Below are 144,179 nucleotides of genomic sequence, written 5' to 3'. Positions count from 1 at the left end.
AGTATAGTAAATTTAAAATGCGAAAAGTATGAGTTCGGTATTCAGCTAGTAAATAGACGAATACGCATTGACTTCTATGCTTTATTAGTATTTTATAAAAAAATTTTGTTAGGATATTTTGACAAAAAAAAAAAAAATTTACTATCAATAGACTACTACCAAGAAAATAATCATGTTTTAGGGTTATTAAGGGGGTATTTTATTCTAAAAGCCAGAATTTCGGGCATTTTTAAGGCTAAAAAACATGTTTTGACTAAACATTTATTTCATTTATACATTATATTATTTCAGAAGTTTAAAAAAAAAAATTTCAAAGAAAAAAATCGAGTCTCACAAAGGTTATTTATATAGGTTATTCAACTAGAGGTGTAAACAGCGCACGTCCAATCTTGTTAGGAATTTTACTCATCTGATCAACTGTTAACTTTTCCGAATTTTTTAAAAATAGTACAGATGGAAAATTTTAATTATTTGTCGGTTCCCACTATAAAAGGGTAGCAAAAGAATAGTAAAGTTAATCGGTTAATTAGCTTAGGTTAGGTTTCACAGCTGAGAGATCGCAGTTGAACTACCATATGCAGACTTTTGTTTAGTCATAAAAATAGAACTGCTGTAATTCAAATTTATAAGTCAGCTCAACGCCTTGTGGTCAATAAAAATTTGCACAGACATTTAATTTCTATTCCCACCAGTTCGCTGAAATATCTGAAAGTGTGAGCTCCTAAGTGTTTAAACCTTAATCTCGCAAAAGCCGGACAAGAAGAAAAATACTCAACTGTACAGCAGAGGGCAATGTCCTATTAGAATCCACACAACTAGGGAGAGGTTAGCCTTACTGAAGGCAAAGAGCTCACTGGATCTCTTACTGTCAATCTTGGGCCAAAAGAATCTTGCGACAGCGCATGAACCAATGGTAGTCCAGCGCTGACCAAGTTCCGGTTCGGTTAATTAGAGCTCAAAATTTTTTGACAAACGCCTGAAAAAAATAGTTTCGAGAAAATGCTTTTAATGTTCCTCCTGCCGTAAAATTTCTGTCACTTTTAAAATAATTTGAATTTTGAATATTTAAACTATCGCAATTCTTCGATTTTTTTTTAAATTTTCTAGTGGGAAATTTAAAAAAAAAATTAATTTTTTTTATATTTCGATAAACTGTACCTTTGTAAATATCATACTAAAATTTTTATTGAATATTTCAAATATTTTTTGAGCTACTGGCTTCTACAGTGTAGCCGCTTGGTTCAATCAACACTATCAGTTTATCTTTAAACGCGTTATTTTTCGAAACTACATTTTTCGAATTGTCACTCTGAATACTTGGAGACGAATTTCAATTTTTTTCTGGATATTTTGTATATACTGGTATATAGTTCTCCTTACAATAGCCAAGCAGTTTTTCGAACTGATCGAAAATCGAATTTTAGTGGGACAAGAACGATCAAAAATTGGATTAAAATTCAACTTATTTTAAAAACACGGCCAATTTGTCAGGTTTTGAATTTTTTCGATCGTAGATCATTGTATGGATCTTCTTCTTCTAGTAAAGAATTTGAGAGTTGTTTAGGTTTCATCTACGGGGAAGGCCGGATTCACTGCAGCAGTGGAGGACCTTTTTCTTTAGCGACGTTGGAAATATTTTCTTCAATGAGCACAAAACTGAAGGTCAAATTTTAAAAAATAAGAACTTCTAACTTGTACGATAGCCAATTGAAGTTACTTATGAACACTACCAGGCTTCCTAGAAGCACTTCTACCAGATCACCTTATCTTATTTATTATTTATGTACATACTATCGGTAAAAAATAATTGCAAAAAACATTGTTTTATTCATAATCGTATTTTTGAATATTGGAACTCAGTATCAAAACGCTGCTGTGCGTGGAAGCAGAAGATTGAAGCAGCAGAATATGCCTATAAAGAGCTAGCACAGCGAAGCTTTCAAGCGTTCCAGGCAACTACGCATAAGTTATTTGTCAGTTCTTTGGAGATTTGTTGTTGCTGTCTGTGTTATTGCAGTTGTTCGCATTCTTGTTGCGTATTATTGTTGCTGTTTTTTATATTCTAGCTTTTTATTGTTATACGCGTTTGCTATTGCTGTTGCTTCCGCAATGAGGTAATCATCGCTTCAATCTCGTATACGACATGCATACATACATACATGCACATGTATGCATGTATTTGCACACTTACAAACAATGCGTGTACGCAATGACAACGCCCTGCCTCCCGCTCTCCAACAAGTTGACGATTTGCCCTTTGCTGGCCCGCAAATATTTCAACACACAATCGCAATATGTGTGTTTGTAAGCATGCTGCTGCGTTTTTCACATGCACATATGTATATGCGCGTGTGTGTGTGAGTGTGCGTTAAATAAGGTTGCGATGGCCCATTATCATTGTTGATTTGAAAAACGCACACAAACACAAGAACTAATATGTGTGGCTGCTAAATATTTGGACATACAAAAGATTGTGAGTTTAGATTTAGAAATTTTAATTCGTTTGAACGCATCAACGCAATTTGAAAAAATAAAATATATATATAAGATAGCTCGAGTGCTAAAAAGCTGCAAAAATAATTATAATAACTGTATAATAAGTTTAAAAAAAAAGTTTTTGAATTACAATTCCTAAATACCGAATTGAAAATTTAAAAATAAATTTTTAGTTCCAAAAATCTAATTTAAAAAATAAGTCAGTTCTAAGTATAATAATAATATGAAATATATTATTTATTAATTTTTATTATTAATATTATTATTAAAATTTAGTTTTGATAAATAATTCCATATCTATATAATTAATTATAATTCCATTCATTTTTTACATTCTTACTTCATTTTTTAAAATAAAAAATATTTTATAAATTTTCGATTCTGATTTTGGGATCAAAAATTAAATCTCCAGTTTTTAGTTCTGTTTTTCGAATAATTTAATTTTTAATTCAAAAATTTCGAGTTGAAAAATTCGTAATCCTGCACAAGCGTCATACATCAATGACCCAAATCAATAAATATTTTGTGCACAGTCACTACAAATCATTATTTCATTTTAGAGTATCCGTTACTAACTTCTCTAAAAAAATGTCTGCATTCGCTAAAAAACAACAGTGACCAATAAACTACAGTACACCAGAGAACTGTATGCATTTGCATACGAGCTTCATAAACACACACCAGCAACTACTGCAACGCTTGTTGTTATTGTAAAATAAAATGCAAATAAAGATTTCGCAAACGATTGACCAATCAGCGCATACAATTTAAAATTCCCCACTCTCATGCTCGTTATCAACTCTCTACACATACAGGCCAAATGCATGCAAAGGCAATACTAACAAAAGCAGCAACAGCAGTGTACGCGAAATGTAGTGTGAGCAATTAAATGCATGCAAACTTGCGAAAACTTAACAAAATGGAGGCACTTGAGAGTGTTCGGTAACAAACAAAAAGAACAATAACAATATTGCGTTACGAAAAATTCGTAATCAACAAAAGTAGTAACTTATTTGTTTTATTGGTGGAAAGGGCAAAGGTGCATTAACATGCAAAAGCAAGCACACACACGAAAAATATTCATGAAGGCTCTTGTTTCTGCTGTTTAAAATTGACCAATAACAAATTTAACCAGCATTTACTTACAAAATAAGCAATTAGAAAGAACAATTGATTTATGTGATTCATGGGAGTGATGGGAAAATTATGTGAATAATGTGAAAAGGTTATGTGAAATTTGGTTTTGGCATTTAGCTAATGTAATTAACGCATAGTTACAAGGAAGTTGCGTTAGAAAAGTGAAAAAAAATTTTTTTTGCTGAGTTAGTAACAAATTAGAGCAGTTAGTTTGCGAATAACTTACAATTTTACAGATTCTTTTAGAAGTCTACAAAAAAAAAAATATTTTGAAATGTGTGTCTAAATACATATAAATACATATATTTTCGTATTAATTGTTAAAAACATAAGAATCGCTACTCTCATCTAACCTTGTAAGATTGAGGGAATTATTCAACTACCGGACGATAAATTTTCGATAGGAAAATACTTAACAACACATTTTAGCTGAAATTATGTTGACGTTAAGAGAGAGAAGACATGGATTATTACATGATTTTCTTAACAATCCTTTACAAAAGTGAACCTTCCTTTCTTCGCCATATTGGGTTCACTGCTGACTTATATACTCAATCCAATGTGGAAATAATTTTTACAACCACAAATTCATCGGATTTGAGTCTCAAGTAGCAATGGTGAGAGGGGGTTTTGAATATTTACAGAAGATACTTTGAAATACTTTGTTTTAAAAGTCGCCGTTCTGAGGCACACGAAAGGAAGAACTTTAAGTTTAGTCTAAAATAATGCTAGTAACAACTACCGCCATTTACTGAGGTATGCTTTTTATATCATAAACGATATGTTTTGTAAATTAATGGCATGTAAAATTAGCCAATGATTGATTACAGTGTTCAAAACATATGTACATACATAAAAATTTACTTACATTTAATAAGCTGTATACATATATACATATGTATGTACATATTCACACACATATTACACACTACTTGTACATTACCTTTGCGTAGTAGATAAAATTTTGTGCAATCTTTCCATTAGTGAATAGTTAATGTTACCAGCTTTTTTTGCTTTCTTTTTACATTCTTGCGCCAACATTATTTAAGAATTTTCGACGTTTCAGTCGTCGTGGGAATTTTAGCAAAAATAACCGATAGTTTAACTTGTTGTTTTTGTGATCGATTCGTTATGCTACTTACAGATATTGTTGTAATAAGTATTTTTTTCCGCTTTATCGGCCAATTTGTTGCTTTTAGTTTTTAGAACTTTTGCTCATTACAAGCTGTTATGACAGAATCCATGTTTTAACATTTGTTCTTTTTGCACCGTGCCAAATTAGCTTGTAATTAACGTAACCGCAACGATTAGTAGTATTATTTGAAGTTTAATTAGTTAGTTTAAGGTTTTTTTTTTTGTTTATTTGAAAAATTACTTAGATGGGAGTTTATAATGCTAAAAAAATATAAAGCAATGTATTTTTAATTACAAACTTACTGGAATATACGCGTGTTTACCAGCCCATTACATAATTAATTGCATTAGACCTTTAAACACTCAAATGAAATGAAACGAAAAATATACCAGGTGCTAATTAGCAATATTGTGAAATGCCGAATTTATCTTCTTTTAATTTCACGTATGTTCTTGAAATTTTTAGAGGTAATCAATCTACACTCTGACACCATGAGTTCTTAATAAATCGATTATGTGGCCTTTGTTATCTGTTATTCCATTTAGAAAGTAAAGCAAAAAAGTTCACAAGAAAAACTTTGTTAAAGTGTAAACAATTTATCAAATACTCTGAATTAAGTAAATAAATTTATCTAAATCTCATTCACTCTTACTTACCTCTTAAGAGTCTAGTCTAGAAATAAAAAAATCGAAAAGTTTTACATTTTGACAGTTTAAAAATTTAAAAAAATATCTACAGAAAAGAATTTATTGAATGCGAATTCGAGTTACTTTGAGATTACTGTCATTTGAAGGCGTGGCAACTCGGCGGGTTTATTCGAAATTAAAACCTTAAATGTATATACAACGTTTTTGGAACCGTTAGTGCCAAAAAATCCTTATTTTAAATTTTAAAATTTTTTTTAATTCAAAAAAGTTTGAAAATTACAAAAATAAAACGATATATTTTATGAATCCGCTATTTCGTAGAAAAAAAATTTGTTCCCCCTTCTTTCCCCTTATTTCTTTGAATATTTTTTGAAATATTATATTAATGAATAGTTGATAAAAAGTGATGTAAAAATAATAGTTATTTTTTAATCATCAAAAAATGCGCGAAATTCAGACCTTCAAATACTTGTGTATATGGTATATTATATATGGACAAGTACATATTTACTTATTTCTATGTGTGCAATAAATAATAAAGAGCTGCTTTGTATATATTTTCTTGTATTTACGCACTCAGGTGTACTATTATGTATGTATATAATATATACATACATATGTAAATTCATGTCCGAATATAGCTGCATGCACCAGCATATACATACATACATACCACTATAACAAAAAGCTCTTACGCGTCCAAGCGTTCTAGTAAGCTCACATATGCATGTTTATATATATGTATGTATGTACATATGTATATGCATGCATTTGAAATCGAATATGCTCGGATGAAGCAACGCACAGGCCTGTACACTTGTTTATACTTGCATGGACACCAAATTAATGTGAATTGGAGCAAGGCGTAGTGGGGGTTAAAAAATTGGGTCATCACATTACAACAACAGCAACATCAGCTGTAGCAGCAGCAGCAAAAATCGTGTTACAACAATAATGTAAATGCGTACAACAACAGCAGCGTCCAGCGATTAACAATGAAAACGATGAAACCAGCAGCAACAACAACAACAACAACATGAATACGCACTACGTGTACAACAACCCATTTTATATGTGGCATGAAACGTAACGCAGAACAAATGCGTTTTGTCAAGCAAATCTGGTACAGATGCGAAAGGGTTGAGCTTGTTATGGGGTGAGTGGGAGTTTATATCGATTTTTGCTTAGCAGGCAAAAAAAACAAATGCATGTACGCTGGGATATGCTATTTCGTCGGCATTTATAAATAACCGCTGTCGAAATAAGACTCGTACGAAATCATACTACCTATATCCTAATTAAATACGAAAGGTCTTTTCGAAATTCCAGAGAGGCCCTTAATTCAGTCGGTGAATCAATTATGTACAGGTCTAAAAAGCCTATTTTTAATTAAATATACGTTATATCGAAGTAGGGTTGTACCCAGGTCCAACTAGGGTCCAAGGTAATATACATGTGTATATAAATAAATATTTATGATATGTCAGTCTGGAACCTTTAGAAAAATGTGGAAAGCGGTTGGCCTCAAGGGCCAGCCCTGCAACTTCCCGCTAATTTCATACGTTAACGTTCTAATTTCGCTTTTTTCACTGCTTTTGAGCTCTTCGCGCTTTTTTCGAAATTTTTCGTTTTCGATATCTCGCAAATCAACCGATTTCGACCCGGTTTGCGGCAAACGATGTGTTTCTTCAAGGTTTAGAACTGATTAGTTTTTGGTGTCGATCGGTCAAGTCGTTTGGAAGATTTTTCAAAAATTTTTGAGATTTCTCAAAATCTACTTGTCCGATTGGGTCCAAACTTACACGAAAATCAAGTGCAATGAAACCCTTTATTTTATTCAAATCGGTTGAGCCGTTTAAAAGTTATAAGAGGTTTACATAAATCCATACACACACATACATACAGACATACGGACATCATCGTGGAAATGTTCGGGGAAGCTTCCTTGACCCTCAGAACGTCGAGATCTGTTGAGAACTCGATTTTTGCAAAAAGGGGTGAAACCAAAACTTTCCCGATTTTTAGAAAATTTTCAATTTTCTTAGCGGGAAGATAAAAATGTATGCTGAGAGTAAAGAAAAAGGAATCGAAATTCTTTCTTTTAGGCTTTATTAAACATATATTTGAGAGTAAAAGTTTTTGTATTAATATTTTGTTAGATAATGGCGGATATTGGGCCAATTTTCAAAATCACCATTGCATTACTAATAACCTAAAAGCATATAAAAGTATCTTAATCTTTGCTATATCGTTTTAAACATAATTTCGGGCAAGTGACCGTCGCGGCTGGCTCGAATGATTTCCAGCCGAGAGGCCAAATTTTCGACCACATTTTACAGCAATTGACGTCGAATATTCTCTTCCAAGACGTCAACCGTCTCAGGCTTATTTATGTAGACAAACGATTACACATAACCTCACAAAAAATAGACCAGCGGTGTTGACTCACACGATCTTGGACCACGCCGCAGGCTTACAACGCGATATAATGAGCTTACCAAAAGTTTTCGTCAATTAATTTATTGTTTCGTTGGCTGTATGGCATGTAGCCCCAAGGTCATCCATATCAACATCCTCCCATACAGTCACAAAAAAGTCATTGATCACGGTTATATAATTATTATTTTATATTTCGCCATTATCTGTCACATTAAGATCGGCTTCATTTTTGAAGAAATATGAACCAATGATTTCCTCTACCCATAGAGTATGGCAAAATAATGACTTTTTGAGGATGTAACGGCGTCGCAACAATGGCTTGTGGATTATCATCACGCCAAATATGACAATTTGGTTTATTCGCTTTATAGCTGAACAAAATTCTCTTATCTTCGGTGTGCACTGTACAGCTTCACTGCGGATGCGCATTATCCACTAGAATAAACGTGTTGCGAAACCGATCCATGGTTGCTCGTATTACCAACTCCGCTGAGTGCTTATGTCGATCGAATATTAAATATTATATGCTATAGTGATCCGATATCGGCGCATTCGGAAAATGTGCAGCCTCTTGGAGAGAAAAGAGCGTATGCGAAATTTCAAAACTATATCTCAAAAACTGAGGGATTAGTTGATGTGCTCTATATACATTACGTATAGGCAGACAGACAGATATGGCTAAATCGACTAAGCGCGTCCCGCTGATCATTTATAGATGTATTTTGTAAGGTCTCCGATGTTCGCTTCTGGCTGTTATATCATGGCAAACTTAATAGACCCTACTCAGGTTATTAAAATGTGAACTTAAGCCACATAACATTTGCTAACTAAAGTACATATCTTTTTTGCTTTATATAAATTTTTCGCAAAATGTCGGACTTATAAAAAAAAATCTAGCTTCATTTTACTCCGATAAATACTACGAACGCTAAACTAATACACTTTACCTAAGCGGCTCGGTGTATATTACAATAATAACCTGCCACTATAAAATACATAATATAATTATGTACACATATATGTATGTACTCGTATGTATGTATGTGTTCGCAAGTGTACTGAAATGATAACTCTATTAGCTAAACGTGTACGCGTTTTTAGGGCAAACTCACGCACGTGTAGGTGTTTAGCAGCAACCAAAGGGATGATTGTGTTTGCCGAAGCTATGCGGCCCTTAATTAAAAGCAAGGTATGAGAAACGTTGCTTGCACCAGAAATAAGCGTTGCTATATATACATACATATGTGCATGAATGAATTCGCATGCAGGCCATTCAGACAGATACTTGAAAAAGCTTGTGTTTGTATATATGTATGTTATACACATACATACATACAATTTTGGTTAGGTAATTTCAAGCGCACATCCGTTGTATGCGCCTGCAGCTGCTACAGCTTTGGAGCAATTCTTGCAACTTTATGCTCTTAAGCTATTTAGGCACAAAAACTACTTACATACATTTGTATGTGTGTATGTATGCAAAAGTTATATATGTTAATTTGTGCTGTTTTCCTCGAATTTCTATTTTTGTGGGGTCTCGTGCAATGACGACATCACGTCTTGGCGGCTATCGCCTTCGTTCGCCTTTTGCAATTTGTTAGGTATAATCACACCTATGTATGCGCAACATACAAATATGCATATATACATATGTGCATGTGTGTAAACATTGGTCTGTTTGCAGTCATAAAATTACTAAACAGGCTATGACTGCTCCCTTTGGTGTGAAAATTTCAGTGTTTTTATGTAAATATCCACTCATGTTAAATTACATACATATATGTATGTTTATTTACACGTATGCATATGCGTATATGTCGGAATGTGTTCTTAACAGTGAAAGTGATGCAACCACTTCTACATCGAAATTGGGTCAACGCATACAATTTTTTTTTTGGAAAAAAATTACTTGCTTGCACGTGATTGCTAAATTGAGGGAAATAGGCTGTGCCATGCAACCATATAAATAGGCGCATATTTAGGTATAAATAGGTATGTTACATATTTAAATGGGGTGGTCGCTTCCACTAAATTTACGTAACAAAACATATTTGTTGTGTTATGAACTTACATACATACATATGTAAGTATGTGCATCAATGCATTTTAAATAAAATAAAAAATTTTCAAAACAATAACATTTATATATTTTAGTTTATAGAACAAAATATAATAGATTTTAGAGCAGTATTTACGATCTTAATTTGCAAATCTTATCTAATATATGAAAAGATAAATATTTTCGGCAGCAAAGTATTTTAAAGTGATTATAACTTTTATTCTACACTCAATTAGGGTTTATGCGTATTTAGAATTTTTAAAAAAATCGTTTTTTTTTAATACGCTTTTATGAGCTTGGGTTGTGTGTATGTAATGGTATTTTAGAGCTTAATTTTCAACGGTTTCCAGAAGTTTGATTGACTTGAAACTTTGCAGACGTATCAAGGACCGATGACAATGCAATAATTTGATAACAGTTTCGCACTATTTTAAAGGTGGGGTTAACCCTGCCCCCTAAATGGTTTAATGTATATCTCTTCCAAACCGCTTAAGCTAACTCAATCAAATTTGCAGAGAGAAAGTCCTTTTAGCTCTTTTTCATACGCTGTGAGCTTTATAGCAGGAGGTGTAAAAATTACCTTTAGGTGAAGTTCTGAATCTCAGAAACTATCGAACTATCGAAAAGCGTGTTTTTTTAGTTTTTTTTAAATATTATTTATTTGCAATTTAAAATTGTTGTCTAATATTTTTGGTCGAATATGTAATTACGACACCCAGCCAAGTACATAAATGTGCTTTCAAACTTTAAACGCGTGTTTCTCGAAACAGTGTTTTAAAAGTGAGAGAGCGTAATTTTCCGTAGCGACTAACTCGATAGTTTTGAAATTTATACACAATTTTCTTAATGACATTTTTCTGATAATAAACGACGGAAAAGAATTTTCGACAAAAACTTTCATTTTCAATTCAAATTTAAGTGAGAGTTTTATCGAAAAGTGGAATTTTTTTGGGGAAAATGGCAAATCATCAAAAATTCAAATTTTATCTACTCCTATGTTTATTACCTGTATTTATTTATCTTGAAAATAAATACTACATATTTACACCCTGAACAGGGTATATTAAGTTTATAACACACAGAAGAAAACCGCAGAGACCCTATCAAATTGTATATAGGTATACATAATTGATCAGCATGTTGAGCTGAGTCGATTTAATCAAGTGCATCTGTCTGTCTGTCTGTCTGTATATACGCGAATTAGTCGCTCAGATTTTGAGATATCGATCTGAAATTTTGCAAACACCCTTTGCTCAACAAGAAGCTGCTCATTTATCAGAACCTCCGCTATCGAACCACTACAGTATATAGATGCCATTCAAACAGTTCAATCAAAATCAAGTCCTTTTATAAAAAACTTTTTTATTTCACACGAAATTTTACATAGTTTAATTTCTAAGACAACGCTACAATTTCCGAATATATTGTTCCGATCACTACCCTATAGGATAGAGCTGCCATACAAACAGTTAAATTAAAATCAAGATAAAAGATAATTTTGCACTATTTTATTCTATAAAAAATGTGCATATGAAGCGTGTTATAGCTTCCGAAGTTAATGATTTTTTTTTTTCAGATAATTTGAGCGAGAGATATCTTCCTCACCACTAGACACGTTTCCGCCGCAGACCTACCGCAGATTGTTAATAAGAGTATGCTAGCTTTTAATGTACATAATGTATGTACTCATATGTCATATTCTCAAATATTTGACGTCTTTGTATAATGAAATACATCTTCATAAAAAATTCGAAAAAACGCAACTAGTCTAGTCTTACTACTAAGCACAAACCCATTACGCAAAATAAGACTGTTATAAAATACAAGAAAATAATACAGTTAATTTAAGCCTTGAAATTTTAATTATTATTATTATTATTTTTTTTTTTGTATCCGATTAATTTGATCTTACAAACGCAAACACAGAACGGGGATTTACATCCTTAGTTAAATAATATTTAACTCACACAAAATGTTAGTATCTAGGCTGTACGGGGTGTGTTTAGAAAGTAACGGAAATTTTAAAATTTAATATTTCGCTGGTTTGGAGAGTCAAACTTTCAAATTTTTTTTTTTATTATGTTAATAAATATGCCACTGAAGTATGATAACATTTTCAGCTGTATTCATTGCTTACTAAAGCATACGCTAAGGCTAGACGTTAACTCACATTTCGTTGTTTGTTCATGAATTCTTGTACAAAAACAATACAGTACCGAAACCCCAGCCTCCATATTCGCCAGACATGGCTCCATGTGATTTTTTCCTATTTCCAAAAACTAAGAGAACCTTAAATGGCCGTCGTTTTACAAGATAGAGCAAAATCGCTGAAAGAGCTAAAGGCTATCGCAAAAATCGAGTTTAAGAAGTGTTTCGACGATTGTAAGACGCGCTGGCATAAGTGCTTAATATCAAATGGGTGCTATTTATTTTTGCAAAAAAGTGAAAATTCCTTTTATTTTTTTTTTAACATGGCTCGTACAGAGTCTTGTTAATCTAAAAATTCACTTTCTATATCCTTAATTATTACTTAAATATTATAGGCGATTCCGTCAATTATATATTATATTTCATTATTTTACAAGTTACAGGCACAACCAGCTCTCATCTCAAATACCCACTAATCGCTTAAAATATCAAACAAAAACACGAATTTGTCACCAAATTTCTTTATAATCAACATCATTAGCATTTAATATTTTCACCAATTTGTATATTTTTTAATACACTTGAAGCGCTAAAGGACCAGATGAACAAAAAAAAACACGAAGAAATCACTTTAAATTCTTCAAGTAGGTCGTTAATAATCGATTTAAGGACAACAACAACAACAACAAAAAACATTTTGGCATCTTAATAAGCGAAAGCAACGAAAATGTGCGTAAAAAATCAGTGAAAAAATCACGACAATACCAAACAAATTATGTGCTTAACTTGACAACCGACTACAACAACAGGAAAGCGAGCCACTTTACAACAAGTTATTGTGTAATAGAGCATTAACTTAATAATAACGAGGCATAAGGCGAAGAAAAAAGTGTGGGAAAGCCAAAAAGCGCGGGCGCTGCAAACACATAAAAGGATCAGGGAAATCTTAAGAAAAGTAAAAAAAAAACAGGCACAAAAAAAAACAAGAAACACAAATATAATCACACCGAAATATGCAAAAAAAAAAAAAATAATAATACATTAGCATACGTTCTTTATTGTGGCACTAAGCGTACTTACAGTGCGAAAAGGTGGTGAATATCCTGTTTACATGCGCTGCCACAATTCATTCATTCATTCTTTAATTTTTTCACTCCTACCTCATTGTTGCTCTTGTATTTTTGTTATACTCTTCATATTTCCTTACAATTTAGCTGGTGAAATTGTGTGTAAAAAATGTCCTTGAACCCTTTTTTCGTGCAAACACAAATATGTACAACTTTTCTTGGGTTGTCATCACGGCCGTCGGGCCACCTATTGGTGTGTCGCTTTATGCGTTTTTGGTTTTCAAAGCAACAATCCTTCCTGTTTTTCCTTTATAACCTTTGTTTTATATTGTTACTTAATTTTCATTTATTCTTACGTTTTTGTTTTTTTATTGTACTTTCTTCTTCGTCTTTTCTAACTTCATTGTGGTTTTGTTGTTTTTGTTTTTAAGGTCCTTGGCTACTTATTATTCAAGTTGAACTTGATTTTGTGGTTACATTTTCATTTAATGTTTTGTTGTTAGAAAAACCTGATTATTACAGTTATTAAAGGGTATTCTATGGCGTGAAAATGATGAATATGGTAAATGCGTGAGCAGATAGAATTGTCACTCTACTTTTTAGTAGTCGTAGTAGTCAACCATTGTTAGATTAAATTAGACTATTGTGAGTATATTGAATACTGATACCTCAAAGTTATTTTTGTTATTGGTTAACAGAGCTTATGGACATGAAACCATTTTAGAAAAAATATAAAAGAAATATAACGAGCTTCAACGTAGTTTTTAAAGGAGCCACTACCAAGTGTCTCGTAAATGGCTACCACAGAGAATAACCAGGTGACAGTAGACAATTCGAAAAGCCGTGTGTGTTATATACTGCATGAGAAAGCTGTCGACGCAATGGCTGCGGCGTTTGCTCAACAAGTCCAACAGTGAGACCACTTCACAGCAAAGTTTGGCGTTTTTTAAGCGCAATCCGAATAAATCGAAGGAAAATCTGCGTAGTTTTGCGACCTTCTACGAAACATAGATCCACTGGTACATAGTAGAGAGCAAGAAGCAGTCGAAACAGAGGACGTCATGCGGTGAATCTGCTTCGAAGACTCTCCTTTGCATTGGAAATGGCATAGCTACCGTTTTCTGGGATGCAAAAGTTGTGAATCTCTCGACTGGAGAAGGGCAAAATGCTCACAGCGTTCTACTAGGCTGAATAATTGTGCTGATTCGATATCGAATTGGAGCAAAACCGGCCTCATATGACGAATAATAAAGGAGTCTTCCACAATGAGAAATCACACCTCGGCGTCACGTCCAAATTGGTCAAACTAGGCTACGAAGTGATGACCCATCTACACTATTTCACAGATTTGACTCCATGTGACTTCTTTTGAAATAAAATTTGAATCTAATAAAGAGGTTATTGTCGCTACGAATGACTACTTTGAAGACCTCTAGAAAACGTATTTTTTAGATGGATTAAAGATACTGGAGAATCGCCGGATCAAAAGTATCAACCTAATAAGAGACTATGTTAAGAAATAAATGACAATTTTTTCAAAATTTTCCGTTTTTAGAAAAAAATTTTTATGGCATCGCCCTCATGTGTATACTTGATCTCTCTTGGCTACAGTGAGCTTTTCTAATAAAAATTAATCCGATTGCATTGAAATAAGGACGATTCAGAAAGGCGAGTAATTGAAAAGAATGTGCGAAACATACAAACTTTGGTCAAATTGAAATTAAAATACAACAACAAAGTATTGCCAGCAAAAGAATGAAGAAGAAAAGCGCATGGCACAAATGGCACTGCCGCTATTTCCGTTTCAAAGAAGTTCACTTAAAACAACAACTATGCGCATATAAAAGAATAATTGTTGTTAAGCAGCAGCAATATGTGTATGTATGTATGTACGTGCGCTATTGATGTTTGCGAACGCAGCAGGCCCCAAATAGCAACAACAAAGCATAAGCAGAAAAAAAAAAGCTGTCGCTGCTAGTTGGCAGCAGCAACTTTAAATATGTATGTATGTATGTACCTATGTATGACTGCGTGTAGAATCGGCGATGCGTGCGAGTGCGTGTGCATAATAGGCACATAGTGCAAAGTACATAGTAAATAAATGCTGCAAAGTTTCTAAACCCAAAAAGCACATACACACACAACAAAAGCGTATACTTGGAAATTGCATACATACATACATATGTACATTAATATAAGTATGTATGTATGGCTGAAAGCAAGCATTTACGCTGTGGCATAAAAACGCAGCACACGCACTCGGCAGCAGGCTGACAACAAAATGCAAAAAAGCGCAGGAAATGTAGGCGAATAAGCAGCAGTGCCAACAACAACAATGCGAGCAAACCCAATTTTTCAAGCATTAGAAATGCACAGCAAAGCAAAATGCGGAAAAGCCTTAGCAGCGAGCACGCAGGCAAATTGTCCATTCGTCAGTGCGTCAACAATTTGGACAGTCGTTGTGACTAGCAACCCGCCTAACGTTGCCACATTGCCCTGCTGCGCGTGAAAATACACATACATATATAGCGCATAACTTTTGCTCTTGCTGTCATTGCGATTGCCACTATCGCTTATATACAGACTTAAACACATACAAACACACCAATATATGCATATACATATGTACGTAAATATGCCCCTTGCAGCGCGAATAGGAAAAGTTGCGCTGCAAAAAATGCGTTTCTACGTATTTTCAGTGCGGCCGCTCCTTTTCAAGTTTATTTGCCTCAGTGGAGCGGCAAATGCTGGCAAAGCATTAAAAATGCCTACAACAACAACGAAAAAGCAAAACTTACACATGCACATTTGTATTTATATGCCAAAATACACTATACACAACCACTTGCAAACCCTAAATGAATAGGCAGGCCATATTTAGTTGGGAAGTGTGCGTGCAAAAGTCGCAGCAACGTCGGCAGCGCCATAAGTGGAGCAATGTTAGCAGAGGCAGCAAAGCGCACGATGGAAGTGGCGGAATGGCGCATATACTGACAATATATGTATGTATTAAGTGGGCAGGTGCGGGTAGGTGAAATTGGCTGCAGAGCGGCGCATCACATAGACGAAATTAAAGTTTTTGACAGCAGGTATATACATACATACATACATATATGCCAGTGTAGGAATATATGGAAACATACCTACATATTTATGTACATATTTATAAGTGGCGAGTGTAAAATGTGCTACGAAACTGTGCGTACAAAAATGGAGAATAGCGCATGTAGTGGTGCAAAGTTTGCTTAGTGATACAGTCTGGCACAAAAGTATGTTAACGCTTAATATAAAGTGAAAAAGTAAAGGAAAATAAAAGCAAATCATTAAAGCTTTGTTTAGTGGTTGCAAAAAATTGATTTTTTTACTTAAATTACAGTTGAGATCTTTAAAAACATTTTCAGTTTGTAAAAATACTTTTTTTTTTTACTTTTAAAATTTTGCTATGCAATTCGCTATAGTGTCAAAGGTCAAGCACTTTAAACGCGTTTTTTACGAAAATGTATTTTCCACTCGTAGACTATCTCACAATCCAATTGAAATATATATATATAATTTCACAGTATCATTATTTGGTAGTATTAAGTTTGATTGTTATTACTTCAACTCTTTTTTATAAATAATTGACTGCTTTTTTTTTGGTAAAAATTGTAACTTTTCCTACAATTCCGGCATTCTACAAAAAAATTATGTAAAGCTGAAAAAATACATATGTATGTACGTAAAAAGTATACGAGCTCCTAGAAGCAAAGTCGCCCATAGAGAGCCTCTTAAAAAAAAAAAATTATCTGAAATTTAGCCCAGTAGTCATCAATTTGCATCAAAATGCGATGCTAACAAGAAAAAAACTTTAATTTCGACTGCATAAAATAGACTACAGTCTTCACAGGAGCATTCTTTATAGCATAAAAGGGTACGAAAAGATCCGTACCTTGATTTTCATTGATCAGTTTGTAAGACAGCTATATGCTTTAGTAGTCCGATCTTAATAATATGTTCGTAGATTATAGCCATGCTTTGGACAATAATCTATGCCAAATATTATATATTTACCTAAAATCATAACGCTAATTAACTTCATATCAATTATAAGATAAATACACCAAAATTTGTACATAAAATCTTTTCAACTACTAGACTATACCACAACTTTGCTAACAATCTGTATTCATATTCCCCACTACACTATTAGTGTTGTGAGTTCATATCCAAAGCAGCGTTGGCGGTCTTCTACGACGCACTCAAACGAATTCTGCAATGGCGCTCGTACAATTCCAATAGCGAAATACGCAGCGCACGCAATACACACATCGTCGAAACAACGGACGGTGGGGGGATGCAGCCGAAACGCACTTTTTTTTTGGCGACAACGACAGGCCGAAGAGCACTCAGCCCGATAACGAAAATGAAAATGGGGAAGTCAAAGTTTCGATGGCGATAGTTGAGTTGTGTGTACGGAACACATAAAGGGTGCTGGGCGGCAAGGAGCGCTTTCAAACGCACATGTTTACACACACACTGTCATATGATAACTCAGAGAGCATGAACAGCAACAATTCACGAACTCAAACGCAATGCTGACTTTTTGTATTTTCGCATGCAAACGCATAGGCCTAGGCGCTGGATGAACAACAACCAACAACAACAAGCTCAATAAAAAATAGGAGCTTTCCACTCCACCGCAGCGATCATGCTCTGCTGCATATTTGCGCTCTTAAATGTTTGTGCTTGGAGAGAGTTAACAAGTGCTCTCTCTGGCAGCAGCGAAACGGTGTGACAAGAGTGAGAGAATGCTTTTTTAAGTGTTTTAGCACATTTTTACCGCCTTGTTATGCAAAAAGCAGCAGAGCACAATATACGCTGTAATAAACCGGTGTTTGCTTGAGTGTGTGTTTCTTGTGAGTAGAGGGGAAATGCCACTTTATGCACTCTTAACACAGAGAGAATATACTATGCGCGCAAGTGGTTTGTGTTCTTTCACGTTAACAAAGTGCTTTTGCAATGGTTGCTACGGTTTGTTATTGCATTGTAGTGTAGTTGTATGCAAGACTATTTACTCTATGCGCCATCTCTTTCAAACTATGAAAATATACAGCTTACCCCTATTGTCCGGGAAAAGGTTTCCAAATTAGTTTAAAAATAGCCTTATATTTTAGCTGTAATTAATGCGTGGCATAATTTATATAAAAATTAAAAAAATTATATCTAGGCTAGGTGCACATACTTACATACTTACTATGTACATATGCAATGTGTTATAGTGGGTATGGTCCCATATAATATTTTATATTATTTAACGAGAATTTTCGATTGAAATTAAGTAGTTTGTTCTTTTGTGATTTATGAAACGCAAATGTCAAAATACAGCATTACATGGAAAAACCAAAAAATACCGCTAGAGCGCACTCACTGTAACCGCGCGAAAAATGCATACCGTTTATTAATTTATGTATTGATAAGCTTACATACATAGATATTTAAATATGTACATACATACATAGTTTTTATGTACATACATAAGTCCGTCCGTAAATACACATTTAAACTGTAAAATGATTTAATTATTTCTCGTTAAATCTCTCAAATGCAAGTGCCAGAAAATGCTGCGCTAAATGAATTTGCAGCATAAACCTGAAGCTTTGCCTACACAGCGTGTGTATGCATACGTACAAATATACTATATATTCAACTACATACAATTTTACTACCCCTCTATTTAAACGAGTAAATGCAAAAACGAATTATTGCTGTATGCTGCACGTTGCAAGCACACAATTACTACACTGCAGGCGTCGCAATGACGTTGGCAGCGCTGCCGCCAAAGTGCTGCTCACAAATACAAATTCTAATTGGTATCACTAAGAAACGCAGTTACAATTTGCAAAAACAGTAAAGAGAAAAAACACAACTCACAACAAAGTAGAAACACAGTTTCTCAGAGTATGTGCTCTCTCGCGCTCTGCTCTATTGAATTGTATTGTTGAGTCAAAAAAGCATACGACTTTTGCATTTGCAACGTAGCTGCTAGCAAAGCAAACACACAAAAACAAATAAATGCCTATAGCATAAACGGCATTAAAATAGCAGGCAAAAACAATAGCGCGGCCAAACAACTTTGCAAAGCGCGAATTTAGCGAGAAAGAAGAATTCGTTGGTGACAACGAATAAGTTGCGCCACAGCAGCAACACGGGGCCAACAGTGAAGTATTTTTGCGGAAATTGTGGTAAAAAGATGAATTGTGGAAAAAATGTTTGATTAAAAATATTCATATTGACTAAGTCATTTAGCAATGTTTTGATCGGAGGTTAGTTTTCACATAACTAAAACCTGTTTTCTTCAACTTAAGTACATACATATGTACACAATGTTAATATAAATTATAAGTAGCAGTTTTTATATGGTGCAACCGCCTACGTTAATTTTACTGTTTATAAAATTTTTGGAATAAAATAGCATGAAATATGTATGATTTGAAAGATGATTTTCAATACCTTTGAACAACTCTATGCATTCAAAATAATTATGTATGTATATTGCCTTACTAATGCAGATATTACCTATAATTCAATCAATGCGTTTATTAAATACAGATGTTTGAGCGAACTTACCATCGATATATTAAATCTATGATTCCATGTTGCTTTGCGTCGCTCTGCTTAGGTTATTCGTATAATTGGAGAAAACACAACTTATTCTGCGATATTAAAAATTAACTATTTCGTCTTGACACTAATATTTTATTTATCACAAGTTTTCACAAAACTCACAATTATATTTTCACATATTCATTATTCAAATAAGGATTTTCAGAACTAACACCGATTGAAAAAAAGGTCTTTTACAAAGAATTTTGACTTCTTAGATTTTCATTTTAGACTTTGAATTATTTTTTACATTTTCATAGGTTTTTTTATGTACATACATATATTTTCATTTTTAGATTAGATTTTTTTTTTAATTCGCGTAACGATATTTACCGACACAAGCACTGCTTGCGCAAACTATATACGAATTGGATTTTAGTTTTAGCTTAAATTCAAATACTGATATACATAGGCACCATCACAGATTTACTACCAACATTTCACACCTCATACGACATATCGACATTTGAGTATTGCAAACTTTTTGCATAATAATATTATTTACATTATTTACCGATTTAAGAGTGGCATATTTCGTTATATTGCGTATTATCCATTTGCATCCATTGACGCACTTTATTATTTACTATTTTAATGTTGAATGGTTCCTCAAATCGATTATGTTCCGTTTCATTTCTAGCATTTCGAAAGTACCTGTAAATAAAAAAAATCATTTATATATAAAGTTCATAATTCGTAGTTAATATTTCTATATTTTTTTTTATTTCTACATTAGCGTTTTATTCAAATGTTGATGAATATTGTCAAATTATGTTACTAAAATAATCATTTATGACAATGCTTTGTGTTTTACGAAATTTTTAAAAATATAGCATTTTTAAATTATAGCAAATAATTATTATATTTAATAATGATTTATTTTACTTAACTATAATTACACAAAAAACAAATACGCTATTCGGATAAAAACTCTTGGGGATCAAAATTTACACTTTAATTATTTTTAAGGAGAGGTTAAAATTAAAAATAAAAATTTTAACTGTTATTTTTTTTCATAATATCTCAAAAATATTGTGCATGTTGATAGAAATAAAATTGGCGAAGTTACGAGTATTTTTATTGCCTGTCTTATTACTTATTAGTAACGGTCTATATCAGATGTTGTAGTGTTCAAAACTTTCAAGCGATTCCACCACAATTCACATTTCAAAGTCGGCGCTCTTCATAACCTCAAAACTACTGCACTGATGCTGTTGAAATTTGGAGCAATATTTAAATACATATTTGACAAGGTAACGTCGAAGAGTTTTGTTAAATTTTTTAAAAAATGTTGTAAACTACATTAACAAATTAGCCGATATTTTTGCAAAAAACTCTATTTTTCCCTTTAAAGTGTTGCAAAAAACAAAATTGAAATTTGGAAGAACGCTTTCGGTTTTATCTTGGGAAAACTAATATCTAACGAATGAACCTCAAGTTTTTTGATTTCGGATGAAGCAGCATATAATCATAAAGGGCACTGCAATCATACTTTTTTCCGAAACATGTTCCACTAATTGCTGCCATTAATTTTAATATTGCTTGTCGCACTTTAATAAACCATTGGTTTTAATAAAAATATTTTAACTTTGCCATTTTAACAAACATACATATGCATGTATATAAAGAGCACTATCAGTAGGGGGAGTGAAAAAAAAATTTGTAGATTATAAAATAAGAAATTTTTTTTTAATATCTAGTGTCGGCCCACTCACTTTTGTGTTCTAGAAGTTTTGGAGAGTCCTCTTTCTGGCCATTTAAAAGTAATCAACTTAAAAAATATTTGGTAATTTTTATATTATATAAATGTGAAAATTTTAACCAAACAAATTTTTTTTTCGCTCCATCCTAACTACCAGTATAAATAATTTTAATACTAATAGATGGAATATATCTTCCCTAAATTTTAAAGAGTTTTATTTCAGAATGAGAGCATAAATGACTATACAAAATATTGAAGTATCATTATTGGGAATAAAAATTTTGATGCAAGAAGAAATCTGCCTATAACACAAAAAATTATTTGATTTTCAGCTTATTAGAAGACTTGCATAAAAACTGTATATTTTTTTTTATAGATTTGGCCCACTGTTTTAACGCACTGCGAAATTCAATTAATTTGTATTAGGTCTCTTAACATAAACTTGCTCGCTGCAGATACTGCTACACTGTGCGCTCGCACTCTCTGCTTTAGCTCACAGCACACGCAAGGCGCACAATTCTTATATTCTGCTTTTTGCGGCCACTTGCTATTTTTTGCATAAAGCAAAAGCAGCTAGGAAATCGCAGCGCCATGCAGTAGCGCATTTGCATCATGGTATGTGTGTGCTCGATGAGATTGTGCAATTGTGTGGCTGAGTATTTTTAGCAATGTGCGACAGTGTGCGTTAGGAAAAGCACATACTAATGGTGTTGTGGTGTGAGTGTGCTTCGCATTTGTGCTTCCTAATATTCTTGCTCAGCGGTTGTTCGTAAATAGCTGTTTTCGTTGGCATAGCGCAATGTGAGTATGTATGTATTTATTGTATATGTGTGAGTATAAATATATGCGATTATGTGAGTAGAGTGCGCTTTGCAGCAAATGCGGATTGCGTTCGTGAACGTGTAGCCAGAGCATGCAGAGCGCAGTGCTTTTGCTAATGCTTTTTCCTCTGCATTTTGGTTGACTTCGCTCTCTTCGCTGTGCTTTGGCATGGTGGTTGATTTGCCAGCGCTGTCGTTATTGCTGTTGCTGCGTTGCGTCGTTATTGTATGTGGTTGACTTTGAAAGCGACGGTGGATGTTTGGTTACTGCTGCTCGTCGCTCGGTTGCTTGGTGGGCCAAAAACGCAATTTATGAAATTCTGTTCGTCTAATTCGGCCCCAGGTTTCGGAGGTGCTCGCTCGCATCCAGTGTGTGCGCACTCGTCTCGTAACGTTTTTCTTCTAACAAATTTTTACACAACAAAAATTAAAAAAAAAAAGTTTATTAAATACACAATAACAACAACAAAAATTTATAAACAAATCAAAAACATTTTTTAAATAGAAATTTTTTATTTAAAACAAACCGATACAAAACGCGTTTACAATAAAAACAATATTTTTAATACAACCAAACAAAAATAATAGAAAAGAAAACGGCACACATTTTTTTGGTTCTTAATTAAAGAAAAAAATACAAAATGCAATAGTAGCGGAAACGACAATTCGCGGTAAAAGTCAAAGCGAATCGAATTAACGAATTCGAGTTTGAATGTTATGTGTTTGATTTGAAGAAAAGAAAAAGTAAATAAATAAATTGAATTCAGAAAAATGTATGTAAAATGCATGAAGTGCAATGCCAGCAAAGTTCAAGTTTTTATGCTGAAAAGGAAAATTTAAATCAGCAGCAGCAGCAAGCAGACGAAGTCATTAAAAGTATGAGGCAGTGAAGGAGCCAACAAGAATCATATGCAAAGTACGGAAGTGAATTTATTGCAAAATACTCGTAATTATGTATTTAAATATCGACGAGTATGTAGCAATTTTTATTTATGTAACAGTTTGTTCAAGAGCAAATTGCAAGTGCATGCCAAAATATTGCTCTGAGAAGAAGAATTCTGTTTGTGACTTCTAAAATATCAATAATTTGTATAAAAAAAATTTCTTATATATTTTTAGTTTGTGCAAAGGGAAATTAAAGTGGATGAAATAATATTTTTTTGTACATTTATGAAGAAAGAATGTGCAATTTGCATCAGCTCATGCAAATACTAAAAAATTCGTAAAAACTATCTTATTTACTAGTGACTTCTAAACAAATGTGTAAAATATTAAATGAAGTGCGTATCAATAATTAAAACAAAATATGAATATATTGAAAAAAATTTTTGAAGTAAAAGTAATGCAACGCTTAAAATTGTTAAAGGATTTTAAGTATTCAACCAAATAAAACATATGCACTACTGAACGGAAAAGCTTTGCAAAAGCGCGCTGCAAAATCTGCTAGAGTAAAACAATCACGCTTTAATAAAGACGCAAAAATAGTTTTATTATAATTGCTGTTAAATATATATATAATATAATATATATGTAATAATAATACTTTTATATTGTAGAACACTAGCTAAATGTATAGTTTAGGTCCCCCAATGAAGGAGGCCGCGAAAATTATAAATTTTGTTTAAATCGTCTTATATTGACGGGAAGATTACATCCGTGAGCGGAAAGTGCATTTTTACCAAACACTATATAAAATTCAACTTATTTTCTAAATGCAAAGACTGTGTTTACTTGTAAGAAAACTTGAATTGTTTGATTCTAAAAAATAGTGTTGTTTCTATTTAAATAATTCAAAGTGTAACTACTTTTGTGAACTGTCTTTTTTCTTTACAAAAAAAAAAAAAAAAAAATTAATATATTATATCCACACATTTAATAAGAAAATAAGATTTTAAAATAATTAAACAAATTTTTGATGATAAAGAAATAATAAAAAATTTAATATAAAAAAATATATAAAAATAAAAACTTTAATATATAAAAAAGAATTTGTAAACAAAAAATATAACTTTTAATAAAAACATGTATTTTAATAATAAATAAAATAAAAAATATTTTTTTATCAAAATAATAATTTTTATTAAAATAATAATTTTTATTAAAATAATAATTTATATTAAAATAATAATTTTTATTAAAATAATAATAATATAAAAAAAAAGTTTTATTTTAATAAAAATATATATATACCTACATTTTTTTTTTTTAATTTTGGTGCTTCAAACTTTATAGTGAATAATTGAAAAAAAAAAACTGTAATCATATGATTAAAAAAATAAACTAAATAAACAAAACATATAATTATATTTTTTAGAAATATTTTTTAAATTAGTGAATTGTTTTCATATACCCATTTTATGAACTTAAGGCGTGATTGTGTGCATGTGAATTTTGGTGGTTGTGTAAATTTGTGTTCAGAGATAAAAGCGCGCAACAAATAAGCTCATACCAATAAGATGGGTAATGGAATTAAATAATCGAGAGAATAGACAGTATACCTGACTACAAGTACTAAAAAAGACTAAAAATAAAAATTAGGGTTATATAATAAAATGGATATCGTAAATAAATATTATTTTTTTCTTTCAAAATAGTTTTATATAATTAAATTTCCTTAGTTGGGGGAACCAAACTATACATTTACCAAAAATTATTTATGGTTGGTATGGAAAATCATAATTGCGTTTTTTTAAAATTTATTGATACAAAAAAAATTTGCCAGTTACTTTACAAAAATTTTTGTGTTTGAAAAAATAAATGAAATTACTTTTAAACATTAAGTAGTGATAAATAAAGAAATATTCACAAATTTATTAACCTAATTTTAATTTTAAATAAATAAAGAAATCGCGCTATTTTTAAATATATTTTACCGTTATAAAAAAAAATTTAGTTTTTAAAAAAAAAAAAATTTCGTTATTAAAAATAAAGATTTCGTTAAAAAAAAAAATGTTCGTTAGAAAAAAAAATATTTCGTTTTAAAAAAAAAAATTTCGTTAAAAAAAAATATTTCGTTTTAAAAAAAACTTTTCGTTTTTAAAAAAAAAATTGAATTAGTTTTTAGTCTTAAGTGCTAATTAAAACTGATTTTTTTCTCATCTGATCACATAATTTTAAAAAGGATTAAAAGTTTTGCCTTTGAAGACATATTATAGCGTCTCGAAAAAAAATTCTTTCTAGTAAGGCAATGTAGAGTAACTAAACAGTTATATTACATGAAAAGACTTACACAATCTATTCGTATGAACTAAAAATCGTAATCTAAACATTCGAAAGTTATGTTTACAAGTTACAAGTCAAGTTACTTAATCAGTACAGATACTAATCCGTAGGGCTTAGGTGATTATGGCGCCAATTATATAAAACTAAATTAACAAGCTGTGGATTAAGCTTAATTATTTGCAGAATAATGCTAAATGCAATGAAATAGCTTACGCTAATACGTTTTAATCACTAAAACTACCCCATGCCTACAAAGAAATTGCCAAAATATTTCCGCACGGAAATTATTTCCACTTCACAATATAAAAATCAATACGCATATCTGCACCAAATTCCAAATCCGCAAAATAAACGCCCAACCATTTCAATATTTTCCACCCCAACTCCGCCCACAACCCCAAAAGTATGCAATTGGAAAATTTGGTATTGAGTGAAAATTCCGCAAAAAGTGCCGTGAAAGCAAAATTCAGAAGCTCATGGAAAAAATGCAGCAACAGCAAAGAAAATACTACGTATAGCAGTGCAAAAAAGAGTGGGGAAAACGACAGAGGCAAAGCAAAGTTGTGTACAAACGAAAATGAAATGAAATTCGCCTGCGCTGGCCAAGCAAAATGTGTATGCAGTAACTGTTGTTGCCATCAAGTGTAGTTGCGTGTGTGCAGATGCATGAGAGGAAAAGCGAAGCAGAGCTGGAAGAAGAAGCACGCCTGTGGCGCAGAGCCAAATACATACATACATACGTAATAGAAAGGAACCGGAAGAAAAAAGGGGGTTGCTTGTGCATAAACGCTGCGAACTCGCACACGGTCCGCGAAGGGGTGAACCCTTTTACCTAAACCAACAACGCAACAACGCTCAACGTGCAGCAGAGCCGCAACAGCACAGCGGCAAGTATTTGCTGCAAATTAAGCGATCAACAACAACGCGTGTTGCAACTGCACAGATTTTGCCCTCCGGCAAAGCAAATACAACTACAACTACGGGAAGAACTGCAAAAGCATGAAAGAATGGTATACAAGTATGCAAAGAAAGAAACACAACAAAAAAAAAAACAATTTTCATGTAAATTAATGCGCGCATCTGCATTATTCAAGCGCCAGCAACAACAACAGCAATGAATAACAAATAAATGGTCTACTTGCCAAGCGCATGAAACATGAAAGCATATTTGCACAATACAGCCTATGCATGTGTGTGTGTGTGCGTTTGTTTGCGCTCAGCACACAGCGGTGCAACACAGTGTGAGCGAAACGTGCTCGTGCAAAAGTGCCTTTCGAGCAAGTTTTAGACATACACACAAACACATATGCATGTATGTATGTATGTGTATAAGCATGCAACGCGCCTGTTTGCCCGTGGCTCTGTTAAAGCGCCACCCTGCACTATGCAGACGTCAACTCGGAAGCGCATCGAATGTGCGCCTGCAATAAGTTGCAACTGTGCTATGTTGCAGTCAACAACCGATCGCACACACACACACACACTTGTATAGACAATTACTTACCGCGCACACATGCATTTGAGCAGTGTAGTATTCATAAAAGGACATTCATTATGCACGAGCGCATAATGACTCGAATGAGTGCCGGCAGCTCAATGAGTCCAATGGGAAAAACTAACCCTTTTGTTGCCGTTGACTGCGACTCGCCAAGTGTTTGCTGTGAGGGGTTGCGCGTGTTTGTTTGTAGTATTCAAAATACTCTCGTATATGCATTTGTAAGCATGCTGCTATGCAAGTCAGAGCGTTTTGTGTATACAGCCATTCTAATTTTGCATTTGTAGTTGGTTTGGATGCAGTTTTGCATAATTAAAAACTCGATAGTGTTCCTACTGTTGGTGGTGTACTTTGATTTTCGTGCTTCTGGTGAAAAATTAATAAAGTGTGGCCACTGATATATAATATGCTGAGAATAAATTACAAAAGTAATACAATGGAATCGAAAATGAAATTTCTAAATAATGAATAAAAGGTTTCCATAAAGTATATAGGCAAGAATTCTTCTGAAAAGAAAACAACTTTGGAGAGCATGCAACATATTTGGAAATTATAACTCAAAAATAAGAAAAAACGATCCCTTCGGCTGCAATGGGGCTATAATGCCAAATAAAAAGATCTTTAGCTTGGTTTTGTACCGTCAGTTTGTATAGCAGCTATATGCTATAGTCGTCCGATCTGATTTTTTTTTTTTGGAGATTGTACGTTTGCCTTGGAAAATAATCTATATAAAATTTTGTGAAAATATCTCATCAAATAAAAATGTTTCCATGCAAGAGCGAGATTTTGTTTCGTCAGTTTGTATAGCAGCTATATCCTTAAAGGCTTATAAGGTGATGTGTAGTGTTTCCAGAAAATCTGAGTTTAAAACTGTGTCTAATAAGCTTTTTCGGTACATAACGTAATGTTGTAACAACGCGGAAAGGGCGTAAATACGAACGGAAACTAAGAGCATGAGAAAATTTTTTTTGATAGCCAGATCTGTATATAATATTATAAGGATTTAAATTTAAAAAAATTAATTAAATAGTTTTTGAAAAACATATCCCTGCAGATTCTTATTTAGCTAGTAATTAGATCTATGTGTTCTGTTATTAAAGTACCATATATGTTTGTATGTACAAATATTCCTTAAAAAATTAAATACTTTATCTTAAAGTAAAAAAATATATAATAAAGTAAAAAAGTATATGCTATGGTTAAGACTTTCTTATTTTATATTAAGCTTTTAACATTTAAGACTTCTGTTATAAACTTCTAAATTCTATACACAATTTTTCGGTATATAGATAATATTTTTAAATCGAACACTTTTGGCTCAAAAAACATATTTACTAACCTCAAATATTTTCCATTACAGATTTTCGTCTGAATAGTGCTTGCGCCTACGTATTTGAGTGAGCATTGGCCCAAATAAAAAATATAACTGAAAAGAATTTATTTGGCGGCAAATCGTAGAAATGGAAGTGCAGCAAAATGTCGATAATACGAGCGCACTTGAAAATCTTTTATGAAAATCTATGTAAAACAATAACAATTGTAAGCTGAATAATGGCAATACAAATACATATTTCGGCGGACAAATTTGCAAATCAAAAATTAATGAAAATTTGATAAAATACTTTTTTCAAAATTGGCAAAACTGTGTTTGGCACACAACAAAAAGTAAATCAAGCTAAAGTATAGTGTATGATATAAAACGAAAAAAAATTAAAATTAAAAACATACAATTCTAATGAAATTAAAATAACTAAAAACAAAACAAAAAACTATTTTGGTAAATTACACACAAAATTTTTTAGTGACGTAAGCAAATACATATTTCGTATGGATAAAATATACTTAAAAAACAAAATAATAATTTTATGCATATACAACATACATATAATATAAAAATAAAATATATAAATATCAAAAAATATATTGCTATTACGTATTAACTATTAAAGCATATACAATATATACCAAGGAAAAGGCATTTAGTTGAAAAAAAATTAAAATTAAAAATATTTCGGCTTATTACAATTAATGTATGTATGTAAATTGCGCAATTGAGCTAAAAGTATAACTATAATTAAAATGAAAATTTCGTAATTAAACAAAAAACTGAATATTTCATTGAATCAAAAAAAAAAAAAAAAATTAAAATTAAACATCCGTGTCAAACGTTGTGAATTTTTTACAGTGTAGATAAAATGTAAATTGTAGACACTGTAGCAAAAGCATATAAAAATTTAATACTCACACTGTAGTGACAACAAAAAAGTAAAAAAAAAAATCCAAGTACTTCTCTAAAAAAGAGCCACCATAACGTAGCGGCACATAGAAAACAGCCAACGCGCGGAGAGGAGAAGTAGCTAAAGGGGAAACCAGCAACAAAACCGCAAAATCAAATTTAAGAGAAAAACGTAAACAAATTGGAAACATATTCAAAATTATTGGTTTGGACTAGCAGCAATACTAATACACAACAACAACAACAACAACAATCACAATACCGTTAACAACAACCACAGCGAACGCAGCAATGCAATAAGTAACAACAACAAATGCAATAGTAATGCAAAGTTGCGAAAAATTACAACAACAACAATAATAATTCAAGCAGCAGCTGCCAAAAGCAACAGCAACAACAGCTTCTTTTCCGCGAACACTGTGTGTAATTTGTGTGTGTTTGTGTGTGTCAGTTTGCATAAAAATTTCGTTTCGGTTTTTTGATAAAACAAAAAGCGCAACATAAAGACAAAACATAAAATAATTAAAAAATTTCGAAGCATTTTAACAAGTAAAAGAGAGTGAGAAATATAAATTGAAAGTGTCAAGTAGTGGCTACAACAAAAAATAAAACAAAAAAACTTAAAAAAATTGATATCAATTAAAAAAACAACTTTTGACTTAACACATTTACGGTGTAGTTGTATAGTTGCAAAATTAACGGATTTTGGACCAAACGTCAAAATATTTGACAAGGCGACAAGGATTTAACTTTACGGCGATTGCAATTGAATTAAGCAGGTGAGTGATAAAACTAAAATATTATGTTCTGTTATGTTTAAAAAATTAAAAATAAATTAAAAATTAAATTAAAAAATAAATTAAAAATCAAAATTATTAATTTTTATATTGTGCTCTTCTCAATAAATAAATATACATTCTTCGTTCCATTTGTTTATCATTCTTCTTCTTAAATAATTGGTCTTTCGAAAATGTTTCGCGCAAAACGCGGGACGGTTTTTTGTAGTCATCGATATTTTCTATATTATAATTCACTGTTAACCGCGACATATATTAGGTGAGAGAGCAACACAATTTTATTAAATTCATTCTTTTTTTTTTTAATTTCTAAGCTCAGGACGTCCGGGACGCTTATCTCCATATTCGGACTGTCCCGGCCAAACCGGGACGAATGGTCAGCTAAGCTAGAAAAAAATTTGATTTTTGAAAATATCTAAACTGGTCTAACCCTTTAAGGGATTACGTGGGTTTCACGGCTTCAAAAAAAAACATTTTTTTTCTCTAATTTAATTCTTTAACATCTCTAGAATCCTATCCTAAATTCCCAAGCCGATATCAGTAATAGTTTTGGAGGTACATCTTTGAAAAGTTGCGCGCTCGAGGTCAGCTATAGTCACTTAGAACTTTAAACGAGTTTTTCTCGAAACTGTGTTTTCAAATTCGGTTATCACGATTTCTCACGAACTACTCAACTGATCTTAATAAAATTTTACATGGGTCTTTAAAATATCCTATGCAAGGCCTTAAATTCAATTACTTCGAGAAACTTTCACTAAAATTTGCATGTTTTTGTAAAAACGTCTACCAAAAATACAATTTTCACTTTACTTATTTTTTCTCCATCCAATACCTAGTTACTGGACTTAGTTCAAACACGTATTTTTTTCTATTTTACTTTTGATGGTGCTGTAAGAAGTTCTGCGGTCAACACGGAAGCAACTTTTTTCCGAGGGACTGCCGGAAATGACATCGTAATGACCGAGTTTTGAATATTTTCCTTTAAAAATTTCTCAAAATCTTTATCAAATATGTATCTTTGGAGTAATAAAAAATTTTAATAAAATATTTCATTTTTGATATGAAAAAAAATTATTGAACATAGTGCGTTTTTTACTCGAAGAAGCCCACTTTAACAGGCCCTTAATACATTCATACATATGAATATATGCATGTGGACGATTATTCTTCTTAAAAAATAATTCCTGCAATAAAATTCAAATGTGCGTGCATATGCATATTCGTTTGTATGTATGTACATATGTATATGATTGTACAAATGCATAAAACTATAAATAAAAAATATTTTACAAGAAGTCGAAAGAAAATTATTACGCACTAAAAAGCACAAAAAAAGTCACACATGCAGTGAAACACACACCTACATATTTATACACATACAAACTTACACAAATTTGTACAAAATGTTTGTATGTATGCTTTTGTATGAGTTATTTTCAACGCTTGTGCATCTAATTAAATGCGGAAGACCCCGAAAAAAAAGCTGTGCTCGTCTGCAAGCATACATATCATATGTATGTATATATGTATATATGCATGCATACACACATACAATAATGTGCAGAGCACATATTTATGAAAGCAATCAAATAGACGCAACAACGCATATAGCCCCAAAAATAAAAGTAGGTCACCAGCGCACGCTCGCGTCATATTTAGCGACGCGCAACCTAGAAACGCACAAAGTACAGCGACGAAGCGCAGCACAACAGCACAACAGTACATAGAAATGTAGACACTCTAATGTGCATACATACTTGTATATTCATACATACATAAGTTTGTTTATGCATTTGTAGCAAGCAACTAGACAGACAGTCCGCATTAGCTAGCTAGCTAGCTAACTTACAATGTCTATATCAGTTGATAGTACTGCGATTACAAGCTCCATCACATTGTAAGTGGGGTTGTATGCCAGCAAGCACATGCTTACATACATACATATTTACAATTTTAGTATGTGTATGTGTGTTTGTGTTTTGACGAGCATGCTTACATCGTTTGAATAGGTAGTTGAAAAATAGCTCAGATGTGCAAGCGTTTTCCGAAAGCTAGCTGACAGATAATGCAATACATAAAATAGAATTAGAGCAACAATGCATGTGAGGAAAATGGAGCAGTTTGGTTGTAGCAAATGGTATTTTTGTTTTATTAGAGACGAAAATATGCAGTCAAATTATGTATGCTGCAACATACGCATACATATTTAAATATATACACATACATACATACCAATCATATATATATGTATGTTGTGTTTGTATGTATGAAATGTAGGCATCACAGCGAAGCTTTTGTATGTTAATTTACGCACACTATTTATGCACATATGTATGTATTTATGTATACATATATGTATATATGTACTATATATTGGGCTAACGTTTGACCTTTAGGTTTATTGATAATTTACATGATTCACAAACGTAAATGCTTTAAACAATGGTTAAAATATTAAAAAACTTAAGAAGTAGAAAAATCGTGTAAAAAATGCTACAAAATTAACCAAAACCAAGCCGAATGGCTGTTTTATTAGAACTCGAACTTATGGTAAGACTTTTACAATTTACTAGATATCTTTAAGAAGCGTTTAAAGCCTTGAAATATATTTTGTATGAACTTCTGTGTTAATAACTCAAAGGAAATTTTACTTAAGGGGTTACATGGGTTTCGTCGAGCAAAAAACGCCCTATTTTCAATAACTTTTTTTCTCATATAAAAAATTCAATATTTTATTCAAACTTTGTATTATGCCTAAAATACATATTTGATAAAGATCTTGTTCAATCCCTCGGAAAAAAGTTGCTTCCGCGTTGACAGCAGAACTTCTTACAGCATCATCAAAAGTAAAATAGAAAAAAATACGTGTTTGAACTAAGTCCAGTAACTAGGTATTGGATGGAGAAAAAATAAGTAAAGTGAAAATTGTATTTTTGGTAGACGTTTTTACAAAAACATGCAAATTTTGATGAAAGTTTCTCGAAGTAATTGAATTCAAGGCCTTGTATAGGATATTTTAAAGACCCATGTAAAATTTCATTAAGTCGGTTGAGTAGTTCGCAAGAAATCGTGATAACCGAATTTGAAAACCCAGTTTCGAGAAAAACGCGTTTAAAGTTCTAAGTGACTACTTGTATATAGCTGACCTTGAGCGCGCAACTTTTCAAAGCTGTACCTCCAAAACTACTACTGGGACGAACTTAAGAATTTAGGACAACATTCCAGAGATGTTATAGAATTTAATAAGACAATAAAAAGATTTTTTGTTTTTGGAAGCCGTGAAACCCATGTAATCTCCTAAAGCCCCTAAAAATGGTTTAATTTTGACAATTTATTGCGAGAATATGAAAAAATATATCGAATTTCTCTCTTTCAGGCTTTATTAAACATATTTATATTTGAGTGCACCAAAAAAAAAATGTAAAATTACATTTTGAAAAGTTGGCGTGGTTTCGGAATCACCTTCTTTAAGAGAGCCGAGTCAGGCGACGGTTATTCCAGAAACTTGTGCTATCTCTTTTCTACCAATTTTTTTTTACCGAATTCTAGACTGCCTTAACCCCTAAAGGAGTTATATTCACTTTTGAATTTCAAAAAATCGATTTTTACATACATATCAACGTAAATACATACATACATTAAGAAAATAAAGTTTCCGGAAAATGTAAATAAAACGAAAAATTTTTAATCTTCATCAATATATATTTTGTCGACTTCAAAATATGCTCCTTCTGAAGCGATGCGCATATGCCACCTCTCTTTCCAATCATCGAAACATGCCTTGTAGGCGCATAATCATAGAAGCAATACGATTTTTGATATTAATATCGATTTTTTAAGCCATTCTAAAGTGTAAGTTTTCACAAAAAAATAATATTTATTTTTTGGGCGGCCGCCATTATGTCAAGAATCAAAATATATATTGACTAGTCCTTCGTTCATTACCTGTATTCAGCTAAAGTAATAACACTTTTTTTTTTTTGGTTTTTGTATTTGAGATAACTTTAAGCAGAAAAATCTTCCGCATCGCCAGACACCTTTTCTCGGGTGTCTCCTGAAGATTGACTATGGGATTAAGGGAATCCAAAAATTTTCAAAATTAATCGCCGATTAATAAAGTACATTAAATTCGGTAAATGTAGCTTTTTTTAACTATTTCTTTAAAAATTTCACAAAGAACGCGTTTTTTCAGCTTTGCAAGTGGTAACCGCTTAACGCCTTAACTTCTGGTATAATTAATTAATTACAAATTAATAATTTTTAATATTTTTTGGAAATTAGTTAACTTTGAAAATAAAAAACAGTAAATTTTACAAAAATATTATTTCGAAAATATTTAACTTGGAAAAAGTAAAAAAATAAAAATAAAAAATTCTATAATATATTGTCGTGTTAAGTCATATAAATATACCAGATTATTATCAGCATGCATTTGTTGCATTATAGAAGCTACACACGCGCTGCAGCTGACTTTATTACCTGAAGCAATTCAATTTCATAGCGGTTGCAACTGCATTGTGGCGCAATGGCGAACGTTTTTTGTTTGTTTTTAATGACATTTCTGGAAAAAACATTAAACAGCTAAAAAAATGCTTTACTTTTTCAACAAGCTGGTACTAAATATAAATAAGCGCATGAATAAAAGGCATTTTTTTTGAAACTGATAAGTGCAATAGGCGGCAAAGGGCTGTAAAATGTTTTAAGTAATGCACATATGTATGCATGTATGTATTATACATACATTATATAAATGTGTATATGTATGAATGTGCACTTTGCTACCGTTTGTTGCACTATAACGACTGCATGTTGCACGTTTTTTATGGTCTTACAGTTCTGTTGCGGTACACAATATTTTAATTTTTATAGTAAATACCAAAATAACGGTTTTTGTTAGACTTGCGCTGCTGAAAACATATTAATTACGCACACGAATTAATATTATGAGTAAATTACACTCATTTGACTGCACAAAATTCAAATACAATAAGCAATAATGCCAGCAAAGGCATGCATACTACAACAATTGAGTCATGCAATTTACATAATATGTATGTAGGTATATATGCGTTTCGCCATTGAATCGCACAATTGTCGTCGCTCAAAAACCCACAACAAACGCAACGCATTGAGCTTTTGCTTCTTTAAACGACTGTGATATGCGTTTCTATTTGTGCAAACAATTACACACAAGTCTGCAAATCAGCAGTGAAAAATAACACATATGCACTGCCATGCTATGTAGACGAATGGGAATTTCTAAAGTGCCGATTTGCGAATAGACTTCGACTCTACGAATTAAAAACTACAATATACGTATGTATATAGTATATATAAAATTTGTATAGAAACACATACGTTTGTATATATGCATATTTGCACATGTCTATGCATATGTGTGCACATGCGTATCTGCAAAAAAGCTCGCAATATACAATGTGTGGGTATTCAAGTGTATGCGCTACGCACTCGGTTGGCTGAATTGTTCGCAACTATGAATGCAAACTTTTGTGCATGTACATATATGTATATGTACATATGTATGTATGTACAACAAGAAAACTAAAATGGCTGTTACATTATGCATATAAGAAATAAATTTGGAATAATGGTGTATATGTAGATATGTATATGAATATATACAACAATTTATAATTATCTAATGCGATTTATTGTGGTTTAAATACATATGTATGTATAGTATTTAACCCTACAATACAGGTTTAAATACATATGTATAGTTTCATTTTCGCAGTAAACTTATAATATGTAAGTATGTACTTTTGTATATGAATCGCGTAAAATTATTATTTTCTAATTAGAAATATTTAAATATATGTTTTTAATTAGAAATAAAAAATTAAAAAAAATGTTTTTCCAAATTAGAATTTAAAAATTATAAAAAAAAAAAATTTTTTTAATTAGAACTAAAAAATTATAAAAAAAATATTTTTTTAATTATAATTTAAAAAATAATTTTTTATTAGAATTTAAAAAAATATTTTTTCTAATTTGAATTTAAAAAAATCTGTAACAAATATTTTTGTTGAAAAACCTTTCAGTACAGTAAATATTAGAGTGAGTTTAAAAAAACAAATATATTTTTTTCGCTTTATTCTCTGAAAAATAGGTTCTTAGACACCTCTAAGAAAGTCTCTCTAAGTATGAGCTCTTAATTGTAACGAGAAATACGGACAAGATAAAATAAAAAACAGGTGTTACTTGTAGCCTCGCCCAAATGCGTTCGAAAATAGCATTCACTTTTGTTTATTTTATTTGTAGTAGACGTGGGCTCTTCTATTTTAGTTTCGTGCTTAAAAAGGCGAAAAAGCAAACAACAAAAAAAATATAATAAATAAATGGCAGAATAAATGCCAATACGCATGCAACCATGTATAGTAAGTTCAATTTTGTTATTGTATTGTATTTGCACACTAAAACATAAAACTTCCAAAAAAATTAATTAAATTTTATAAAGTAAAAAAATATATTAAGACATTTTATTACACAAAAAAAAAATAAAATAATAATTTTTTATTTCCAAAAAAAAATAAATAAATCATTTTTTATTACAAAAAAAAAAAAAATTAATCATTTTTTATTACAAAAAAAAAAAAATTAATAATTTTTTATTCCAAAAAAAAATTAAATATATAAATGATTTTTTCTACAAAAAAGATATTTTTTTATAACGAAATAAAAAAAAATTTTCGTTAATAATTTCTGTTCCAAAAAGAAAAATATTGTTTATTTAAAAAAATAATAATAACTTTTATTACAAAAAAAAAACCAAATATAATAGAAATGAATAATTTTTATTTAAAAAAAATTGTTTTTTATTACAACAAAAAATAAATAAATTGTTTAAAAAAACAATAATTTTTTATTACAAATAAAAAAATTAATAAATTGTTTTTTATTGCCAAACTGTCAGCTCATATTGCATAATTCGATTACCTAATTATTATAGTTATTTTGTGATTTTTATTATGCATAGAACTTACAATAAATTTTTAAATGCAAGACCAATTTTAGTCAACGTAGCAAAATTTTTAACACAAAAAAATAGAAGCTTTTGGTCTGCCGATCACCAGACATCGGAATACATAGAGACTTTCGAACACAAAAATTAAATCTAAATGAATGTATGTATAAATATAATTGTTACACATACATACATATGTATATGTATAGAAACAGAGACACTTGAGTGTCTACGCACTTTTTATACGCACACTTTTAATTATGTTGTGCGAGCTCAAGGTTTCTGCCTCAACTATTTGGCGTTACACATATATACATACATATGTATGTATGCATAAACTGGTGCTATGCACGATTGAAAATATACAACAATAGTATGGCATAATAGCAAAAAACCACTTAGAACGCCAACAAGAGATCGCATGAATTTAAACAATAATATTTATATGTAGTATATGGATGATGTTATGTGTGTGTGTGCAATCTATTGTAAGCGAGCAGTATGCTTTGCACTTGATATTCACTTATTTTGCTTTGCTACTTTTTCGTCAGTTTTCTGAAATTTTTTATACTTTTTTGTGCTTTCTGCGTTTGGTTAATTGCTATTGTTGTTGTGTCGTTGTGCAAACACGCAATGCGTGCGCTTCGCAACAAGCTTCGGCTGACAGCAAACATATACGATTTTTGCTTGTATTTGTTGCTCGCTATTCTGCAACATTCTTTATCGCTCGGTTACAAAATTGATTTCCATCGTCCCGTCTCCTGCCCCCACATAGTATTGCACTTCCACGTAGAAAATTATGTACAAGCACATACATAAGTGTAAGTATAGTCAATAGCAGCAAAAAGTTTATTTACATATATACATAAAATTGTTTTTTTTTTTTTGAAATGCGTAAGTGTTGATGCGTTTAGCACCGCCTTTTCGGTCACTCGATCATCGCCTCACTCTGCACTCGTCGCTGCGTTCAAGTGCGCCGCGCTGACGTTATCAGGGAATAATGAATGTATGTATATTCATGCATACAAATGTACATATGTGCGTTTATGGTTAGTATACTGCTTTGCAATTACATAGTTATTAGAAGCCCCTTACTGGACTATGCCTCCCTCAATCTTCAGATCATGCGGTTAGTGAGCGTTTAGTTGCTGTATGCTTTACTAAATACAATTTTTTTTATTTCAAATTTTATCTTGAGCTATGATACTTTTTTATTGAACTTTGTATTTAATTAGTAGCAAAAATTTAAGTAATAAGTATTAAACGAACCATTAACTAAACCCGAGAATTTTTTATGCAAAAAAAAAAAACATAAATACATGTACATATACATATGTATATACAAAAAAATAAAGACAAGTGAAAATCAATTAACCAGTTAAACAAAAAATAATTAAATATTAAGTAATTTCTAAAAGAAAATGTTTATATTTTTAATAATTTCTACAAATATTTTTTTGAATAATCTCCAAAATGTTTTTTTTTAATAATCTCTAAAATGTTTTTGTTGTTTGTTTTTAATAATTACTTTTAACGCACCTAATTTTATTTTTGTTTAAACAATTTAATCAAACAAAATTAGTTTAAATTTAATAAAAGTTAGTTTTAATTTTAACCATTTATAATTTTTAAGTTAAGTTTTAAAACCAGTTTTTGCATATATATAAATATAAATTTTAATATTAATTTTAATTTTTCCTAAATCACTATAATTTTTTTTAATTATTTCTTATTTTTGTAATTTTTTTAAAAATATTTATTCTATGCATATCATTAATTTTATTTAATTATTTCTATATTTTTTAACAATTCCAATTTTTTTCTAATTTAATCAAATTTATATTATGTTAAATTTTAATTAATAATTTATTAATTTTAACTTAAGTTTAATTTTTCTTAATTAACAGTAATTTTTTGTTAATTTGTTAAACTATTTCTATTTTTTTTATTAAGATTTATTGTTTTTTCTATGCAAATCACTAATTTTATTAAATTATTTATATATTATATTTATATTATTTGAATTATTTCCAATTTTTTTTTAATTTAATGCAAAATATTTTCACAATGTAAAATTGTTTGCTCACGCAAATCGCTTGTCTATTAAAGAAATCCACAAAAAAGCAGCTAAAATTTAATTTTAATTTTAATTATTTCTAATTTTTTGTTAATTTTTAAAACAGGTTTTAAAATTTTCAATATAAAATATAAATTTTAATTTAATTTTAATTGTTTATTTAATTAACTCTAATTTATATTGTTAATTTTTTTTTTAATATTTCCAATTTTTTAATTTATTTATTAAGATTTCCTTTTACATGCTTTATGCATATCACAAATATTTTTAATTATTTCTATTTTTTTGTTGATTTTATTTTTTTCTGATTTAATAATTATTATTTATATAATTTTATTTTATTTTAAAGCAAAACATTTTCTCAATGTACATAAATAAGTTTGCTCGCGCTAATCGCTTGTCTACGAAAGAAACCCACAAAAAAGCAGCCACATGAAAATGGCAAAAAGCACAAAATGCCGCCATACCTCATAATAGCATAATAGCCAAATGCCAATTTCAAGGCATAAAACATACAAACATATGTGCATATTTTTTTATTGTTGTTGCACTGGCTAAAAACTGTCTTGAGTGGCATCAGCTATTTGGCTATTATATTATATGTGCGTAGCAACAACTGCACGGCTATATACAAGGTTAATTTTTAGCTGCTGCCCAACGATAACCCCTCCTATATCTCCCCCTACTGTCCGCTGATGTGTGCAAAATGCGTAAAATGCATTAGTAGTTGTGCGCCTGTTAACCATGCTACACACATCGACAATAGCATATGAAGAGACATAAAGTAAATAGCAAACTAGTTGAGAGCGCTGCTAAATGGCTATGGCTAATCAAGCAGCTGTATACTTGTACATGCCTATGTTGACTTTTATGCCTTTGTGTATTTTAACAACAACAACAAATCAGCGAATAATGCAGAAAACGCTGAAAAAAGCCTACTGTACTTATAAAAAAACATATATATATATGTATATATTTATATGCACATACATATTGTATATATGGATGTATGTGTGTGTGTGTCATTTCGAAAAAAAATTGCGTATGCAACGCATCTGTGTTTGTGTGCAAATAGGAAGACGAAAAGCAACACAACGGGACGAGGAGCTAAAGGTGGGGCCATGCGCCAGCTTGTACATACATACATACATATGTACCATATACTACTTAGGCATATTCTGTTTAGCGATATAATAATTAGTTGATATGAGTATATAATTGTATGTATGTCTTTATACATGTGTCTCTGTATATATAATATGTGGTATGTATATACATACACATGTATGCATGTAAGTGTGCATGTATTTACGTCAGAAGCTGCGCTGACTTATGCACGCGTTAATTATGCTGCCCTCTGCATCCGCTCCAGCCCCCATTACGCACGAATGCGTATCGCAAAACTACAACAACAAATACAATATGACTACGCAACAGCCATAGGTTCTCTATGCCATTTGTTGTGTCGACGATCACAAAGCTTTTTTCCCTCTAACAGCCACGCATTTGAGCTTTTTCAAGTTGTCGGCGTTTGTTCGTTTGGTTGCCGATTGCGTTGACTAGTGCGTACGAATTCTTTTGCATTGAATTTTTATTCGTTGATTGTCAATTTTAGTTGTCTCGCAATATATGTACATGCATGCATATGTATGTGCATAGCATATATGTATATATGATTTTTTGTCAGTTGATCATGAATTCAGCCGACACGCATTTTTTAGCAGCAGCGACAGTGAGATGCTGAAGCAATGGTATGAGTTTTAATATATATACATACATTAAGGCCAGAAAGTTTCCGGAAATGGTTTTTTTATTCGACATTCGCGGTTTGGTTCATCATGAATTCGTTCCAACGGGACAAACGGTCAATAAATAGTATTATTTGAGCGTTATAAGGCGAAAACATTCGTCGTAAACGGCCAACAATTCATACATTTTTCATGACGATAATGTGGCAGCCACCGAGCTCGCACAATACCATCGATCAACCACCGTATTCACCGGATTTGGCCATATGCGACCTTCTTTGTTTCCAACACACCGTGGAACACGTTTCCACTCGATTGAGGCCGTAAATGAAAATTCGCAAAGGGAATCGCTGAAGGCGATCCCGGACAGCGCCCACAAGGCATGTTTCGATGATTGGAAAAAAGGTGCCATATGTGTATCGCTTCAAAAGGATCATATTTTTAAAGGCGACAAAATATATATTGATGAAGAAGAAACATTTTTTGTTTTATTTACAATTTTCGGAAACTTTTTGGTCTTAATGTACATACATATGTGTATGAGCATTAATGGTTTTTTTGTAATATATTTGATTCTATTATGAAATTTTTAATAATATACACACACACTATTTTACATCTTCAAACACGTATGTACATGTGTATATGTATACCTACATTTATATACATACATACATATGTACATATGATTATATATGAATTCGTATGCTTACAAGTATTTTTATGCTCTTCGTTATACACTCTTTCATTTATTTAGTTATTAGTTACATATGTACATACATACATAAATATGTACATTTTAATATTCTTAGTATGATGCTGAGATAATTGTAAAGTCTAAGCATGCTTTCAATATCAGATATTTTGTATGCAATAATCGTTAATTAATTTTGACTGAATTATGAAAATATTTAAATTTTGCTGATTGTTGTTTCAGCGTTTAGAATTATGATTTGTGTACACTGAAGAAATTGCTCAAGGAAAATTAAAAAATAATAATAATTAGAAAATAAAGATATAATTTTAATTAAGTTAAAATTAAAAATATTAGTTTTGAAAACTAATTTCTTAGTTTTTTATTAATAAATTGTGACTGAAAATATAAATACAACAAATAAAAATAAAATTTATAAATACAAACTAAAGAAAATCTAAAAAATAGTTTTGAAAGCAAATATTAAATGAATTATAAATACCCCAAAAAACTAGGTACTAATCAAGGTTATAGGAAAGCCCAGGCTTTTCGAAAAATTAAAAAAAAAAGGTATAAAAATATTCAATTGGTTGTATAGTGTGAAATAAAGGTTCACCCGAGCAATCCACTGCAGCGTTAAGGGGTATGGCCACTGTAGCGGGTATAAAATCATGTGCAGATTCATTCATTTTTTTTGTGATATAATCATCTATTTACAAAACTAATGAAACAATAGTCACTCATCAAGTTTGAAGCTCAAACTGTTGGAAAAATATTTTAAGTTTAAAATTTTTAATTTTGTTGACTATAATAAGCAAATCGTCAATGTCGCTTTGATTGATTTTTTTAACATCTAGTTTTCACAAGTATCGTCCAGGAAGAAAATAAAACAAAAACGTCGTTAGTCTACATGAGAATACCCATAGAAGTACGTAGAGATATTTGAAAGTATTGATTACTCCAAAAATTATAGGCATTTGAACAGAAAAATGAAATTTTTAGTCAATAATTTCGTAATAAACTAGCTATAACAAAAATAGTTTTGAAACAAGCCAAACTTTTCTACGTACTTCTTTGCAAAAAATAATTCTAAAGATAATTTCAAAATTTGAAGTGTCGTTCGCATAAAAATCGCCAAAGTTATTTGGCTCGCCAATCGGAAAAAGTAGTTTTGAGACAAACGCGTTCAAACTTTTTCATATAACTATAGCTGAACCTAAGATGGGCTTAATATATTCTACAGTGGTCATACCCCCCTTAAAGCGTTTGATTCAATCAGTGTCAGCACGTAAAACTTTAAAAGCCTTTTACTCGAAACTGCATTTTTTTAACCCTTATGTTAGTAACCAACTTTACCGACGTCTTTTAGCAACCGGGTACCCTTGATCTGCGTATTATTATTATTTTGTTTATTTTATTTAAAAAAAAAAATATCTAAAACATTTTTTTCTTCAAATATTAATAGTCAGTGACAATTTAAGGAAAAAAAACAACGTAGAATAAAAAAAAATGAACTCACAAATAGTTTTCTTTTAAGTTAAAAAACGACGATTTACAGTTTAAAATGAAATATTGAATTTTTTTTAAGTTATTCACACAAATACACCGCGGTTGGTACCCGGGAACCCGGTTACGAACATAAGGGTTAAATCGGGCGATGATACATATAGACATATGTATCTACATGTAGCTTTACAGTAATATTATCTTGTAAATTACGTATCTTTTTTTTTTTGTTACTTTTGCAACTGATTTTAATAAACGATCTACTGCTAATGTGTTCTGTCTAAAATTTAAGCTTTCATTACAATTCTGCAATTACAAAACAAAATTTCAAAAGAGCTAAAAACTTACGTACCTTACCAGCAAATCTTATGTGGATTATTGTTTTTTATTATTATTAATTTTTTTTTTTTATTATTAATTTTTTTTTATTATTATTAATTTTTTTTTATTATTATGCAAAAAGCATGAGTTCCCAAAATCACAATCGCCCGTCGAGGCACTTTTGAAAAACGTGATTGCAAAGCTTGACATAAAAATGTTTATAAACAAATTTTTATACATTCAAATAAATGTTTAAATGTTTAATGAAACATAAAATAAAGACATTCATTTACCTTTACAACCTTACGGCTCTTGTTCTGGATTGGTTGGGACGGTCAGTAAAAAATTTTGATCCACAAATTTTAAATTTTATATGTAATAGCACTTTAAAATCGCTACGAAACAACTTAAATAAATTTAGTAAAATCTATTGAATAGATATACATATATTTCATGATATTAAAAATATGAGGTTATGATATAAAAACTAAAAACAAGAAGCATATAAAAGCACTGTCTCCTCCCCATACAAAATCTACCGATTCTATTCATATGTTGCACAAAGCAAGCATTTCATTTAAGCAAAACTCTTGAAAGAGTATATGCAAAATGTCACTCCAATACTTATGCCACAATGAGGACATCGATGAGTGGCTATTGGTTGAGAGCTGCTTGAGTGTAGCTACTTCATTAGCATTTAATTGAAAAGAAATACAAGTGAGCCAATTGCATTATAATGTGCACATGCACATACACACACTTATATATGTATATGCATATAAAGAGTTGACTCGTTTGTGCGCTGAAATGTCACGTGTGCACTCTCAATGAGTAAAATATACATACACATACCTACATACATACATATACATATAATATATTCAGGCTACCAAGAACTCTGTGAATGTCTTATAAAAAGAAATTGTTGTTACGTTGCAAGTAGGGTTAAGAGAAGTAGAAAAAAGCACAACAAGAGAAATACAAACAAAAACAAACAAAAATATGTACAAATACGTATAATGAAACGAATAAACAAATGAAAAGGCTTAAATATCCTTTAAGAGTGCCTTTGGTGGGCACTTAAAAAGTTAAGTGTACGTAAAATTAAAACAACAACAATACTAAAAGACGTACAAAAGCCAAGTGAAATAAAAGAAAAAAAAAATGTCTTAAGTGTTTGTTGAAGAATATGCGCATAAAAAAATATTGGAAAGAAGTAAAAAAAATGTCAAATAAATTTGACTGCAACAAGTTTGTGAATGAGCGCGCTTTTTTGTGCTGCAAAAGAAAGGGGTGAAGGAGTAAATATGTTAAAACAAAGATTATGTTATTTTTGCTGTGCGCTTGCTATTGTACTTGTAGCTGCAGCGTGCGCGCATAATCAAGTGACTGCGAGCTGCATGCAAAGAGCTTATATGCACACATACATATATGTACATATATAAATATATATATACATATATGCATAAGAGCTTAGGGGCCGCAGAGCTAACGCCGCAGCATTTCTGCATGAGGTATGCCACTTTTCTACCCCAATCGATATTTGACATTTTTGCTTCCTTGCTACATACATACAAGTATATTTGAGCGCCCGCGCTTCGTGCGCTGACTGATTCGTGTTTCCCACGCGTGCTGTCTAAGCAATCCTGCAGTTTTTCAACCGATATTATTCATCCCCGCACTTCAACTGCTAAGTAAACCGTGAAATTAAATTGCGCAGCTTTGCTTATGCTTTTCGGGACTCGTATTGCAACCCTGAAGTGCACTTAGTGAAAGCTGGAGTATATGGAAATGTGCCGAGTATTTTCTATACCCCCAACAGGATATATTAAGTTTGCCATGAAGTTTTTAATAGCCAGAAAGAAACGTCGGAGACTTAACAAAATATAAATATAAATGATCCACGTGACCAGCTGAGTCAATTTAGCCATGTTTGCCTGTCCTGTATACATATATTTATATACGTAAACTACTTTTTGAGATATCGTTCTGAAAATTTGCACACGTCCTTTTCTACCCCAAAAGCTGTCGATATCGGACAACTATAGCATATAGCTGCCACACAAACAGACAGATAAAAATCAAGTTCTTGTATGGAAAACTTTTTTATTTGAAAAGATATTTTCACGAAATTCGGCATAGATTATTTTCTAAAACAGTGCTACAATCTCCGAACAAATTGTTTGCATCGGACCACTGTAGCATGTAGCTGTCATACAAACTGACTGACTAAATCAAGAAAATGCACCTGTGAAGGGTATTATAGCTTTGGTGCAGCCGAAGTTCATGCTTTTCTTTGTATTTTTTTTTTTGTGTAAAGTAAAACGAATGTATAAAGAAACGACGGTTTTTCCGAGCCAATCTGCTGCTCACCAAATGTCAAAGGATCCCACGCGAAATGAAGTTATTACTGCTGTCAATCGCGTAGCCAAAGGCGATAGCATTAAGCAAATGTAAGCAACACGACAAAGCTCTGGTGTAATTTTGCGTCGTCAAAAAGCGTCACATACCAACTACCGTTAATTAGAACGACAACAGCCGTAGCGTGGAGCGCCGCCTAACGACTATTGCATTTAGTGGTGGCTAATGCATGCAGCCGTGAAAAAAGATACGGAAAAGACCAAAGCAACGTGATGCTTATCACTCACAGCGCAGCAACACGAAAAAGCAACTAAAAATTTTGTGAAAATTTCCCGAGCTTATACTGTTACATTCACACATGCACTTGTCTTTAGTATGCCTGTAAACGTGTATGCATTTTCGAAATTAGTTCATTCAGTGGCACGGCAACCATATTTTCCGCGCTTCTTTCTCGAGCTAAGACAAAATTTGTATCAGGAAATGTTAACAATGAAAATGCATGTAAATGACCCCTTGGGCAATCGTCTCCGCCACAAGCGATGCGTGCAAGTCATGTGGTGCATACAAATGAAGAATAAACGTGAATCAGTAAATAACTACTTAGTTTATTCATACATATATACACATATATACATATATCTATGATTAACTACACATTAAGACATAGTGGATGGACTTCATCCCGAAAAATAGTGTTTCAGTTGAATATTTGACACTAATTGTATGTACTGTCGGTGCACAGTGGGTTGTTTTAAGCGGTTACATGGGTTTAGTCGAGCAAAAAACGCACTATTTTCAATAATTTTTTTTTTCATATAAAATATGAAATATTTTATTTTAACATTTTAATGTTCCGAAGATATATATTTGGAAAAGATTTTGTGAAATTTTCAGAGGAAAATATTCAAAACTCGGTTATTAAGACTCATTTCCGATAGTCCCTCGGAAAAGGTGCTTCCGTGTTGACCGCAAAACTTCTGACAGGATCATCAAAAGTAATAAGAAAAGAATATGTGTTTGAACTAAGACCATTAACGAAGTATTGGACGGAGGCGACTAGACCTTGTAAATTATATCTTCTGTGTAAAATTTCTTTAAGATCAGTTGAGTAGTATGTGAGAAATCTTAACAAACGACTTTGAAAACACGACTTGAATTTTTTACTCAAACTTGTTAGATATATTTCTCAGGTAACGATGTAAATTAATAAGATTTTTGGTAATAAACAAAGCGATACCCACGATCTCTCAGGTTCTACTGGATTGATTTCCATGAACTTTTTAAAGAGTCTTCTTTATAGACTTGTCTATGAAGAGAATCAGCCATATCCCCAAATGTAAATTTTCACTATTTTTAAAAAAATTCGAAACAGTAAAAAAAAATTTTTTTTCTAACTTTTTCGTAGTACCAGACATTGCGACATTATTCTAAATTAATAGTTATTTTAGTTTTAGTTAGGAGAGTTGAACTTATGGGTATTGTCACGTGTCAATTTTTTGAGAGCCCCACTTCATTACTTATATACTTATTTAAAAAAAAGTTGTTTGCTTTTTTTTATCTCAAATCTATTAAAAAATCTGATTTAATTTCAGTTTTTTTGTAATTTTATTGCTGTGTTAGTTATTTAATACCACTGTTCATTGGTTTCACCTACGCTTCTATACAGCTTTCTATGGAGTCTAAACAAAAAGCGAAAACAAAATACAACGACATTCTATGTTACAACAGTGAAAGCGCGGAAGTGACGCTTTACATTAGCATTATTCTGTCAAGGTATAAGGTATAAGATATGAGTATGTATGTACATATATATGATATAGCTTTTCCAATTTTATAATATGTGCAACTGAGCTGTAGGAAAACACATCATGCAACCCACTTAGCCATTCACATACAAATAATAAGCTTCAACCTACCATCTATAGCTTCTCAAACTGCCAGACTATTACATAACCTATAATTTCTAATTCTAAACTTTGAGATTTTTTTTATACCTCGCACACTTGATGACAGCTTTCCCATTCATTGAGTTATGTTTTTTTTTTTGTTTTAATTACGCATTATTAAAATTATTAAAAAGTAATTTTGTTAAATATTTTATTTTCTTTTATTTTTTAGGCACTTGATTTTGTTATTCATATATATCTATGCTTCATAGTAGACTAGATTAATGGTAATGATAGTTTAATGCGTTATCAACAATCGCACATACACACAAATAGATGGACAGAGAAGTGTCTAAGAGCCTTTGAAACCACGTAGTTTTTCACAGTTTTTGTTTGTGTTTAAAATATTTGATAATATAAATAAATAGTTTTGCTGCTTGATAACCTAATTGTGTGATGTTTAAAAAGCTTGTGTGTATTTATATATACATATGTATGTACATGTACCACTTTGCAATATCGGTGCATTTTGTAAGATTTTTGCAATATTTATGAACGTTAGGGTGCTTCAAAAAAAAAATTTTATTTTCCAACATTCCTCTGTAATTTCTAATTTTTATTTTTTTTTTATTTATTTTTTTATTTATTTTTTTATTTTTTTTTTTTAAATTATTTTCTTATTGTTTTTTTTTTTTTAATTATTTTCCTATTATTATTTTTTTAAATTATTTTCTTATTATTATTTTTTTAAAATTATTTTCTTATTTTTTTTTTGTAAAAAAACTTCCCAAACATGAGTCCTATAATGTCAGTAATTACTCTTCTTGTAAAGACAATATAACTTTATCTTAGAGTTTAGTAATGCTCAAAGGCTAAACTTTCAGAATATAATACGGTCGTAAAAAATTGCGTTAATTATGCATAAATTCCATTTAAATATAAACTAATAATTTTTGTCATATAAATTTTAAATAACAACCGCGCAAACTCTAAGGAGGAGTGTTGAGCAATAGACCTCATGTTTGGGGAGGATTGTTGAAAAAAATTTAAAAGCGTTTTGCAGCACATTGGAGTATATATAGATATACAAACCTAATTATTTGTAATTTTACTTTTAAAGAATAATACATTTTTAATGAAAATATGATTAAAATAACTTTGTAATTATTTTTGGCGCAAAGTATTTCAATAAAATTAAAAAAAAAGTTGTATATGAAAAAAAAGTTGTAATAATAATAAAAAAAATTTATATTAAAAAATATTATTAATAAGCCAAAATTTTTTTTTGGCACTAAAAAATATGCACTATATGTATGCATATACTAAAAATATGCTTTTGTTTAGGCAAAACTACAAAAAATAAAAAAATATATATAAAATTTTTTATTTAAAAAAAAATATATATAAAACTTTTTTACACAAAATTAGAAAAAAAATTGCTGGATATTTTTACAAAAATTGTTGTCAATTTTAACTTTTGTAAATATTAAAAAAAAAAAATTTCACCAAACAATGCAAGTTGTAAGAGGCAAGTAATTTCTTACATTCACACTTTCTACCTCCCAACTGAATACAATACGACAGCTACAACAATAGCGAATAAACAATAAGAGTATAGTAGAGACATGTACATAAATATTGACCGATGTGTTTGGCGGTAACCCCACTGGAAGTCAGGGTGTCGGTTGAGGTTGAATAATAGAGTCTGCGTGCTGTTTAAATACGCGTGCAGCCCGAATTCGAGCGGTGTGCGCTACAGGCAAAGTAAAGGCAAAAAAAGCACACTAAAGAAAATTTTATCAACATCTTAAATGTACAAACATATATAAGTATATATATATCTTATATATGCGTGTTATGTATCGCTCAAAGTGCCGGTTGCGCTTCAACAACGTGCATTCGAGTACATGCACAAGCATACTACACGCTTCGTTGCACAATTCAGAATGCATTCGGTAAACTCAAGAGAAAATGTTAACACTTGGCGTATTAGTAGGGGCAACAAGTCAAGTGGCACGACGAATTTGGTAAAAAAAGTAGTAATAAAGAAAGTGCACTGCAACTATGAATAAGTATACAAACAAAATAAAAACACAAAATGCGTGAAAAGTTATTGTTACTAAAAACTTGCGAGGGGGAAAGCACAAAACACAAATTACTTAAAATAACTTGGAGTGCATTGCTTAAAGTTCCGCTGCTTTCGTTGGAAAAAGTCGGCGCTTTTGCATTTTTCTACGCGTACGTATATTAATTGTATTTTTTTCGTGTGGGTACTCAATCATAACGGCATGTCTTAGCGTGCATCGGCTTTTAGTTACAGACAAACAAAACATTTTAGACTAATTTATGCATTCTGTCAGACTTATTGCGCTTAACTTACTTGGTAATTTTATGTATATACATATATGCACATATATGTACATATTTATATACATATATACATATAAGAAATTTTTTGGATAGTCATTTACAGTCTAACTATTAGAAAAACGCTTCAATTGCTTATATTAGGGTTAATCATAAAAAATTTTTTTGAAGAGAATTAATCAAGTAAATAAAAGTAAAAATCATAACAATAAACTTTACATAAATTTATTTAAAATATTCATATTTATATAAATAAATAAATGTACGTACATCTGCTAACTTTTGTTTTTATATTTTGCTCTTTACAGGTAACTATCCCAATTTTATTTCATGAGCTATTTTGAACTTTATGTGAGTAAGTATTGTACATTTATTTATATATATTAGAGCGGAGTGCGAGGAAAACCCTTCATAGGTTCAGTTTCTTCGGAAGATAGCTTCTTGTGAATATAGCTTCAGAAATAAACAACTTTTCCATACAAGCAGTTGACTCCGATCTTTTAGTTGGTATAGCAGCTATATTCTACAGTGGTCCGATAGCGGCGGTTTCGACAAATTGCAGCTGTTTGTGAAGAATAGGACGTGTGCAAAATTTCAGATTGATATCTCAAAAACTGAGAGACTAGTTCGCATATGTATATACAGACGGATATGGCTAAATCAATTTAGCTCGTCAATGTACTCTGTTCAGGATATAAAAATATTAGATAAATATAAGGACTATTACAAATTAAAATTTTTGTCAAAATAGCGGTTTCCCGAAAAAAAAGTTGTTTTTTAGGAAAAATATACATTTCAAAATTGCTTAAAAATTCAAAATTTTGTATCATTAAAAATCGTATACCTTTTATCATTACCTGATAAATATATCTAAGAAGGACGTTTGAAATTTTCAAATCAAACGGTCCAGCACATGATTCAATTATATAAGGTTGTGTCGATACGGAGCGTGCTTCCTTCACGAAAGAAGTGTCTGTATCCATAATGTCAAAAAAAAAACATGTTTTGTTTTTGTTTTTCTTATGAATTTTCTGTTTACAATTTCAGGAGCTATCTATTCATATTCAGTTATCACTCAAAAAACGCATTTTTATTGGTTGAAAATTTTGAAAAATTTATTCTTGAATCATAAAATAAAATAAAAAAACAATACAAGGCAAAACGGCTGATTTTGACATTATGGATCCAGTTACATTTGAAAAATTGTAGTTTTTGGGCTATCAACACAACACCGACTCTGAATACAGCGTTTCGAAAAAAATTGTTTTAATCATAAGTAGATCTAACCCCTCAATGCTTTTATTCCTATGAAGTAATGTTGCATTCTTGTAAATCTGTAAAATTTCTAGCGTTGAATACAGTAGCGTAACTAAGCATCTGAAACTAATCAAATTTGCAAGCAGGTGCCAATGCTAAATTTCATTGCTTAATTAGTGAGCTACACTTACATATACATGTGCATAACTAAACCTGTTCACAAACACAACAATAAAGCCTATTGGAACTTTTTGTACACCAATAAATACCTAAAATACTCATTCGCAACAACAATTGCCAATACAAATGCTACTTCGATAAGTATTCCACACACATATACTTCTATATATCATGAATAAGCTACATACATATGTATGTATTAGTATGCCATTCCTTTGCAACTGCAATTCGCAATTCAATCACTAATTCCAATGTAGGCGGCAGTTTTTTGCCGTCTGTCGCCTAAACTCTACCTATCTCTCCCACTTTCTCTCCTATGCAGTATATTTGATTACTCCACTCTTTGTTTACTATTTACACTAGCTCTCGGCTGCTCTTAATTTTTTTCCTTGCTTTCAAACGATTTTAATTTCATTGCATACACTCATGACTTTTACTGCATTCTTCTTGTATACTACGGTTTCATATGCAAAAAAAATTATCTAACTGTTCTTCTATAGTTAGAGTGTGAGTGGGTGTGGCATAAAAATTACATTTAGTTGATGAAATTTCATTTTGTTGCAGTCCATTTTATTATGCTCGCCTGAGTGTAGGGAAGTTTCAGGGTTTTCAAAGTCGCCAATTGGCTGTCAAAGCGTTATGTGCTATGAATTAGCTTATATATCTATACATACATATGTATACCATACATTCTTATAGATCATATATGTATATCAAATAGATACATTTCATTCGAGTTTATTTTGTTCGTATTGAATTTTTTCTACAAATATTTTTACAACATATGCATACATACACATACATACATACACATACATACATACACACATTTATACGGTTGTACATATATGTATTTTAACTTCCTCTCTCCTTTATTTGCATCAATATTCATTATATGTGTGTTATAATCCTGTATATGCACATACACCTACATATATGCATATGCATTGGCCGCACAAATACCACTTATGTATCTTATGCAACCATCCTTCCGTGTTTTCAACTATCTGCATATTTATTTTTCAAACTGCAACTTTTCATTGCGATTTACTTGCATAAAAAACAAAAACAAAAAAAAACTATTTTCCAAGTTATTCGCAACGCACACACATACACACGTACATACATTCAACTTTTTATAATGTTTTTTTAAGTGCATCCGCCCCCATCCAACTGTATTTTTAAGCCAATAAATATTTTTTTATGCTGCTGCAGGGGATTTATTTGCACTAGTCTGTGTTTGAAAAGGCAGTAGAGTAAAATAAAGCAATATAAATACCGTTAAAATTGCTGTATTCGCTTGTAGGCGTTAACGAATTTTTCCCTACACACTACTCCTAACTCTCACCGCGTTGCCAACTTTTACTAAATGTAAATGCTGTGCATATGTGCAATAGGGAAACGAGTTTTTAGCACGTTCAAATTGCAGGAAGATAGAAGAGTTTTGGGTCGTACAGGAAATTGTGCAATATTCATGTATATTGAGCGATTGTGCTCGTATATCATGCTTTGTGTGTAGCTGGTATATGCACCATCGCAATTTTTTTCTCAAATGCAACACTATTTTTTTAGTAATATAATACAGAATTTTTGGTAATATTGCTACAACTAAAGTTTTTGAGGAGAGAAGGAGAGCTTTCGCTTTAATATTATATTTAACAATTTTTTGTGAAAAATATCTTAACTTTTTCTATATTTGTACTATAAATTTATATTATATATGGGTTTTCTTTTAATTTGATAAGATCAATTTTGCCAAAGTGTCTCCACAAAAAAAAAAAATTTTAAAATATAAAAAAAAAAGTTTTTGCCAGAAATATATTTTATGAACAAAAAAGAAATTTTTTAAGTTTGTAAGTGAAATGCATGCATTTTAATAATAATAGAAATTAGCTTAAACAATAATTTCCAAAGAAATATTAATATTTTGAAAAAGAAAAAATAGGGTATTTTTTTTTAAACCTTGAAGCAGGGTTGCATGTAGTGCATTAAAATATAATTCAATTAACATTTAAATAATTTTTTTTTTATTTTTGTATTTAAAAATAAAAAAAAAAATTTAATCCTAAATACCGGCTTGAAAAAAAGTTCAATTCCAAATAACGGATTCAAAAAAATTTTTTTTTAATCCCAATCGTATAATTAAGTGTTATAAAAAAGAAATATCATCATAAATCATTCAAATTAAAACAATAAAATTTTCAAGTTTTAATCCCAACCATCTTGGATTAAAAATTAGATGCCAACATTGGGATTAAAAATTAAATTTATTATTAAAACAATTTTATATTTTAATACTTAATTATATGCTTGAGATTAAAAAAATTTAAAAAATTACCAATAAAACTTTTTTAAAAAATTACAAATAAAAATGAAATAAAAAAAAAAATTATTTTTTAAAACAAAAATTTGAATTTAAGCCCCAAATTTTTTAACTAAAAAATTCGCAATGCTGTCTCGAAAATAATTTTATTGGATGTGCAAATAAAACAAACCATAAAAAATAAAATTAAAAAAAAAACACACTAAACAGAAAATTTTATAAAATAAACATTAAAAAACACACAAACTTATATACACATTAACTTATATTTTTATCAATATCAGACATTTTAAATTTAAAAAAAAAATTTCGTACCTTAAATATGCTTAGCATTTCAAAAAGGTACCTATAGCAATTGTTTAAATCGTTAGTAGCTTCGTTGAACCTATGAGCAAGCACCACCACCTTTCTAATTGGCTCAACGACAGCATTGTGCCAACTTTTACAGTTAACACAGACATTGATTTACTCTGTTTATTTTTCTCTTAAATTTCGAATTGACTCTTGAGCGCCTTACACCACCAATATTTCACTTTTCAATGCCAATCACTCTGGGTTTTCTAAATACTAGATATTTTCCTCAGCTAATAAACTCGTGGTCTCATTCTACTTGATATGCTTGCGTTTTTCATCATTGAAACGAATTCCATTCATTTCCTTAACGTTTGTGATTTCCTATCTGCCAGACAGTTGCAACACAATGAGGCGACATAGGCCATCGTAAAGTGGACAAACAGACAAATAGCTGGACAAATACAAATACGAAAATTGAAAACAAGAGCAAAAGCGTCAATTTCGCAATGTTTGATCACTGCAGTGGGGAGTATCGCACAGACAATGGTGACTTTGTGCGGGGGAAACGTACGAAAGCTGGATTGCATTTCGTTGAGTTGGATGATGTTGCGTTAGAGAAAAAATGAGAAAATTGATTTTACTGATTGCATTTACTCATACAAGTATATGTGCATACATTCAATATGTATATATTTTAAGGATCAACCTAACATAGTATAGAGTTAAGGCCGATATAATAGAAAAAGCGCTGTTACTCGTATATGACCTTACAACGTAGAAACAGCAACCATTATACCTATTAGGTAAATGGCCTAGACCAAGTTATGCATGGATTTTATGCATTTCGACGAAAGACGTCATTGGTTGGTAGAAAATTATTATATTGGGTTTATGGGTGCTAGTGGAATTATTGAACCGATTTTATCCATTTTTAGCACCAGATCACAGTAATATCAGAAAAAGTTGTTCTCTTAATTTCATTTTGATAGCTTACAAATTAATCAATATTTTCAGTGTAAAGTCAGTCATAGGTACTAATGGACTCGTATATGGTATTTAGGATCTTGAAAAAATATATGCTATTTTTAAAAGACAGCGGACTTTTTTTTGAAATTTTTTATTTCGATATCTTAGCTAGTGCTTGATTTATATATTTTAAAGTGAAATAATTTGATAGAAGTTAGTTTTGTGTTATATGGAAAGTAGGCGTGGCTGTAATCTGATTTTCACAATGTAAGCTAGAAATGTCAATATAGCACTATGCAACAAATTTGGCTGAAATTGGTGGAGTCGAGCCTGAGGTATGGCTTTTCAACTAAGGGTGGGTGGGTGAGTGATGTTAAATAACAATCCAAAAGCAAAATAAAACAAAACAAACGAAGCAAAGAAATAAAGCAGTTCGGTGCATACATGAGTAGGGACACAAATTACAATAAAAATAAAAATAAGTCAATGGCAGCAATTGCACCATAAGTACCAAAGACATTACTACAACAAAAACAATAAGAATATCTAAAATGCAGCTAACAGCCTTGTGATGAAGCAGAAATGAAAATAGTAAATTACCAACAACAGCCAACTACTATAATCTTTTCATTTATACACACATACATACATACATGTATACTCACACAGCAAATAGTTTTGCTGCGGAAAATCCTGTGGAGTCAGCAGGGCAAACCGTGAGGCTGAAACTCAGCGGGCTGTGAAGCTACAAACAAGAGTATAAAGCTTGTATGAAACAAAAATGCAAAAGGTTAGCATTTGCAGTGTCTGCAAGTGTTTTGCAACACTTTAGCTATACATACATATACTTCATAAGTATACACAACGAAGAGACAAGCTGTTGCAGTTACACTGTAAAAGCAACTAACCAGCCGCCTACCAGCCACCACACGATTTGGGCGCTAGCAAACATAATATTACGAAGGATGTTATTTTTTCAAACAAACGGAGAGAGAGCAGAGACGTAGCGGTGAATATATGGTACCTTGCAAAGTGGGTGGTGAGAGTGAGTGTGGCATGCGCCGCTGCACAAATCAAACCTAACAAGGAGCAGCTTACGAGTGAGGTGGTACAAACTACCTAAAGAGTACACTTTTCACAGACGCGTGAGTGTGAGTGGCGCGGTGTGTTTGTGAAGTGCAGACATGTCTGCAGTGGCGGCACACGAAGCGCATTCGTTGCCGTTGGCGCATAGCGGAGTGCAAGCGCACTGAAACTTACATACCTACATACTTGTACATAGTGGGTGGTGGATAGTGGGTGCTGAGAGCGAGAGAGCGTTTTTGGTGTGTTATGTACTGAAAAATTTGGTATCGGGTGAAAATAAATTTTAATTTTTTTTCGAAATATCTAAATTGAGTGAATGCGGTAAAAAGGTTTTTATCGTTAACGGAATGTTTGTAGACGAGTCGGATGGGAATCATGAAGTTATACAATAATTGCAATGTTAGCGGGCACAATCGTCATGTATAAATTGCAGCAATAACGGTAGTCATAAATAATATTTGTCGCTCTTATAACTGATAGCTTTCTATGCTCGTATATGTATATGTACATATATCGCTGGGGTTGAGCAAACTTTCACTTTCCGAATATTATTCACCCCTTTTATTAGCAGTAATAAGTAACTTCGGCTGTATCGAGGCTATACCCTTCACAGGTACATTGCTAATGGCATAAAGGGTATAATATCTTGATTTTGATCGGTTAGTTTGTATGACGGCTACATAGGGGCTATAGTGGTCCGATATGAACGTACACAGCTATGTTTAGCACCGCATCTCAAAAACTGAAGGCCAGTCTCGCATATATACAGGTGAAAAAAAATTGTAAAAACTTCAAAAAAAATATTTTCATTACAATCCAGTTGTCAGTTTCAAAAGGCATATATTTTTAATATCTTAAAATGATGTTTCATATAAAAGGGGCTAACTGTATTTCATGTTATTGTGTATGTGCCAAATTTTGTCGCATTGCAAAGTAAACTTCTATTCAATTATGTACACAAAAACAAAACCACACAAACACACACAAATATGCCTAAGCCGACATCTTTTGAATTGCAACCCCTTGAAGTATGCAACGCTAAGCGCAATATTGCCACTTTGTATGTTAATAATTTAACTGGTACGGTAAAGACTTGAAACGAAAAGTGCGACAAATGGCAAAGTAAAGGTCTACGTCGTGTTAAGGTAGTGAAGAAATGAGGATGCAATAATAACAACAACAACATGCATAGTTATTTATGTGTGTATGAACTAAACGACAAAAAGGCAACTACAAGTGGCATTCAAAAGCAAGGCAGTTAACGGCAAAACGAATGCAAATGTTGACAATATACTCATACAAGCATCTGCTCAGCAACATTACAGTATACACAAATACATATGTATGTATATATGTAAGTGTAAAGTGCGGCTTTCACATGCAAATTTAGAGTGAAGCAATGCTACAACCCGCATGCTTTTCAGCCTCAGTCTCAGCCGCAGCCAAACTGCACATGAGGGTTGCTTGCTCTGCTAATATTGCTGCATTTTTGTTGAGTCTAAGTTGGGTTGTACGAGCTGGTGAATACCAAATGTTGGAAAATGCAAGAAAAAATGCTGAACATGTTGAAAATATGGGGAGGAGGCAGTAATGCCTCCACCGTTGTTGCTGTTGTGACACAGCCGCTGTGTGTATATGTGTATGTACATATGTATGTGTGTATGTATGTATGTGATATGTCGGCGATTTCAGTGGAGGTTATGTAAAGTTTCTGCTACAAACTCGTTCCATGTACAAGTTGCTGTGAATGGTGTGCTAGCGTATTGAATGGCACTGCGCCAATAGAGATAAAATATTTTAATTTGTTTTTGCTAGCATTTCACCGGTTTTTTAAGCCTCTTCAATTTTTTGTAGCTTGCAGAACGCTAGAAATGTCTTAGTAGTGTTATTACAATAGCTGAGCGCTTGCAATATGCGATTAAAAAATTAACAATAATTAAAAATTATAATAGTAATAATTGATAATAATTAAAAATTATAACAATTAATAAAAACAATAAAAAAATATATAATAATAATTAAAAATAATAATAAAAATTAACCTTAATTAAAAATAATAAATATTAATTAATATTGATTAAACATAATTAATGAATATAAATAATTTTTACTAACTTACTTAAAAATAATTAGTAACAATAAATAAGCTTTACTTACAGTATTAATTACAAAAAACAGTAACAATAAAAATTATTAATAAAAAAAAAATTATTAATCAAAATATAATATAAAAAAAATAATTAATAAAAAAAAAAAAATTATTAATAAAAATAAATAATTTTTACTAATAATAATTAAGGATAATACAATAATAATAATAAAAAACAAAAAAAAGCGTTGACTTCGGTTGGATCGAAGCTATAATACCCTTCACAAATACAAAAGATTTCTTACAAGCACTTCGATCGGTCAGTTTAAATGACATCTTTATGTTATAGTGCTCCGCTTTAAACAATTTTTTCGGAGATTGCAGTATTGTCTTAGGCAATAACCCATGCCTACTTTCGAAGAAGATATCTCGTGAAATAAAAAGTTTTCCATACAAGCACTTTATTCCGATCGTTCCGTTTATTCCGGCCGTTCCGACTAATCAGCAGCTTCTTTGAGAGAAAAGCTCGGGTGCAAAAACTCAGAGCGATATCTCAAAAACTGAGGGACTAGTTCGCGTATATACAGACGGATAGATGAACGGCAAGAACGACACGCTGATCATTTATATATATTTATATATATATAGTTAATAGGGGCTCTGTCGTTTCCTTTTGGGTGTTACAAACATCGTGGCAAACTTAATATACCCCGTTCGAGTATAAGTATTATTATTCGCTTTCGCTTACCAAATTTATAAAAATGCTAAAAGTACATACATATTCTTAAACCATAACTTTTTTTGCAAGCCTGCCACATATTCTCAAAATCCGAATGATCAACTCTTAAGGGTTTTACTAAATATTTTTCGTCTTCAGCGTAATATTATAAATATAAGTCACACATTTACATACATATGTATGTATATTTGCATCATATAGTATGCACATACTAAGGCATATAATATTCACTTGCACTTGCCATATGCCACTTGCTGCATATTTGTTATGCTCGTCTTAATTCTGTTTACCGCAAAGTCAAAATGAATTTGCAGCTATTTTTTACTCTGAATCATGTTTTTACTAACTTTTTTCAGTTTAGTTTTCGTAATTTCAAAACTTTTTGCTGATTCTAAAAACCACTTTACTTTGCTGGCATTTGATCTGTATTCAACCATTTGCGCTTCGCAAACAAAAACAAACACTCACTCGCTCAATTCGAGTTCTCCCTGTGCTTTGTACGGTTACAATTTATAGATTAGAGTTTTTTCGGGTAATACAAAAATTCAAACAAACGTGCATACATAGAAGTATGTATGTATATGTTTAGAGACTATTTATATTGTATCGAAGCAGTTTGCTTGCATTTCTGTTGAATTTACATATAAACATGTATGCATATAATTTCCTAAACCGATTATTTTTTTTCTTAATTTTTCGGCGAAATCACGTTGTTGTTTTTTGCATTCGTAATAACTTGCTTTTTTTTATGCTTATGTGCTTGCATATATGTATGTGTGTGTATGTTTTATTTATCTTCCATTTGAGCATTTGTTTGCTTTGCTATTGCTGCAACTGCAAATAACAAAAACAATTTGCCTTTTACGCCAACCGAATTTCGTATTTTTGGTGTTTTCGTTTGTTTCTCGTTGTGGCTGCATTTTTGCCGAATTTTTTTTCAGCTCTGCATTATGCTTTTTTATTACTTATTGCTTGCACTTGAAAAGTGTGTGTATGTAATATTTTAGTTATGCATATATAAATCTTTGTTCATACATATACATACATACATACATACATACATATTGCAGATAAAAGTATTTTCGTGCTTTTGCACTTTGTTTATTTGTTTGCGGTTGTAAATGCAGTAGACATTAAATTTTCGCAGTCAAAAATTTAAGAACGGTCAGGGGGTAAAATGTGCAAAGGCAGTGTATCGCATCAGTTAGCTAGCAAGTCAAGCATTTGTGTTCGGGTGTATTTAGTAAATTGCGAAAGGGTTGCATTGTGTCGCGTAATAAACCCAAATTTTCGGCAAGTTTTTGGAAAGGTTGAAAGTAAAGTTCTATTAAATTTTCTTAATCCGTTTAAGAAGAAAAATATTTTGTAGATAAAGTTTGAGAGCTTTTATATACTAGCAAATATAGACCAGGGTAGATAATTTTTGAAAACAAATAAACAAAAACGATCGTAGTGGGATGAAAGCTATCAGAAACAAAAGATAAAATAACAAACATTAATGGAAAAAGAATTTACGAGCGATCTAAAGTCCGGAAAAGGAAGGGGAGGGACGTGGTTGAGTTTAAAGAGGGTGCATGGGTTTCGTCGACCAAATAACGCCCTATTTTCAATAATTTTTGTTTTCATATTAAAAATTAAATATTTTTTTTTAAATATCTGCGATCATTAGTGCTATTCATCTATAGAAATAATAATTGTTTTTAGTTTTCGGATTTGAAATCATTTTAAGCAGACAAATTTTCTTGACCTCGTGACAGCTTTTTTCGGAGGTCCTCCTGGAGATGTGCTACGAAAACAAGGGAAATCAGACTTTTTTAAAATAAATCAGCGTTTATTAAAGTACATAAAATTCTGTAAATTTACAATTTTTTTTGTTTTTTTATTAAATAAAATGCCCCTTCAAAAAACGGCTGACGTGCAACCCCTTAATATGTATCTCATTAATTTATTTGCAAAATAAATTTACTTGGTTACTATACATCTCAACTTTAAGGTCCCTTATTACATCGAAGAAATATGAACTGAAGTGATTCTAATAGTATAAACGCGCAATAATATTGTTGAAGCAATATTATTTCCATATAAATAAAGAAACGATAGGTTTATATTGACAAAAAGCTGTACTTTGCCATTTTTCTCTATACGACAAATGACGCCTAAAACTATACTTCGCTAATAAATGTGAGAGCTCTAATTCAAACGAAGAAATTTGAACAAAATCGATTGTAACTGTAGAAATGCGTCGAAAATTTTTGAACCGTTATTTTTTTTCAACAAAAATATAAAACCAGTTAATTTTCTTTTCGAAAAAAAGCGAACTTTACTACTTTGTTTTCACAGTTTGCTTAAATATACATCTTCCACTTATCTATAAATTCTTGAAAACTAAAACTTGCACTCAAACCAAAGTAAGACTATATGTACCGGAAATGAAATAAGTAACTGTTGCAATTGAGACGATAATCATCTGCTAAAAAGTATATAAAAAGCGAGAACACAATGCAGTCAAATAAATAACTTTCATTTTCAAAAGTGAATAAAGTCAAAGCCATAAAAGAAATAGCAAAAACAGGATAACAATGTGAACACATACATACATGCCTTATACATGCATACATATGTATTTATTTGCTGCAAAAAAGGAGCAGAATAAGTAGTAGCGGCAAGAACACGTCGCACAAGTTGCACAAGAAGTGGCTGTTTTTGAGTCAACTGCGCTGTGTCATGCAAACTTTTGCCCCGCTGCGGTTGTAATACCTACATATAACTGTTGTTGTGCTATTGTATTTACTGTCGTTAGTAATTTTGCTAGTGCATATTTGTATTCACAACGCAGCATTGCAGATGCGTCATAACGTCAGCTTTTTTCGACAAAACTAAAAAGTAAAAGTTATGCGCAAAAGAAACGAACAACACGTGGTCTTGCGACAAATGCATATAGCCGCATATACATATATGTATATATGAATGCATATCTGTGCAAGGCTGTGACAGTGAAGACGAGTCAAAGCTAAATTTCGTGCCATTTAGAGTACACACAGGCATACATACCAGTCTAGTAGAGGTTAGTAGACAGACAGTCAAGCTTTCGTGCTGCTATATTGTATTTTTGTTTGTGTTTTTTTTTGACTGACGAAGGCGTTGAGACCGTCAATTTTTCTTATTGTTGTACATCACTGCTGTTTGCTGGTCCTTCTCATATAAATTTAGCAAAATGTTACCGTTTGTTGTGGCAGCTATATATTATACGTATATATGTATGTGTATGTACTACTCAGACAGTCAAATTGGCGCGAGTTTAGCGGGCGTACATGCAATATTTTTACACCCATTTCACTGCCAATGACACTTGACAGCGTGCAACACACACATATACAGCGCATAAAGTATATTTATAACCTCATCTACGATTTAGCGGTATTTTGGCATTTTTTCCCCAAATGGTGAGAATATATTTTGAAAAATAAAAAAAATGTATATCTTATTTATGTCTTTATTTTTGGAACTTACAAAATTGCGTTATTTTATTTTGTTTTGAAATTTTTGCAACCTATGCAATTCGCATTCGAAATGTATTTCTTTGTATGCATTTAATGACCCTGTAAAAAATATATATATATAATATAAGAGTCGATTTACCTATGTCCACCTAGTCCCTCAGTTTTTGAGATATCGTTCTGAAATTTTGCATACATATTTTTCTCCCCAAGAAGCTGCACATTTGTCGGAACCGTCGTTACCGGATCACTATAGCATAAAGCTGCCATACAAATTGAACGTTAAAAATAAAGTCCTTAAATAGAAAACTTTTTTTTATTTAGCAAGATATCTTCACTGAGTTTGGCATAGAAATTGTTTAGATCGGACCACTATAGCATACAGCTGCCATACAAACTGACCGATCAAAATCAAGATATGTATGTAAAATATCTTTTCTATGCTATATAAATTGCACCTGGGAAGGGTATTATTTTTTTATCAATTTTTTTTTATTATTTTTTTTTTTACTATTTAAATTAACATTTCTTTTTATTTTGTCAAGATTTTGCGCATCTATTGGATAAAGCTTAATAGTACTTTGAAAAGTATTAATATAAAAATAATCTGAAAGACTTTACAATAAGAACCAAGATTATTTATAAAAAAATTAATTATACTTAAAAGAAATAGATAAAAAAATATATAGATAAAAAAATTTTAAACCAAAATTATAAAACTTATATTATATAAAAATAAGTAAAAATACATGTACGCACAAGTGTATAGAAAACTGTTTATCTAAACAATTGAGAAAAAATACACCAGATATTATGTGCTGCATTGACAAAATAACCATAAATACTTGTACAATACAACCTGTAACATTTTGCTAGCAGCGACTCACAAATGCGCTAACATTTGCACTTTGTGCGTATTCGCTTTATATATGTATGTATGTAAATATATAGATACATATACCATATATTTAATATGCAGAGTAATAGTGAAGGAAATCAAAAGAAAGGAACATGAAATGAATTACAATATAAACAGAAACTGCTACGGTTTATTACCAGTTTTATTGTTGTTTTCTTTTACTTTATCATTGTGTATTATATGTATGTATCATACACACATAACCATCCAGCTCATAACCATCCAAGCAGCATTGACAGCCACTTCGGCAGAGCCCATCGTCAGTGTAAGCGTCATCGTCGTTACTGTCTCAAGTTCAAGTTTAAGATAAAAATTTATTTCATTTCATTCACTTCTCTTTATTTCGTTTTTTTTTCTTTTTTTAACTTTTTTATTTTATTTTATTTCATTTACTTTTGCTGTACTATATTCGTATGAATATGGTTATTTACATATGCATACATACTTATATAAATGTGTGCTTTAAGAAAGTAAATATAGGTATTAATGGATGTGTGCGTGTATTGGGCTGCTGCAACCATTCAGCCCGGCGCTAAGAGTTGCAACACAAATGATTGAATGAATTATCGTGCATATACATACATACATATATGTATCTGTATGTACCTCCCGTATGTTCATAAAAATAAGTATTTGTGCGCATATGTGAAATACATAAATACATACTTAAATATATAAAAATACATATACACTAAAACTTTCTTAAGTATCCAACCCGCTTAAATAACCACCATTTTTGGGCTTAGTACTCGCATCGAGGGACTTAAGCGGACCCTTTTAAGTACCCAACCCGCCTAAGTACCTCAAAAAGCTGGAATTTTTCGTGAGACATTTAAGCGGATTTTACTGTATACAATTTTGTACTTTAATTTGCCCAGGTTTTCCAAATGAAGTTATTTGTACTAACTTATGTTGCATGTATTAAGGGTTGCAAATAAAGCATTAAAAAGATATTGAATTAGCATTTAATTTTTTTTTTTTATAATCCCGTAAATCTTAATTTAAAACAAGTTTCTAATCCCAATTACCGAATTGAAAAATTAAAAATAAATTTTAAACCCTAAAAAAATTTTAATCCGAAAAATTCAAAACTGCAGAATTTACTTGAAGTTGTTTGAAAAACTCGGACTATAATTTATAATATTTCAACGCTTTCAAGCCAAGAAAAAACAATATCGAGATACAATATGTATTTTTAGCACCTACTGCCGCCGTCGAAAGACCCTTTAGTAAAGTGTAGACAAAACTTTATTTGCCAAAATACATTGGATTAAATGAACTTGAACAAGAATATTTGTTTAAAAAAAACTAAAAAACAAAACTATTGATTAAACTTAATATTAAATGTTTTATCTTTGTAAATACAAAACTGATCTTTTATAAAATTTCAATAGAGTATAGCACTTTTTATCTAATTTAAATTTCATTACTTTTAGTTATGGTTTTTTAGTTAGAAATATGTAAATCCTTCCTGTTTTAAACCTTTTTGTTCCAGCTTTTGTTTTAAAAAATAATTGTTTTTATTTGCTATTCAGTTTTCTATCTAGTTTTAATATTTTACAAATTTTTAATTCTGATAACGGGATTAAAAACTAAATTTTCAGTTTTTAATTTCGATTATTGTTAAAAAACCCCTTATATTATATGTTCAAATAAGCGTTTAAATACGTTAACAAGTATGAGCCCCTACATATATATTTGCAACATACACTCATGATCAAAATTAACCCAAACTGGTCCATATAGACCGCGAGCGCAAACCGAATCGGTAAACAACTTTCGGTTTGAGAATGCAGTTTATGTAGACCAGTCGGGTTCAAATTTGACCTTGAGCGTATAATCTGCATAGGTTTCGAATTTTTTTTACATATTATATAAAGTAGGGTGGAGCGAAAACAATTTTTTTTTGTTTAGCCTGAGGGTAAAATTTGTAGATTATAAATAAAGTAAATTTTTGGACAAAAAATTTTTTTTTTTTTAACATCTAAAGGCCGCCTGGCCCACTCAGTTTTAAAGTAAACTTCGAGTTAAAATTTTTTTTGGACAAAAAAAATTATTTTTGGTTTAAGCCTTTTACATTTATATAAAAATTACCGAATGTGACGGTTTTTGACTCAAAATTTATTTTAACGCTTAAGGAAAGCATGTTGTCGTTTAAGACATTTTTTAAAAACTCCAATAATGAACACAAACAATTTTTTTAAGTTGATAACTTTTAATTGGCCAGAAAAAGGACTCTCCACAGCTTCTAGAAACCTTATCAAAAAGTTTTTATGAAATAAAGATGTTAAAAAAAAATTTTTTTTGCTCCACCCTAATATATAGTATTATATTCTAATATTTGTGTACATTTCTATTATGCATACATATTTTGGTAATTTTTTCCCTTTCTATTGTAACGGTAAGTATTACATCTTTAATTTTTACTAAACTACTGAATTTTGATAGTTTTCAATTAAAACTTAATTAAAATTTCACGTAAAGAATAATTAAACTAATTTGGTTTCACCTCTCAATTTTTTCAGGTATGTTTTGAACGAAAATTTATACCATATACAACTTACATATGTATGTAAGTAAGCCTTAAAACCTATGCTTCGGTAAGTACAAGTTTTAGATAGTTAGCTATATACTATATATTCTATTTAAAAACTTTTTACGCACTTAGAAAAACAATAATTATTGAGAGAAAACAAATGTCTGGGTAATTAAATTTAATATTAATTACCATTATTTGTTAATTAATAATTTCGAAATTAATTAAATTTAATATTAATTAAATTGTATATTAATTAAATTTAACATTAATATCGATTTAATTTAATATTCATTATTTAATTTAATATAATCCCTATTTTTATGCGCAAATATACTTACGAAAAGAAACAATAGTAATCCACATTAAGATATGTATGTATATGTAAATACTCATTCGTTTTCTACTACCACCGAGCAAAAAATGAAAGTCTGCTTAATTGAATTACCTGCACTATGAATTGCATCGCTTTGTTTTACAAACGCCATTTTGTATAATTACAGCGAAAAAGTTGCAACTACAAATTGCAGCACATACCCACTGCAATACATATAACCACTATGCACATACACTTGATGCAGCTCATTCGCTATTCGCTAAAATTTGCACTTCGTAAATTAGTTGAGCGAAACTTAGGCTCGTGTAGTGAGTGAGTGAGAGTAGGTTCGGTTAGGTGGGCGTAGTTAATGTCATGTAATGCACACTGCTACGACCAGAGTAAATGCTTACAACTACAACAAAAATTACAAACACACATCGCTAATTAATTTATTGTGTTTACATATATACTACATATATGTAAATTTATATGTGCATTTGTGCATAAATTCATATGAATGTGATTATACTTGTATTTAATTATAATTTTTTCTGCATTTTATTTATCTCTCTATTTATCTCCTATGCATTTTAGTTATCTCTCTACAGCAAGCATTTAATTGCATTAATTTCAAATTAATAAACAAAATTAATTAAATGTTGTGCTTTTGCAGCACTTTTATAGTTTTTAAATTTATGTTTATTAATTTTGATTGTATTTTAAATAATTACTTGCATAAATTTCGGCTGCTCCTTTGTTTTCATTGTGCATAACTGCGAACAACTTAATATTGATTTAGCGATTATCTCATACTCTATGAATTGCATCTGTTTGCGCACTGGAGAGCTGTTGCGGCGACACGATTTTGCACATACATGCATACATATATACACATATGTATGTGCGCAAATTTTGTTGTTCATTGAATTGTTTGTCGCTTCGCTATGGCTGTCATTACAGTGAAACTTATTGTATGACTGGTATTTTAGCGTTGGTTTCTAAGTCACGTCCGGCGTCATGACATGCAATTGACTGTGACGCTGTCTGGCGGTGTTTGTTTGTTGTTGAGTATTCAGAGCGCTTGCGCGCACATATCCGCAATTGGCGCTTGCAACTAATTATTTAAATATGACAGTAATTGATGGCGAATGGAAAGAGTATGTTTGCATGCATATCGCCGCGATTCGTTAAATAGCAAACACCAATAGCATATAAAAACGGTAAACTAGTATTTGAAACAACTTCGACGATGACATTCAAATCAATTAATTGCAATAATATTAAGTAGGCATGAGTCAGCAAATCAAGTTTCTTTTTTAAAAAGAAAATGACAAAATAAGTAAATTGAATTAATATATAGTAAAATTAAAAACAAAACATATTTATAGTATATTTTATGAGTTATAAGAAAAGTAAATGAAACAGAAAATAAATTATATATAATTAACAAAAAAAAATACAAGACATAAATTAAAACAAAAAAAAAAACTAAAAAATTAGATAAAAAAATACCATAATTGTGAAGTCACACAACTTTTTTAATTCATTACTTATTTAAAAAATTTATTGTACTTAAATAGAAAATATTCAAATTTGAACATTTTTCAATTAGGGCACACTTAGTGTGATGGCATACAAAAAGGCGATTTTTTCGAATTAAAAAAAAAAACTACTTTATCATTTATTCATTTTAAGGGTATATTTATGCATACTTTAATTAATACATAGTAAAATTTTTGAAGAAAAAATACAAAAGTCTCTACGCTTCTCTATTGTCCGTACAATGAAAAATTGACAAAATGGGGGCAGTTTTATTAAACAAATTAATTTTACCCAAAATTTTGGTCGTTTCTGGCCTGCCGAAATTCAATTTTTGATCAAATCAAAACACTGGTATGTTTGTTGTATGTAAAACTAATGTATAGCACATGCTGGATTGGTTTTTTACTCTTCGCGTATCCGCTCGAGCAAATTTAAAAAATACATATAGTTTTGAGAAAAACGCGTTTCAAGAGATGGAGCTGATTGAATTGAGCGGTTACACTTTAGAAGCCTTTCACTCAAAAAATATTTGAAATATATATTTAAAATTTTAGTATAGTATATTTAAAGGTATAGACTATGGAAATATGCAAAAAATAAAAATAAAATAAATTTTCCAAAATTTCACACTATAATGTGCACCTTAAATTTTTTTTAGATTATTCGTTAAATATATTTGAGATAACTAGAAAACGCGTTACTAATAAAATAAAATGAAATAGCAAAAGACGTAATGAAGCCGATTGAAATGAAGAACTTATTTGAGTTTATTTAAAGCAAAATTATTTGCAAAAATAAAACACAAAAAAATAAATTTATTTTCTATGCATCGCTTGAGATGGCGATAATACTACTAAAAACCAAAAACCAAAAAAAAAATAAGTGTATTGTTTACTTGCAGTTGTTAGCTAAGATAATTTTATCAATGTGTGTTAAGGCAATTCTTTCTCTTTTTATATCTTTCTCTTTCACACATTTGCCACTTTTACTTTGGTTTTAATTTGCACTATATTTTTAACTTAGCGAATTCGCTTCCGCGAAGTTAAATATGATTCACACGTATACACATGTACGTACATATGTATGTATATTATACATGTGTATAAATGTATATACGTATGTATGTATTTGTGTGTGCAAAAACAACTATTGTGCATTAGCATTGTATTAATCAGTGCTTGACACATTTTTCATTTGCTGGCAACAACAAAGCAGGAAGCTGTAGTGTAATAAATAATATAAGACAAAACGTAAAATAATTAAATATAAAATGAAATTGCTAAGCATTACACAAACAATAAATTTCAATTAAAAAAACTAAATATATATAAAAATCTTTAGAGGAGCAAAAATAAAAAATATTATACGAATTAAAATTAAGAAATAAAACGCTATAAATACTGGAGAGCGCATATTATTACAAAAATAAGATTAGCTTAAAATTGGTCATATCTAAATATATACACATACATATGTGTATGTACATATGCTCGTATATGTATGTATGTAAATGCAGCAGCTACATAATCTGCAACTTTTTCCACCTTCACGAAAAGTGCTTTGAGTTATTCTCAAAACGTCATCATCATCACCGTCATTAACATCATGAACAGTGAAAAGTAAAGCAAAAGCAACAAATAAAAGCTAAAATATCATTCACCGAAATTGTGAATAGCCGCACCTGCGTTGCATAGATTATACATGTATTTATGCACAATCTCTCGAGTAGGTGTGTCTGTATGCGTGTGTTTGTACGCCAGCAACCCTCTTATACCAATGCGCCAACCTACCAACCCCCACCCGCCACACGCCGCTTATGCGCAAAACTTTTCGTATGTATGTACATATATCGTCTAACGAAACAGCGCTCACACTACGAACTCATAAGCAAACAGTGAAATAATGCAATCATACACGCTCCGTATTGTGGTGCTGCGTTGGTGTGCTGTTACGGCAAGCCGAAAATATCACATAAAATTGAATAAATGCTAAAATAAAAGCAGCAACAAAAACAAATCATTACTGGCGAAAGAACGTAGAATGACAGAGTCGTGGAAGTGGGACACTTGTGTGCAGCGGCGAGCAACAACTTGACAGACGGCAGACAAGCGCAATATCGCATTTAATTGGTTAGCTTTGTGATTTGGTTGTTTGCTTTTGTTTTTCGTTGTTTTTTTTGTTTTTTTGGCGAGATGTATTTTTATTGTTTTTAGTGTTATACTTAATTTTGGCATACATATATTGTTGGAAACATTTTTGTGCTCTTTTATTTATTTATTTTTTTGGATATTTAGTTTTTGCGTAGATTCTCAGCAGTGAACATTTTATATTGGCTATGGCACTAGTTATATGGCGCTCAGCGTTTGTTAAATACACTCACTGACTGACTGACTATATGATTGTTTCATTTCATTTATTTTAGAGCACTTTTCACTGCTTTCCATTGCGCTTTTAAAGCATTTCGACGAATTTACTCTATCGCTTATACTATATTTACATATGGCCAATATGTATTGTACATAAGCATGTATATAAATGCATTGCTTATAACATTTGTAGCACTATACATAACATACATAGCGGAACGTGCGCACAAATAATTCAGCAGCGCATGCAAATGGCGTTGGAAGCGCCAATAAGCGATTGCGCCTGTAGCTCGCATTGCATGTAAACTACTTTTATATACTATTGTTGTACATGTATAGATATTTGTTATATTTTGCCTACTATATTTATGCAATTGTATTTCTGTGCTTTGTATGCAAATTCAAATGCGTTGAGTTAACAAGTATACTCTGAACAGGGTATGTTAAGTATGCAACACAAAGAAAGAAAGGTCGGAGAGTATCTCAGTTTTTGAGATATCGATTTGAAATTTTGCACACGGTGTTGTTCTCCCCAAGAAGCTCTTCACTTGTCGAAACCGCAGATATCGGACTACTATAGCATATAGCTGTCATACAAACTGATCGAACAATATCAAAATCTTATAAGAAAATTTTTTTTATTTAACGAGATATCTGCACGAAATTTGACATAGATTATTGTTCAAAGCAATGCTACAATCCCTGAACAAATTAATCATATCGGACCACTGTAGCGTATAGCTGTCATACAAACTGATCGAACAATATCAAAATCTTATAAGAAACATTTTTTTATTTAACGAGATATCTGCACGAAATTTGACATAGATTATTGTTCAAAGCAATGCTACAATCCCTGAACAAATTATTCAGATCGGACCACTGTAGCATATAGCTGCCATACAAACTGACCGATCACAATCAAGTTCTTGTATGGAAAACTTTTCTATTTGACCAGATATCTTCACGAAATTTGATACGAATTACTGTCGAAGACATTAATACAATATACGTATATATTATTTAGATCGGATCACTATAACATATAGCTGCCATACAAACTGACCGTTGAAATTCCATAATAAGATATTTTATGCTACAAGAAATGCACATGTAAAGGGTATTATAGTTTCGGTGCAGCCGAAGTTAGTGCTTTTTCTGGTTTTCTTTTTGTTTTGACATTCCATTCCATACAGCTGTCTATCATATCTTGTCGGTATGTTTGTAGTTTCGTTTCATTGTGCACTGCAATTAGCGCATGTCAAATAACACATAAATGTATGTAAGCACAAACCGATATACATAGCACATACATCATATGTTTGTCTACATACTTGTATATATATTATTTTAATAAATAGTTGAAACTGTGACTTCCTAATGTAGCGACATGCACATACTATGTATAAGTATATGTGCGAGTGTGTGTGCATATAAGTACATGCTTGTGTATGCACATTTTGCACAAATTCAGTTTTGAATTTGTCAGTTTTTAGTCGTCACACAGGCGTGAATTTCAATGTCAACCGGTATGCGCCGCTGTCTTGCCACATTCATACAAGCGTACAATATGTGTGTAGACATACGTTGCTATGTATGTATTTATGTTTATAAGTTGTTATTCACTATATTTAATTGCACATCTTGCTTGTGATTGAATATTTTTGTAGAAAAATAACTACTGCTAATGAAGGAAAAAATTAAATTTTGAGATGCAAACTGCGTTTAATTTCGTTAATAATACATTTGGGGTTTCACATACAACACATGAAGAGGGTTCTCAATACATATAACTTCGAAGTAAGAATAATGAGACATACGTGGTGATATACATTTGTAAATATAAAAAAATCGATTTTTTTATTCTCATATATTTACGAGTACATACATATATCGAATGTGTTAATATTTGACAATATGCTCCGAAAGTTTGAAATTGATTCGACAAATATTTTTGAAAATGGTAATCGAAATTATCACACGATTACAGGGTAATGACCGAAGGAATAAGATTTTTCATAATTTTTTTGAGTCCTTCGATCATTACCTGTATTCATCGATCGGTAATATATTTTTTTTTTTGGTTTTTGTTTAAGAAATAATTTTAAGTAAAAAAATCGTACTTAACGTTAGACATCTTTTATTGGATGTACTCCTGGAGATTGGCTACTGGATCAAGGAGATTCAAAATTTTTAAAAATGTATCGCCAATTCTTCAAGTTCATTAAAATCTGTAAATGTACATGTGTTGGCTTATTTATTGAATAATATGCCTCTTCAAAAAAAAAAAAAAAAAAAAGAACTCACAAACTCTAACTTGCAAGTGGACATACATATGTATAACCCCTAATATATAGTCAAAAACGTCCTAAAGTTTTTTGACTAGAGAAATTTATTTTTACAATTTTTGGCTACGGCTCCAAAAATACGAACATTTATATTTTGGTCCTTTTAGTCACTAACTAACTTATGCATTTGCGGTTATGCTTTTTTTGCGCACCGGAATGTCGCTTTTATCGTAATGCTTGTTGGAATAATAACGAATGAACAACATTTCGAAGCATTACTGTCGTTCGTCACAGCTGACCTTGGTTGCAATCACTTGACGTTATTGCTGTTTACTTTTTCTCTCCGTTTTTTATTTTTCTCTCCTTTTTTTTTAAATAACAGATGTATGTATGCATTGTTGACTTATTATTTTTTTTTTTTTTTAATAATAATATTTGTCTGCTTGTGTGTGTTTGTGTGGTTTCTTTGCTCTTCCGCACGTTTTTACTCTTTGCAATGCTATTGCGATTTGGTTTTTTCGGGCTAACTTAAAGTTTTGCATTGGTGTTTATATGTATGTGTGTTTAATTTATTTCCATGCACACTTTTCTGCGCCTTCTAGCATCTCTCCTTTACTTATTGCATACAGTTGTGTATTTTGTATTTGAAAAAACAAAAACAAAAACAAAAAAAAAAACAAAATTCTGAATAAATAACCGCCAGCACTGCATTTGTATGTCGCAATTTGCTAATTTGGGACTTTTTGACTTTTGCGCTGTACACAGGCGAGCGTTTACGCTTTACTTCGCTTCTGCTCTGGCCACGCGCTGGTGCTATTTTTTTTGTGTTTCGTGTGTGCTGCAGCCAGCTAAGCCAGTTGAGCAGCAATTGCTGATTGGCGCGTCAAATGCAGGAAATGCTATTGTCGTTTTTGACTGGTGATTACTCATGCTGCTGATACAGGTTCTAAGAAAAAATGTCTGTCTGTGAAATGCAAACTGTTGCATAAATATTTTTTATAATTTTTTTAATTATTTTAGTTATGTTTAGCTTTAATAAAACTAAAAGTAAAATTTATTGAATATACAATATTTTTTTTTAATATTTAAAATAGCTTCGTTTCGAAGTAAAAAATTTTACATTTAATAATTTAATGTTAAAATCAAAATGTTGCGTATTTGTAATTAAAAAATTTGAATTAAAAATTAAATTTTCATTAAATTTCCAAATTTTAATTCTATAATTTTCTATTTAGTAATTAAAAATTTAATTTTTAATCCGAAAATCTGAACAAAAAATTCAGAAAATCGTTTGAACGTGTAAGTTTGCCGACTACTGCTCTAAAAGTTTTCATTAAATTTCCAAATTTTTATTCTATAATTTTTAATTTTATAATTGAAAGTTGTATTTTTAGTCCCAAAATCAGAAATAAAAATAAAATATAAACCGTTTGCATGTGCTAGTTTGCCAACCACCGCTCTAAAGATGTAAATTCAAAAACAATTTTTTTTTAGTTTTTAATGCGGTATTTGGGGTTAAAAATTTATTTTTAATTCTTCCATCCAGTATGAGGAATTAGAAATTTTAAAATTATTTTTAATTCAGTTTTTCGTGATTGCAAAACAAAAAAAAAAATATATATATATATAAAAAATTTATTATGCGTTATTTGCAAATCTGGTTATCAATAAACAAAAAATAAGAAAAATAATAAAAAATCGCTTTTTAATTATTTCTATATAATATATACAATCTCAAACTCAAATAATAATTATATTTGCGTTTAAATCAAAGGATTCGTGTCTGAGAGGTACCCGTGGTAGGATAATGCTTTTCTGCATAGCTTTCGAGTTTATCACTAACTCCGCGAAGTCATGCACTACTCTCTTCTTTCGAGATCGCCTTCAAAATAGCTGTAGTAGTCGCACATTTCTTAAGAAAATACACCCTCTAAGCTTTTTGGTGCAGTTTCAACCCGACCACTTCCAACTTGACATAGTAATTATAATGCAAAACATGTGCAGCTGTAGACATGAATAAAATATACATACAAAATTTCAGATTTTTGCACATGTGTAAATACATACATATGTATTTGCTGCATTATTCCTTAAGCACGCAAGAAGACGCCACACCTACTATCTTTCACTGGAATTTTTTTCATGCGCAGTCAAAGAGTGGATAGAAGCGAATTCAAAAAGAAATATTTTTATATAAAACCTAGGATAAAAGAACAACAGTTTCAGTAAAAGTGTTTAAAATTCACAAAGCGGTACTTAATTTGCACCTTTGCGAATTATTTCCGAGAAATCAAGGTGATAAATAAATGAAAAATAATTTATTAAAGCTGCAATAGAAATTCACAAGCATGCATAACCCATATATTCCTAACCCTAATCAATTTATATGTGTACACATACATATGTACATATAGAAGCAACGAATTTCAAATTCTTGAACCTACAAATCTTTAAGTAAAAGCTTGCTTCGGTATACCTTCCACTAGCCTTGAGGCTTAAAAATCCTTAACAAGACAAACTGACTGCCCTAGTGACTGCTGCATTTGGTCATTTCATTGCCACTACATTTTTGCATCAGCGATCGTTTAAGAACCGTTGCTTAAGACTTTTAACCTACTGCGGTGCGTAGAAGGCCGAAAGCGGTATTTGATGAAATGAAATGTAGGTAGATATGTACAATATGTATACATGTGTATATGTATATGTGTACAGAGCAGTAAAGTAAAACGGTAGAAGACAACAGAGAACATTATAATTCATGCCACGGCTTGCATTGCCTGAAGAATCAATGGGATCCAACTGCGACTGCATGGCAGGAAGGTTATAAATAAAAATAAGAAAGAAGGTTTAATACCCTTCACAAATGCATTTTTTTATAGTATAAAATATTTTAAAAAATTGTCGTTTTGCTTTTGATCGGTCAGTTTGTAGTGTTGCCTTGTACAATAATCTATGCCAAATTTCGTGAAGATAACTTGTTAAATAAAAAAGTTTTATATACAAAACTTTATTTTGATTGATTAGTTTATATGCCAGCTATATGCTATAGTGGTCGGATATCGACGATTCCAACCAATGAGCAGCTGCTTGGAGAGAAAAGAACGTGTGTGCACAAATTCAGAACGATATCGCAAATACTGGCGGACCCTGTTCTGGGTATAAAAGAAACTATTAAATTATTATATTCGTGCTGAGTTGCAGTCAATTTTTATTTGAATTTTGTTTTATAATTTTTTCATATATATATATATGTAGGTATTCTTATTATACATAAGAATCGGTATTATTTAGCAGAACTGTATTTGCACTAAAAATATAAATACATACATATGTACATACATGTGTACATGTGCACACGCAAGCCCACTCGTTGTTTAGCTGATTGACTGCTTCGCCGTTCGCTTGGCGCGCTGCCGTCATGCGCATACAAATTAAATAACTGCATTTGACCTTGTTATTTTTTGGCATAACAAATTCCGTAGTTATTGTTGTTATTGCATTCGCGGAATACTAACGCAGGCGTATTTGAAATTGACACATATACACGCACACGCCGAAAACAATAGTCAATGTAATCAAAAGTCCACAGACAACAACAAAAATAATGATATTAATAATTATTATACATATGTGTTGAAGCGTGTGTGTGTGTGTGTGTGTGCGTGTCTGTTTGCGAATCTCATGTGTTCATTCATATGCTGCAGTTGGAGTGATCGCATCACACGAGTGGCGAAAGGGTGTAGCGATCCGACCAACGGGATCACAATAGCAGAATTATACAAATACACACACAAGTACAGAGTAAAATACATATGCGCACGGCAAGCCTGCAGCGCAACGACGGAGACATTTGCCAGAGTACAACGCAGCGCAACCGAACAATTTGGCTGGCGAAACGGGAAATGCGCGCGGCAAATTTGCAAACAACAAAACAAAAAAAGAATTTAAAAAACAAGCAATAAAATAAGCTTAGAAAGAAGCAAGCGCAATAAACCAACACATACACACATATATGGCACACAAAGCAATCCGTCGGTTTTTATCGCTTCAGGAAGGTGTGCGAATATTTGTGCGAATTTCTCAATTCTCGCATTTGCGCGCGCGTGTATGTGAGCATTTGTTTGCCATTTTATTTAGCGCATTTCTACGAATTTCTGCAAAACAGATAATCAATTTATTTTCGACAGTATTGTTGTTGCTCCGCTCTTTTACTGCCGGTGTGCGCTCGAAGGCTTTTGCCTTAGCTGCTGCTATTCAACCTATTTCCTCTACGGCGTATCTTTCTGTTTAGCATGGTCAGTTCCTTCTAACCAGCTACGCTTATCGTCACCGAAAATAACTCGCTTCGCGCTTTATTTACGAAAGTTCGGGCTCACAAGTCGCCCGATTCTGATTGTGTTGCTTTTTGTTTATCCGCGAATTGGCAATTGCTGTTCTGTTTGTTATAATACAAGTGTGTGTTTGTTTGTATTTGCCGGTGCACTTCAAAATGTAGGTTAGACATTGCGATATAATCAGCATAACAAGAACACGTAGATATAAATACATACATACAAATTATTATGCATAAATAATATGACGGTATACAAAAGGGTATAAAGAAATAAACAAAACCCCCCAATGTGACACAAGTCGTCGTCGTCACCTTTTTGGAAATGTTAAGTAAATGCACATTTGATATTTTGAATATCTGTACGATTATGCAATACATACTTGTATGTATCAGCAGCGCAAAATTGGAGCAAGCAGTGAGTGCGAATGTATGTAAAAAATATAAGTGAAAAGAGTGTAACGCATTTGTGTTAAACGCAGTAGTTATTAAAATCATGGAATGTTATAAAGTAAATATCTGAAATTGAAAATAATGAAATCAGTTGGATATAACTGTTTGAAAATTGTAAAAAAGTTGTAAACATTTTTATCAAATGATGTTTTAAATTTCGATAATGGAATATGGTGTGTATATTTTTTATATTACTTAAAATAATATTTTTTTTATTAAAGTATAATATTATATTTTTTATTAAAATCATATTTTTTTAATTAATTTTTTTTTTAAATTTAATTATTATGCGTTTTATTAAATAATTTGTTTTAATAATATTATATTTTTTTAATAAAATTATATTTTTTTAATAAAATTATATTTTTTTAATTAATTTTAATGAATTTTTTTTATGAAATAATTTTTTTTTTATATAATAATTTAATTTTTTATAATTTTTTTTTTTATAAAATTAAATTTTAAATTTAATAACGCATTGCGGTGTATATGTTTTTTAAGTTGTTTACAAGAAAATATTAAAATCATAGAGGACTACAAAAAAATTAGTTGAAATTGAAAATACCGAAAGATAAATGCGGAAAAAAAATATAAAAAAATAAATGGCAGTTTTGCATCAGTTAAACTTTAAGCATAAAATATATATTGAACAAAAATACGCTTTGAACAGAAAGTTTTGAATGAAACAGAATAAAAATGTGTGTATAAAATTTTTTTAACCGATTAGTACAAAGATAAGATACTTGTGTAGACTCTTACAATGGAGTATAACAACAATTGAAATCAACTGTTTGCTCTGCTCAGCAATATTAAACAAATAAAAGAGACTAGCTTCGAGTCATAATTTCATTTAACTCACGGGTTTCTATAATAAGAAAATAATGAGCTAGAGGGTTTAACATAGCCTATTTTCTTTTAACCTCTCTTATGTATATGTATAATGTTTTTATAATTTTATCTTAATATAAAAAAAGAACAAAACTTATAATCTTTAGCAACATGTTAGGACAGTATAACCAAAAAAAAATTTTTTTTTAAACTGCATTCGTAAAACTATAATTGCAACTTCTACTTTGATAAAAAATAAAAATATCCCATCAAATCATTGTACTATTAGGCACAACATTATATGTACATATCTAGCGTTTTTAATATATTTTGTTTTTAATTTCTACGTAAATAACATTTAATATATTTTTTTAAATAAAAAGCAAACGAAATGTCATCTCTGTAAGCTCACATTACTTACTACGCTTCTCTCTCTATTTGCAATATTTATTGTAGTGCACTTCGGCACACCTGCTTCTCATTGGCCAATATCGGCAATACCATATAACATTTACATGTAAACTTTTATATACACAATTAATTCACTCACACACCAGTATGTTGCTATTGTTATTGCTCTCAAACTTTTCGCCTCCCACAGACACTTTCTTATTACGTTGCATTCTCTGTTCACGATCTCTGGCATTTAACATTGGCAATGCTTTGTTTTTATTATTCGCATTAGCATGCGCTCGGAAATCTAACGAATGTGAGCACCAATGCGCTGCATTAAAATTTCGTGCGAATCGATCGTACAGTGCAATTCGTGTCCGCTGCGCATTTTTAATTCGCCAAACAAGTATGCAATTCTGCAAGTGTAATGTGCATTCACATGTGTATGGGGAATTTCTTAGCCAATGGGGAGCAAGGCATTTTGAGTTAAAAAGAAAATGTAAAAATCAAAGCAAAATAATGCATTTGTGCGCTAATTTGAGTAGCTAGTGCTGAATTTGAGAGTTAAGATGTGTTATATGTTTGTTAAATCAAAGATAAATTATGAAAATTTATTACAAAAAAAAATAAATTAAAAAATAAGTTATGCATAAAAAATTGAAAAAGTATGAATGAAGTGAAACTCATTGAAAGTAATTAAAAATAAGTGAAGGTTGATAAAATTTATAACAACAAAATTTTATTAGAAAAATTTATAAAATTATATAGAAAGAATATTACTATAACACCAATAACAACAACAAATGCCTTCCTACTTTGCTTAGACTGATTTGCCTATCTCAGTTACCTCCATTTTGCGCATAAAAATATGCTAATAAAAACAAGTATAAAAAAAATACAACAAACCACAACCGCTAGCTCTCACTCTGAACTGCATTTCACTTAGTTCACAGGTTTTTGCACTAATTGCAATCATTAAATTTACTGTTCACTGAGCGTGTCTAACAAGAAATATGCAAAATAAGAAAAAATATATGCAGCCGAAAAACCAAAAGAAAAAAAATCCTTTCAACAGCGACCATGCTGTGTAAGATAAAATTCAAAAACATGTTTTCCCATGACAGAGTTGCATAAGTAAAAAAATACTAAAATTTGTAAATACTGCACGCTGCGTTAATACTGTTGCTACAACAACTTTAAAAACCTGCAACGTGCACACGCTTCCCAGGCCGCCGCTAAGCAACTTGAAAAACAGGAAAGCCGAAGTGGTCGCGTACATTTGCTACTCAAATGCAATTGGCAACAATTTCACATGCGGCACGGAACACTTGCAACATAGTACATACCCACACTACTGCGTATACGTATATATATGTACATATGTATGTGTGTCTATGACAAAGTCACCACGACTTAATCCGCTGCGTCGCGCAAAATGCAATTGAGTTCAATCTTGCTACAACAACATTGTCTAAGCACCCCTTTTTTATGTGCGCCCGCCTGAAAAGCGGTTTGTACAACATTGTGAATACTTGTTTGTCAGAAAGGAAAACTAGAAAAACCAAAAAACGCTTCATTAAAAACGATCCTTTCAGGGAAAGCACACCATATACGCTTTATGCGCTACGGTCGTGTTGGTGGTGGTGATGAAGCGCTACATTCGCGCGCGGTAAGTGTAATTTGTGTAACAAATGGACTTTAGCGAATGTGAAGGGTGAAAGCATAAAGCAGCTATGTGCATAATGCACTAATGCAATGACACACATGCAGCACGTGCAACATGCACTTACAGCTCTAATGCAGCAAGACACTAGTAACAAAACAACAAAAGCTTATTATCCCTCGATGAAATTGAACAGTGGTAAATTTCCGTGTCAATTGTTGACAAATTTTTAAGCATAAAAATTGTTAAATATTTTGCAAATGAAAAATGTAAAAAAAAAATATTTTTTGAGTAATATTATTATAAATAAAACAAATTTAAAACAAAATTTTTTTTTATATTATAATATTTACTTAAATTATTTTTTAAAAAAATATATATTTTTAAAGTTATTTTTTGAAATTATTTAAACAAAAAATTTTTTTAAATTATTAATAAAAAAAAATTTATATTATATATGTTTTTGAGATTATTTCATAAAAAATATTTTTAAAGTAATTCCTTTATTAAAAAAAAAATTACTATTATAGAACAAACTGTGTTGGTATTATACTTGAAAAAGAATTTTGTAGTGAAAATTTTCTGCTCATAATGTTACATTCAAAACACTGTGGTCAACCATGTCCTGCTCAGTCATATCGGAAAGGAATAAGTGGTGCGAGCACACTGCATTGCAGTAGCGACTGTCTGTCAGGCAAACAGCCACCTCCCAGTCATACATGCATACATGTTTATGTATGAGTACTGTGTATGGCATAGCGTGCAATCGCGGAGAAAGGCTTTTATCAGGCTGCAGTCGCATAAACAGCGGTTAGCCTTTCAAGTGGCACCAAGGGACAGTGTTACAGTGGCAATGTGACGCCTGGGGGTTATAAGCTTTGATTACTAACAAACAAACACACACAAATATATATGTATATTGATATGTAAATGTTAGACGCGATGAATGTATATATGTACATATGTAAACGTGTGCAAAGTTTCTAATATCTGTTAATGCGTTTTTTTTATATTTTGTTTGCTGCAGGCGAGATTTGAACTGTATTGTGCGATGTTTCAATATGTTTGTATTTGTTAATTTTTTTGTGTTTTTAATTTTCTTTATGTTGCATGCGGCAAAACTCACAATTTACTGTTGCAAGTTATTGCATCGGTGGCGGTGAGAAAATTAAAGTATGTATAAAGCGGGATAAGGGTGCCAGAGTGGCAAACACACATCGATACAATGACCCAGCTTGTAATTATACTGCTTTATAGCGGCTAATGGTTGTAGCTTCTATTATGCACTTCGATTCCGGTGGCAAAGCTTACTAGCGCTGGAAGGCACTTTTGACTCATACTATTTAACTATACCCTCAACAGTCTATTTGAAGTTTGCCACGAAGTTTGTAACAACCAGAAGAAAATGGCGTATATACGCGAATTCAACTCTTAGTTTTTGAGGTATCGATTCGAAATTTTGCACAAGTTTTTTTTTTTTCCTCAAGAAGCTGAAAGTTTGTCGGAGTTGCCGGTATCGTACCACTATAGCATATAGCCGCCATACAAACTAAACCACCAAATACATGTCCTTGTATATAAAACATTTTTATTTGACGAGATAATTTCATGAAATTTGGCATAAATTATTGTCCAAGACAAAGTTACACTCGCCGAAAATATTGTTCAGATCAGACCACTAAAGCATATAGCTGCCATGCAAGCCAATCAAAATCAAGAGGTGCAGTCATACTTAACGTTTTTTTTTTGTTTGCTTTTGATATAATTTTTATATATGAAAATATATGTAGATATGTATTTAGTATATTCCTCGATATTTGTTCAGAAGAGGAAAAATGCTTATTCAAATGACATAAGCATAGATTCATTTGTTTCATTCACCTTTTACAGCCATTGTTTCCCCGTTATATTTTCATTAAAACTGATTTCCCGAATGAGAAAAATCAGCGTCTATATTGAATTGAGTCTAAGTTATAACTTCTATAATAATCACCATAAACTTTTATACAATTTTTATATATTTTTTTCATATATATTTTTTTAAATATATTTTTATATCTTTCATTTTCATATAAAATAATTTCAATTAAAAATAATCTTAAAAAAATATATTTTGAAATTAAATCTTAAAGACTAAAGCTCAAGTTTCCACTACCAGCTCTGCAACATGAAGCAGGCTGGCAACTCAACTTTAGTAACATAGTAATTGCTATTTTGCCCGCACCAACTATGCTCACCGGTAGGCATTTACAGCTGAACTCAATTTGTGCACTGCCCCAGAAGAATAAAAACGCGCCCATGTGCCCCAACCAAAATTGTCGCAACCCCCCAAAGATACTGCGAAAAAAAGAAGAGAAAAAGCAAAAAAAAAAAAAAGGAAGAGAAAAAACCAAACGAAGCAACCGAAAAATTCAGCGCACAAAATCGCAAGACAAATTCAATGCACGTAGCACCAGCAGGCTATATCACCACACCAAACACCCAACAAGGGTGGTGAGGTGGACAATGGTGACAGGGGAAAACGCAGCTACTCTGCAGAAAATTGTAATTGTGTGCGTGTAATGTACAACCTTGTGTGTGTATTCGCATCAAAGGGCAATTTCCGACATGAGTAATTATTGTCACAAGCCTCCGCGACGGCTGAGGTGCGCAGCATGGCTGTTACTACTGTTTTTATAAGAAATTATCCATCTCTATGCTCTGTTATATGTTGGTGTGTGTATGTGTGTGTGTGAGTGTTTGCGACTTAAATGAAGTGTGTTGCGTGCAAAGAATATGAAGAAAATGGCATGAGTCGGTGCTTACAATGGGGGTGGTAATTATGACAACAAAGCATTGTTTCCAAGCATAATTGCCAAATTGAATTAGTGAACGCAACACCACCATACAAACATACATATGTACATATATATACCCATAGATGTACATATGTATGTAGCTGCGTATAAGTATTGGTATTTTGAGCGAATGCATCTCTGCACTTCAAAGTAACGCAGTACTGAAAAGAGCAGTACCAGCAAGGTGTATGTCGGTATGTGTGCATATTCACTTCGTGCGCCTAAAATTAGGCTTTAACAAGAATAAACGTTAACTTCTGCGGCACCGAAGCTAAAATATCCTTCATAGGTGCATTTTATATAGCTTATAAAAATATATAAAAGTTCTTTGTCTTCATTTTCATCGGTTAATTTGTATGACAGCTATATGCTATAGTGGTCCGATCTAAACACTGTATTCAGAGTTTAAGGTGCTGTCTTGGATAGTAATCTGCGCAAAATTTCGTAAAAATATTTTTATCAAAAAAAAAAAACGTTTTTCATACAAGAACTCGATTTGGATCGGTGAATATGTGGTAGTTTATGTATATAGTAGTGCGATGTTGGCGATTTTTTCTGAGTGTTACAAACTTCGTGGCAAACTGTTCGGGGTATAAAAAGTGTACAATATTTTATTGTTGCTCCTACTCCCCCACCCAACCAGCTAACGGTGCTTTAGTAGCTATTTTAATTACTTATTCTAGATACTGTACTGCTCGTCTTACACACAATTTAGCCAAGGAAGCCAATACAGACTATTAGCTTGCGGTTTAAATACTTTTTTTGATTTGCTTTTAATTTCCTCACTTTACTCTCTTTAGCTGCTTACGTGCTGTATAACCTATTTTGAGGCGCCACTCAAGTGCTGCTTATAAATCTTTAGCGTGAAGAATTGTCGGAGAGGCATACACACACTTGAACACAAAATTACCCACACACACACATGTATATATATACAAGCGAAAGTCCTCGCACAAAAACAAATGCATGTTTATATGTATATGTATTTATGCACATAAGCTGTGTGGTGGCGCGCTTTCTTTTTCTTGCTGCTTTGAAGCGAAGCAGTAAAGAAGAAAATTGCTGCTTTTTTATGCGACTTTCACATTTTATAATTCTGCCAGCAGCCAACGAACTGTGTTTAATGCTGAATTTTCAGTATTATAGCCGGTTACTTTCTTAATATGAGTTTGAGGTTGGAGTTTTTGCGAATTTTTTTTTGCCTTGAATTAAATAAATTTAATTGCTGGCGATTATGTAATGAAAAGGTAATGTGATATACACTGAAAAAACTGTGAGGAACGCGCTGAATGATTTAAGATTTATTCTATAATTGTAAAAGAGTGAAAAAACGTGCGAGGTTATGCAGATGTAAATATGTACATTGACATTGGCCTGACCTCAGCTTAGAGCCATAAAAAAGTCATAATTTTGACCATTTATTTTGGGAGTAAAGAAACAGGAAGCGAATGTTTTTTTTCATGTATTTTATATTAAAAAAAAATTTATTTTGACCCTTATATGAAAAACGCTTGTTCTTGTTCGCGAAATTTCGAAATCACATATCATATTTGGAGCAAAATAAAGAATTAACGGGATTATTAAATTAATAAATAAAAAAAGTTTTCCATACATATGGAAGCTATAAGCTAAAGTAGCCCGATTTGAATAATTTGTTTGGAGATTACAGCGTTGCGTTGGACAATAATCCATGCCAAATTTCGTGAAGATATCTAATCAATTAAAAAAGTTTTTCATACAAGGACTTGATTTTGATAATTCAATTTGTATGGCAGCTATAACCTGTAGTGGTCCGACATTGATGGTTCCGACACATAAGCAGTCTTTTGGGGAGAGAAGAACAAGTGCAAAAGAGTTCAAAGTTTCACATGCTAAAGCTAACTAACCCTTACGCTTCGGCACTACAGCGAATTGGACAGTGAAATATTTTATTTTTGCTATTCTAACAATTAGTAGTGTTTCTAGAACCCTATAATGTACTTAAAGATTAAAAATATATTTTCTAATAGGCTAGCCTAATCCCGTATATATTATTTTATATATTGTAGTATATATATATATATTTTCCATTGCGCCTCTATTCTATCCATATATACAGATATATTAAATTATTTATATATAATGTTTATAGAAAACTGTGACCTCAGCATTAACGATTTTATTCTCTTCCTTTTGTTTTTGCAGGTAAGATAAAACTTATTGAAATGGATTTTGAAACGGCATATATAATACATACATATGTTTTTAAGTAAGTTATGTAGCATTTAAGTTTTCTAAAATCTATATCATTAATCAACATATCTCGAACAATGCAAGAAATAGATAAAATCGTTTATTAGACACAATCAAATCACAAAATTGTTAGCACAACAACAACGTCAATTAACAGATGTCGTAAATTGGTGTTTGGCGCACGAAAATGAAAATGCACTCACTGTTTTTGTTTTATTTTTTATTGGATCAGGAAAGCGCTAGAAAACTTTAACTGTAATTTCACCACTGCATAACGGGAAAATATGCATAAAAAAGTACGAGACGAACTAATCAGCAACACAACGCCAATCGTGTTGTCAGTCTCTACATAAATAGCGACAACATTGACATTAGCACTAGTAACGGTATATGACGGTAACTACCGAAGACACTGCCAGCAAAGCAGCGGCGCTTACAACAAATTTTTTTATTTTTTATTTTGCAACAGACAATTATGATAGTCTTACAACCAGTATAATTATATTATATGTTTGTATGTTTGCATATATGTATATATTTGTAGGTGTTTGTATGTCTATATGTGCGTGATATACAACAACCATAACCAGTGACAGCCTAACAAATTTTGTTGACCAGCCTTTTGCCTTGCGTCAGCGCAAACTTAACAACGTTGCCAATTCCATTTCCGCTTCCGTTGCTGTTGTTTATTTAGTTATTGCTCGTTGTTGTTGTTTTTTCTTTTCGTTGCAACAGCAAGCAGTACACATAGGCTATAAATGGCCGTACCAACACATAAATCTAAACATAGAGGTATATACATCATATACATATATATGGTATATGTGTGTGTGTGTGTGTGTTCGTGCGCTGTTTGTTCTGTTTCAGTTTTGATGAATTGATACGACGCCGCGACAGACAAATAGAAAACGACAGTAGCGTGGAATTCGCTATTTAGTTGGCGCAAAAAGTTGTGAAAGTTGAGGGAAAGCAGTTTGGAAAGGCCGTGTGTTGGTAGCCCAGCCTAGTCGTCACTGTTTGGTCTGCCTTCCGCTGTTTGCTTACCAACAATTTAAAGTAGGTATCATTTTTACATTTGGCAAACATTCATTTGACGTTGCCGCGACGCTGTTGTGACGACGCAGCCGGCTCATCCACGACGATGTCCGCACGCGCTAATGCTTTAATCCTTTCGAACGCCGCACCACCACCACCACATCACCATAATCACCACTTCCACAACTACCGTTGCATATTTTTGCGACTTGCCTTCGCTGGCGCTCAAACGCTCTGTGTGGTGGATGAGCACACGTGTATGCGGGCATTGTTGTTGTGCTTGGTTTATTGCGTATAAGCATATCTCAAGTTATGTTTAGGGTGGTGTGCATTTGTTGTTGGTTTGGGCGCGTGTGCTTGTGTAGGGAATTAAATCGATGAAGTATTAACGACTTAATTGCATGTTTTTTGAACATTTCGCCAAACTGACTGACCAAATGCTATGCAATGTTGTTGTTTTACTATTGATCTTTTTAATAATTGTATTTTTTTCTATTTCTATTTCTGCTTCGAGTTTTATTGGTTCGTTATCAAGTCGCAAGTGGCTTAGGAGTTAATAAAACGCATTATAATGGAGTGTGGTCGTTGGTCAGTCTAAAGTGAAATATATATAAATATGAGAATTGTTTAGTATGTGGACCAAATGAAAAAACGAAAGAAATGGATTACGAAAATGCATAAAAAATGATAAGCGCACATACTTTCTCATAAAAATGTAAATAAATTAGCTTAGGCTTGAGCTTACATACAAATAAATTGCCGACAAATAGCGGAGCCTACAGTTTCACTCCGCCTCATGCGCATGCGTAATGAAAGCAATCAGGAGTGTTGTAGAATCTGATAGTTGCCGGAATCAGAATTGAAAGCGATAAAAAAAAAATTAGTAGCGGTCAAAAACACGAATACTATTGGTTTGAGGTTCGAAACAGAAATTGTATCGGTTTTGGGTGTCGCGGAAACCAATTTTATCGGTTTTCTTAACAGAAACAAAGCATTAGGATATTCGCTGACTGATTTGAAATGTAAGTTTAAAAAATTTTTTATATTAATTTTTCGATTTAATTTATCGTTATTTCTATAGAGAAAAACACAAGAATAATAGACAAAATGTCATAATTATGGAGTTTAGGAAAAAAAATCCAAATATTTTACGAGGATTTACTTATACAAAACTTAATTTAACACCCAAATGTGTCTTTACTCAGTCGATAATGTGATATAATTCTGTAAAGTAAGCCTGTATACAAACATACATAAACATAGTAAATGCAAGCCAAATTCACCTGCGGGAGTCGCTGGTACGTCAAGTGGATTACTGTGATCTTTTAATATCTTCCTTTGAGTTTTTTCGTTGCTTTTTTCTTCCAACAAAATTAAAGCTAAAATAGCGGAATACTTTATTCAGTATTATCAGCTTATCAAACGATTTCAAATTTATTCATTTGCAAGTTTTGTCACAATAGTAAACAGCTGATTCGAATATTGATTTTGCATATGTTTGAAATGACGTAAATCCAATCAGATTCTGTGACACTATTGTAAATCAGAATTGGTTTGCAATTCTGACAACTACGCAAATCTGTCTTGGATTCCACAACACAACTGAATGATGGTACTGTGTGTGACCTATGGTCTATTGTGAGTTTGTTCATGGGAAATATCATAGTTTTATTTTCTTGTCTGCTTGTATAACGCGAACTAGTCGGACACTTTTTAAGATATCGATATGAAATTTTGCAAACGCCCTTTGCTCTTCAAGTAGCTGCTCATTTGCCGGAACCGTCGATATCAGACTACTATTGAAAATAGCTGTCATACGAACTGTGATATATCAAAATCAAAAGCTTTCATCTTTTTATCTGACAAGATATTTTCACGAAATTTAGCATAGATTATTGTACAAGGCAAGACTACAATCTTCGTACTACATATTGTTCAGATCAGACCACTGTAGTATAAAGCTGCCATACAAACTGACCGATTAAAACCAAAATAAAGATCTTTCTATGACTTTTGAAGCTATAAGAAATGCCTCGTCGTAGCTTCGGTGTAGGCAAAACTAATGTTTTACTTCGTGCAACTATTTTTGGCGGCGATAATTTAATTTCTATAGTCGATATAAGAGTTTCTTCACTGCAGTATTTTACCTTTATACTTATTTTGAAAGTAATTTTGAGTGTTCAAAAGTCATTTTATTGGCACTCGAAGGGTATATCTGCCGATATGTATGTACATATATGTATGTATGTAACTGCATGGAAGTTCAAGCAAACTACAGATATTCCTTTTAGATAATTATATTATAGGTAAAGGCTTAGAGCCTTAATTTTTTTTTTTTAAATAAGATTACTTTCTTTTATTTTACTGAAAAGTACGGAAATACAATATAAGACAATTCTGAATACATAAAATATTACAAATCGCAAATATTTTATAAGAAAATTACAAAAAAAAAACTGTTCATAAAAACTGTATAATCGACATTTATATCTCTGTCATGACATTTTAGTGGCTGTGACCGAAATAGCTAATCTAAAGATTAATTATATTAAATCGATCTGGCAACTTTAAAATATTTGCAAGTAATTATACTTGAATTGGTTGCACTTAGCCGTATTCATGCGCATTATACACATACATACTTGCATGTACATATGTTGTTCCTATACTAATTTTGCTGCAAAACTGCTTTTCGTATGCTAGAAAGCGATGGAGATAACAAAAAATTTAAATTTAGTACCGTCAACAGACATAAGTCAACTTACGCATTTGCAGGCTACATAAACATAGATGAATTGTACAGTATTTCTACTAATAACGAATCAACAGGGCGTATGAGTAACCTAAAGCAATGAAAGCTTCATATGTCAAGCAAAAGGAGTCTGCAATAACAATCAAAATGGCAGGATGAAGAAAAAAATTGAAGTGAAAGCAATGGCATGGGAATGCTATCAGCAGAAAGAAAAGCAGTCGCGCGCGCATAATGCAAAACACACACGCAGCTGCACATACAGAGAATTTGCCAACATTTGCAAGCAAATACACAAAGCGAGGCGACCAACGGCCGTTGATGGCTAGGCTGAGCTGAGTTTAGCTATGAAATGGCGTGCAGATTGATCAGCGAACTCAAAAAACAGGTAGAATGAAAAAAGACAAAAAAAAAAAAACAACAAACGGTAGCTGGCGTGCATGCGTAGGGGTACGTACAATAAGAGTGTGTGTACATTACAAAAATTGCCGACTATAACTGTGTAGGGTTAGGTGGTCGCAGATAGGAAGCAAACGGATTGTGGCACCAACAATTGCTGAATACGGCGATAGACGGCAAGAGCGTAACCGTTAGCTGGCATTGCTGTTGATTGACGTGCTTTTTGCTGATGTACGCCACTTGATTGGTTTTGTGTCTACAGGTACAGTTGGCCATATGGGGAGGGGGTGAGTGAGCAGATAGAGGCATGTCACACAGGCAATGGCTAACTGGCGGCCTGCAAGCAGTGATAAGGAAAAAATATGGCTGTTGCGTATGCAAAGACAAGGTGGCATGTCTGTAGGAACGTGGCTAAGGTGGTTGCCACGTACTTTCAAGTTTAGCGCGTTTTGTCGTTAGTTCAATATGTGCGTGAATTTTGCATTTTTCATAACTACGCCTAACGCGCATTTTGTTTTTTTTTTGTTGATTTTCATTTGTATCGATGGTTAAAAGTTGTGGCGATCAATGTATAGACAAGCGTTGCTTTGAGCACCATTGACTGTTGTGTTTCTGTGGGTTAAAAGGTAGCGACATTTTGCCAGCAGCCAGTTATGATTTTATTACAGTGCCAGAGGCGCTCAACGCACAGCAAAATGACAGCAAGAAAGCGACTTTAATTTTTATTACTTGTGTGGTTTTAAAACTACAGGAAAATTTAGTATAAATTTGTTGTAGCGACCATTATTAGCTTGTCAAAAGTATTTTAAAGAGGAATATTGTGAAATTAGATAATTTAAGTATAAAAAATGTAGCGTCTGAACCAATTAAAATTTTTTTTTATTTTAGTGTTATATTTATCGTAATTTTTTTTAGAACTAAATTATTTTATTTATTATGATTTCTTTTTTTAATTAAATTCTTTTATTTACTGTTGTTTTTTAAATTAAATTATTTTATTTATAATCATTTTTTCCTTTAAATAAATAATTTTATTTATTATGTTTTTTTTTTTAACTAAATTATTTAATTTAATCTGATTTCTTTTAAATTAAATTATTTTATTTATCATGTTTTTTTTTGTTTTGTAAACTAAATTGCTTTATTTATTATGATTTTTTGTTAATTAAATTATTTTATTTAATATGATATTTTTTAAATTAAGTTATTTTATTCAATCTGATTTTTTTAAATTAAATTATTTTTATTTATTATGGTTTTCTTGTTAGTTAAATTATTTTATTTATTATCATTTTTTTTAATCTAAATTATTTTATTTATTATGATTTTTTTTAACTAAATTATCTTATTTATTATGATTGTTTTGTTAATAAAATTATTTTAATTATTATGTTTTTTTTAACTAAACTATTTTATTTATTATGATTTTTTTTCTTATTAAATTAATATTATTTTATTTATTATGATTTTTATTTTAGCTAAATTAATATATATATTATAATTTTGTGTTAATTAAATTATCTTAATTATTATGTGTTTTTCTAACTAAGCTATTTTATTTATTATGATTTTTTTGTTAATTAAATTATTTAATTTATTATGCTTTTTTTTAACTAATCTATGTATTTATCGTAATTTTTTTTTGAACTAAATTATCTTATTTATTATTTATTTGATAAAATTATTTTAATTATGATGTCTTTTTTTAACTAAATTAATTAATTTATTATGATTTTCTTTAAATTAAATTATTTTATTTATTGTTATATTTTTTTGAACTAAATTATGTTATTTATTATGATTTTTTTTTATGAATTATTTTATATATTAAAATTTTTTTTAATTAAATTATTTTGTTTATTATGATTTATTAAAATTAAATTATGATTTTTAAGTATTTTTTTTAAATTAAGTATCTAATTTTTTATTTATTTAAGTGTTTTACTTTTATTTAATTTAAGCCATTTTTATTTTTTTTAGTTTAAGGATTTACTTTTTTTTTAATTTTTATGTATGTATTTTTGTGTTGTTTTTGTAACTGTTTTTGCATTTTAATATTGGAAAAAATTAATGTTTTTAACCATTGGAGAAAAAAAATTATTTTTTTAGAAACAAATATTAATTTTTTATAAACAAATATAATTGTTGTATTGAAAACAGTTTCATATATCCTATAATGTAAAATGCTCACTTCTATAACAATTTAAGATGTACTCTTAGAAATAAAAAAGTAAATATAAAATTTAAAGTAGATTTTCTTTGTAAGAAAATATTCAAGATTAATTTTCTCAAAGGGTTAAGTCTAGAACCAAAACGCAAATTTGACAATTTATTCAGAAAGTAAAAAAAAATTAATCGAATTTTTCCCTTCCAGGCTTTATTAAGCATTTATTCGAGAGTATAAATTAGTTTAAAACAGATATTTTTGGCCAGAAAAAAAATGTAGTTTTTTTACCATTAAAAGTTACTATAAAGCTATAGTTAAAATTTTATGTGAAAAAACAGAAAATAGTATATTTTTAATATATGAAATATTTTTATAAAAATTTAATAATGTTTTCAAGGCCCTGAATTGTACTTTAAGTACAAAAATAAAATTTCCGATTTTTTGTATATTCTAGACACGCCTAACTCCATAAGAACACCGACTATACAGTGTATATTTTACATTTATACACACAGGAGATATTATATTATGAATAATAAAGGATTTTGCAGTCTTCCTAAGGCATACATGTTCTAAAAAATATAATGCTGTCGCACAGTTACTCAAAACTGCTTACATACACCCACACATTTCAGGCAATTACGCGATAAAAATGCAAACTTCGTTAAAGCATTTCCCCGCACTACTCATACATTACATAGGGGCATATGTATGTATATGTATAAGCACATACGCAAACTAAATTGTAAATATTTACCACGCCCACTGCAAGTTTAGCGAAGAATGTTTATTAGCAGTGGAAAAATATTTATGTAGCGAGTCAAAACATAAAATGAGTGAAAGACTAGACACACAAACCCTTTACACCAACTCCACTACACATACATATATATGTATGTATAGGTATATGAAAATTTGATATTCGAATTGTAGGTGAGCCTACGACCGCCACTCAGCTGCGCGTAGCAATTGCTTTCAAAGTAGCAATGAATTTGCGAGCTGCCAAAGCTTTCACGCACACCAACGCAAGACGCATTGATAGAATTTATTTATTTTTCGCTGTTTTTTTTTTGGTATTTTTGATTAATTTATAGGAATGATATTCAAGCATTTCAATGCCCGGAAAGGAGCAGCGCAACAGTAGCTTACTGACCAACGGTCTGTAACAAGCGATAGCGTCTAACGGCATGTATGTAGTGTGTGAGTGTTGTGCGTTACGCTGTGTTATATGTGTGTGTGTGTGTGTGTGTGTGAGTGATTGCATGACCGACAACGCGTCTGACGAACTGTCAAAATCCGTTCAAGCGCACAACATTGGATTTGCCATTGTATGGCATAGGAGATATGCCGTTGTTTTATATATTTTTAAATTTGTTTTTGACGTTTTGTTGCCCTTCAAATTTCCATACATTGACTGTCAATTTTTTAATCTCTTTCTATTCAATATTTCTATGCAAGTGCTTGTGTGTGTGTGAATGTTTTCACTTTGATTTGCAAGCATAACAAAGGCACATATACATATGTACATACATATATGCATTAATACATAAATGAAATACAAAATTCATACGACCCGTTGTACCGTACGCCGCTCTCCACCAGCCCACCAGCCAACCAATCAGGCTGCTTAGCGTGCGGGCACAACATTTCACCTGATCGGAAAAGCGAGTGCGGGCGCAATGGTGTATTGAACACGCTGCTTCCTGCTAGCCGCACGCATGTTTGTTGCGTCCACCAGCAGCAACAACAAAAACAATAGCAACAACGTCACTTAGCCACATAGCCATCCAGCTCATATGCAAACCAAACGGATTTGTAAGTTATGCAGTCGAATGATTCCCAGCAACGAACAATGCGTTAAAATGGAAGCAACAAAAACCAAATGGACAAAGAAATATTGTATTTTTGTTGAAGCTATTTCGATTTTTTCAACTACTCACACGCTAATTTTTGAGCAGTTTATACTAAGAAGGAGTGTGAATTTCAGTGTGTGTGTGTGTATGCGTCGCTCGTTAACGTAGTGCTTTTTGGTGTACGATTAAGCAGTTAGCTGCAGTTGGCGCGCCTTTACCACCAAAAATAACCCTTTCACAGTTGTGATGCCCCCACACCGCCACTAATTCATCAGCGCAATTCATCGATATCGAAAGTGGTCATGACGCAGACTTTTGAGCCACTCATCTCCATTAAATCGACATTTCAGCATATTCATACAGAATAGTATGGCGTCAAGCAGACCTAATGCCGGCGGATATTTTGGAACTCCACTCTTAGCGTATTTGGCTGCTCAAACCCATTTAGCCGCGGTATTGTTTATGCACTTGCGTGCTTGTAAATCTCTCACTACATATATACATATACACGTTGATATATATGCGTGTGTGTGGTGGTGTTTGTTCATTTAGGATTGATACATTGTAATTGTGTAAAACGTTTTCAGTTTTACATTTCAATCTTAATTTAGTTTTACAATAACGTTTGCCTTTTGCGCGCTGTCGCTTGGCATGTATGTAAGTACGCACACACCAACATACATATAACACGAAAAAATATTAACTTCGACTGCACCGTAGTTATAATACCGTTCACAGTTGTTTTACTTAAAGCATAAAAGGGTATAAAAAGATCTGTATTTTGATTTTGATTGTTCAGTTTGTATGGCAGCTATATGATATAGTGTTCTGATTCCAACAATATGTTCGTAGACTGTAGCCTTGCCTTGAACAATAATCGGTGCCAAATTTCGCGAAAATATCTCGTCAAATAAAAAAGTTTTCCACACAAGAATTTGATTTTGATGAACCAGTTTGTATGGCAACTATGTGCTACAGTGTTGCAATATCGGCGATTCCAACCAATTAGCCGCTTCTTGGAGAGAAAAAGGCGTGCGCAAAATTTCAGTGGGATATCTCTATGTATATACTTTATAGAGTATACGACGCTACCTCCGTAGTACTACACAAACTTCATGTTCAACTTAATATACACTGTTCAGGGTATAATAATTATTATGCGAGTTTGAAAAAACTACAAAAAGTAAAGCTTTATAATGGCGGGTTAAGGACTTTCGTGCTGCCACTCATACATTGCAAAGTACAAACAACAAAGTTGTTGTTGTTTATTCGACACTCAAGTGCCTTGGCTTGGCATTCGGCTATTTTTTAATTGAACAACAAACAGTGGCTGCTGCTACTTTTTTAATTTTTATTTATTCTTCCATTGTTGCCCCGCGAAAAGTTCCCCTTACAGCTTAAAAAAGGCTAATATCTAGCGGTGCGCCAAAAAAAAAAATAAAAATTGCGCAATCAACTCGTCAATATTAATTAAGTTTATTTAACTTGACAATAAAATGCTGCTAATATATTTATGGTTTCATATCCTTTAAATACATATGAGTATGATATGCGTCATTCCATTTGAATTTGTGTTGTACAAATATTTACAAAAAAAATGAAGAAAAGTTTTCAGAAAATAAAGAATTGCTTTTGTTGGAGGAAAAGAGAAAGTGGTACTTGTAGAGTTTTAAGGACTCAAAATTGAGAGCAACTGTGCCGGAGCGTTATATTAACATGGTTTATGATTCTTAGTTTATAGCTTTAGTTCATCACAAAGAAAAAATATAATGTTATGTGACTCAATTCATGACTATTTCATGAATCTGTATGAAGATTCACAATAAAAAAAAAATGAATTTTCGTTATTTTTAATCATATGCTGACTTCAAAGCGAGAGAATATGCTTAATATGCTTTTTCATTAATGTCAATTAGTCTTTGCTCTTATTTAGATATTTCTGTTGCTCTTTTGTCAAAACAATTTCCATGCGAAAGCAATAACAGAAAACGTTAAGTTCACTATGAGAGCGTATGTGATCAGTTGTCTTCTATTCGCCATCTCTCTGCTCGCTATCCTTGTGCGCTGACTCTTGTCTGCAGATAACTCATTAAAGTGATATAAGCGCTATCTGCAATAATACTGAGTTTTGTTTTACACATTTTAGACCCTTGTGAATGGATCGGTCAGATAACAAGTTCCTTTCAAAAAATGAGAACACAATTTTTTTTTTTGATTTTTATTGCTTTTCAAAAGTTACGACTTAAAATTAAATCTAGTTGATGGTAGAAAACGTTGTTTTAGAGGACGTATTAGCGCATTAGACCAATCGAAAACTGATATTATCTCATTAGAAATCTATATATATTACCTATTCACCCTCTATTTGATTATGCCAGTTTAATTGATTTATACCAGTTGTTTGTTCGTTTCCACACTATTCTACGTTTGGTGATTCGAAGAAAGCTTGATGTTTCTAAGCCTTGGTTTTCAGATCAGCTAGGTATTCAGATGATATGTACAATGGTATGTCTATTTTTGTCTGTTGACAGCACAAACAAACTAGTTTTCAGAATATATGTTGCCAGAATATACTCTCTAAGACTTCGAAGAATGTAAATAATTTCAAAATAATTACGATATACATATACCAAATTATTTCAAGGTTATTTTAGGTTCGACAACTTTTTCAAAAACTTATTGAAATTTATGCAATTTGATTATTGCTAAAAGCAAAAAAACTTTTGCTCGTTACAATATGTAACTAAAAACTTTAACCGCTAAAAATTAGCTCCTCTTCCAACATTAAAGCACTACAGCAAGCTACATACAAATCAAATATTCGTACATGCATACACATATGCAATTTACACAAATTTTTATTTTTCTGCGCGAGCTTACGCCCTTTTTCGATTTTTTGACAGGTAAAACTCGAAATAACAATTTCAACTGTCAATTTCAAACAAATACAATCACGCCCACAAACCGTTTCGAATATGTATGTATGTGCGATATTTTTGCGTATGTATGTGTGTGTGTAAATGTTGTGCGATTTTGCGTAACTTTCGCAACGATATTGTCCGGCCTTTTTCCGAAAAACAATTTCATTTTGCATAGACAGACTGGCCTCGTGCATTTTGCTTCTTTTCCACGAGCCGTTGTCGCGCTGTGAAAATTGTGTAGCATTACAGCATGTCTGTTACCTTTTTGACATTTGATTGAGATTTGTTATCGGCGGCGCATTCATCAATGATACATGCGTCCAAGCAAGCGTTCAGTGAAACGGAGTTGGTGGCTTATAGGGATGTGTTAGGCTATACGAAGTTTGTGGAAAAAGCGGGCAGTTCAGTCATGTAGGCTATACACAAGGTGTATGTGTGTGTGTGTGTGTATGTAGATATATTGTTGCAGGTTGCTGGCAGGCTACTGCCTGCCGTAACATTTATGTGCACTTTTTATACCCTGAACAGGATATATTACGATTGAAATTAAGTTGGTAACAGGCAAAAAAGGACTCCTCATAAAATATATAGCAGAATCGGAGACCTCATAAAATATATAAATAAGATCAACGTGACGAGCTGAATCGATTTAGATTGTCCCTCTGTTCATCCGTTTGTGTATGCGCGAGCTAGTTAGACCCTTAATTTGAGATATCGATCTGAAATTTCGCACGCAACCATTTCTGGCCAAGCAGCTGCTCATTTGCCGGAATAATCGATATCGGACCACTATAACATATAGCTGCCATACAAACCGATCAATCAAAATCGAGGCCTTGTATGGAAAACTTTTTTATTCGGAAAGCAATCTGCACGAAACTTGTAGTGGATTATTATCCAAGACAACGCTACACTCTCCGAAAATATTGTTTAGATCGGATCATTATAGCATATAGCTGCCATACAAAATATACGGACAAAATCAAGTTAAATACCATTTCAAACATTTTTATGCCACATAAAATGCACCTGTGAAGGGTATTAAAGCTTCGGTGCCGTCGAAGTTAACGGTTATTCTTGCTTCTTCCACCATTTGTTTTTTGCATGCCTCTTTCTGCTCTAACTGTTTTGTCAGTTCAATTCAGTTCGGTCAAAACGCATGGCTGAATAGCTGTGCGCCTTTAATGTTCTTTATGTACGTTTGTGTGTATGCTGTTGCTGATTGTATGACCGGCATGTATGTAAATATTGTGCGCCTGTGACATTTTTCCTGCGAATAGTCGCACATTCGTGCCACAGCACACATGCAACGTTACTCATATAAGAATAGCTCACACTCGTGCCCCGTTAGCCGTCAGCCACACTTTTGCCTGGCTGCTAACCGGCTGTTCGATACTTCCTGTGCGTTTGGAGTCCTTAGACCTCTGCTCGTTCTACAATATCGCTGCCACTGCAGTGCCACCGTCCCTGGTCAACCACCCAGCCCACTTGTATCGCTTCAGTATTCATTGTCGCTAACAACGTCACTGTCAGCCAGCTGTTGTATACCGTTATTATATGTACTATTATTATTTTTTCTTTATATGTACAGATGCTTTGTATGCCTTGGTCCAACAACCAGCAGAGCCAACACAATAACGCAACGTTCCAACGACTAAACAGCCATTCAACCGCTGCCATCAACGTTGGTTTTCATGCGTGTTTATATATATATATATATATATATATGTGTGTGTGTTGTTAGCATTTGTATTTGTTTGATTTTTGCGTTTTCTAATTTATTTTTCTGGCATTTTTTCTGCACTCGCTTGCAGTGTTATTGTTATAAATTTCTGCTTCTATGTATGTGTGTGTGTGCGCATATCTGCTTTTTAATTTTCGCTGACAACGCATTGCACGCCTTCATAGTTTCAGTTAAGTGTGAGTCTGGAGAGCAGGTTCAAATGCTGTATGGTCGTCGTGCCAATTTATGGGTGGGGCGAAGCACAATTGTTGGCTAGCCTTGGCGGCCCAAGCTGACATCCTGGCGGCACAGGTTGACATGTTTCTCGCCACATTGCTGCCTGTCGCACTGATAAGCACAAGTCACAAGCAACACTACACAATGGCGTGGACGCGGTGTTTAACGGCAAAAGTATGGTGTAAATACCTGGAAATATTCATCCGTCATAGTTGAACAATTCACGTTTTTAATTTACAAATTTATATGTATGTGTGTGCATTTACGGATGTATGCATGTAGATATGCGAGTATTGATATGATATATGCGAGTGACCGAACATTGTAATGATCATTTTTTTAAGACATAGTATATATATACATACATATATTTTTTTAACAGCTAAAAGAAATTTTTTTTTAAAATTTAAGAATTTTGTTTTTTTAAATAATTTTTGATTGCTCTCAATACTTTTAATGAGTTATCTTATTATTTCTCCTCTTATAATCAGTTCAACGAGCCATGGTGTCTGGAGCTCAATTTTTTATTTAAAAAATGTAATAATCCAAATCATAGACTTCTAATACTTTTTCATTCATTCCCAAAACTTATTTTCGCAAATTCGAGATAAACATGGTTTGAAAACAAATAATCCGTATTTTAAGTTATATAAATGTATTAAGTAGTTATATCAACTTGCAGGTCAGAAAAAACGCACTCTTCTATGCACTTTTTTTGTAAAGAGGAATTTTATTTAATAAATAAATAAAGGTAATGTGCTGTTACAGAATTTAATGTACTTTAACAATCGATGACTCATTTTGAAAAATTTTCGATTTTCTCGATCTCATAGCCGATCTCCAGGAAGACCTCAGCGAAAACAAAACTGGTGGTGAGAAAGATTTTTCTGTTTAAAATGATCTCAAATCCCAAAAATAAATGAATTGTTACTACTACTTATATATATGGGTGAAGACAGGTGATGCTCAAAGGTCAAACTAGTCAAAATTTTGATTTTTGACAAAATGGTGGCTTGCCATAATTTTTTTTTTTTTTTGGTGTAAACCTAAGGTGTTAATGGCTTAAAAAATGGTAAATAATCATATTTCTTCGAGCTAAGAAGGTCGTGTGAAACTTTCAAGGCGATCGCTACAGCCATTTCGGACAAATTTTCCTCACCTACTCTGAAAAAAGCCTTCGAGAACAAAGCGTTTAAAGTTTTGGGAGCCGATTATATGTACTAAGCTAAAAATTCTTACATATACGCTCATATCTCTGAAACTATTTGCCTGATCATCTTCAAATATTCAGAGAATATTCTCAAATAAATATATGTACACAACGATATACATAGGTATGTACATATATGCAAAAAAATCGAGTTTTTGAAATACAAAAAAGGAAAAAGTCGTAGCTTTTGAACAAATACCAAAGTACTACGAATCTAATCGATTTTTTCGTACAAATTTGAATTTACATATTGAACAAAAAAATTAAAAAAAAAATCAAAAACCGTTGTGAAAGTTATTTTAAATATGTATATGTATATAAAAAAGTACCTTTGGAGAATTCGAAAAACAAAAACAAATTTTTTTGTTTGTATCCTGAAATTGATACATATGAACATATATAAATTGTTAAAAAAGAAGTCAAAAAGCTATGGAAAATATTGGATACAAAACCAAACCAAAGCCCTTTAATTGAATTTTTCTCTCAATTTAATATCCTTTTATCCAATTGCGGGAAATGCATATATTCAACAAACTTAGGAAGAATTGTAAACATTACATGACTCCTTTATTAATATAATATCATAGCACTCTAATCGAGTTTTTTTTCGTTTTTTTTTTCAAAATTTCATAACCGCAATCTGCAACAAAACATCTGTGAAAATATTAATAACTTGTTAGAACACACAATATAAACAAAATAACAGCCTTTTGCACACATTCAAGCGCAACATAAATTCATATTGACAATACTTCTTAAGTTATACAAGCCACCTGCCTACTTCAAGTCGGCACCCAAGAGGCTGGGCTATCACATAATACTTCGGCATATTATATGCAAATACAACACGCCCACACGACGCCATATGCATTGGCATACTAAATTTATAACAGTATGGAAGAGAGAGCGAAAGTGAGACAGTGTGGAAGAGCATTGCATCATTTGACAAATGTGCAAAACAACTGTTAGAAAGATTATAAATATATTTTGTGCATAACAAATGGCAACATGTGTTATTACATGCAATAGATATAGTAATAATAATAATAATAATAATCACAGATGTGCTGCAATAGCAGGCAACATTGATGCCACCCACATGCAACACATCAACTGCAGTCAGATGCTCGCGATATATTGTACATTTGTATGTATGTACTTGTATGTGTATGTAAAAACAACTCACTTTGACAGCGCCTTGCGAAATTTGTGGTCATAATCACAGTGGGGCATAACTAGTGAAGCGAAAAAAGCCCTGCGGCGCACATCACCGTTATGCGATGATACAACATCAAAGTGACATTACACAGAAAAATGACAGAGATTAGAAAGGAAAACAATGTGAGACCAAATAAAAATAGCATTGACAATTTGCAAAAAGTATTGCAATAAGTGGAGAATGAGTGAAAGAATACGCCTGATTAGATGTGCAATTTAAACAACAACAACAACAATAATAATAATAATGCAAGAATATTACTTCAACAAAAATATTATTGTAGTAGCGCTGAGTATGAGCAATCGCTAAGCATTTAGACATTATGTGAATTATGAAAATTATGTGTGTGCTTATGTGCATATGATATAAATATACTTGTATAGCATACATACATATATGCCTGTTGTTATGCGTTTGAGGCAAGTAGATATATTTGTACTTGTCGGTATTTATGATTGCAAAAATGCAAGTGATATAAGCTTTGTTTGTTATAAAAGGTATTATAGCGCGAAGCATAAGAAATATGCGAGTATTTACGATTGTTATGCCGAGAGAACGTTTGATGTGCGCTGTCATTGGCAGCAGGCTGCAGTTCATGTAGTAGTAGCTATGTATATTGTGTGTTGGTGGTGGGTGTGGCTTTGTTAGCATGGCATATGGCATTGTGCATAATCAAGCCTTGCGGAAATGTCAGTTAGCATGTCTTACAGTATATATGTATGCATGTTACAACAGATATTATTGCTGTTAAGTCGGCAAGTTGTGTGATAAACTTATAAATGCAGTTATTTAATCGTTATACGGTTATTATGTTAATGTTGCAACTATTACTGGATGCAGGTTGAAGTAATATTTTTTTAAGGTGACAGCAGAAAGACAAATATGTGTGTTGTAACATATACACATTGTAACATAACACATATGTATACATTTGTATGGGTTTGTCAGAGTATTTAGGAGGTAAGAGTTGCTCATAAGCAGGCTTGCAAATAATACATTAAAATAAATTGAATTAACATTTGAATCAATTTTTTTTACTATTTTGTAATACCCAATAGGGGTTTAAAAACTTAAAAAAAATTTTAATCCTAAATATCAAATAAAAAATAAAAATAAATTGTTTAATCCCAAATTCCGGTTTAAAAAATTACAAAAAAAAAATTTAACCCAACATCGAGAAAAAAAGTTCCAAAATTTTTAAATTAATAAATTAGCAATGTTGCACAAGAGTCACACATTTATTAATTTTCGAAAGATTATTACAGAAATTAGCGATTTTGCCACCGAAGTTGCGATGAAATCCTTTTCGCCGACAAAGCTTGTAGAAAAATGCATTACAGAGGCCGCTAGGTTAGGTATTTGGGGAAGTACAATTTTTTTGTTTTTGATTAGCGTAAAATTTTTACTTTTTATTAAGCTTGCATCATGGTGTATTGATTTGTAACTGCATATTTTTTTATACTCTCGCAACCTGTTGCTACAGAGTATAATAGTTTTGTTCACCTAACGGTTGTTTGTATCACCTAAAACTAATCGAGTTAGATATAGGGTTATATATATATAAATGATCAGGATGAAGAGACGAGTTGAAATCCGGGTGACTGTCTGTCCGTCCGTCCGTCCGTCTGTCCGTCCGTGCAAGCTCTAACTTGAGTAAAAATTGAGATATCTTTATGAAACTTGGTAGACATGTTTCTTGGTACCGTGAGACGGTTGGTATTGCAGATGGGCGTAATCGGACCACTGCCACGCCCACAAAACGCCATTAATCAAAAACAAATAACTTGCCATAACTAAGCTCCGCAATAAGATACAAGACTGTTATTTGGTACACAGGATCACATTAGGGAGGGGCATTTGCAGTTAAAAGTTTGTTATTAAAGTGGGCGTGGTCCCGCCCCTAATAGGTTTAATGTGCATATCTCCTAAACCGCTAATGCTATAATAACAAAACTCACTAGAAGAAAATGTTTTTAGCACTTCTATTGACGGTGTGAAAATAGTTGAAATCGGGTGGCAACTCCGCCCACTCCCTATATAACGGTACTGTTAAAAACTACTAAAAGCGCGATAAATCAAGCACTAAACACGCCAGAGACATTAAATTTTATCTATGGGATGGTATGAGATGACTTTATAGGAACCGCGTTCAAAATTAGTCAGTGGGCGTGGTACAGCCCACTTTTAGGTGAAAACCTATATCTTGAGATCTGCTCAACCGATTTCAACCAAATTCGGTGCATACCGTTCTTTTCATGTTTCTATGTCATAGTGCGAAAATGGGCGAAATCGGACTACAACCACGCTTACTTTCTATGTAACACCATTTTCAATTCCATCTGATTCTTTCACTTTCCACTATGCAAATCGGGTAAAAATGATTGTATCGGGGTAAAACTTTGCGTGATTAATGCAATTAAAGTATGCCACCTTGCGGCCAAAAATTGTCTAAATCGAACCAAAACTGTTCAAACCCCTAAGTACTAAATATGTGGACCCCAGTGCCTATAGTTGACCTTCTACCGAAAATATCAGTCAATCCACAAAGAAATCTCAAACGAGTATACCATTTGACTTTGAGAGAGTATAAAATGTTCGGTTACATCCGAACTTAGCCCTTCCTTACTTGTTTCTTAAGAATTTGAGACAAGTTTCTTGCAGCAGAAAAGAAAAATCAGCTTGGTCGATATAAAGGCATTTGAGAATATGTAAGATAATGCAACTCAAAAGAGGATAAAAAGTCATAAAAAGCAACCAAGAATTTCTTCAATAAAATCTTTTCATATTGTTTAATTAAGCATGATTTTTCCCAAGAGTTTGTTATTTAGCAAACTTTTATTTAGTTATAGGATAGCAAAACGCATTCAAGATACAGTTTCTAAACTCAATTATAATTTTTTTTTTCAAATTTTTAAACCGTTAACAATATGCGCAAATAATTTAGTAGTGTAATATTAAGTACACAACCTCAGAAGCGAAATATGCCAGGAAAGTTTAAGTTAATATTTTTTGTACTAACAAAAACAGGATGCTAACTAAGCTTCTATAAAACTTAAGCCAAGATTGTCGAAGCATAAATTCGATCTATAGCTGATATGAGGTCAAAGCCAACTTCATATCCAACCAAATTCATCGGCCATCAATTTCACAAAGCTGCAACCGGAGTTAAAAAAAATACTATGTATGTATATACATATATATCAATACATTAAACCAGGCCGAAAGCTCTTAAAAAGAGTTGATATGTGCAGAGAGTAAATAAAGCAAAGGTTTTTGAGATTCAAAATCCTAAAATTTGTTTTGTTATAGAGCCTTCAGTTCGACTAAAAATTTTTCGCTATCATGAGAGCATGCACCCTTTAACATATGTATAATATGTAACCACAATCGAATACGTGATTGAACCAACAACAGTCTCAAAGACTCGAAAAATGTTCAAATTTGTAAAAAAAAAACACACAAATAATTTTTGGTGATTACACGATGCCACGCATGTAATTGAAGGTAATTATAAATGTGATTGTGAACAGAAGAGTCATGGTTCCAAGCTATGCACAGAAGCATGTATGTATGTATGTATTTATAGTGTATATGTACCTACTTATCCGCTACAAAATGCGTTGTTGTATGCGTGTGAAAAACAAATGCATAATCGTGTCATTTTCTTCCACCTTTGCGCTTCTACACTTCTCACTGATAATTAAACTATGGAAACAACTAATTTTACTGCATGCATACACATAATGCGAGTAACTAATTTTCAGCCTAAATTTCTGAGACAACGTCAGCTAGTCATCCGGTTGAGAATTTTTGTGTTAAAATGCATGTCATCTAAGGCGTGCATTCGCTCGCTTATATATATGTGTGTGTGTTGTTTTTTGTTTTAACTGCCATCTACGATACATTGTTTGTGCATTGTTTTACCGTTGTTTCTCATGTGCACTTGTATATGTGTGTATGTAAATAGTTCTTGTCATTCTAGTCAAATTTTTAACAAACAAGAGCATTGCTGGCTTCACACTTCGTTGCACATGAGTTGAAGAGTATTAAGCAGTTAAGCGCGTCGTTTTTGTTGTAGTTGTGTTACAACTTTGAGATTTGGTTAATGATATCTACATACATATGTGCAAGTATATGCAATTTACAAGTCATTTTTGTTTGTAGTTGTGGTGGTTTAAGTGAGATAGTAGGTAGTGCAGTTGATGGCATTGCAAGTGTACATGATGTTTGTGTGATTGTGTGTGAAGATATACCTTATTCTTGACTTGGTGACGACTAATAACTGTGCAAATGAAGAAATATGTTAAAATATTAAATATACAAGCATATCTATAATTTGGGGTTGTTGCATTTCTGACCGCATTCAAGAAGAGTTGGTTGACCTCTTATTAACAAAATTTACATAATTTTGTTGTTGTCTAAAAGTCACAAAAGGAAAGGAATTTGTATGACAATAATATTGAGTTAATCTCTTTGAAGTATTATTAATAATCGAAAAGAAGAAAACTTCGCAGACCCAATAAGGTGTAATGTTCAGCGTGACGAATTGAGTCAACTTAGCGATGTCCGTCTATCTTTTTGTATATCGGTCTATATATACCCGAACTAATCCATCAGTTTTTGAGGCATTGATCTGAAATTTTGGGCACATTCTTATCCCTTCAAGAAGCTGTTCTTGTGTTGGAACCGCAAATATCTGATAACTATATCACCGATCATACTGAAGCCCTTGTATGAAAAACTTTGTAATTTGACAAGATATGTACACGGAATTCAGCATACATTATTACCCAAGTTATCGCTACAATCTCCGAATGAATTGTTCAGATCGGACAACTATAGCACATAGCTGCCTTCCTTATATGAAAAACTTTTTAATTTGACAAGATATGTTCACAAAATTTAGATCAGATTATTGTCTAAGGCAGCTCTATAATCACCAAATAAATTGAAATTCGAATCGGCCCACTATGGCATATAGCGGCCATATAAACGAAACGATTAAAATCAAGATAAAGATTTTTTGTATCCTTTTATGCTATAGAAAATGCTATTGGCAGGGTATTATAGCTTCAAAAAAGCAAGAAGTTAACGTTTTTTTCTTTTTTTTTTTTTTTTTTTATTTCCGCCTCACGATGGCAGCTAATCTTGTAATTATATTTTTTTATAAAATTTTGCAACTGTCAAAAATTGCTGTAACTACACACATTTGTATTTCTATGCATTATACATTTATCAATTTTAAAACGCCTAAAAGTGTGCAACATTTATATAAAAAACACATATAGTAGCATTTCAAACTTTTTAAGATGTTTAATTAAACACTTGAAAATATTGCATGCTATGTACCATTAAAATTATTTTTTCAATAATCGAAAATTCCACACAAGCCAACTAAATACTTAATGAAGCCATAAAGATTTACGCGCAGGCCAATCAGTTTGTGTTAGAGTTTGTGTGTGCATACTACTACTACTCTTCTGGAAAACTTTTAACAAACAAGACCAGCAACTACTTTTTGTATTTTCACTTTCAATATATAATATATAAATGAGTTGACAGCTTTTCGCAACAACAACAAATTGTTGGCATAACAAATGCATGTATAAATCTCCAGCGAAGCGGCCAGATAACTGTTTAGAACTAAATTTTGCTCAAAATAAGTTTAACAACAACAACAACAGCAACAAGAAAACACAAGTACAAATTCGTTCTTAAAAGTTCACTTCCAACTCAAAAGTTTGCGTTCACTTTCGTTTATCTACAACAAATTTAATGCAGCAGCAGCAGCAAAAGCCGCCGTAAAAGTTTTTATAGCGAAAAAGTTTGTGAATTTAACATCATGCCACAGCACTTTTACAACGACGCTACCTGCAGCTTCACCACTCTTACACTCATGCACACGCATACACATACATACACATACATACATACAAACACACATCGTGCATACGCCATGAAGTATGAGGGCCCACGAGCATCCGGCCGGATATACAGCAGCACTGCGTTAGCTAGGCAAAAACAAAAACAAAAAGAAGCAACCAATAGAACACCACAACCCCTCGGCAGCGCTTTCAACTAGATGTCGCTACGTTTGCGCCACTTGTGCATTGTGGCTGAAAATTCTGTATCTCTGAATTGCAGTGGAAGTCATGAAAAGTTTTACGCTGGAAAATGTATCTACCAGCAACTTAGTAGTGTAAATATGTGCTTGTATAGGTGTGTGTGCGTGTTGCTGCTACCGCAACTCCCTAGACGCTGCATGCACGCGCTCGTCTTTTGTGGCGCTTAGTTGTGGTGACCACCCACTACCCCACTTGCTCACTCTCACTCTCTCTCTCTCTCTTTCTTTCTTTCTCTCTCCCTTTTACGCACTACCCATTCCGCTAGATGTCTCCCCAATCTCCTGACAGCCTGTCACTGTCACAGCAAAATTTGCGCTGCTGTCAATTTGCTGTTTCGCTGGCCGCCGCCGCCGCCGCGTGCAACGTGTAGTGAAAGTTAAACAGCAGCTGCAAGTGAAAATAGAAATAAAATGTGTGCGGCAAAATGTTTCTAAGAAATGTGTGCGCTGTCAAGCAGTTGAAAAGTGTTTCGTTGAAGTTTTTCCTCTCATTTACGAGTCCTACCCGCTGCCACACCCTCTGACGTGCCTCTAACCTGCCACTGATGCGAACGGGAGCGCCGAAACATACTTTTCATATATACATATGTATGTACATATAAATAGATATTTACATACATCTGTATATATGTATATTATTTTCTTAGAAATCTCGTTTGCAGCCGTAAGTGAAAGTTATTTCCTTTTCAACGCTCTCGTTGGGCGGTGACACACTTGCGTTGCAATGTTTTGCGGTTTTTAAGAAACCTTCTGCGCTTACATTCTTTTCGGTTCAGTTCGCCAGTCAATTTCTTCCCCCCAAACCGTTTTCAAGTTGTTGCATAGCAACTGTCACACATACATATCTCTATAATATATATATATTTTTGCGATTTGCTAACCTAGCTTTTCACAATTTTCAGTGTGGGAACACACACACACACACACACACACACACTGGTATATATATTTCTACACTCCTACATATCTACTAAGTGGCACAATTGTCGTGACAATGCATTCCCCGATGTGTTGTGCGCATAAAAATGCTCAAAAATGTGTGATAAGCGAAAAAAGCGAATGTCAGGAGAGGTGAATAAGAAATTGTCACAATTTCCTTGCTAATGCTGCTGGGCTAAGTGTCGCGTTGAAAGCGAAAATGAGCAGTTTTCAGTTTAAATTTATGATGTTTTACAATTTTTTGACGCGCATGTACACATATACATTCAACATACAAAAAAGTTTTTCATTTATGTTAGGAGAAATTATAAATATTTTTTTTACTTTTTTGCTAACTTTTAGGAGCAAAAGCGAGAAAATACAAAACTTTAGAGGCATAAATAAAACCTTCATTAAAATATGGTTAAGTATTATTCCCTAAAAATTTTTGGTTTAATTTTTTTTAATGAAATTTTTTTAACTCAAATTATGTTAATTAAATTTTTATTTTTATTTGTAATAAATTAATTTTTTTTTTATTATTATTAATAAAATTTTAATTTTTATTTGTAATAACTGATTTTTTTTTTATTATTAATAAAAATTTTATTTTTATTTGTAATAAATTAATTTTTTTTTATTATTATTAATAAAATTTTTATTTTTATTTGTAATAAATTAATTTTTTTTTATTTTATTAATAAAATTTTTTTTATTATACTTTTAATTCAACATTTAAGAAAATTTCATACAAAAATTTTAATAAGAATTTAGAAAACTTGATAAAAATACGCCTAATGCCACGCTTGTTTTTTTAATTTTGACTATTTTGTGCAAAAAACATTGCCTACATTTAGGATGGTGTTGCATAACCGTTTTAAATTAGAAGTTTATTCGGTCGAAGTAGCAGATATAAGATATATATTAAATTTTTAGCCAACAAACATTGCCTACATTTGGGGCGCTACTTCTAAAAATATACATAAATGCATTTGATGAATAATAAATTAGTATTTTTGCCAAACAAACAATATGATATTGCCTAATTTTAGGCGAAAAATCAATTAAAGAAGCTAACATATTTCAAATAATTAAGCAAATTTTGTGTAGATGATAAATGTAGAGTGGAAATAATACAAACAGACATATACAAATATTTTCTATAAGGAACACAAAAACAACATACGACACAATTCTGCTCTTAGTTAAATTACTTTTACAGTACTGTGAGCGCAAAAAATTATTTTGGCTTACTAATTTATGATTTTATATTAAATTTAGAGCCGACTTACCTATCGATAATTAACTAAACGAATTTTTCTGTGTTTTAACGCAAACGTCGCACTGAAAAAAATAAAATAAAATAAAAATCATTGTAATTGCTTATAAACAAAAATATAACTATATTTAGAAAGAAATATTGTGAATATTAAATAAAACATGAAAAATCGTTAACTGTGGTTGCTACAAAGCTAGAATATGTTTCACGAATAAAAAAGTTTCCATACACATACTTGATTTTGATCGTTTGGTTTGTATGGCAGCTATATGCTATAGTAGTCCGATTTGAAAAATTTATTGGTAGATTGTACCATTGGCTTGGACAATATTCTATGCTAAATTTCGTGCGGATATCTTGTTAAATAAAAAAGTATTCCATACAAAAGCTTAATTTTGATCGTTCGTTTTGTATGACAGCTATATGCTATAGTGAGCCGATATCGACGGTTTTGTCAAATAAGCAGCTTATTGGGGAGATAAAAACGTGTCTTTAATTAGGTTATGTGTATGCTTTGTTTTAACAAAAATCCTGGTAGTTTCACGTTACAGCGCCGTATCAAAATTGTACGGGATAAAAAGAGTACATATGTATGTATGAATAAGGCCAAATTCATAAGGAATTCATATTTACAAAAGCAGAAAAATAAAGAGTAATGCAAACAATGATTGTAATGATATGTCATCAAAAGCTTTCTGCGCACATTTCTGTGATTCAGTTGTGTTTACTATTCTTTCATATCCTTTATATGGAAAATATGCTGAAAGCACCCTGTTGCAACTGGGATCTCCACGGCGCAGTTGTTGATTTACTGCTAGACAATAAAAAAGAAAAGACAATACAGGAAATACACCAAGAAGAAATATAACTGATCTATATTACTATATACTTACATACATATGTATATGTATAGTTGCATATATAAGTATTAAATATGTGCATATGTATGTATACATAAAATAAAATGTTAACAATAAGACAGCGTCGCAAAACTGAGGTTATACTTTTAAATTGGGGTGAGAAAATAGCAGAGCTGATCCTTTTCGGAAAGTGTATTTGCAAAGCAACAAAAATGTATACTAGTACATAGATGAAATTACATAACAACATTAAAGATTACTCGTATGATATACACGCGAAAAACTCGTGCGTACTTAGACACATTTAAATATATATTTATTCATATAATATAACTATATGAGGAAGTACATATAATTGCATATGTGTGGCTGTGCATATGCCTGCGCAACCTACTTTATAAGTCAAGATATGCTATAATGAACCAATCTGAACAGTTTTTTCAGAGAATGTATGTTTGCTTTAGCTCATAAACTGTGCCAAATTTCGTGAACATATCTTGTAAAATAAAATAGTTTTGCCTACAAGGACTCGGTTTTCATCGGCCAACTTGTATGACAGCTATATGCAATGGTGGTGCGATATCGGTCGTACCGATAAATGAGCAGCTTTTGTGAGAGAAAAGAGCATGTGCAAAATTTCAGAGCGATATCTCAAAAACTAAGTAACTATACACAAAGAGGCAAATAGGCTGGTCATTTATAAATATTCATTATAGTGTATCCGACGTGTTACTAACTTCATAAGAAATTCAGGGTATAAATACACACTACAGTATTCTCCTAACTTAGACAATTTTAGACATAACCGGAGGATTTTAGTCCGGCTATTATGCATCACATCCATTGCACCCCCACTGTCCAATGAGGCAATGCTTCCAAACAGTTGTAATTCTATCCTTTGGCCGTTTGAAAATTTATTGCTGACAAATTGCACACAGCAAGCTAAGCAGCAATGTATCTTTTATACAACACAGACACAGACGCATGCGCGCTTTCAATGCAGCCTCCAAAAACATACTGGGGCGGGGGGCAACAAATACATCTGCATATACATACAAGTACATACATATGTACGTATTAGGCATTTCCGTGTGCAAAATTTATTAGCAATTAATCGAGCGCATTTGCTAGCAGCAACTATGCGTGGACGCAGCGGCAACATGTTGAAACTGAAAACCCAAATAAAAGCGAAATCTACGCTTCAGCTGCAAAGTCGTAGAGATATTCGATTTAATTCCTGGAAACGCCTCGAGTTGAGCGCATAAAAAAAGGAAGAGTGGAGAAACGCTGAGAAGCGCAGCGTGTGGATCTAAACAAAAAGCCGCCGCAACGAGCAAAACACAAGCAAAAGAAGACTGGAGGCAAAACAAAAATAAATATGCGCATGTGTGCAGATGTCAGAAAAAAAAACCTACGCATATATGGTAAATAAAAACAAGTAAAAAAGCTTTTGAAAAAGTGTGGCCGAACAGCAGTTGCATTCACAGCAGCAGCAGCAACACTGACGTTGGCATCGTAAACCAATAACAACAACGCGTTGACTTTAGGGCGAAAAAGTAACCGTTGTTGTTGTATTAGTGCTATTGCCTAATGCTTTTGGTTTAAATTAAATTGCTTGCGATGCGCTTTAACCTTGACAATTTTTTGCAGCATCTCGAGTTTGTTTTTTTGTTGTTTGCTTTTGATCCACTTCTTTTTGGGGCATGCACGCAACTTAGAGCAGCTTATGTTGCGATGCTCTATGCTCCATCGCGCCGCAATTCCAGGAAATTGCAGGTGACTCCATTCAAATGCTTTTTACTGTTGCTTTTATTGCCAACGCTGTTGCTTTTGTTGTTGTTATTATGCCATGTTGCATACCTGTGCAAGCGTGCGGTTCCGATGACGCTTGCGCTCTATTGCGGCTGAAATTGAAGTTGAATTCAAACTTTTCGGTTTGAGAGGCGTGCGCAGGGACGAGTGGCATGTTGCGGATGCGTTTCCGCGAATTTGTTCAATCATTAGAAAGCAAATTCTCAAATTCGTAATTCATAGCTTGATGTGTGCCAAGTGTAGTCATTCGAATGCGGTGTATCGAATTGGAAGTTGTTGCAGTTTTTATATTGAGTGTGCAAGTGATAGGAATAATGCGGAGAATTTCTACTTCAGTACAGGGTGATTTAGGGGAGATGAAATTTTTTTAAATAATTATTGCGCTAATAAATCGTTGTATAGGATACTCTATTGAAATTTTAAGAAACTTATCGAGGAATAACTGTTATAGTTATAATATAATTATAATAAAAATATATGTATGTATACAAAAACAAAAAAAAAATAGCTCAAATTACTCCAACGCCAAAAACAGCAATTTTAGATTTTTTCTACTTTTTTTTTATTTACATACTTACATATTCGCGTATACATCACGTAAGCAGCTAATGCTTAGCTATTTTCGATATTAAAAAAATTATGCAATAAACATTTGACACCCCAATATTAATTGTTAACTATATTATCAAATATGGAGCGCATTTTGTAGTTTCGACATTTTAAATATTATCTTATTAGTTTTGATCAGAAACTTCCCTCAAGAATTAGATGATGGTATCAAATTTAATACCGTTTTTTTTTTACTTATTTAAATTTTAACAATTTTTGAAAGGTATGGAGTGCAAAATTTATCGAACATTGTTATATAAAAAAATTTAATTATAATTTTTGGATCACACTATTTCTTTTCAACACTTCTTCAGCTTTAATTTTGTGTACTTCTTCAAAATAATTATAAGATAAGGGGGTATATCTACTTGAAAATGAGTAAAGACGCGTGTCGCATTGTTTTTTTTTTTTTTGAAAAGTAATTTTATTTAATAAATAAATAAAAATGCAGATTTGTACAGAATTTGATGCACTTTAATAATCGGCAATTCACTTTGAAAAATTTTGGTTTACCTTGTTTCTGTAGCTGATCTCCAGAAGCACATACAAACATTTTTCCTGACGGTGGGGAAGTTTTTTCTGTTTAAAATTATCTTAAATCCAAAAACAAAAAAAAATTATTATTACAATAGATGAATACAGGGAAAGGAAAGAAATCAAAGGATTAGTCAAAATTTTGATTTTTTTGACAAAAGCCAAATTTAAAAAAAAAACTTCGATTTTTATAAAAAAAATTTACACTTCAAAGTGGCTTAAAAAATTTAAATTATTAACCAAAAACTTATTGCTTCGGCCAATAGCCGACAAATGTATTGTAACTAAGTAGATAGATCGGTCCAGCCATTTCGAAGAAATTTTCATCAACGACTCTGAAAACAGCGTTTGTTTTGAGAGCCGATTATACCAAAATAAAGAATTCTTACAAATACGCTCATATCTCCGAAATCCGGCAAATAAGGAGCCACTTAAAATTTTCGTAGAATATTCGCGAATACATATACATATGTACATGTGTCACTTCGATATACATATAAGTAAAAAAAAATTAATATTTGTGATTCACAAGTGAATATAATAACCACTTAATTAAACATTGAGAGCTAAATCGTCTTGAAAGCTTAATATGGAGTTGCACTCGATTATATCAATAACAACGACCAAGCTAGTCCTAAGATTATATACTGGAGTATAGAAAATCTGAATTTAAATACAACTGCAAAATACTAAACATTTTGTTTTTAAATATTTAGTTGAACTATTTATTAAAATATTTATTAAATTTTAATAGCATATTTTTAAGAATTTTAAATTCAGAAAACTGAGATGGGTATCCCATTTGGCGATTTACTTGTTAAGTGTCTTATATGTATGTATTTGATATTTAGCAAGCGAGATCAAAATAGCTTAATAATAATATATAATAATGCGATAAATAAAAATAAACAAATATTTGCAAAATTACAAAATTAAAAACTTAAAAATTTTGTTCTATTTATTTGTAACTAGTTTGACCCAACAACCAGTTCAGCTTTTGTATTGATTAAGAAACCTATTTTTTTTATCAATTTTCATTTCTAATAATAAATTTTGCATCAAGCTAAATGTCAACACAAGCATTAAACGTAAATAAATTCAAAACCAAACAATGCGCAAATATAAATAATATTATTCAAACAGAAAAAGAGCCAACAGAACTGCTCTCATGCCATCACTGCAATGCGAAGCGCAGCTCAAAACTAAGCGAGAGTGCGCGCGAGTGAAGCATAAATTCATAAATAAATTCACTTTAATTGTTTGCCAACGCCATTGCGCGTATAAATCATATAGAATATTTCAAATTTGCCGCCATTTATTGTTGTTTAACGAGTTTAAGACAATTGCGTGGCGTTGAAATAAAATCTCGAATTTTATTATTTCAACACTTTGTCACACTAGCCAATACAAATAACTGTAATAGCTACAAGTGCATAAGTGTGTGTAAATAAATATTTTTGCATTTCCAGAATTTATTAAGTAAACATGCAAATTGCGCTTATAGACAATATAGACAGACATATGTATGTGTGTATGTGTGTATGTACCTATATGTACTCAATATGCATTAACACTTTAATTTTTCTCAGAATCCCAAGTTAACAGCGTTGACCTCAGATTGCATTCACTCAAAATAACATTAAGATATTGAATTTGTTATTGTTTTTGTATTCGTAATTATCAAATTCTGTATAAAATATATATAAATAACAAGCAAAAAACTATGCAGGGTCAGATCGAGCGAGAGAGCAGAGCATAATTTATATGCAGAAAATTTTTTAAACAACGGTATGGTGATTTATGTAAAGCTGCGAACAAAGTAAGGTTGTCTTGATAGTAAGGCTAATATACAACTAGAGTAGAATAGCTATTTATAGAATGGATACAGCGGTTAGGTAGAATACTAAGTATCGCCAAAAGGGCTTGATATGAGCTTAGTAATGTGGTAAATATTTTGATGAGAACTTTGGTGAAATTTTGACAAAATTTTTTTTTTTAACAAAACAATTTGTTTTTTATTTTTTTATTTATTTTTTTATTTATTTTAAAAAATTTTTTTATATATTTTTTTAATATCTTTTTTTTAATTTCTTTTTTTTTCCTTATTGATTTTCTTATTTTTTATTTTTTTATTTTTTATATTTTTTTTCACTTTTTTTTTAATTTTTATATATATTTTTTTTAACTTTTATTTTTATTTTTTATATTTATTTTTTTAACTTTTTATTTTTATTTTTGCTAATTTCAATAGGCTACATATAGCATAGTAAAATTTGAAATAAGTATTTTAAATATTTTTTGAGTTACAGGTTTTTAAAGTGTAGCCGCTCAATTCAGCTCTCCATGTTCTGTATATCGTACTCCATACAATGGCCTACCAATTGTTTGAACTGTTTCAGAATCAAATTGTGGTAAACCAAAAACTAACAAAATTTTGGATACAATTCCACTTTTTTTTAAACGTGGCCATTTGGTAAATTTTTGAGTTTTTTGACCGTAGGCTATTGTATAGACTATATCTTCTAGAGAGAATGTTTAGTTTTAGGTTTCACACAAAGAGAAATCCGTTGAAATTGAAATCTACATTTGAAAGAGCAAAATCGCTCATTAACTATGAGAGAGGTGAACAGTTTGCATAAGAGCAATGGAAATCTCAAGACGTTCCAAATTCAAGTTTATACAAATCTTTAAAATACACTTTTAAGGTTGCTAAAAGCTTCATTAAACCATTATAGAAAGAGTTTACTGGACATTAATTTCACAAAAAAGTTGGATTTAATAATTGATGAAATACAGAGCTTTGCAGTTGAATTGACAAAGATCACCCATTTAAGACTATACTTATATAAAAATAACTGTAAACTCCAGCTAATGCTTTTAGTCAGAGCATGATATAGTCTCTAGGTCTTGGCTCTACAATTACCATGACAATCGGTTTCATGTTAACCGAATTGACACGTATTTTTACCGACCAAGCACGCGAACACACAGTTTTTAGGACATCCAAAATACATATGCATATGTAGATAAAAATCTTCTTCGCTGTTTGTAAAGACCTAACTTCACAAAAATAAATTTCAAAATAAAACACTTTGGCCTCTGCGTATTAGTTTATGTTTTTTTTGAATTTTTTTTTTTGTTTTTGAATTTTTTTTTGTTTTGGAAAATGCACTTTTCTAATTGAATTACGCCTGCTTGGCAGCTACACTAAGCACACTAAGCAGTCTATGCGTTTCACACAATGCTCATATGAAATGAATTTTATGCTTTCAATTTGCATTAATGATTTTCTACGTTTCATTTTCATTGCAGCTTTTCGCCGTGCGCGTTTGGATAGAAGAATTCCCGACGAAAAATTGTCGCGTCATTAAGACCACGAGTACGTGTGTGTGTGCGAGCAGCAGCAGCAACAACGCACGCATAGAACAAAGGAAGCCAGTAAAGGAAGGAGCACAGCGACTCAACCTTTGCTATTGCGCAGGCGCACAGCACACGTGTCAAAGAATAAATTGCGTAGTACGTTCGCATTTGTAGTGCGCAAGCGGTTGAAGAGGAGCACAAGCAGCAGCAGCAGCGCATTTTGGTGTAGCGCGCACGCCAGCACTACAAGCCAGTTAAATGCGAAGAACGCCCAAAAGCAGAAAATCAACAAAATTGGAAAATTCCCTTTGGCATTATCAGAAATTCTTCAGAGAACTTAAACAACGACGCATAGACTTTATGCAGCAAAAAAATTATCGAAATTTTCATTTTGGCAACATTTATTCGGATTGCTTTGTGGCAGTAAAGAAACAACAACAACAACAACAACAAAGTGCACGTAACGTAGCAACACGAAGGCAAGCGCAAGCGCAAACGCAGACGCAAGAGTATAATTTGAAGCAAAAGCAAGGGCAAGTGCAAGTGGCAGTGACAGTTGGCGAAGTTAACTCCTCGTACGAGCAACAAACGAGCAGCTTACGCCATACGAGACATAGTTCTACGAGCGTAACAACAACGACGCGTACGTTAAACGACGAAAGCGCTAGAATAGCATTAACGAAAAGCATCGACTGCAGCAATTCAACGACGTTGAACAACAACTCAGTGGCGGCACTGACGCCGACGACGACGCCGTTTGCGAGAAAAACGGATACGGATACAGTTGCGGTGACGAACGCGAAATACAGGCGCAATAATACGCCGTTAAAGCCTATGCCGTTACTGACGCACCTATTGCGCATGTCATTGAGTTTAGCAAACGCCGCGCAGCTGTTAAGGCAGGTTTGAAAGAGACGCAGAAAATTCAGCAAAGCAAAGAAGAAAACACACATTTTTGGCAAGCAACAAACAAAAAAAAAAAAAACAAACACTGAGGAAAAGTGTTGAAAGCAATTATTTTTGGCAAGAAAAACAAAGAAAAAACAAAACTAAACAAACGGAGCAAAGCATCCTCAAAGTCAACAAAATAACAAGCTACGCATGCGCATGGCTTGAACCAGCTCAGCGGCACACTTAACATTTTGGAAATAGTGTCGAAATTTTAGTGGCAATTAATTGCCGCTTTGGCTGCTGGACATCAATTAGCTCCTCATTTTCGGGCTAAACACAAACATTTGGCTGTTTTTACAAATACACATATACATATAACTACGTGCTTAGCGTTAAATTACTTAGTTTTATTGTTTCGTTTCGATTACTTGCAACAACAACATTCGCGTTTAATTTTGAAGCGTTGTTAGTGCTGTAAAAAGATTCTTCATCAAATTAAGCGTTTACTTTTTAATTAATAATATTAATCACTACTACTTAAAATAATACAAAATGGATCCGCAACAACAATTTTGTTTAAAATGGAACAGTTACTCGTCCAATTTGGCCATAACATTCTCAAATCTATTCAAATCGGACGTATTGGCGGATGTGACGTTATCGTGTGATGGTGAGTGTGAAGAAAAGCTTTAAAATATATTTTATTATTTAGAAGATAAAGTATTTGAAATTAGTTTTAAAAAAAATTAAAATATATATTTCTTTAGCATAGAATATTTGAAAATGATTTTTAAAAAATTGCGCAAAAATTTTTCCTGGAAGAATTTCGGCTCCGATATATATTTGAGAGAGACTTCTCACATTTTTGGTGACAAACTTTTAGGTTTTTCCAGTAAACTATAGCTATTTTTGTTGAACCGAACTTTCGGGCGAGACGAAGCGAAAAAATATTTGGTATAAATAAAAGAGAGTGGCATAATCATATGAAGATATGAAAGCAAATGGTTATACCATTTAAACATTGATAAACCATAATTATTTTCGTTTCGCCGAAATTTGGAGCGAGGCGAATCGAACAAATAACTAGTATAAAGCAAAGAGAGTGGTATAATCATATAGAGATATAAAAAAGCTAGTTGATATAGCATTTTAAGAGTAACAAACAACTAGTATAAATCAAAACGATTGACATAATTCAATACATAAATATTTTGACAAGTAAGCAGAGCTCAAACATAGCGAGCTGAGAAATAGCGTATCGAAGACTCAGTTTAAAAAAGTTTAAATTCTCTTAACGCCCAAATTTTTTCCAAAAATTATACCTTAAGCCATTTTATACCCAAATACTTACTTATTAAAAAACTCAAATAAAAGGTGTACATACGTTTGTATATACATAAGTACATACATATGTATGCCATTTCATTCATCACCATTGTGAGTCACTTTTCGTGGAGTTTCTAATTCATTCATTTAAAAGCGAAATCAGAATAGAAAACGTGCGAAGCAAGCAAACAAAACAAAACACCGCCAAACACGCCAAAAAAATTCGCGCAGAAGTGAGCAAACAAAACAATCAAACAAGTGTACATAATTATATAGGTATATACATACATACATATGTATAAAAAATTCCCATTTTAAAATTTCAAAACAATCGGCACACACAAATCATGCTATCCTACTATCTTTTCGTTGTTTTTCAAGCGAGCATTGAAAGCAGTAACAAAACTAATAAATAAGCTTCAAAGTACCACATTCCTTTACTTATTCGGAAGAATAGTGACGACACACATACATACATATATACATACATGCATACACATTCAATAAATAAAAAAAAGAGTGATAGTTTTTGATTTGTTTGAGAATTAAAAACTGGCGCTTAACTCCAAGTATTCAAGTTACCTTTTTTCGAGGTATGCTGGGATGTTCTTTTGTGTAGTTATACGAGTATATGGTATATATATACATATAGCTAGATATTTGAAATACAGTGTTCTGTAAGAAGTTTTTTTCCAACCTATTTTATAATCATTAATTCTTTCTCTATGGTTATGGAAATTGTCTCTAAAAATATTCAAAAAAATCCAAACTCATTTAATTTAGTTTCAAAGATTGTAATATTTTATTTTTATACCCTGAACAACGTCGGGGAGCCTATAAAGAGTATATATATGAACATAAGTGATCAGAGTGACGAGCTGTGTCGAAGTAGTCAATCCGTCTGTATATACGCGTGCTAGTCCCTTAGATTTTGTGGTATCGATGTGAAATTTTGCACATGTCCGTTTCTTCTCAAGAAGCCACTCATTTATCAAATATCGGACCACTTTAGCATTCAGCTGCCATGCAAACTGATCGAGCAAACTAAAACCCCTGTATGGAACATTTTTTAATTTGATAGATACCTTCACGAAATTTGGCATAGATGATTGTTCTAGACAATGCTACAATTTTCGAACAAATTGTTTATCAAACCGATCATAAATAAAAAAAGGTTTTTAATACTTTTTTAGACTATTAAGGGTTAACGGTTTTTCTTATTTTTATTATAAAAAAAATTTGTTAAACAATTTAATTATCAAATGATCAAAATCAACAAAAAAGGTCTTGTTATACCTTTTTAGGCTATAAGAAAAGCACTTGTAACCCTTCACGTTTACGTTTTTTCTTGTTTTCATTACAAAATTTTTTTTTAATAATTTAATTATTATTAATTTTTCTTTTAATTAAGTAATTTAACACTTCTTTTTCTATTAAAAAATATTTAGTCACAAAATCACTTATTTTTAAATATTTTATTTTTAAATTAAATATTTTTTGAATTAAAAGATATTTTTTTTAAAATATTTTATTTTTTAAATTAAATATTTTTTGAAATAAATATTTTTAAATTATCTAATTAATTTTTGTTTTTAATTTTGTAATCACATATTTTTTTATATTTTTGAGTTTAAGCAAAAAAAAAAAATTTAAATATTAAATTTACGAAAGGTATTTTTGGAAAAATTTTAATTTTTTTTTATTAATTTTTGTTTTAATTTTGAATTTGAAATATGTTTTTATTACATTTTTTCATACATATTTATTTAATTTTTTTAAATTCTATAAAAAAAAACAATCGGAATATATGTACATAAACATTGAATTTACGAAAAGTATTTTTGTAAAAGTTTTAATTTTTTTATTATTTAAATCATTTTTATTTTAACTTTTAATTTTAACTCTACAAATTCAATTTTAATTTTTTATAAATCAAAAACATTGGGGTATCAGAAATATTAAACTCTACAAACGTTTTTAATTATTTATTATAAACGTCATAACGAACGAATTGGGGGAAAAACATGCAATCGCAAAGTATGCAAACTTCCAACTTGATTTTCATTGTTCCCTCAACTGCGCCACATTCAATAAATGCCGATACGCTCTATAAATTAGTGTTCAAGCTTACGTTATTTCACTATTTACTTCTTACATGTGGTGCTTTCACAACTTAAAGCTGCTTACTAAAAAAAATCGTTATATTTACGAATAAATACACACATATGCATGTACAGTATTTCAATAAAGTCTTCATACAGCACCTACATACAGTACATATTTTCTTTTTACTTCCTTCATCGATTTTCACATCATAACATTGAAGATATTACGCACTAGACGCTGTAACATTAACATACATAAGTTTGTACGATTATATTTACTTTTTAAATCACGAGTATTATGGTATTTTCTTAAGCGCCTGCTTATATGCTACGTTTTATATTTGCTGCATACCGTCGTCTAACTAATAACTGTGTGAGCGCATAAACATATACATATATGCATATGTATGTAAATGTATTATATATAAAATAATATATGTGTGTATATATGTATGTATATATGTATGTATGTATCACGTGCATAAGCGTTTATTTTATTTGACGGGCTTACAATTTTATGAAGGTTATTAAATATACTCACACATACTTGTTATATATGTATGTGTGCGTGCGCATGCAAGTGCTCGAGCTGGCGTACGAATAATAGAGATTGACGACACCAAGAAGTAACGTTGTCAAACATAAACAAACAATTTCGCATATATATGTGTATGCGTATGTATGCGTGTGTGTACGTGTATATGAACAAACACGTAGCTACTTAGCGGTTGATTTTTATGTATTTTTGTGTGTTTTTTTGTACATTTTTTTTTGTGATAGCAGATGATACAAATACAACGGCAACATTTTAGGCATGTCGATGGCGTTGAGGCGAGTACCGGTGTACACAAACGGTATAAATAAAATAAGCAATAACTAAATATTGTCTGAGGGAAGTTGTCTGAGGTCAGGTTAGGCCAACATTATTATTTAGATTTTTTTTTTATTGTTATTGTTATTACTTTTTCGTTGTCTTGCTTTCATTATGGATATGTTTGTATATTTAAATGTGTGCTTGTTGACTTAACTTCGTTCGACGAATATTCATTGTGTTGTTAGTATTAGTGTCTGCTGGTAGTATTTCCTTAAAAAGATGACTTTGACTGTATGTATATACATACATATATGTGTATAGTTTGTAGTGTGTTATTGAAGTATGTTTTGCTACAAACATATTCTTAAACTCTTTAAGCTCTTAAGCGTTTTAATTCGCTACAACAGCAAACACTTGTTAGTCAAAAGATAGGAAAAAAGCTTAAAAATGAGTAGACGAATAATCACATAAATATACAAGTACATATGTTTGTTTGTATCTAAGTGATATTACATTTCAAATAATATAGTGTATTTATTCTAGCTGTTGCCTTCGTAGAGCATTAGTGTCAATAAGATTAGCACATAAAGCGGTGGTGCTTAGGTGGATATTAATTTATAGTGTATATCTAAAATTAGTTATTTTTAGATAAAAAATATATTTTTTTGTCAACCAAAAGAAATTCAATTCAATAAAAATTTTATTGAATTAAAATTTTTTTTTGTGGAAAAAACAATTATATTAGAAAAGTTTTAGTTTTAGTTTTAGAAGAACTACTTTCTTGTATAGGGTATTCTGATTAAGGGAAAAGGCGTTGATCCGATGAAACTCTTCTAATAAATATATATGTCAATGGAGACTTCAAATTCTTTGAAAGGTATCACTAAGAAATAAATACTAAAACTTACACGAATAATAAATATTATACTCATAAATAAATATTTCCAACAATAATGTTTTCCATTAAAGCTGTTGACATTGTATTTCACCCTCAGTCGTTGAAGGGCAGCCATAGTAAAATCGGAAAAAAACTCCACTCAAAATATGACTTAGGCTTTGCATATTTGAATTTTCAAATCAACCACAACGCGCAAATATTTGTAGCACAGCACCCATGACAGTTCAGAAAAAAAAATTAAATATTAAAAAATCAGCTTGAGGGCCTAAAGGGGTTGAGTCTATAATACATATGTATGTATGTATATTATAAGTATGAATTTTGTATAAGTAGGCATGTGTAAAGGACGGTGCGCTATTTGGATTGTAAGTATTGCTGTCAAGCACACATACTTGTACACAGGCAATGTAATCGAAATTGAAATGTCGCCCATAGTAAATGGAGAGAGAAAAGTCAAAATCATAAAATTGAAAAAATAATAAAGTTGAAAAAATCATAAACTTTTAAATCAAAGTAACGTAATGTCAGGGTTGCAAATTTTTGGTCAAACATACATACATACATATGTAAGTATAAGATCATCACTATAAATATTAAAATTTTAAAGAAAAAAAAAACGCTTTCCAAAGGGTAATATGCTGTTTTAATTTTTAAGCACCAAAACATTGAAATTATTTGAAGTAAACATTTTTAATTTTAATTTTTTTAATTAAGTTTAATATTTTTTTATTATTTAATTTAATTTTTTTTATTTATTTAATTTAATTCTTCTTATAATTATATAATTTTTTTTTTCTTATATATATTTAGTTATTTTTTATTTTAACTATTTAACTTAATTTTTCTTATAATTATATAATTTTTTTTCTTATAATTATTTAATTATTTTTTTTTTTATTATTTAATCTTTAAAAATTATTACTTTTTTTTTAATTATTAAATTGTTTTTTTTTTTGTTATTAAATTGTTTTTTTTTTTTTATTATTTAAATTTTTTAAATTATTATTTATTTTAAATTAATTTTTTCAATTATTTTCTTTTATATAATCTTTAAATATTTTTTTGTTTTTTAATAGAGAATTTTTTACTCTAATATTTTTTATTATTGGAATTTTTTTATATTTTATTAGTTGATATACCATATTATTTATTATGCAATAATTTTGTTTATAATTAATTATTTGATATATTTTTTTATTATGAAATAATTTGTATTACATTTAGTTAGTTTTAATTTTTTTATTTTTATATGTATTTAAAAGTTTTCATTATTTAATTTTTGCTACTTAATTTTTTAAATTTTATTAATTTTCGAATAAAGCTCAGTTTAAAAATGTTTTTCACTAAATAAGCAAATACAAATATAAACTATGCTATATAAAACGCATGTCCGTTTAAATATCTTAACTGTAAAAGAAAAGTTTTTAATTTCCAAAAATGTGAACATTTGTAGCGCCTAAGGCAACATAAAGTTTGGTGGACACTTCTTGTTGATTGCATGCGTTCATAGAGGAAAATATATATATAAATACAACAATAACATGCATATATATATGTGTACATATATGTACAAAATATCCGTTATGTTTCTGTGTATATACGTACATATATACTATAATATAAAGAAAATTAAGCTTTTTCATTTTCTACTCACAGCCAGACAAATAATGAATATTTTCAAAAATTAAACGTGACTTTGCTTGCGTATAATCTCAATATTTAATGCTAATTAAATAGAAAAGAGTTCGAAAAAAAATAAATTATTTCCAAATTTTTATAAATCAAATGTGGACTAAAATTATAAGAATTTTCAAAAATTTGTATAAACCTGTTTTTTTTTAATACTTAAGGGTATCGAACGTATCAGTACTCATATACATACATATGTATATAATATACACATATTAGTATAGATATATTCAAAATAATTGCCTACACTGTATTTAAGGCACATTTAAGACTAAAATTAGCGGTAATAATCTAATCAGTATGTGCTGCCAGAATAAAATGATAATATTATATATCGGGAAGAGAAAACATACCACACACACATAGATAGATATGTATATACTACTTGTATGTGAGCATACAAATCTAACGATATGCATTTAGAAGCAGCTATGTACGTATCTTTTTATATGTACACAGCACAATAATACATAATGTTATTTACGCTGATTGTATTTCTTTTATCGCAGCGTAAAACTGTGTCAAACGATTATTTTTGCAAAAAAAAAAAGAACCAAAACGAAACTTAATACTGTTTTTTGGTAAAGACGATAATAAAAACTGTGTGGAAGATATGTATGAATGCCCGAAAGCGCGTTTACATACTTAAGTACATAATGACAATGCAATATAAGAAAAAAATTTTTTTAGATTTCTTTTTAATTTATACAAATTCAATAGTTTTTAAATTTTAATTTTTTTGGTCGATAAAATTTATACATCAGAAGCTTAAAAATATAAATTTGAAATTCTTAAATCGAAAGTTTATTAAATATTGTTTATTTTTATTTAAAATTTTCAAAGATTTTTCTGTAATAAAAAAGATCAGATGTTTAAAATGTGACTCTGATTTATTAAATTGTAACTTTGTTTTAATAATTAAAAAAAAAAATTATGTTTTTATAAAAAAAATTTTTTTTTTATTAAAATAAAATTATATATGTATATATAAAAAAAAAATTAAGCTTTTTATAAAAATAAATTTATATATTTTTATAAAAAAAATTAGGATTTTTATAAAAAAAAATGTATATATTTTTATAAAAAAACATTTGTTTTGCTTGAATGCATGAATTTTAAGTATAAATAATTTTTTTATTAAAGCAAAAAAAAAAAAACAACATAAAGTGAGCCCAAAAATTGCTAAAGAAACGTAGTATAGTAGTGGTGTTGATATGGATTTTTTTATTGATAAAAAATAAAATATTAGAAGTTTTGAAATTCCCTTTTTTAATATTGTGGTGACATTTTTGTAAAAATATTTTTCTCCATTTAAATTGTTTAACAATTCTCGCTTTAAAAAAGTTATTCAGAACGCTTTGCTTACTTAAGTTGTGGTTTTTATTTAAATTAAAAAATGTGATTTATAAAAAAAAATTTTGTAATAATTTTTTATAATTTCAGAACTAAACACAAATATTTTTGTTACGTGTATTAAGATTTAATTAAATTAATATAAATTCTTTAAAATCTTGATATACATAAAAATATACATTTGTATATTAGGGTGGTATTATTTTTTACCTAAAATATTTTTTTTATAATCTGCAGATTTTACCCCCAGACTAAGCCAACAAAAAAATTTTTTTTTGCTCCCCCCTAATGTACATATATACTTACAGTCGAAATTTTGTGCGTAAAGCAACTAAAATTTATAAAGTGACACCAAAAAATGCAACCAAAATAAAAAAGTTATCAAATAAAATTGGACAAAATTTGTAAAAAATAATTCAAACTCACAGTTTCAAACTAAATCTTCAAATTTTGTAATATAACTATTAAAAAAATAAATGTTAGTTAATAAATAATTGCTCGGCCGATAATGGAACACACAAAGCAACTCATCGCCTTTGCTCAGGTGTAAAAAAATATTGGTAATGAAAATTTGACATTGACGCCTTGTTTTCGTTAAGCATTTACGATTGCTATCATATTTGGAAAACAATATTTGCTTTTATTGCATTGGTGTGAGTTTTTTAGCGAAAAATAAATTAATGCAGTTATCTCTTTTTGTTTTTTTTTGTTGATATTTTTGCAGTTTTTCAAATGTAATGTTTGAAGCGATTGAGATCAGAAGCGATTATAGTGTGAGTGCATGTATTAGATAAGAGTAGTCAATAAAAGTGTGAAACTCTTAGGCAAATACAAAAAGCTTACTATTTATCAAAAAATGATAAGTATTTGTATATATATTGTATATACTTCGGGTACATATATATATATTTATATCAGCACAATAGCTGTGATGTGATGAAATGGCTTTCGTGATTTGTTAGGCACATATGCATATATAGGTAGTAACATATGCATAAAAGAAATAATATGTAGGTATGTACATATACATATAAATATGTGTGTAGTCGATCCGACGCAACTGTTTATTCGACACTTAAGTCCTGCTTTCTTATTTCCCCGCGTTGTTTCTCTGCTATTTACTAATACAAAAATAAAAAGTAAGAAAGGGCTAAGTTCGAGTGTAACCGAACATTTTATACTCTTGCAACCTCTGGTGCTACGCCCATCATCCATTAAAGCCCTCTTGTATCATCTTAAGTGTAAAATTTAATGCCTCTAGCGCATATAATTATTGATTATTGCGCTTTTAGTAATTTTAAAAAAAAACCTTTATTTTGGGAGAGGATGGGGTTCTAATCCGATTCCAATCGTTTTCACATGTAGATAGGGGTTACTAGAGGATTTTTTTTAAGCGAATTTGGTTATTGTAGCTTTAGTGGTTTAGGAGATATGTACATTGAACCTATTAGAGGGCGGGGCCACACCCATTTTTTCAAAACTTTTAGTTCGTAAGTGCCCCTTGCTACTGCAACACCCTGTACCAAATTACAGGTTTATATCTTAATTTAGTGCTTAGCTATGGCATTTTATAGGTTTTCCATTAATCTCGTTTTGTGGGCGCGACAATGGTCCGATTACGCCCATCTACGAACTCGTCCTCACTTTTTTTTTGCCAAGGAACATTTGAACCAAGTTTCATAACGATCTCTTTTCCTTTCAATTTATCGCTTGCACGGACGGACAGACGGACGGACGGACAGACAGACAATCAATCACTCGGATTTCAACTCGTCTCATCTGCCTGATCTTTTATATTTATAATGATATGATATTTAGGTGATACAAGCAAGCGTTAGGTGAACAAAGCTATTATACTCTGTACCAACATGTTGCAAGAGTATAAAAATAATCAAAAGATATGCAAAAAGGAATAATAAGAAAAAAAATACACGATTTGCCGCAGACTTTTTTCGTCGATTATCAAATTGACCTACTTATTGTTGTTGCATATAATATGCGAAGACTATAATTTGCTAAGACATAGAAATACGCAAAATGCGGGACGTAAAAAATAAAGTATAATTTTAGAACAAAACAAAAATAAAAAAAAAACAAAGAAACAGAGAAATTAAAGAAAATTTAAATGAAAAGAATAAAAAAAGCAGGTGGTTCCAAATGCATAATTTTGAAAGTTGTAGTTTTTTTTTACTGCTAAACTGGATATTAGCTGCCTAAATAAAAATTATTTTATAAAACTAAAAATTTAAATTTAAACAAATTTCTGGCATTAAAAGCGTGTGAAATATTTCCCGATGTTTCAAAATTTTATTATAAAAATATGTAGTTTTTGAGTTATATACATAAAAAAATACTAGAAGGTGTAACCACGCCCATTTCACAAATTTTATTTAAACCCTTATCTTTTCACTACTCTTTCCCTCCATACCAGTTATGATTTTTTTTAAAGAGTATAAAAATAAAAAACATTTTTTGTTTATTTCGAAGTATGTAAGATGGCGTGCAAACACACCAACAACAATTGCGAAACTATTAAATAAATATATAAACACAAAAAATGAATCAACATGCCGAAGAGCACACATACATATGTACATGTAGATACAGAACTATTAGTATATACAATACATATGTATGTATGTGTGTATATTAATGTATTGCTAGCTAAGAATATGTGCATAGTACATAATGCGAATGAGAGCAGGCAATACGGAAGTGAGTATTTAGCAACCGCAAATGTTATGCAAGCAATTTCGCATAGAACTCGACGTGAAGATAATAAGTGAAGATCAACATATAAATACTTTATATACATATTATATATTTATATGTGTACTAGATTTTTTTTTTGTTTTGGTGAAGATTTGTTGCTAATTGCTTTAAAATTGATTAAATTATAGTTAAAATTATTTTTACCGAAACACAAACAAATATTAAAGAAAACCATTGTTTTTTTATTATACCTAGAAGCCATGTCAGTCTGTACGTCCTTCTGTATACACCCAAATTAGTCCCTCAGATTCGAGAGCTATCGATATCGATCTGAAATTTTGCACACGTCCTTTTTTCCTCAAGAGGCTCCTCATTTGATTGCAAACTGTCGATATCGGATCACTAAAGATATAGCTGCCATACAAACTGACCGATCAAAATTAAGTTCTTGTATGGAAAACCTTTTTTTTTTTTTTGCAAGATATCTTCACGCAAATTTGGCACAGCTTATTCCCTAAGATAGTGCTACAATCTCTGAACATATTGTGCGGATCGGACTGCAATAGCATATCGTTGTCTTACAACCTGACCGATCAAAATCAAGATACAAATATTTTTATACTCTTGTATGCTATAAAAAATGCATCTGTGAATGATATTAAAGTTTAGGTACAGCCGAAGTTAACATATTTCTTGTTTTATTTTATTATTTTTTATATATGTATTAATCATTTTATATTCAAAGGCAACTCTTTTTCGTATATGCACTTCGCCAAATTTTTTTCGATAGAAAATACTCTACTCTTTAGGTTGTAATTGCATATGCATATATGTATTAGGGTGGAGCGAAAAAGAATTTTTTTTTTGCTTAACCTGAGTATACAATTTCTAGATTATAAAAAAAGAAAATTTTTGGACAAAAAAAATTTTTTCAACATCTAGACAGACTCAGTTTTAAAGTAAATTTTCGAGTAAAATTTGTATTTCTTAACATTTTTTGATAAGTGTTCTAGAAGCTGTGGAGAGTCCTCTTTCTCGCCAATTAAACGTTATCAACTTAAAAAAATTGTTTGTGGTCATTATTGAAGTTTTAAAAAAAGTCTTAAACGAGAACATGCTTTCCTTAAGCGCTAAAATAAATTTTGATTCAAAACCCGTCACATTCGGTAATTTTTATATAAATGTAAGGAGTTTAAACCAAAAATAATTTTTTCTTGTCCAAAAAAATTTTAACTCGAAATCAGTTTTAAATGATGTAAAAAATAATAATTTTTTTTGTCAAAAAAAATTTTTTTTTTTATAATCTACAGATTTTATCCTCAGGCTAAGCAAAAAACAATTTTTTTTTCTTTCCACCCTAATATGTATGTATGTAAGTATGTATATATCGTTAAAGTATATACAACTGTAAACCACATTATATTATATTCTGCGTCGTCTGTATTTATATTTGTCTTTCAAGTTGTTCAAGTGCATTGATAATAAATTTTCATTTGTTGTTGTTATTGTAACGCAAAATACATATCTACTTAGATATACTATATACCACTTGCATGTACATATATAAACATGGAAACGTTGCCATAATAAATATTGCAGCAGTTTCAAGAAACACGAAATGTAACATGTCACATTCATTTTCACCAGCCACACACCCTTAACGCACCACAAGGAGGCGAGTGAAAATTTGTACAGCTGCTCAATGTTGACGATTTTCCCAAAAGAGTGTAAAAGAAAATTGAATGGCAAGCAAGGAAGACAAATTGCTGGTTATTTTTGTAGTATACATAACTGTTGATGTGAATGGGTGTGTATGCGTAAGTATGTATGTACCCTTACAACGCATACATCATACGACCCCACCTTGAGAAAGCATAACTTTTGCCATTTCATGTCTGGCACTGACTCCATCTACTTGTATGCATACTTTTCTTCTTCTTGCTTACTTGTACACCCCCTTTTCTTTTCTTGCTAGTTGCGGCTGTTGTCACCAACATCAACGTCAACGTCAATATCTTTACTCTTAAGTAAGAAGTTTTGCCGTGTAATGCAGAAGATGTCACGTACCGCGGTCGTGGGTGGGATGGGCTCGAATCTCCACTCTCCAGTTTGTCGTTTTTCTTCATTTATCTGACACATTGGCCAACAAGTGTCCCATAAAGAAATCAAGTTCAGATAAATAATGTGTCATAGAGTATGTATAGATGGGAAATTGTTACAGTGCGTCGCAAAAGTAAGGCAACAGTGTGGAAGTTTACGAAGAAGGTAGCGAAGGCAAAAAAAGGAAATATTATATATTTGCTTTTGTTAAGTTGCGAATTTTTTTGTGACTGATAGCCAGTTGCACCTGTGAGCTAACTTTCTGCACTTAGATGTGTTCTCGGCAAAGAAATTTAAAATATTTATTGTGCTGTCTGTTTGGCTGTCTGTATATACGTGAACCTAGTCCCTCAGTTTTTGAGATATCGATCTTAAATTTTGCACATGTGCTTTTCTCCCAAAAAAGCTGCGCAATTTATCGGAGCCGGCGATATCGGTCCACTATAGCATATAGCTGCCATACAAACTGAAAGATCGGAATAAAATGGCAGTATGGAAAACTTTTTTATTTAACAAGATATCTTCACGAAATTTGGCATTGGTTATTGTCCAAGATAACGGTACAATCTCCGAAGAAATTGTTCAGATCGCACAACTATAGCATATAGCTGTCATACAAAGTGAGGAATCAAAATCAAGCTAAATATTTTTTTATACCCTTTTATGCTATAAAAAATGCAGCTGTGAAGGGTATTATATATTCGGTGCAGCCGAGGTTAAAGTTTTTCTTGTTTTCCTATTTTATATACCTGCACATAATTTATGTGTACCTACTCTATGGGTTTGTTTATCTACAATATACCCACTTTTTCTTCGCAATGCCTTACTAACATCTCTATGCAAGAGTAGCAACATATACAGTTATAGGAGCTTCTTGCTTATATACACACAGGTATATATGTATTTGCAATTTTCTTTACAAATACTTCTATATACTTGTGTAGATATGTATGCAGCAACATCTTGGCGGTAATTGCGAGTATCTGCCGTTGTTGTCTTGGTCGCAGCTGCGACTGTTTCAATGTTATCACTTTTTTTGTCTACATCCATTGCTTCGTATGCGTAGAAAAGCGTCTAGCTTATCGGTGTCAACATTATCAGCAGCCACCCACTGCCAAGAGTCTCTATGAACTACAGTTTGTCTTTTTGTGTTGCTTCAGCTTTCTTTATTTGAATCTGCTTTTGCATCGCTTTTGACTTTTTCAAGACCAAGGAAATCATTTGCTTGGTTTCTTGGTCTTCTTTCCACTTGTATGTTATGCGCTTGTTTTGTTCCTTATTTCGTTTTATGTGCATATTGTATACTGTTTCTGTTACATATGTATAATATGCTACAGTATATTGTGGTATATGCTTGTGTGTATCTATTTTCTTGCAATTTAACGCCCACTTTAATTCCCATATATATATTTATGTAAATGCAAGGATATATGGGTGCAATTATATACACACATTTCAATATATATATGTATGTATATATACAAATTTATATTTTAGAAGTGAACGTACATATCTACTTGCATCGAACTGTCGGCATTTGTCTTGATTTTATGGGTTCAAGGTCTTTAGTTCAACGCTGTGTTGGGTTGGCTGCCCGCTAACCGCCTTTTACTTTCAATTGCTACACAATTATATATATATTTATATGCATAAGTACAATTGAACTGTAAACGACATAAAATGAGGTCGCTGATGGCGTAAAGTTCAGTCGAATCTTCTTAGAGTAAAGGTGTATGTCTAAATATATGCAGATATACATATACATATATATACTATTTTAGAAATAAATCGGTATGCATATACATACAAGTATATACAATTATTATGATTTTCCACATTTGACTGCAACTCTTTAGAATGCTAAAAATATGTATGTAGGTATGCCCAAAAAGTATGCTACAAAATTTTATTGCTATGTATGTGTTTATATAGCCAACCATAAATATATAGGTACATATGTATTTAAATATCAACAAGTTGGCAATAAATTAAGAGCAGATAAAAAATCATGAACTTTCCTTATGTAAATCGATAAAAATAAAATAGAAATGTATAAAGCGCCTAAATGTAGACTTTAAAATCTTTCGATTCGGCAGCTTAAAATTGATACTACACTAAAAAAAAGAAAGATAAAGAGAAGCGAAGAGAAAAAATGAGAGCGCGTGAGGGCCAGCTTAGGAAAATGAGGGAAACGAAACTTAGCTGCTGCTTAAGTTTTTCTTTTTGAAAATTTTTGAATATTTTTTTCCAATTCTATGTCTAAAAGTAGTCGAAAATACAGACAACTTTACTATATTTTTTTAATTTTCCAGACAACTTTACTATATTTTTGTAATTTTTTAAATATTATATGCTATAGTAGTTCATAGAAATGATAATTTATTAAGGCATTATTCATTAACTAATTTTCTTTTTTATAATTTCAGGTCGAGTATTCAAAGCACATAAATTAATATTAGCCGCATGTTCGAAGAAGTTCGCCGAACTGTTCGAAAGCACACCCACAAATGGTCAATGCGTTGTCATATTGGAGGCCACGTCCTCCGATAATATGGCCGCACTGCTCGAATTTATGTACAAAGGTGAAGTGCATGTGTCGCAAGAGGCTCTAAACAGTTTCCTCAAATCTGCGGAGAATCTGCAGGTAAGCAAGAAATTATTTTTTTTTTAACGAGAATAAAACTCATACAAATTTCCACGATTACAGGTGAAAGGACTGTCTACAGAAACTGGCCGCTTGGCCGCCCAACAAGCACAACAACACATCGATACATCGCCACTCGACTCGCCCACCGGCCGACGCAGCATGCGCAACAGCCTAAGCGGTGCCGGCGGTCTTGGTAGTGCTGTCGGCGGTAATCCGCTTAGCAGTATAGGCGGTGGTATACCTAGCGGTGCCATTATCGGTAGCAGTATGGCTGCCGCAATGGCTGTGAATGCGGAACGCATTAGTAACAGTGGTAATGGTAGCGGTGCCAGTGGTAACGGTTGTTCCGGTAGTAACATTATCAGCGGTCCTGGTGGTGCACATTGTAATGCTACAGCCGGCGGTGCAGGTGCTGGTGCCAGTGGTGCCGGTCCAGGTGGTATGGGTAGCGGCGCAGGCGTTGCACACCATCTAAGCAGTTCGAGTGGTAATCTGAAACAAGAATGCGATTCACTGATGCAAAGTAGTACCGCTGCAGCGCTGGCCGCCGGTATACCACCTTACGTACCGCCCATCTATCGTCCAATGTCATTTGAACCGCCACGCAAACGCGTGCTCCGCAGTCCATATGCCGAGCACGAGGTGCGCGGTAGTGTGTTACGTGACGGCTCGAAGAATTCCTCTTCGGAATGTGCGAGCCCTATCAGCAAACCGCCCTACCATCGGCCATCGTCGAGTGCATCGTCGAATGCACCAACCGAGGCGGACACAATGCAATCGGAGCGAACATCACCGAGGTGAGTAGATGGCGAAGAGTCGATAGAAAAGTGAAAATGCAAGCAAAGTGTGAAGAAGAAAAAGAAGAAATTAGATATTGTGGATATGTGAAAAGCTGAGAGTTTAATGTTTTGTTTACACTTCTATTTGCAGCCGTTATGAGAATCACAGTCCTGGCGCCACAGCTGGTAATGGTAATGTGCCGAGCAATTTATCGGGCAGTCTAGAGCGTACAGTGAAAACGGAACGAAACAATGGCAGCACACACGAGGCTAACGATGACGATCAAAGCGAGCACGACGAATCGATTGATGTGCGTCTGACTTGAAATTTATAATTTGAATGAAGGTTTAATGAGTTCTTTATTTACTTTTACACAACAGAATGGAGCCGAAGATCTGCGAGTGAAATTGGAGAATTCCAACTATTCGCCGCCACCGCCACAGCCACCTACCTCGAACGCTTCGTCCACAACGCCATCTGCACTTTTGGAAAATCTAAAAAATGTCGAAGCTGGTTTGTCGAGCAATTTGGCAACCTCCATAGCGCCAGAGGATATGTTGAATGTTTGGAATGCGACGAAATTGAATAATAAAAACAGTGGCATGGTCAATACAGCGGACGGTAATAAACAACTAGAGACTTTTCTTATAAAAAACAACTAACACAATAATAAATAGTGTAAAATTAACACCTTAATTGCATCAAAGAAAACTATTTGCATTGACTTCGAATTTATATAGCATACTTTTACGCGTTTTCTAAATTTTTCTCTTCTGACAATTCAACTAATCTTCCCTCTTTTCCGCCCTCAAACAAATTTAGGTAAGAAGCTGAAGTGCCTGTATTGTGATCGCCTCTATGGCTATGAAACAAATCTACGCGCACACATCCGCCAACGTCATCAGGGCATTCGCGTACATTGTCCCTTCTGTTCGCGCACCTTCACCCGCAACAACACCGTGCGCCGACACATTGCACGCGAACACAAACAGGAGATCGGCTTGAGCGCGGCCAGCAGCGGCATCGTGCCCGCTTCCGTCGTCGCTGCGGCTGCGGCGGCGACCGCGAATCACTCGCAATAGGATGCGGCCGCAACAGCGGCAGCAGCAGTAGTCATGAGTGCGCAGAAAGCAGCAGCAAAACAACGTAAACGAAAATCATTGAAAATGGCATTGGAAAAGTGCATGCAACGACGCGATGCGGCAGCTAGCAGTGTTGGCAGCGCTAGCACCGGTAGTCTCGTCGACGTCGCTGGCAGCGGCAGCAACCACAACAACAGCAGCAGTGGCAATATTGGCGACGCAGCGCACGGCAGCGCCACTGCCGTCGGCGTTATAGCCAGCACATCAACACGTGCGGCTGAGGAACGCAAACAACAGCAACAGCAACAACTCGTACAGCAGCAAATCGAGTTGGAGCAGAGAAAACAGCAGCAACATCAGCAACGTAAGCAGCGTCAAGAGCGACGACGTCATAGCACAGCGCGCGGACGTAGCGCTAGCGAAAGTAGCGCAGTTGTGGAGCAACACGAGGACGCGGTAGCAGCGACGGAGGAGTCGGAGGAGCCAGGGGCTAAACGTGAGAGGCAAGAAATGTCGACAACTGTAGAAAGTACAACTGAGGGCGATACCTCATTTATGGATACCACTGGTAGCAGTTGCGCCACCCCCACTGCCACCGATACCTCCACCACAAGCACCAACAATGCTACCACCAGCGAACGGCACAACAACACAATTAGTACTATCGACTCATCGACTGGTGAGTTGGCTGACACGACTGTGGAGCGTTTGGATACAACTAGCGAAATCGAAACCGATATGGATGAGTTGCCAACCACCACAGGCGCTTTGGTGGCAACTGTAGTGACGCCAAAGAATGCTGGTAGTGTAAAGGAAACCACAACCGCCGACGCTGTTGCTAAAGAAAATGTTGCTGATATAACACCAACCACAACAACAACAACAACAGCCACGCTAGCTGTAACAATTTCAGCTTCTAATGAGGCTAAACAAAACCCACCGGTACAAATGGAAGCCGACGAAGCTGAAAAGGATGTCGTGCTCAGCATTAAGTCCGAAGCTGCTGCGGATGCTGGCGCGGCTGAAACGCAGGTAACCACAACTCAAACAACAACAACAACAATAGAAAAAGAAACTGAACACGCTGAAAATGCCAACGCCAATGCTAAACCAACGTCAACAACAACAACAAATGCTGCTGAATAAATGTTGTTTTTGTTACGAAAAAGATACAATGCCAGAATATAGTTGGAGAGAGAGTATGAAGAAGAATTGAAGATTTTCGTTTACGCGCACTAAAACGGCGAGCACGAAGCTTTTGCATTGAGGCAAAGTTTTTGTTGCTCGCATACAAGAAAAAGAGTAGAAGAAGAGGAAGAAAAACAGAGACTACTGTTGCAACCGCTGTTGCGCTCGGATGATGTATGTATATTAGTTACAAAAAAAAAACAAGTTTATGCTTAAAAAAGAGTAGAAGAAAAACAAAAAGTAAATATGCAAAAACAATAATTATAATGAATTAATAATTAATTATTTTAACGAATTAATTATGCTGATGTTGGAAGTTTGTGTGTGTTCACACTGGACACACTACAAGCTGCTGTGAGTTAATTTAAATTTACATTTTAATACAAAATGCAAGAAAACACAAAAAGAATACAAGTGAAGCCGAAGTAAGCAAGTAATGCAAGGAATTAACCAGAAGCCTTGCTTCATTACAAGCAAGTGATGAAAAGCCAGTAATTTTTTTTTTTTTTTTTTTGTCATCTAACGCAAGCAAGCACACTGAAGAAGCATGAAAGCAAGAATTTAATTTTTTTTTCGTTTTTGTTGAATTTGTAAAAGAGAAAATATTTTTAATGTATAACAAACTTATAACAAATCCGTCAAACTTTTACTAACGCATACGCTGAATCTTGCAATTGAATTTATGTTCACCGAAAGAAGCTATACATGCAATAAATACAACAACAATTGAATTTATTTGTTAATTTGTGCAAGGGAAAGCAAAATAGCCGGTAAAAATTAATGCAATGAGTAACAAACAGTAAATTATTTCATAATTACATAAACAATATTCGACTGAAAAATTGTTTTCAGGGTGCTACTTAATTAAATACAGTTAAATAGTGTATTATGAGGTATTAAAAATCAAAAATCAAAATAGTTTGGAGTATGGTTTTTTGCAAGCATGCAATACATTACTGAATTACTGAATTACTTTATGCGATCACTGTTTTTATAATTTAATTTTTTTGAATGTAATTTTTTTAATAATTAAACAATAATTTTTTTAAAATAATTAAACAATAATTTTTTAAATACTAAATTTTTTTATTTTATTATTTTAATAGTTAAACAATAATGTTTATAAATTATTTTTAAATACTTAATTTTTTTTAAATTTTTTGATTTTTTTTAAATATTTTTTTTTTTTAAATTTTGTTTATTTTAAAATTTTTATTTATTTTAATAATTTAATTTTTTTTAATAATGTAATTTTTTTAATAACTTTTTTCTAACAATTTAATTTTTTTTTAAATAAGTTATGGTTTTGAATAATTTTATTTTTATTAAATTATTTCATTTTTTTAAAATAATTTTATTTTTTTCAACAATAATTTTTTTATGATTTCTTTTCTTTTCTGTTTTCTAGTATATACATTTTTGTAATAATATTATTTTTGATTATATTTTTTAATGATTTACTTTGTTTTTTAAATTATGTAATTATTTTAATAATTGAAATATTTTTAAACTGCCAAATTTTCAAGTGATTCTAGTGAATTTCGAATTTATTTCTATATTTTGGATTTTTCTTAATTAATTTTATTTATAAATTATTATTTTTTTATAATTATTAAAATACTTGCTAATTACATTTTGTGATTTCTGAATTACAGTGATTTCAGAATTAAATTGAAATTAAATTGAAATTAAATTGAAATTCATCAAAATTTTATTATTTTAAAATTATGATTATTTTTAATATTTTTTTTTTGTATTATTTTAAGTATTCTTTTATTATTTTATTTTTATATTATTAATTTTTTTATTTTTTACTATTTATTTTCTTTTTATATATTTTTTATTTTTGAAATTTGCATGCTTGCAAAAATATATATACTCACATACATATACAAAAACAACCATTCACACCGAATTAAACACAACAGTAACTTCAAAAGTATTAAAATATTTACTGAGTCGTTTACAATAATAAACAGGTCAAAGCATAGACAAATTGAAAGCTTAAAATAATACAGCATGTTATTTAAAAAATAATAACAAAAGAAAAAACAAAAAATTTTGCGCATAAATGAATGTAGAAGTTTGAACGTTTTTGATTGGTGTTGATATATAGCAGCAGTGATTATATATACCAATGTGTATATATATTTTTTAATTAGTTTTTCAGCGTAGAAAATATTTTTAACATAACCTCAAAAAATTAATATTGCATGACGCTGAACTGCAGCATATATGTTGTGTACAGTATATTTCGTCTTTTTTTTATAGCATTCAAATACTTTTACACAGTCAACAGCAAAATGGCAATAGTCCAGCAAGACATAAGCAACAAATAGTACCTTATTTAAAGTAAAATTAAAGTGAAACTACATTTGTATAGCGATTTTTTACAAAGTAAGAACGCAACAGAAACCCATTGAAGGCAATAGATGTTAAAATAAGTTAGCAAACAAACAATAAAAAATAAAAACAAAACAATAACTTGAAATAGGGAATATGAATACAAAAACAAAAACACAAGAGTCCTAATATTGCAAAGCCAAATAGTACAAGTTCAATAAATTTTCCCCACCAAAACACTTACTACAAGTGGCGGTGCTTGGTGGACGAAAACAAAGAGCATTTTTTTTCAACTAAAAAAGAGAAGAATTTTTAGTGTGTGAATTTCCAAAAGTGATGCCATTGCAAATAATTAATAAAGTAGTATTTCTTATAAAGATGTATAAGAAAAAAATTAAAAAAAAAAAAATTGATAAAAAAAATATTTTTTTTTATGTGACTCAAAGAAGTGCTTTTGAAATGCGCACACATACATACGAGTATGTATGTGTAAACAATTTATTTACAATTAAACTATGTATATGTGTAATAACCAGCAGCTTTGCTTTATAGTTTTCATTTTTATTTTTATTAAAAATTGAAAATGAGTAAAATTTGTTACATACGTACATACTTACTTCCCACGCCACAAGTGTCATTAAACAAGAAGCAACATTGAATATTTCTCAATACAAAACCGCAAAGCACAAATAGATAAAAATAAATAGCGCAAAATATTTAAAAGAAATACAAAAAAAAACAAGCGACTACTCCACGCAATAGCTTAGTAATGAGACGATTTGACGAAGTCATTTATATAACTATAACTGTGCTCAAATACAAACCTACATACACACATACATACATACATATACATAAATGTTGCAGCAGGTGTGTGTGACGCGCTGAAAATGTTTGCGCATGCGCTAATGTTTGCTCAAACTGGCTTGCTGCTAGTGTTATACTTTTCTAAGAGCTGCGCTCAGCCAGCACTTTTTGCTTATATACAGACATGCTACAAACATTTTTACAGTCACTTACAGCTGCTGTGACCCATAGCAACCGCATGTACCTGCAATATTTTATGAAAAAATTAATTGATACAAAAACAATGTTGAACATAAACCTTATTAGAAAAAAAAACTGATGTTAAAAAAAATAGCGTAAAATAATATTAATCCAACAGGTTTGGATAGCCGATGCGGCGGACTTCAGGTGATCGTCGAGTGTGTAAATCTGCGTATAAGTTTAAGGGATGTGGTATTATCGGCATAGCTCCTACAATTCTCCAATAGGCAACTTTTGCTGGAAAAAATTTTCAATTTTCAAAATCATGCGATTTTTTTTTTGTATTTCGTGCTACTTCCAACAAAAGCGCTTTCGCACAAGTGACACACACTTGAAGTCACAGTCTCGCAGGTTAACCACACACTTTTAATTTTCCTTCACATAACCTTAAAAAAAACGCTTTTGGCTTGCAAAATCTCAAAAAACTTGAACTTAAATTTTTTTTTAATATATTTTTTTTTTATTTAGCACTTTCGGAAGGCAAAATTCTCAAAATATATATATATATATATATTTTTTATTTTTTTTGTTAGAAAACAACCATCTCAGTTGAAGGTTAGGTTTTTATAAAAATAAGAAATAAAAATATTTTTAATTTTCTATTAATGGATTGGTAAATTGGGTGCCTATAAGTAAAAATAATAATAAATAAACTTTAAAAGAAGTAGTTAAATTTTTTATATAGTATACGCATAAATAATATATACATATATAACAAGCAAGAAGTGAAAGAATTTGATTAGCGCAAAATACAAACAAATAAGTAAATAAACAGTTGAGCTAAATAGCAAAAACAATAACCCGAGAAAAAAAAATAGAAAATTGATAAATACGTAGTAGTGGAAGGAAAACAGGTTAAAATAAACCATTCAAAAACGTTCTGGACAACTTTTTGTAAAATGTTACAAAAAACATGCAATGGGAGAGGTAAAAGAACAAAATGCAAAAACAAAAGCAAAAAAGAAAATTGCGAAACTGTTGGGTGGCTGAAAATCAAAGCAAAACCGACTTTTGAAGTGAGTTTTCAAAAATTGAAAGTCTGGCTACAACCCAACAGTTGCCACAATTTTCATTGTACTATTTTTGGTTCGAAACAAAATTTTTCGTTTAGGCACACCTTTGGAAAACATTTTTCTAGTACTGGTTTTCGCATAACGGGAACAAAAAGCAGCGCGCACGCGAACACAACAACAACAAGTGAACAGCGTTGGCGCTGCTGTAACAAAATTTCAAAATTCAAAATTCAAAAATTTCAAAAAAATTGCAATTTTGGCTGAAGTAAAAAAAAGAAGAAATTCAAAAAAGAAAAGAAAAGCAACAACAAGCAAACACAACAATAGCGTTGGAACTAAAAATAATACTTGCAACACATTTGGCTTTTTTATTGCAAGCGGGCGAGAAAAATTTGTGTACGCAAAAAGTGAAATGTAAATTGAAAACGAAGCAGAAACAGAAACAGAAACAGAAAAAATTAAAAAGCAAACAGGATGCTATAATATAAATTTTAAATAACAAAGCACGTGCACGTGAAAAGGCGTGTATAAAATGAAAATTTTAATGCGAGCAAAAAGTTGTTTAACTAATTTATTCAAAGCGATAAAGCAATAAAATGCTTAAAAATGTAAATCTTTTATTAAGCTAATATACTATTGAAAATATTACAATTAATTAATTTTAATTATTATGTCGGTATATTAAATTTATAAATACATATATTATAAATAGAGCAAACTTATTGAAAAAAAAACACAGCATGAAATTTAATTTAATTATAAAAACAAAAAATTAAAAAAAAAATCATTAATTTAATTAAGCAAGCTAGCCTTCTATGTAAAATTTTGGAAAGAAAAACAGCGTGTGAGTGTAAATTAACGTTAAAAAAGTAAGAAAATTATTTTTTAAGGCAAAAGCAAAACAAAAAAAAAATTAGTAAAATTATTGTAACATTTTGCAAACAAAATTCGTATACTTACAAACAACTAATGTAAGCGAAGCAAAAGTAAAATTTACCATATAAAAATATGTTCAACCAAAACTTTAAACAAAAATATCAAACCAATGCAATATACACATACAAACATGCATATGCAACTAGTGGTGTGCATTTGTATGCCACATAACTGTGCAAATAAGAAAAATAGCGCGCAATAGACTAATTTTACAACAACAAAACAAACTAAACAGGGTGATATCAACAACGTTGCAACAATAGCCATTTTACAAGCATACATGCAAACGAACTTTACAACAAACAATAGTTTTACAATAACAAAACATAACTAAAGCAACAACAATAAGCAGTCACGATAAGAAAAATAATAGTAAATAGTTAAATTACAATTGAGCAAAGCTAACAAACACTTGTATTGTATATAATTTGAAAGTAAAACGCAAGCAACCATAATTACATACATACATATGTATGTGCATGTAGATTGCAAGCAGCAGCACATTTTGTATACTAGTTATTATTTTCTTTTAATAATTTTTTTGCGCTACTATAGTTTTCCACCAGTTGTGAAATTCACACCTCAAACCACTACACCGCACCACCCAAATTTATATTCTGTGATGTTGCACTGCTGACGCGAACTGCGCATGCGCAGCGACGCGTGGCTTTGCATTAAAATAATTTTTGTTTTTCGTTTTTTTTTTTTTTGGACCACTTATTTGGTTTAGACAGCCGGAAAAGCGTAAAATTGAAACTTGATAAGTTGATTTTTATTTGAAATAAAATAACTGTAGTATAATTCATAGTTCCGAAAGAAGAAAGGATAAAGTAAAACTTCAAGCACATTTGTAGTTGGTAAACTTTCCAAAATTCTGTAAAATAAACAGTTAGGCATTAGCATACATAATACACAAACAAACACACACATACACGCAAATATACCTATAGACACAGCAACAGTTGGTAGAAAAAGTAACGAAACCGTAGCCTCGCGCACACTCGAATCCATAGTCAATTTAATTGAATTAATTTTAACAAAGCAATAGCCAATGAATTTCTATATTTTATTATTATTGCAAAGCAATAGTTAATAATTTTTCTTTTATTAAAAAAAATATTTTTGTATTTTATTTTAAAATTGAAGGTTAATTTTTTATTTTGTTTTTATTTTGTTTTAATCTATATCTAATTTTTTAATATTAGTTTTTTCTTGTATTAAAAAAAATACAAAAAATTCAATATTTTTCATTTAAAAAAATAATAACCTTTTTTTTATTAAAAAATGAAGTAAAAACCTATATAGTTTTTTTTTTGTTTATATTATTTTAATATTATGTTTTTATTTGTATTATTATGATTTTATTTTTAATATGATTTTTTTTAGTTTTAATTGTTGTTTTTTATTATAATTTTTAAAGAAAAAAAAATTGTTTTTTTGTTAATTTATATTTTTTTAAATTTTAATTTTATATATATATATATTTTTTTTTATTTTAGTTTTATATAATATTTTTTTTTATTTTAATTTTATATATATATATTTTTTTATTTTAATTTTATATATATATAATTTTTTTATTTTTATTTTAATTTTATATATTTCTTTTAATTTTAATTTTATTTTTTGTATTCCAAATTTTCTTTTATAACTTCTTTTTGTAAGTACCAGCTTTTTAATATACAGTACACTGGTTTGCACGTTTTCATGTTTCTTTTAAATTCAATTTCAAAAAAAACAAGATTTAAAATACAGCCAAGTATAGAAAATTTAAAACTCCCTTATATTATATATATATATAAAACATTAATAAATTAAAAGCTTTCTATGAAATTACAAAAAACAAACGCCGGCGTTGCATTTCCACTGTTAGTTGACTACTTGTTTGCTGCTGGACAAATTAAAAAATTAAAATAGCAATGTTTGTGATTTGCGTAAATTTAATTTAATAAAAAAATGTTTTTTTAAAATATATTTTCTGAAAAATAATTTTTGTAAAAAGTTTTAAAAAAAAATATTTTTTTGTGAAAAATTTGTAAACATTTTTTTGTTTTAAAATATTTTATGAAAGAAATTTTTTTTTTAAATATATTTTATGAAGGATACATTTTTTTTAAAATATATTTTATGAAGGATACATTTTTTTTAAAATATATTTTATGAAGGAAATTTTTTTTTTTTTAATATATTTTATGATAACAAGAAATTCATAAATATTTAACCTCAAAACAAATTGTGACAGTGAAAGTCTCTTTTCGCCAAACACTCGCCAGCAATTTGGCAAGTGCGCCTGCCGTCCCAAGGAGTCTGAATTTCATTATTTTTAAGTACGTCCGGCGTCTTGTTGCAAATTGTTGGCGAGTGCGGCGCTATGCGATAAAACAACAACCACAAAAATAACAATAAATGTGCGTTTAACTTAGCAAACAACAAACAACTATAAATTATTACAAATATGTATGTATGTTTTTTGTTTTATAATTAAATATATTGCAACTTAAAATTAAAAAAAAAAAAGAAATAATGGATTTACACATCAAATGTGTAAATTTTGTAAATTAATTTAATTATTTTTTAGTTGCCAACTTATCATAGATTTAAGTTTTAATTGCATAACACTTAGTTTTTAAAATGTTAGTGGATAACGTTGTACACTTAAAACTTAGTTGTATTTTGTAAAGTGATTATAATTAGCATTACAACAGGAACTAAATACCTCAAATGTAGTTTTACGTTTACCGAATTTTCGTTAAAACTTTTTTTTTGTTTTATCGAAAAATATACATACAAAAATGCATATACAAGTAATATGGCCGATTAAAGCGCGTAGGCTTGGCAAATTTATTTTTATGTGTTAAGTTATTTTTGTTTTTGTTATTATAAATTGCTATTATTATAAATATTATTATATTATATTATATAACTGTGCATATAGTATATAGTAAACTTTGTTTATGTGTTAAATATATGTATATACATACATATGTATATATGTGTATATAATTTGTCTTATTTTCTTGAAATTAAGTTTTTGCAAAACTTTAAAAGTTAATTATTTTACAAAAGCAAATGCAACACACACACACACATCTACACACAAACATAAGAATATAAACAGAGC

At 31.4% G+C, this 144,179-nt stretch overlaps 1 protein-coding gene across 1 annotated transcript; it reads left to right on the top strand.

Annotated features, from left to right (window-relative positions):
- The first annotated feature begins 29,174 nt into the window (after positions 1-29,174).
- chinmo (Chronologically inappropriate morphogenesis) lies at positions 29,175-135,923 on the top strand. Its single transcript, XM_070107545.1, is given in 7 exon segments — positions 29,175-30,025; positions 116,087-117,695; positions 132,449-132,666; positions 132,730-133,466; positions 133,600-133,759; positions 133,830-134,070; positions 134,272-135,923. Coding segments are annotated over 6 exon segments (2,880 nt in total). The 5' UTR covers positions 29,175-30,025; positions 116,087-117,577; the 3' UTR covers positions 135,678-135,923.
- The last annotated feature ends 8,256 nt before the right edge of the window (positions 135,924-144,179 follow it).

Source organism: Bactrocera oleae, chromosome 3 (genome assembly GCF_042242935.1).
Source record: "Bactrocera oleae isolate idBacOlea1 chromosome 3, idBacOlea1, whole genome shotgun sequence".
Classification (NCBI taxonomy): Eukaryota; Metazoa; Arthropoda; class Insecta; order Diptera; family Tephritidae; genus Bactrocera; species Bactrocera oleae.
This window is presented reverse-complemented; position numbering and strand designations above follow the sequence as displayed.